This window comes from Symphodus melops, assembly GCF_947650265.1.
Source record: "Symphodus melops genome assembly, chromosome: 1".
Taxonomy (NCBI): domain Eukaryota; kingdom Metazoa; phylum Chordata; class Actinopteri; order Labriformes; family Labridae; genus Symphodus; species Symphodus melops.
In genome coordinates this window covers 32143450-32287628 of record NC_136691.1, presented here as the reverse complement: position 1 = coordinate 32287628, position 144179 = coordinate 32143450, and the positions used below count along the sequence as shown (strand labels likewise).

Genomic DNA, 144179 nt, shown 5'->3' with positions numbered 1-144179 from the left:
TGACAGCTTTTTCTGATGACAGCCCAAAAGGAACCCTGTGAGATGTAGGCAATCACTTACTAAAGCAGACAAGACAGGTTGAAGGAATATATCGTCACTAAAAAGTAGATTAAAACATCAAAATATCCTGTGAAAGAACAGACTGAAAACAATGGTAAAGAATCAGTGGGGGATTTTTTCCTTCTTTGAATAAATCCAATTCATCTACACTTGTTTGAATGGAATAAAACAGCTGTGTCTTCTGATAATTATTCTGAAAGATGGAGAGGTGAGGAACCTGCTGGGCTCGGAACCATCTCCTTCCCCAGGTTTCTGAGCAGCGGGACGCCAGGTTGTTTAAAGCAGTCCCACCGGGCGTCTCTGAGGCGGTGTTCAATGAGGCGCCGCCGGCGACACTTTCCCCCAACAGCTTAGTGCTCATCAACTATTTAGATTTGCACTTAACGCTCCTGGGGAAGCTGACGTCTCGCTCCTGGCTGGCAGAGGGAGAGGAAACGCTCCTCTGTAACTGTGAGGAGAAAGGAACATGATACTACTTCCACACGAAATCTGTGCAGCCTGCGTGGTTGAAATGCATGTTGTGGAGTCTGGGTTAGTTTCTACCAGAGGAGAGCTGAAAAGAGGAGGGGAGGGGATTGGTTGTGGTCCCATGGGTGCCCCCCTCCTACTACCAAAATTCTGCCTGTAAGTCAGTCCCCAGGGCACAGAGCCATGAGGTTTCCTTCTTCTCTGTGAGATGGTACCCCTCGCCTGCACAGACATATCCCTCTCTCTCTGTCTGCTCGCATCCTCCCTCTCACACCCATGCTCTCAGACCTCCTCACCCCATTCTCCAACACCCCCCCCCCCCCCCCCCCCCCCCCTTCCTCCCCCTCCCCGGCTCAACACACACCTCCACTGAAAATACACCTCCTCCTCCCCCTCCTCTTCCTCCTCCTCAGTCCTTCCATCTCCAGCGCATCCCCAGACTCCCACAAGCAACTCCATGAGGGGTCGCATGATGAATGAGCAGACAGCCAGCAGGACCTCTGTGTGTGTGTGTGTGTGTTTGGTGTGTGTGAGTGTGTGTGTGTGTACAGGGGGAGTAAGCGTGCACATACGGTGTGTGTATGTGTGTGCCGGTCAGAGAGTGATGACCACGACTGCCAGAGTGATCACAGTGGGATTCATTACGGCGACAGACAGGGCCGCCTCTAAAACACTGACCGTGCGTGTTTGTGTGTTTGTGTGTGCGTGTGTGTGTGAGTGTGTGTGTTTGCTGTGCACAAGTCTTGACAGGCCCTCCACTAAAATGGCGTCTAAGGATTACACACTGACTGGGATGAAATAAACAGTGCTGTGTGTGTAGGTTTGATAAATTATTTACATCATTGAGAAAGCAGCGTCGACACTGTTTATGCCCGCACCTGCTCCTCTCAGTGCTTAAAAGATGATTTATGTGTTATGGTCACATCGGACTTCAGCAACTATTGGTCGGACGTCTTTTGGGACACAAAGTGGTGGTTACAAAGTGCCGCAGGCTCGTTTGGGAGGCGGCACAGCGAGAGGGGAGCAGCATCATATAACTGGACCAGGCAAACTCCTGTCCAGAGAGCTGTTACAGCAGTTTGTTTGCTCTTACACTCAAATGAGTTATGGACACACTCAGGGAGGGGAGGCTGGCAAAGCTGGCCATGAATCTTGCAGTGTAAGAAGCTATCATCAGGATAGGTTGACACTACTGGAAGTTAAAGCACCCACTAATGCCTAATTTAGGAAAGGCAAGAAAATAAGGCAACTCCGTGCACCCACATCTGAAAACTTCTACGCCGCACTCAGGGAGAGGACAAAAAAAAACAAAACTCAATCATGAGCTCACTCAAAGAAAAAGACACTTTTAATGTTGCATGCTCAGCCGCTCTGATTCTTCTTCTTGGTTCATTGATGGACGGCCTGTTCTCAGCATTCATTGTGTGAGTGCAGCTAGTTGTTATGCTGAATATGGCCAATGAACTAATAATAACAATCATATATAATTATAATAATAAACACTTTTAGGCCATAGATCTCTTCAGTGCAGTTTCATCCATATTTGTCAATATCCTTTGAAATTCAAAATTCTGGTCGCACTTCTTTGGAAAGACCTGAAAGGCCTGAATTACAGAGTGAGTTTAATTTACCCAGAACATCTTTAAGTTATCCGGCTTCACTGGTAAGCTGGTAATCAAGTAAACCCAGAGCTTCAGTGTAAAAAGACGAGGTGTACTGTAAGCACCATGAGACCAATTACACACACGAGCCACAAACTGTTATTTTTCACTAACGCACGATGAACTTTCCCAAAAAATCCATTGCAGAGTATGAATGAGCAATTTAAAGGGAAATTTCTCCAGATTTACTTTTTAATATTGTGGTTGAAATTGTATGTAGGTCCTGACAGACAATAACTCATGTGCTCTGAAAAAGGAAAATTCCTCATAAATGTAAAAACTTTGACTTCAGGTACCAATCTGATGAACCAATCACGCCTCCCTGTCTCCCTGCTCGTTCTCTTCTGTGCTCTCGCCCAATCCTCACTGACAACAAAGGTCATACTGCGAGTTGTAAAATAATCATTTTTTTAATTTTCATGTATTATGATCAACTTCGGTGTTGGCTTAGCACTGAATGAGGCATGAGACGACACGGTTTCTAAGCAATGCCAGTGATGAGCTGAAGCAGTGATCTTTAGGTAAAAAGTGAAGCAGGCCTCAAGTGAAGGGATATATCCGTCTCTGCAATTTCAGCCTCCAGACAAAAACACAAAAAGTGACATTAATTTAGATGGTGTTGCTAACAGCACTTAAAAAGCACCAATATCATGTGAAAAAATAAATACATTTTAATTGCTTTAAAAGAAACCATAAAGGAAATGATGACTTGGATGAGCGATACAATGAAGGTGTTATTTTATGTTATTTTGAACCAATGAAGAAGTAGACTATCTGCATGTTGAGATCACAGTTTAAGTGAATTAAGTTAAAATCATTTTACCAAACTTGACCCTCTATTACATGATCTGTCGTGCTTCAGTTTGTCTGTTTGTCTCTCCCCAAGTCTTGAATGACAACTAATTAAAGGTACTAACATCATACTGAAACACTGTTACAGAACACTGAAAGACTGAACTGAAGACTGTGTTTCGGACCGCCGCTCTGTCACCCAGATGTTTAATCAAACAGCTGACCCACAGCTGCGCGTCTGTAACTTAGTCGACTTTTACCGACACTGATGTATAGCTCATCACGATGCTGCCTTCACTTTCATTTCCTTCTAAAGTTGCACAAGCATTGCTCTGCTGTAGCAAGCAGAATGTGAGATGCAACTTGTCTGCAGCGTCTTAGCTTCAGATTGCATCATTTTCCCCGTCGTATCTCCCAACATGTCCCAGATATCAGTCTCCTGCTGCAGACAGGGGTGTCACAGCCGGATTTACATACAGCCCCAACAACACAGACACCCAGCGGTACCACAATGCCACAAACCAGCTCAATATTTCATAGCCATATGAAATATGCCTGAATGTGTGCACGGCATCTGCCATCTTTGGGGCTTTGCAGCCCCCAGGAGGCCCGTTTGATCTGTAATTGGGAAGTGTGCTGAATTAATCAGCAGTTTATCCACTTTTTAATTGAAATAACACTTTCAAAAAACATGGATAACACAACGAGCAGCACCACTGATCCTTCCCGTATTGTCTTTTGCCCATTGTCAGTGCTTACTAATGGCCCGCTGAGATTCAGAGGGGAAATTACAACAGTGACGGGAATCAGAAAGAGCCCATAAAGAGAGAAGCAGCTTTACTGGGTAGACTGAACATTGTCTGACTGCTCCACTGAGGATTCATCTCATGTTTATGATTTAGATTTTCTTTTCAATTCTTCTTTTTTTTTTTTTTTTTTTTAACTCTTTTGACGTTTTCTCTGCAGATTCCTCCTTGGGGTTAATATTCTGCAATGTTTAAACTATATTAAATTACATAATCTGTACAGTCTGTTTTGCATTATAGGCTGAGAGCGTCAGGGAGCAAACGCTGATTTTGGTTTGTTAGCCCAGTTTGTACTGCAGTAAACTGTATTCAGGAGGCAGTTAGACGTGTTGTGTGGCTACCGAAAGGTTTCTTTTATTTTATTTCACTTACACATTTCTCCGCTGAGATGCAGATGTTAAGATGGAGCAGGCAAAGACACAAAGAGGACATTAGGGGTCTGAATAAGAGTCGATCTCAAGCTGACGTCCCCTGGAACTCCTGGAAATGTATCGAACATTACAGTCAGACTGCCCCTCAAATCTTCCACAGATGACGATTTCTGCCTTTAATGGTGCATGTAGTTCAATATACTCAAGCTATCAATAAAAGAGCAGAGGATGACATACTAGCAAATATAATGGAGCAGTTTCATTACGCTCATTAGTTAATTCAATTTATATAAACATCATCTAGCCCTCCCTCCTTTTTATGATGAATATCCTTAAATCTTTCCTCCTCACTTTGATTCAGCCGGAAAATGGACGAGATAGCTGACAGGAAAAATTCCCAAGTTTTCCAGTTGGCTAAAACGGAGACTCCTGCTGGATATGTAAAGAGGCCGTTCTTTATACGTACGTCAAACAATACAATATGTTTCTGTCCCCCAGGGGATATTTGTTCTCACAGCCTTGCACAATTAGACCTAAAATATAAACATGTAACATAGTTTATGTTTTTTTCAGTTTGGCTGCAATGCAATAAAAATCCCCCAATGTGTCTTTTATAAATGTTATAAATCCAGACATGCTTTACATAGATCATCCTTCACATTAAGTCTAATGGGTGGGTGGGTAGATAGATAGATAGATAGATAGATAGATAGATAGATAGATAGATAGATAGATAGATAGATAGATAGATAGATAGATAGATAGATAGATAGATAGATAGATAGATAGATAGATAGATAGATAGATAGATAGATAGATAGATAGATAGATAGATAGATAGATAGATAGATAGATAGATAGATAGATAGATAGATAGATTGATTGATTGATTGATTGATTGAAGCCCCCTATATGAGAATAAGAAATTACAAATTAAACCTGTTCAATTAAAAATAGACTCATACTGATATCAAGAAATGTACTTAACCTGTGCAGGAAAGAAAACACATGTTATTTAAAAGACACCTCTAAACAGTTTAGGAACCTCAGAAACAAAGTGCTGACCTTCCAGAAGGATGTGTTGTTTATGCATGTACAGTGGAGGTAGTGCCGGTGTTGTGAGAGCAGACATTGAAGGGTCAATGCAGACAATTAAAATGCAGATTAAGTCATTAAAGTGCCCAAATATTAAAGGAGCAAAGGATAGCATTAAGTGTCCAAAACAAAAAGGTGAAACCAGACGTGATCAGGGTGATTGTCATTAAAGTGACCAGTCTCTTAGGTCAGCAGTGCAGATGAGAAGTTAGAAAGTGAGACAAAAGAGATAAAAGAAATATAAAGCCAGAATCCAGTGCTGTGTCATGGCGCACACATTTTTATAAGGTAAAAATACCCACATACTGTCAATGCAGTACGGAAAAGGTTGCTCTCTGTAGCCTGTAATGTTTCTATATTTATAGTGATTGCACGGAGCATTAAACAGAAGCATGGAGGTGTCTTCCACCACCCCCCTGACAATAGCCATAGCAGAGGAGTTATAATAAATTGTTGCAGTGGAGATCAATGTCTGTGGGAAGAGGTGAGGGAGGACGAGAGCAGGGCTCATTGTTCCTGCTCTCTGTGTTTCCACTCTTTAAGCCACATCCCCGCCTGCCTGCATGACGGATGGCAACCATTCTAGAGTGGCCGTTTGGTACTTGGCATCATGTTGGACTGGGAGCCCAGGGCCGTCAGGTCTGAGACGCTGCTGTCCCCAGCGCTCTCCAGACGGGGCCCCTAGGGGCCTTTGCTCTGCCTAGATGGAAAGGAGGTGCAATAAATCAGCACGTCTGGGGGGCTATGCTCTGCCTCACCATCCATCTCAACCCCCCGCTCCCTGATGGGGAAGACGGGGCAAGAGGGGCTCAGAGGCCGAGGGTAGAAGGGGTTCACACACCTGGGGAGAAGGAGGCGGTGCTGTATGGAGGCAGGGCAGGGCAGGGGTCTCTACTTGCCCAATGATACAGTAACCCGGGGGCCAGGAGGCGCTGTGAGGTGAAGAACCACCAGAGAGGCCACACCAGCAGCAGGAGTCAGGAGCAGCTTCTGCACATCGCCAGAATACTGCAGCCTATTTTTTTAAAGCTGCACTTCAGTGTAATTTGGCCTCTTTATGATATTTAGAAATAATGGATCGACAGTGAGATGAGATGAGATTCAACTTTATTGTCATTACACATACAAGTATAGGGTAACGAAATGAGGTTTGGCATCTCACCAGTGTTGTAGTAGACACACATATAACATGCTACTACTTCAACATTGGATGTTTAATTATTAACCATCTACCTATCAGATCTGGGGGGGGGGGGGCCTCTGGGGTGGCCCATGAAATGTCATTGGCCCCTTGATGGCGCCACAGACACTGTCATGTCCTGATATGACATGTTCATGAACTATCATAGTGTATCTCATTATTATCTGAAATGTCTAAATGTAACCTCAGACAGCATTCTCCACAGATAGCCTCCAGGATATGTGTTGCTGTTAGCAAGTTGGCTTACTCAGTCTCTGGAGTGGAAATCTTAACACCAGGGACGTCCAGCACTTATTTTAAGCCCCGTTTCCACCGAGCGGTCCGACTCGGTTCGTCTCGGTACGGCGCACATTTTGTTTTGTTTCCATAGATCCCGGGAAAGATTCCCAAATAACCTGTCCGTACCGTCCTACGTTTTGGGACCCTTCCGTTGGGGTGCCAAGAATATCGAGTCGACCCGAAAAGGTGGAGCTAAACACTGCAGTCCGCTGATTGGGTGAAAGAATCGTCACTTTCCGTGTTACGTCGGCAAACAAAACTCTGCCGTGTTTAAACCATACAGAGCCGATTGTTTATGTCTGTATTTCTCCTCGCCGCACACAGCCTTCTCTGAAAAGCTTGGTTGAGTTCTTCTAACAAAGAGTCACATGTCAGTGACAGAGGGGATGAACTGCTGGATGTCTTTCAGCATTGGTTTTGTTTGTGTAGCGTTTTTCTCCTTTGTTGAATTTATTAGTTAGCGGTTAGCTGCTATCATATGATGCTATTTTCATAGTGGCTATCGTCATCCGGCTTACACGCCACCTACCAAATAGGGCACGGGTGGCTGTGGAAACGCAAACGGGATCGGGCTTAATCGAACCAAACCGAACCAAACTGTACTGATCCGTACCGGACTGCTGTATGGAAACGGGGCTTTACTGGCACAGGAGCTTTGGTTTCACATCAGGTTAGGAGAAAAGCACTTGGAGTGAGAATAAAACAAAATCCCACTCAGAAGCCTCCTAAGTGAAACAACACTAAGACTCCACAACAACCATGTGCCCTGTGTTCATTCTGCACACGCACTTTGTTCCATTGTGCCCTATTCCAATGGACTCATTTCTTCTTTAAAGGGATACTTCACCCATTTACATGAAGCTGTGTATCATTAGAAACATGGTAGTAGTGTTGAATGGTCGTGAGTCCAGCCCTCATTTTGCCCTGAGACGAGAGAAATATGTTTTTCTTTGCCTGGAAGTTTTCTTCATGTGATGCAAAATGACGCTTTTTGCATCATGCTTTATCATCATCACATGCAAATGGGTGAAGTATCCCTTTAAGTAAATATTGTAAAATAAATATTGTAATGGGATATCAATAAGCAGCCTGTATCTGGACATTTATTTTGAAATTGACAGGATGCTCTATGTTTTTTTATCGTCTGCTCTGTTCGGCTTGATTTGTGATGGCAGCGTCTCCGCCTAAAATTGACTCGGCACGTATTTCAAGCGTGATGCTTCTGCCGTGACCTGTGTGCTGGAAAACATGCGCTGAAAAGAGAGGGCTACATCTGCTCCGGAGTGTGTGGAGCGGACAGAACGTGGCGCTTATACGGACACAGCGTGGTTCATCATTGTAAAACACAGACTCACGATCATATATTCCGAACAACTCATCGTCCTCAGAAAGATGAGGAAACATGTCGTTGTCGTGTTTTCTCTTTATTCCTGCGTGATCTCATAGTTCTCGTATGATCTTGCGCAAGCGCGTACACAGCTGCTCATGGCTGCGCTCGAGCAAAACCGTGACGCTGAGAGAACGCAGTGAGCATGGACTATGTGGAAATTGTCTGTGAGGGGGCCAGTTTAAGGACAGGGAATACAGTCAGCCACTCTTTGCCCATAATAATAAACTTGTGAAACACAACTAACCTGATCTATTGATGTGGTGTGATACTGAGGTTGGATTCAGTGTGTGATCAGAGCATCTCTACACATAAGAGGGCAACAAGAACAATCTGACACTGATACTGATTGTACGAGTGGGAGATGGTGTATGTGTGTGAGCATTCATGACTTCATGTATGTGTGTGTGTGTGAGCATTCATGACTTCATGTATGTGTGTGTGTGTATGTGTGTGTGTGTGTGCCCGCGGCAGTCAAAGGGGTCGAGCAGAGAAGGCTTTCACTCCATGTCTTCAAACAGCGGCGTGGTTCTGTGCAGCAGGACCCTGCAGACGGTGGCAGTGCCGGGGGCTGCTGGGGTGGCTGAGAGGAGTCACACGGCTTCAAAGACTCAACTGCAGGGCAGAGCATCCCATCCAAGCACGCGCCTTCACCCTCGAGCCACTGCTATGGGAGGGGGTCGACTTCTTTATTCACCGCCGCCTTACTCTCTCTCTCCAGTGCAAACAAGAGAAGAAGAAGTGAAGACGCTACCATTAAAGTCCGTCATGCAGCTTAAACACCCTGCTCCATCTCCCTCCATCTCTTCTCCAGGGAGTGGAGAAGCAGAAAATGTGCCAAAAGCTGCAGAGTAAACTAAAGAAGATTCGTTTTCTTCAAAAGAGAATGAATACGTTCTCATCTGGTGTTGCTGAGAGCCTTTAAATCTGAGGAGTAGCAATGTTTGAAGAAGTACAAGTATTTCAATGAAGTCGCAGTAAGAGTTGGAGTTGTTCGAGCAGCAGTTGGAATAGTGACAGAGGCAGCAATACTGTTCATGCAGTGATGGTGAAATTATGAAGTATTGATGCCATGATGTTAGTGATCATGGTTCAAGTAAAGAGAATGAATAATAGCAGGCCGGCACAAAATAAAGTGGAAGTAGAAGAAGCAGAGCAGGCGTTTGTTGTGCATTCCACTATTTAGATGATCTCTTGTTTAACAGCTGTTTGTGTTACCTTTAGAGATGTCACATTAAATGACAGATGTACATGCATCTTAAATCATTTCATCTCATAAATGTGAGAATGTTAAATGTGCTGAGGTCATATACAAGTCTTACTTCTTTCTATTAAGTCATGTCAGCCCCTCACTCAAACAGGAAGTACATTTGAAAAAGAAAATCAAAATTTCCACGACAACTGCACCGACTCGTTTGTGTGTGCTCAGGTTAGCTCAAGTTCCCTCTTTGTGATGCACATTTGGTTTGGGAGGCCAAATGCTGTTGTGTTGTGTTGTCATCACATCAGCCAAAGTTGGGCACATCCCTGTCAAATGTAACCACATCCTCCAGAAAGTGTGTGTTAACTACAGATGTGTTGTTCTCCTTGTATCCTGTGTAAAGCACTGCACTGAATGTTGTCCTTGCACAGCTGAGATGAGCGATGCAGATGTTTGACGCAGAAGTGTTGATCTTTGGCTCGTCCGTGCTGACGTGATCTCAGTGCAGCAGTTTAACTTTATACAGCTGTATTTTCAGTCATTTTGTCTTTTCTTTGAGAATTTACTTCCTTGAGGTCAAACGTTGATTTAGTCAATAGTAGTTGCCATGAAAGGAAAAGTCAAGTTGCTATTTTTTTGTTGCTGTTAGAGTTGAAGTTTAAGTCTTCACACAATCTTTGGTCAAATTTAAGTTAGTTGTTCAAATAATTCACTCACAGCCTCAGAGGATGGGACATGACGTCAAGGGAACGATGCCGGTATGCCGTTCAACATATTCAAGGGTCGAACTAAAGAGTGGCGAAGAACAAACTGGACACTGAAAATCAGAACACAAAATGAAACTGCATCAACCTGAGTTCCTGCCGTTCATTTTTAAGTGCTCTGGCAGAAAACATTAAAGTAAAGTTGGTTTGAAAAATGAGGCTTCAGCCATATCCACACATGCAGCTGAGCCAGTTTTGTTTGTAGTGAGGTAACCACTGTGCCCAACCACAGATAGAAAGATGTCTATGACATTAACATGACTTTTCAGCAGTTTTGCACCAGATTGGCTGCCCCTGAAATCTTCCTAGTTGCTTGCTAACAGCTCATGATGTTAGAAGACCGACGCCCGAGAAGGCAACAGAGACGATATATCAGTGCCAAATGTGTCATTCATGAAGGAGCAGAGAATGACCTTCAGACAAACACTAAATGTAATGTAAAACCCTCCTCATTTTCCCATCCCACTTAGATGAGCTTAATTTGAACTTTCCTGCTGCTTTCCTGAGGCTTTCTGGCTTTAGTCGGAGTGAAAAATGTGGCCCTTTGCGTTCACACGTGCAGCTCACTGAACATTTCAGACAATTTTTCCGGAGTTTTGTGAAGATGCGATGCGGGCTCAGGTGTCTGAAGAACACCAGAAAGCCAGTGTTCCTTTAGTCTCTCGTCCAAGATCTTAATCATTTCATCACTGAAGTGTTCTGTGATCACAGCTATGATGTAAAGAAACAATATCTCTGTAGGGGAGGGGTGGATCAGTGAACTATTAAAGATCTTTACATTAAAGGAAAGAAGAGAGAAGCACCGGGGAAAGTATCTGATCCAAGCCCGCTGCCTCCATCTCGTCGAAGAGGAGAGGCTGACATCTCATACTGCTGCCTTACGCTCGCCGTTACAAACAAGAAAGAGGAGCAAAAGTTACCATTACAGCCCGTCACACATCTTAAACACACAGCTCCATCTCCCTCCGTCTCTCCTCCTGGGAGCCCAGAACCAGAAAATGTGCCAAAAGCTACAGAATAAATAACCGAGCTGGAAAGTAGGAGGGGGGGGGGGTCGCTTCAAATGAATGCTAATTCTACTAGCACCCCCCATCACCACCATCACTACCCCCCCACCCCCTCCCCAACAACTTTGTTCACATATTGATGCGTTCTGCAATCAACTTCAATGGCACGAGCCATCTTGCGGGAAGAGAGGACGGCCGAGCGAGGGAATGGAGGAGAGAGAGAGAGAGAGAGAAAGTCAGAAAGTAAAATGGGGGTCCCAGATTATTTCTTCACTCGAGCCCAACCGCTGCTTTCATTAGCCCCCCCATTAATTAGCCTCCTTGAGCTCATTTGCAAGTCAATGGCTGTGGCTGTAGGACCGGCGGCTTTGAGCCGCAGCACCCCTGTGATCTCCGGGTCCTCCAGCCCCTCCACCCCTCACACACTGGATGCAAGCCTTCCTGACAATTAGTACAAAAGAGATTCATGCTCCGTATAGCCAATACATTATTCATATTTTCTCCTCACTTAAATAAATCATAATGTTCTTGAGGGTTTTACTTAAACAACATGCTTTCTCTCCCTCTCTCTCTCTCTCTCTCTCTCCCTGCTACAGCCCGCTCACTTTGCTAACACCCAAATTAAGTTGCCTTGACCTTGCCCCACATTTGGGTCACTTTCTTAAAAGTGTGCCAAAAGTAGAGCCCAACTCTCTCTTCCAGATGATCAACATGGATCTGAAGAGAGGACAGTTTGTCCACTGGCATGGTCGTCATATCTTAAAGCATGGATTTGAGCCCAAGTCTTTAACTTCTAAGAATTCTTCTGGTTCAGATTTATCCAACCAGCAATCGGCTTTCTTTATGCACAGGCCTTTTTGATGCGTCCAATTAATCAGCTTTTTTTTTTTTTTTGTTCCCACAGACGCTTGGGTTGAAAGTCCTCCTGAGTTCTGACTGCTCCCTCAGAAGGCGCGGCGAGGCTTCGTTTGGAGGATCACGGGCCTCTATGCCTCTTAAGTCCTCTGCACTGATCTGTTAGCGGTGTTGTGCTGGACCAGCGCAGTCTGGACAGAGCAGAGCAGAGCAGCTGTCTCAATGATTTAGCAGCCCTTTGTACTATTATTCATCTGACTGGAGGGAGTCAGTGTCCAGCTGAGGGCCTGCATCTTTTATGACCACTTGCAGTCCGTTCAGACAAAGGTACTTCCATGGAATACTTTCGGGACTCACAGAACATGTATATTGATGTCTATGGCTGCATATTGATTTTAAACATCTTTATTTCATTGTGAAAAGAAGCAGGCTTGCCGCGCTGAGATATGAATTTCTCAGGCTACCTTATAAATGAACCAGCTTTCTCCCTCTTGTTGACGTTGATATCATTAGACAGATGCTGTCGTATTCCCTGCCGCACTCGTCATGTTAGTTAATCCATCAATGCCTGTCCGACAGCTGTCTCTTTAAACTGTTAACTTCGTCGCTCATTTGGAAAGTTGCGCAGTGTGCCTCGAGGTACATAATCCTCCTTCTCTCTCTCTCTGAAGTTGCACAGCCTCACTTTGGCTGTTGTATATTTGAGTGTTTTACTCCGGCATCGCAGAGTCCGGGAGATCTGAGGCTTCACGTAGACACAGCTAGCCTGTCACTTGAGAAAGGATAGAAACAGGTAGTGCAATTAGCCAGCTGAGAACATGTTTATCTGTCAGCCCAGAGACAGGACGGGATGGCTTTGAGGAGAGGGGCATGGGGTGGGAGGGGGCTGCACTGCCCCTTTTAAATGTGTATAGGCTTTTAGACGATTTCACAGAACTCATTCTGAGATACAAAAAGGGGAATACCGTCGCTTCTATCGCCCCCCTACACCCAATTAGGAGAAGAATCCCCCTTCTTCAGCATTTATTACACCTATTCAGTATTCTGGATGCTGCTATCAGTTTTCCATAACTAGGCTGCACAAAGAGCAAACGCTCCATTTGGTGTGATTTGTTGCCCCGCTTGACCACTTCTTTGTCTCGGCCGGGCTGGCTAAGCGCTGTGGAATGGGGCACCCCCGCTGTTTTATCAAGTCTGCTGAATCTGTAATGAAATAAGTGAGGGTGACAGTGACAATGGAGGGAGGGGAAGCGGAGGTAAGAGCAACAGACCGCCTTATTTGAATCATTTAAGCAAGATGCAATTACGGCTGCAACCCGGTGCAGAGGAAACAGCCCATTTTAAAGGCAGCACAAATCAATGAGCACAGCGATGGTGATGTGTTTGACAGAAGTGCCTGTTAGTGGTATACGGCTGCTCTCGAGGATCATTACACACCCTGTAGACAATACATTATCACCAAAAGAGAGGAATGAAAACAGAGCAGTGGGAGGCAACGAGGGGCCACTACGCCATCTGTATTATGGCTCTGGACGGCTATTCAGAGATGGAAAATGACACCACCTTTTTACATTTTCAATTCTCTGGCATTCTTTTGGCACTTTTGCTCATTTAGACTATCTGCAAGTGTCAATTTATTCGAGGTGCCAAATGCATGATTCTTAAACTTCAAGCTTTGATCAGAACAAAGATGATGCCTGGATGTGACAGTGCCAGCAGTCTCGCGCTTCCAAGCAGTCAAACACAGCAGCTAACCATCGGCCCAATGCTTCAAAATATGAAGTAGCCTATTAGGCAGTCTACAATCATTTATGGACACTGCCTTCGACTTCATTGTGTTGATGGAGCTTTGAAGTCAGTGCAGCAGTCAGTATGTTCACGTGCAGTTAGGCAAAGTTGATTTATTGTGTTAGTCCAACAACAGCTGGACTTTTAAAATGCAAGTCAATGTGTTGACTGAAATCATTTAATTAATTTAGTTAATTAGGCTTTCTCAAACCCCCCAGGCTTTGACCCTGAGTGCAAACAACAGGTACATCGGATAGGAAAAGTTGTGTCGTTGTTTGCCCTTGGATAATAACATAAGCTCGAAAGACTGCATGTTTCGCCTTCAGACCACAAGGAAAGCACCAAGTATGTACGAAACGTACACATCTGGTTATTTGTGACTTTCATCAAGCTTACCTGTGTTTCATTGTTGTGTACAAAGGTAATTAATGTTGATCATTTAATTGTGTTAGTATCACATCTTTTGGGTACCAAATGCATGTACATGTGACATACATCTCTATATTCCTTAACGTAAACATCCTGACCAGGATCATTTAGACATGTCTAAATAGTTTAACGTGTCAACAAAACCACAACAGTTTCACAATTTTTACCAAATACTGTTTGGTGGAGCACACTCATTAAGTGTCTAAACAGATGGAGCATGTTTTTAATAGCTGACTTGGCCTTTGAGCCTGTGTTGTGTTAAACTGGTGCAGGCAGAGTACCCATTTAATCAGGTTCAAAAAAGTAGAGCCATTGACCACGTAGCAGGAAGTTTGGGACAAAACACTAGCAGCAATGATAAAGACAGGTGTTTGCTGTTCTTTTATCACTGTTTAAAATGTTTCGTCTGTTAAAGCTCATCAGTGTATTCAGGGATGTGTGCTTGGACCTGGAACGCCTGCTTAACATTAAGTTTCATTTCTATTGTACCTTGACTGCAATGTCTTTATGCCTAACAAAGATACAGTGTTATACTTGGATGAATCTGAATTCTCCTAATTGTGCTATTGGACTCATTTTCCAGTTTAAACACTTGAGCATATTTGGTATAAGGAGCATTCTTGGGTCATGAAGCTCTTTCAAAATAAAACTTAATAAGGATTTTCCTTTCTACCATCACAGCATCTGTCCACGGTCAGTTCTGTATGTTTTAAACAATGAACAAGCCAACACTTTGCCAGGCTGCGGTACATTTAAAGTTTATGAGGCTAAAAGAAAACATTGATATTAGTTGGACATAAAAAAGGTAAAGATGGATTGATTGATTTATTTGTATGGGAAGCTGGGACATAACTGTGGTTAGATGAGTTTGTGCACCTGGTAAAGCTGCTAAACCTGAGACATGGATGACACTGATAACGATACAGCCTCACATTAGAAATCTGTGATGAATTATATCTGTGTGGTTGTACAATCTGCTTCTTGTTTTGTCTCTCTCTCCCTCTCTTTCTCGTTTTAGCGTCCTCTTATGTATCTTAGCTTCAGCCATTCTATCAAACAATAGCAAGATGGGCTAACTAGCTTCTTTTCAGCTGAAGGCTACTGTGTGAACTACTGTCATATAGCTACATCCACTTTGAGCTGGAGAAACACATCCGGCTGCCAAACTTAGATATGGTGCTGAAAGCTGGCGAGCAAGGCACTCTGGACTGGGTGGACTGGGTGCACTGGGTGGACTGGGTGGACTGCAGTGGCGATTCTGGGGTGTGTTGGGGCCCAAGGCAAAAATGTACAGGGGAGCCCTCCAAACAGTGTTCATCCCCATTATGTTATAAATAATCTGACACCAACAATACAACTTAGTTATGTTATTAAAGTGTCTCTCCCCCATATTTAGGACTTGAGCATCATTATATGAGTTAGTCAAATGGGGCCCCTTTGGGTGGTTTCCTACTGTCATTGCAAACTTTGCACATTTTGACCACTACTGTAGTTTGAAGTTTATCAGCCCTTGGAGGCCCCAAGCAGTTGCCAGTCTTGCCTGTTGACAAGCAGCACCTTTGGATGGACGCCAATCTCCCTGTATAAATATATTGTACAATTAGATCGACTTTGAATCTAATAAATCAGAAAAGCTAACATGTTGTTGCTTTAATGTCATCGCTGAGTTTCACCAAAAAAAACCCAGTTACAGTACTTTTTTCAGTTCGTTTTATTTGGTTGATTTCAGACAGGAAGTCCTCACATGTAATGTGATGGGAGGAAAAAGAAGTAAGGTCACCTACTCTGTCAGTTTTTATGGGCTTTAGGCTTTTCCAGTTAGTTAGTCTTAACATGAGATGGGCTCCAGTAACATTTGAGCCCAGTGTTGGACACAAGTATGACTGAGCCTGCACCTCTGGGACACGTCAAGCACCAGCGCTCTCCCTCAGCTCTTTCTCTCTCACGTTTCTCTCTCTGTGTCTCTCTGCCCGAGGATGAGGCCATCTGGTGTATGTTGGAGGAGCCAGGCATGCTGACTGGAGTCAGTGTGGGCCAGGCCAGTCTGGGTATACTGGAACACGACTCATTTTGTATATTGCCTTGTTTTGGCCACAGAGTCTGGTTGATCCCCCTCACCAGAACATTTTTCATTTGGAACACTCCTCATTTACACTTGTACAGACGAGCTGCGCAGCGGCCGAGGAGTGGCATCATGAATAAAATTATCATATCAAAATATCAGCAGTGAAATTCTCCATTACTGTGTGTGTGTGTGTGTGTGTGTGTGTGTTTGTCGGCCTCCTTCTCTTGCTGAGGGGGGAGGTTGGAGGAGGAGCTGGGAACTGAGAATCAACTATGAGAACTTGTCAGAGGAGAATCCTGGACCACTGACTCACTGACTGAAAAAAAATGAAAAAGGAATTGAGACCCCGAGACCTCAGATAAATTCCTGAAGCTTTTATTTGCTTCAAATACTAAATTGATAAAGCTATTTTTTTGGTGACAGACATCTACAAGCCTTTAAATCTCTTTCAAACGAAGATTGAGCAAAGATCGTCTGAATTGTTAAAAATTTGCACCAGCCTGATTGACAGGCCGATGTGGTCTAACGGTTTGTCAAGAAGCTCAAAAGCCACCAATTCAAGCCATCAGCCTGTTATGTTGACTATAAGATAGAGTGAGACAGTAGCATGGCGACCGCCATCGATGGGACTCCAAAGCCGCCTGCAGTAACAATCAAGGTGCATTCACACATAGGCTGTGTGTGCCGCAGTCTGTCAGCGCGGCGCACTACGCCGTTCACACTCGATCTGTCTCTGGAAGGTCAGCGAAGCACATCCAGGATCAGCTGTACAGACGTCACGAGAGAATTACGAGATGACTCTGAGGCCCTTCCTGAATAGCAACAGTTCAGTATGCAGTACGAACTTTTCAGGAGAGTGAACCCTCGTGGGTGTTTAGTATGCACCTCAGTAGACTGAACATTTCAGTATGGATACTAACTTCCAGGTTTCATGCAGTATGGATCTGATTCATGCTTTCAGGAAATGAATTGTATTTTACCACCCACAATGCTTTGCAAAATTAACGGTAAAACGTCACTTCATGTGCGCCTCAAAATCAGAACAAAGCGGTGTGGATTCATTTAGTCAAAGTTGAATCCAGAATTAAAGTCCTTTCTTTTTGCTTTTAATTATGTAAATTTAATAAATGTCTGCATTACTACAGAACTTTTCCCCCTCTGTTTAAATAATGATCTCCGTATTTATCTAAGCGTCTTTATTGGTTTATTTTACCTTTACGCCACTTCCACGCTGAATGAATCAGACAAAGTAGGAACAGATCTCTGCCTACTCCTTTTGCAGCAACAAACCTCATTACTCATCAACCCCTCTGTTTCTGTGTGCTGTATTTGGGCCCTAAATCCACCAGTCACAACATGAACACGATCTAATGATCCACTCCACACACCTTGAGTCTCTGCACAAAACACTTGGGTTAAGCTTTTGTTTCACAACTTTTCCAACCTGCAGCTCTTTTCCTGCACGTCATTCGACTCTATCCATCTTTCCTGTCACAATAAAAGGCAAAAAGACCAAAAATAAATTTCCAATAAAAAAGATTCTTCCAAGCACTGCTAACCAGATAAACAATAATTAGTCAAAATGTGCAGCCCTAACTCATTTACATTAGATTTAGCTCCTTAGAGGAGTGATGAATATAAAAGAACCTCTCGTCTTTATCAGCCTTATTGGCTCTTTCCCAGGATCACTCGGTCAGTCAGCAAGCTTGAAACTGCCAAGTCAACATTGGCCTCCGCTCTCTGTGGCGTGGCCTCCTGGAGGTAGAGTTCAATATATGCATGGATTGAAGTTAACCCCCCTATCCTGTATGTTTCCAGGGCATGCCTTCTCTGTACCTAAAGCCCCCCCGCCTTCACGGCTCTCTGTGGAGGATTATGACTGGCCATCGGTGCTCCATGCAGGTCCACCCCTCATCTATCAGTGACACTACTGGCTGACAGAGCACTTATTCACGCTCACTCATGAATATTCAATTTACTCCTACTTCAAGGGTACAAAAGGCATGGCTATACACAGGAGAGCGGAGCGGCATCTCTCTCTCTGTTCAATCTTTCTTGAATCTTCCTTCCCTTCCTCCTCCTCCTTCTTCAGCCTACCTCTTTATACATGTACAACCTAAACACGGGCAGCAATATGCAGGCCTTAATTTCATGCGCATGTTTCATTAGATGTGTCGACCAGGAGACATTTTTTTTCCCTGACACTTTGAGCAAGCCAACACAATCCTGCACCGTTTGCGCGAAGGAAAAATCCCATTTGTCCTTTGTCAGCACAAACACTTTAATTTGAGGCTTTCACTCCTGAGTAAGCAGCAGATCTCCTCAGAAGCCCGGAGAGACACAGGAAACGTATGTGGGTCCTTCAATCTCTCCCTCATCAGCAGAGGCACACCTCATTCAGCATGGCCTCCATGTTTTTTATCCGTCAGCGGGGGCATGCATAAGTCAAGAGGAGAGGGGAGAGTGCAGGTGTGTCAGCGTATAAAAAGCCGACACGAGCGGCAGTCACGCTGATGTTGTGAAGTCTTAAAATGTTGCCTCGTACAGAAGAGTTTACCAGATGTTTGGTCACAGTCTGAAACTGTCACAAAGTTAGTGCAACATGGCATTTTACAATGTGCTTACAGCCAAAAACAGGTGTCAGTGCGAATCTAGCAGTTTTAGTCTTCTTTCGTCTTTAGACAGATGTTTCTCCCTCCGCCTTGGCAGATGAGAATCTGAAGAGTTTGTGTTGGTGGAAGTGGAAAAAACAAAGTCAGGCTTTTATCGGAATAGCAACCTGCAACATGATATTTATTCAGCTATGGTCAAATCCAGAGACCCCCTTTCTCTGTGTCCATATCAGGGTTGCAGCTGAATTCCTTTTTTTTTTTTTTAATCAGATTTGTCCATTGTTCACCAGATCACAACATGAGATGTGGCAGGCATGAAAGGGAGGAGTAGAATGAAACAAGGGTTGCTGTTTGGATCAAAGTCATTTTCTCCCATGCACTGAACATTTCTGAAACACTGACCCGAAAATCAGTTATTGTTCACACATGCACCTCACAGCAGGGCGCCATCCCTGTCCTACAGGTGAAGGGGATGTGCTCAGGAAACATGGCCCGCCTTTATTCCAATGCTGCGTAGTTCAACACATTCATAACAAGAACAAAAGAGTGGAGAAGAACAGAAACTATCATGAAGAAGTTTCATTACGTGGACAGAGAGGGCAGCAGTGGCCTGAGTACTTACATTGCCTTAAATATTTTCAGCAGTGATGAAAGCCAGATGAATATTCTCTTCCTCTGGTCTGTTTTGTCCGTTCGTCTTTACTACGGTCACCTCGTAGTTCGTTTTCACCGGAGGGGAGTAGCTGAGAAGACTCCCATGATTACCCTTCAGCCTCAATGTCATCTGTTTTTATTATATTGATTAAGAACATGGAGTCTACATATTGTATCTTTAAGTGTCTTGCCCAAGGACACTTTGGACATGTTGCTGTAGAGCTGGGGATCGAACCCCCGAAGATGACCAACTCTACCTCTGAACCAAAGCTACCCCAAGTCACAAGCTTCTTAGGAGCTGAGTACTCCCAAAGTTCTGATCCTGAAGGGTCCTGGTTTTGGCTCAACCTACAGTATTTTGGCTGTTCTCAGAAGTAAAGGCCGGCTTTCTATCAAATGTACATTTTAACAATCATGTTTTACAATCCTGAGAGAGTCCTGTAAGATTTCTAAAATAACCAAAGATAGTTTGGGATTATATTTCTGTACATTGTGATTCCTTCAGAATTGAGGTTTGCTTGAGGATTAGGGCAATGTAGCAGGCAAAGGTGAAGGTTGGGGTGGAGGAGGCTCAGTGAGGGAGAGGGGGGGGCATTTGGACACCAAGAAGTAGCAGAGGAGGAGCCACAATTCAGATGAGTAGCATGCCATTAACAGTAAAAGTCAAGCTGCTGGAGGTTCATACCTGTGTAACCCTTTCCCCCCCACAATATATTTCAAGCAGTTTACTTTAACTCTGTTTCAATCTGCAGGCAGAAGGGGAAGTAGCAGACAGAGCTGCTGAGGAAGCACCACACAGAGGAGACTAAGTAACACGAAGAGGAGGTTGATCACCTTCAGAAAGACATCAAGCACCACAAGGCCAAAATCTGAAACCTGATGACTGAGACGGAGAGGCCGGTTTTGATTTCATGATCTGAGAGTCTGGCCATTTTATTGACCAAGTCAAAGATATAATGTAGAGATCTACTTTGAAAAATGGCTGTGGATCATGTTCAGGATTTCACGTCATTATTCTTTGCATATAATGTTAGGTCATAGTTGAATGACCATTCCAGCGTTAAATGTGATCAAGTAGTTGCAAAAATGCACGTTATTTATTTATTGAAATTGAGATAAAGACAACATATGTAAAGGATTTTTCTGTATATGTTTACTTCAGTAGTGCTTTTATAGACCCAATGTCCTGGGTCAATTTGACCCAAACAGTACCAAGGGGTCCAAAAGACTTCTCAAAGTCCTGAGATGGTTCAGGAGGTTTGTCGTATTGTCAGTGGTCTAATTAATAGCATTAGCATCCAGGGTTTTCAAAAGCAAGAGGAAGTGTTCCATTAAGGAGCTCTGGCGTGCCAAATGGTCGTTTACAATGATCTTTTCACTTTACTTTTTACCCTACATAACAAACAAGATTTGTGCTCACTTTTTGCCTTAATAATTACTTTTTGAGGCAACAAGCCATGCAGCAGGGAAGAAAGTAGCTGGCAGACCAGCATGGCTAACATAGGAGCTAACACGAGCTCACTTGTAGAAACACTTTGTGTTGAGTAGGGAAAACATCAGCTAGCATCACCAAAAAAAACATAGACAGAAAGCCTAGACACTGAAGAGAAGTGAAGAGACTGACAGGTCGATAAGTAAGTTGAGTATTTCCACAATGGAAGGTGCAAACTGAGAGTATTAGAAAAGGATGTGTTTGGCATAAGATTTGATTGAACACTCTGACAACCTGAATGACAGAGGGCAAACAGAGACATTTTCATCATTGGACTTCCAGATGGTACTGACCTGTTTTTGTTCCCTAAATAGTCAGTTTGAGCAGCTGAAGGATTGTGGGAGCTGGTAAAAACATTTAGTTTATGTCTCTGGTGTCTGCCTGAATACTTCCTGCCCTCAGATGACCTTTGTATATTGTAACTTATACAATACAGATGGATGGATAGAACAACAATATTAATTTAACATAATCCTCCTTCTCTTTGAGCATTTCTTTTTTTTCTATTGTTTTCTTACTTTTTGTTTTGCAGTTGTTAAGCACCTTTGATTATTCAGAAAAGTGCTTCATAAGTCCAACATCTGTAACACCTACGAAGCTAGAGACAGAACTATTACAAATAATGACACACATAATAATATTTACAAAATACCCGAAGGGAAAATAACTAAATGAGGATGTGTCACAACTTAAAACATGTGTTTAAATGTGAATGCACGAGCATGACTGGAAACATGAGTTGGAGGCATCAGGCTAAAGGTGAGGACTCATTATGGACCTTGAGTCCACAGCTCTGAATGTCTAAAAAAGCTTCCTCTTTAAAAGCATATTTTGCATCTGGTTTTTGTGCGTTGCTGAAAATTCGTCTGTGTAGTGAGCGTAGATGGTGACGAGCAGAGGCTCTGACTCTGACTTGTGTTTGTGATGATCAGTGTTGTAACTCTCTGGCTGTGATGAGGACTTAATTAGCAGTTTGTGGAGCTGACTGCTGTGGATTGCATTGTGGATTGCAGGGAGGACGCTGGGGCAATGAGCGGGCTAAGTGCAAACCTCTGTTCTCATAATTGCACATCTGCTTCCCGTTGCTTGCTCCTGTAATTGCCTCCTCCTCCGTCATCTCCGCCGAGGCCGGCTGCAGGTGACTGCAGGTAAAACGGGATGAGGAAACCTGTCTGCTCTCTGATCAGAAGAGATGTGCGGGGACAACTGGGACAGATGTTTTGACAGCTTCTCCTGGGCGCACACACACACACACACACCGACAAACACATGAGGTGCACACACAAAGAATGTATGCGTGTCGAGTGTACAGTCAAGTCTTACATCACAGCACCATCTACTGGTTGAAAAGAGATTAGCAAAGGAAAGTTGTAACTATAAGATAGAATGAAGATGTGCAATGCTGTGATCTTTCTATGGCACATGTACAAGAACACAATTTTCAATTGTCTGTTTTTCTTCATCTCTTGTTCAACATATTTTTCAATCATACATACTTTCTCTATACTGGGTGGGTGCTGGGTTACCATCAGAAAAAACTGTCTGTGCCACATTTGTTTAACACCAGAGTAGGTCAGATTAATGTGCATCTCAATATGTGCAGACAGTCATTACACATACAAGTGTTAAGTATGCAAGCTGGAGTAATGTAGGTGATGGTTATATTTCATACTGTGTACAACACTGCAAAGGCTCGCCTGCAACAGAGTCATAACACAGTATAATAGTGCCTACCTGTGACAGGCTGACATATGATGGCCCAAAGAGCAAACATCACGAATCCCTCTGTCCGAGCTGTCTGAGGCACTTGCGTGCATAGCCGCTGTGAATACCTCTGAATGAATTTCATCTGATTCCAGTGGCCCTATAATTCTCTTTTAAACATCAGTAACAGGAGTCTTTATGTAAGCATGCTGCTCTGATGGTGGATTTCATCCAGTTTAGTCAAAACAGGAGCTCCACAGAACAGCGTGGTGATCAAAACAAAAAGCAAAGAAATATCCATATCACTTGACTCTAACACAGTTTTAGTCAAACTATAACGACCGGCTGGGAGCTGGAGCAGCTGAGGTTTTAAGCCTCTTAAACATTACACCGTGCCCACCAGTCAATCATGTCTTCTTCTTCTTTTTTTAAATCCAGCCTAAAGTGGACACGCGATGAACTGCATCATGTTTTGCAGGCTCCGCAGCCATCTGAGCCGAATGATTCACACTTTTTGAAGGAAGGGGAGAATCATCCTCCAGTGGTGTAGGCCTTCAGTCTGGCTGGTCAACAAGCCAAGACTGCGTGAAGAAATGAAGCAGGGGGCTCTGTGTCATCTTTATAAACTAGCAAGCGTTGCATTATGGGCTATCGTCTCCGAAGTTGTTAGGCTCCCAATCAGGTCAGCGACTGTTCATGGATCAGTTGGCAGCCTTGCATGTTGGCGAAATAACATCACTAGCTAAAGTTTGGAGCAAAATGTTCTGTTCTGCATCCGGCTAAACACCATTGTTATGGAAGTCATCAGGTGTGCTAGTGTGTGTTTACAAGCCGAGGTGTTGCTTCACTCAGGCGCCTTGATAAACACCATCAGGACATGGAAACAGTTTACCGGCTCCAGACTTGTCACAAATAAACATGAAATAAATAAATAAACTCTCTAACACGAGGTGTTAAAAGAACAGGCAGTCTTTATACCAGCAGAACTAAAGATGCTTCTGTGGGGAGAAGGGGGAAGTCAGGGGGGGAGGGGGAAAAGTAGAGGAGAGATGTAGTGACAATGTTAACCCTTTGATACACAAGCTATATGCTTACCCCCTCTAATACACATCATTCATTTCCTATGTAATTTTATGTATGACTGTTTCTTTGCTTTACTTTTTCAGTGAATGCATTTGATCATTTAATATACCAGTTATTCATTTAATATAGTGTATCTGATCACCCCAAATCATATTTTTTACGTTTGCTTTTGTTGTATATAATTGGGTTTAAATACTGTACATGGGTCAAAAATGAGCTATGTTGGTAGGTGTGATTTAAAGACATACTATATTAATAATGTTATTAAATTATTTTTTAGGTGTCATTTGGACCGTACAATAACACATTTAATATGTGAAAAATGTTCATTTGTCACTTTGTCGCGCAATACATACACTCTCACTGTTGTTGACCCGCCCCCCTGCGATGTCTTCCTGTGGATATGTTAAGTTGTTTTAGCCCACATCTTCCCATTGACCTCTGGGATATGCTTTTGGAGGGGGGGGGGGGCCTGCCCATGGGTCTCTTAATATGTTGCATGACGAGCTTTGCCCAGCTCCTTCATGAATAGCGGTCGTGCATCTCAGTAGAACTCTTTCTACATTACGAGGTTTCAACTTAAAATGTTTCACTGGTGGCTGGGGAAAGAATTATTTTTTCCAATAAGACACCCTGCCCAAAGCTGACGCAACACTGATTGTATACAGTATATTGGTGAATATTACATAACCATACATACTGCCTGTCATAAAGCCATCCTAGAAAAAGAAAGATACAAAACACAACTATAATGTAATTAATTTGGCAACTAAAAGGCATTAAAAAAAACTGAATAAAAGGCAAAGGTGCAAGACTGTTTTCATGATTTTCGTCCGAAGTCAAGGAACTACCCATCCCACAATCCTTTGCAAATTATATTGTGTTTTTTTTCTTGAAAGTAACTTTTGTTGTTAAAGTGTTTATACTGTTCATGAAAGTGTTGTACTATCTTGTAGTTTGTGACCTGGAAAATATAAACTACATTTACAGCAGTATGACATGTTTATTAGTGCATTTCGTGTTAGCTAACTAACTAGCGAGCCTGCTAACAAGACTTATCTGTTCCGTCAAGGTTCGCAAACGTACGGCACAGAGAGGTGGGAAATATTACCATGGAAACAGCAAGCTCAACCAATCAAAAACAATCTGTGATCGTGCATGGGAAGTGTAAATTTGTGTGACATCACTAACAGGCACAGGACCCCGAGCCGATGTGGTACTTACACAGGGAGCGCTCCGATAAAGAGGTAGCCTCTTTGCCAGTTTCAGGAGTTTCTTTAAATGATGCAACTGGATCATATTTGGAGACAATGCAAGTGTTAATCATTGGAGACTGATATCTCAACCAGGCTTTTGTATTAGCAAGTGCAAATGTCACTTGTGAATTAGTTAACTGGATTTGTTAATAAAAATGTTTTAAAGTGTTTTAATGCAAATAAAACTAGAATGTTTCAGTCTCCCAGGGGAGGCATCTGTTTGACAGTCACACACCACACACACACACATTGGGCTCCCACTCTCGCTCAACTCGGAGATTTCACAGTTTTCACTCATGTTTCAAAATCGCCACTGCAGTCCTAGTCTGAATGCCTGATGAAAATAAAATACTTCGAAACGTGTGCCTATTTGTGCTTTCGCTCACAGTCCAAACGGATCGGTGATACCAGTTTTAGTTTTGAAGATATTTTGTTTTTTTGTGAGCAGTGGTAAGCCCATTCAAATACATTGATGGAATGTTCTGGAAATTGGAAGTTGAATGTCAACCAATCAGCAGCAGGTGTTCAGAAGAAAGAGTGATGACATCATTGTTTGAATGTGATAGAGTTCTGTTAGCTGACAGCAGTTAAACACTCTTACTATTATGTCCTACCGAGGTCTCACACACAAACACACACACGGCAACCAGCCTCACAATTTCTGCAGTAATTGTGTAGTAAATATCTACGATAGTTTTTTTGCAAGTATACTCCGAAAAAAGTACTGTTTGATATTGCAGAGTGACTGCACCAGTCAAAATGAAATATAAGCATGCACTTACATAAACACATAGAGATATAAATATATAAAGGCAAGATAAGAGTTAATGCTGTTGATATGGGATGTGCTTTCTGTTTTAGCCACAAGGTGTCACTGTGTCAAAATAAGTTCCAGCAGCCATTCAAGGACTGAGTGGAGCTCGTTTTCAATAGCAGAAAACTCAGATAACGTCTCCAATTGTTTATTTCGATGAATCCCCTATACTTCAAGTCATATCACTCAGACTGCAGATGCGCTTAAAACAAACAATAAATAAGATGTATTTCTTTATAATATAATAAATAATGCAGAGCCTTTTTTGGTGGGACAATTTTGAAAATGAAATTTAGCTTGCTCGTTGACAGCTGTAACAGTGCGTTTTTGCATTTTGATGTGGAAGAAGTTTGGAAGAAGTTTTAAATGTACTTAACATACAGAGCCTTCTCCATAGCCGCTCTGGAATTCATCCCACACACACAACAATAACAATACTGCACTGACTAAATCCCTGTCAAAACAAACCTTTCCGAACAAGCTTTTAATGTACAATTGTGATGTTTATCTCTACCTCGATGTTGTCTTTTCATTTTTTGTAATGTTGCGTTGTCTGTTGTTTGTCCTTTTTGTTCCAAGCTTTTCTGTCTTTATGTCGCTTATAAATAAAATGTACTATTACATGAGAGTGAATGGGATTATAATTATAATGGAGGATCAAAACCAGGGTTTAAAAAATACCCGCCTGAATGAACTAGGCCTTAGATAAGGGTTGTTCCAATTTTTTTTTTCAATTTTTTGTTGGTGAAAAAATGCACTTAACGTCAAAGTAACAGCTGGTGCATGCTAATCTGTGTCTTTATTCCATGTCTCTTTTTTTAAGGTATCTATAAAGTAACTAGAGACTGTTTCAGTCAAAGGCAGAGCTGAAGGGTTAAGAAGCATTAAAGGCACCACACAGTCGCCATGAAACAGAAACATTAAGAAAACAGAGGCATACAAACAAGTCCTTCTAAATGGCACAGCAGAAATCCTTTCCCATTAATTCAGAGCAGTCTCAAAGGACCAATAGAAAAAATGGTTTACATTCTCCCATAGGCCCTTTACAGCTGCTTTTCATTTTTTAGTTTCTCTCTTCACAGGATTCCCCATCGTCATCTATTTCCCTGAGGATTCACAATAAAAGAGACTTACACTAGTAAACATAAAGAATACACTTGTGAAGCTCAGCACACGTGCAAAGAAAGGTTTCTAAACCAGTGGCAGAGATGTGAAGCTCAGTCAGCGTCCACACATCTTCAGGTCATGTTTCTGCAAGGTTTTCTTTGTTCAAAATGTTTCCGAGGATTAGAGGTGAAGCCTGTGTCCTGTCTCTCTCTCTCTCCCTCCCTCCCCACATCAACAGCGAAACCAGAATCAGCCACTGGAGCCAATGGGAGAGGGGCGAGTGACGGGTGTATGCTGTGGCTTCTGCATGATGCACAGTGTCTGGACGCAACCGCCACGATCTCCTACACGTTATGTTTCCTGGTCGTTAATGTTATTCTCTGCTCTTTATTTAAAAGTGTGTGATTCTGTTGAACTCCACACAGCACTGATATAAAGGCAAGTATATACTGACAATACTCGTTGCTTCCTCCGCTACATCTTTTTTTGTATGTAGGGTCTGACCTCAGGAGACCCCCCCGGCCCCCCTCCTGTCTGACAGGGATAGTCTCCCGCTGTGAGGTGTATCAGAACAGCCAGGTCAGGGGAATATAGACCAACCCTACTGAAATGATCTATTTTTAGGAATGCAAATGTCAACAAGGCTTAAGAGAAAGGAGTCAACATTTCCATGTATGACATGTTGATCACAGGGATTCAGGTAATATTGGGTAATACCAGGTGGTGCTGTAATGGGGACAAATTACAGGGGGGAAAAAAAAAGGAACAGTGGATCCGCCTGCTGTTTCATGTACTTTTCTTTCTACTTGAACGTCTCCCACACAAGTGTAGAGCTTCAGAGACCTCGCCACTACCATATCTTATCAAAGGTGGACAATGTTAACTGTTCGATTTTTCAATACAAGTCTTTAACTGGCAAATCCAGTGAAACTTGTTGTGTTGCACTGGATGACCTCTTTCTGCAGAGAGGGGTTGACTCAGCTCTGTATTGTCTCACTCATCTGGAGCCCGATTCTGTCCAAAGAGGACATAAGGCCCGTCCCCTCTCTCCCCATCTTTCTCTTCTCTTTGTCTCATCCCAACAGCCCATATTGTTTATATGGCCGTTTTCAAAGCCTGTCTCCGTGGTGATGCTGTGACCCCTGCTGCTGTCGACCAGGTCCTCAGTAGCAGGCCTGATTGATGGTCGAGGGGCGGCCATAAAGACGATCTGCTGTTGCCAGATTAGACCAGACAAACATGGACCCCGTAATGCTGACCAACGAGGAATGTTTGTTTACAAGTCAGCGTTCAGAGTTTTCTGCACAGATTTTCAAACGTGGAATCTGTACATCTTGTAATGATGGTTTAAAGCAATAACATGTAACTTTGCCACCTCAAAGAGTCGTTTCAGCACAATCTTTCAACAGGGAGAATGGCGTCTCTCTCGTGTCCACAGCGCGGCCCACTCGCCCGTTTACTCCACGATGTAACTTTGGAAGCAGGTCGAGGTCATCTCAGTGAGAAGTGTGTTCAGCTTTATGAGTTTGCTATTTCTCATTAGCATGTTATAAGTTAGCCTCTCCAAATTAGCCATTTCGCCCCAGACCAAAGGCGTCATAATTACTCATACATACACACATAATGAGAACAGTTTACAAACAACGTGCTGAAGACGCTAGTAAAGTCAAATTGGCAGTCAATATGTTTTGGGGGCATTTTACATTGTCCTCAGCTTCTCTCTGTCAACAGATGTAAACAGTGTGTTGTCTATTAGCTTACATCAGTGTATCTAATGACCGTGGAGTTTCTTGTTGAGATTGTCGGCGGTCGCCAAAGCTCACCCAAATAATTGACAACATATTGTTGCTTTATGATCATCTACGTTTATATTGTGTTTACAGCTCCGTGAGATCAAGATGCAATATATTTATGGCACACTGCTCTGCAACTTTAGCATCAGGGTGAGAAAAAAAAATCCGTGGGACTGTCACTGTGTTTCTGTTCTGCCTTCAACTGCTCTGCTGGGCCCGTTCTTCTGGGAAAAGCCTTCATCCTTGCTCCACATGTAGGTCACTGGCCTTTTGTGTGCAACGATGCAAGCCCACCGAGTGTTTGACGTTTCCATACCGCTCTTACAATCCCAGGGTTGTCATGGAAATGCACGGGGTGGCAGTGGCAGCGAAGTTACAGTGGAGGGAAGAGAAAGCAGAAAAAGGAGGAGGTGAATTAGCCCGGCCTCTTTTGTGAGCCTCCGTTCACTGTGGCCAAGAGTGTGTTGATGAGGAGAGTCTAACCGGAGGCGTTTGTTGACTTCGGGCAGATGCAGGGCTGTGCACTCAAATTCAGTGAGAAAAATCAAAGCATCATTTATCACTGAGGAGTCTAAGGAGCAGAACTCTTCAACATGCTGGAAACACATGGGTCAAAGATTTTACATTTGCATTTTATAGACTGTGTTCAACTGTCTCCAATAAGCCTGACAGGTCCTCTCCTGGATGCTCAGTCAGTTGCTAATCAACTGGACTGAAGTGTGCAGTGTGTAGTGTTGACCTGCAGCACGTAAAAGAGGCCTGAACACGAGCTCAGGGCTGATAAAAAAAAGAGACACTCAGTTTACACGGACACACAGCAGTGTTCGACTTTGACTTCGATCTTAAGTGTTGGCACTTTAGTGTTTAATTGTGATACAGAGAAGACCTTGTAGCATGTGTGAAGGCACATGTACATTTTAGACTTTTCACAACGGAAATCTTCCAAATACTGAATGTTGTGAAGTAGGTCAGCGCTGTGTCACCGTGTTGCTGGGATGCACAAGGACGTGCCTTAGCATCTCCTTGCTCTGCATTTCTGTTGACTGGCTCTGTTTTTATGACCCAGTCAAATGATTGTTGTGGATCCTCAGCCTAGCTCCACCCTGCTCCTCCCCCAGTTGTCCGCTTTATAGCTCATTTGCTTCCCCACATTTAGTGTCTGTGTTAAAGGAAAACTCAGCTCTAACAATGTCAAACAGCCCAAGAAATCAGGAGTCTTTAGCTCTTTCAATTAATCTTAATCATTATGTTAAAGTAAAGATTTGTTTTTCTTGTTTATACAGAGATCCTGCAGCTATACCTATGATACCTAATGACAACAGACAGCACATTTTCAATATCAACAAAAAAAAGCAGAGGAGAACATAGTGGCAAACAGGAATTTTTCAAAATACATGGAGATTGCATTGGTCACATGCAATGAACGTGCACCAGTTGCTAGATAAAAACATCAATAGACTGGTACAGTAATGAGTCTGAAAACCCGGACGTGAGTTAGCATTTTAGCTCCATGGGTTCCGAACTCAAAAAGTCAATGTGGATTTTGAATGGGTTTGTGGCTAGACGCCTGAATGAGGTCTGTGGTTAACACAAGCTGAAGAGATGTTGACTTTTTGTTAGACCAGAAAAACTAGTTAGCTAAGACCCCCGCTTGTGAATTTTAAAGTTTTTAACGAGTAGCTAACTGAAACGACAGTGGTTGTCGCAAACATTAAATGTCATCACGCCGGGAACTCTCTCACTAATCCTCCTTACAGCCTGCAGTTGTGTTTTTCAGTGTTCTTGTAAATATCAAGTCTCTAGCTTGTCAAAACCGTTGATTAGATCGCGGTGTAGTTTGCTTGAGCATAACGTTAGCTTTTTACTTTAACTTTTTGCATTAACTCTTCAAACTTCATATAATTGGAGTTCATGTGTAAAGATTATTGAGCTGAACTAAACAGCTCTGCATCAGAAATGTGTGTTTGACACAGAGTTTATTTTCTGCAATGATCCAAAATCCAATGCAAAAATCCTATAGGAGAATTCTCTCAGGAACCACCGGCGTAGTTACTTCCGGGTTGGCCTACAAAAATACATCATTACTATTCCAGTCTATTATCACCCCCTTGAATTTCCCTCAATGATTCCTGCTGTGTTCTCACATCAGATCAGCCTGACTTCACACAGACCATGTACTGGTGGGGTGGCAGGAATAGCAGAGTGAAAAACTAACAGTGAATAAAGTGTTATCATTGTAAATGTGCGCTGATTGGTCCCTGACCCTTTTCTTTCGCATTTCTGACTCTTTCTTATTGGTCCTGACTCTTAAGGAAAGGGTTCAAGTCCATGAACTACTTTACTTGTAAGAATGGTTGTTCCTTACCCTTTTGACAATTTGAGTCTCTGACTATTTCTAGTCTCGGTAAGTATCAGTTTTTGTGCCTGTAAAGGACTTTGGTCAGCTGAAGCTGTTGTAAATGTGCTATATAAACTTGATTTGACTTGACTCAGTGTTTGCTTGGATGATCCGTCTGCCCTGTTTTTGGTTGAAAGGCTGAATCACCCTGATTCAAAGTTACACAACTGATGATGTGTCCCTGGATTTACATCTTTCCCACATCTGAGATACAACTCTCACACCACTCCCAACATCAAGTGTGTATACCACCCACAATGGACAGTTTTCCATCGTGTCCCATGTTTCTGCAGGTTTTGAACAGCAAGCCTGTGTGAAGGTAAACTACCCTTGGTGCTCTTCTTTGCTATGTTAAATTAGTACTTTTTTTTCAATTTATTCTGACTTAAGTTGTGTCAAAAATGAATTTCAAGAACAGTTTAGCAAGAGCTCTCTTATTGCAACCAAATGTATTATTATTGTTCCTCATTCTAATATCTTTCTCCCAGATACAGGGGCCTGTCACTGCTACATTTGTTTTGTTTTTTAGTGTGTCCCATGCAACTGTTAAAGGTGGATTTTCATGTTGAATTATTTGTAATTTGCGTTTGTAAAAATGTTTTACAGATCCCCATTGATGAAGAAAAATCGTATGCCTGTGTACTAACAAGATAAAGAACTATAAAAGATGTATTTTATTTTTCATAATTTTTTTTAGTGCTTTGGCGCCTTGGTAGAGACGAGACGATGGACAGAGTCTGAAAACGGGAGGAGAGAGAGTAGGAAAAGAAACAGCAGAAAGAAGCCACTGGTCAGTCTTGAACCTGGGTGACTTGCTTCAAGGACTACACAGCCTCTGAACAACCACTCGTGCCAATACTGGAAAAGATATTTTCTATGCCTTTGTCTCTTAAGAACAAGAGCAGAATCCTGTTATTACGAGACAATAGTCCAGCATGAATACACCTTGAGTACACATTGACACAGAGTAAGAAGTAAGAGTCCTAAAGGGAGACCAGGACCCCCTAAAGTCAGACACACTTAAATCTGCTTTCAACAACTTTTAAATGTATGTTGAAACTCTTTTTATGTGCAAACAGTACAAACATGTTTTATATATTCAAGATGTAAACAAAGATAACTAGACTTCCTACACACTATACTGCCCAATGCCTATGGACCAATTAGATTCTGTCCGGTCAGTGTGTAAAGACCAGGTGGCAGCTTTAAACGGTGGTTAAGTTTAATGCATCAACCTTTAATGGGTTTTACTGCAGTGACAAAGCAGTTAAGCTGAGTTTTTCAGAACGTCAAACACGGACAGATATTCCTAAAAACATCAAGATAATTTCAGGAGGAATACTCCGGATATTCTCTCGACCTGGCTGTTCACATATGCTGCTAAAACGCCATACAATACTATAATGATGCCTTTTTTTCAATTCTATGTGTAATTCAACAGAATCACAGTAACAACAAAAGAGCGGTGAACAACATACTGGAAAACAGAAAACAAAATGTAGAGAACATCATATGATTGCATGAGTACACTCTATGCACCGTGCAGCAGTCACAGTATATAAACTGTCTCTCCTCCTATTAGCTCAAGGGAAATTCTCCATGTGGCTGTTTGCGTTCACACATACAGCTCCTCTTGGAAATATCAGGAGTTTTCTGCAAGTGTGAGAAGCGTATAAGGCTGCTTGAGTATTCTTTTGGTCACTAAGCTAGCAGTCAAAGGTGAGCGTTAGAGCATGGATTAAACGTTCAATGGAAAGCTTTTCTTCCAGCTCCGCTCCGTCTTGAATACAACAGTTTACCAGTTTTACATTTTACCCTAAATTGTGACTGAAGCCAAATTATGAAAAGATAAAAATTGGTGTGTTCGATTACCATTACATTGTGTTGTTAAATATGAGTCTTTCACAGCTGCCAACACCACACCTATTGTCTAACCCACTGGAAAAGTGGTCGCAAATCTGTGTCTGAAAAACATGGATGTCACAATACAGCATAATGTGCTTTTAAAACATGTTTGAGTTGTTCTGAGGTCCAAACTGCCCAATTTTACAAGGCAAAAAATGGCTGAAAATTTCAGAAATTTCTCACACAGAAAAATTATTTTATTTTTTTTATTATTCAAAGAGATACAAAATTAATCCACCATGAGAATAACAGCAAAGCAACAGTGGAGAGGAAAACATTGACAACAAAATACACCTACATCACCAATACACCATCAAATAATAAAACTTCATGCTGTCTTGTCTTTCCTGATGAGAGACAGATACAGAAAACAGACTGAACCACGCATGGTTGCATGCTGTGTTGCAGTTTGGAGAATGAGGCCTCTGTTAACTGTTTCTGAGTCACATTGAGCAAAGAAAACCTTAATCAGGATTTTAACAGACACATAAACACTTGTTCCCTTCACAAACCTTTCGGGAGCCGTTGTTCACTGCCTCGCTCTATTCAGTGCAAACATTGAAAAGTAAACGCGTTGGTTTTCACACCATCGCTAAGTTTCACTGTGACTGAAGGAGAAAGCTGTTCTGCATTGAGATGAATAGGTGACAGGAGAGTAAGGCACGAGGGAGAGCGATGTTGAGAAGTCTCAGTCTGCAGAACCTTTTGTTCCTGTGGGCTCTCGTCCAGCTCTTCACACTCAGAGTGGATGGCGAGGTAGAATACTAATGGTCGGCTTTGTCTCAATCCGTCTTGTTCTGGATCACTAGATGCTGGGCATTTGGGGTGTGAAAGCTTCCCTTCTGCAGTCCAACTCCTAAGTACATCAGTCTCTCTGTGGGAGTCTGGCTAGACAGGTGTGTGTAAAGCCACAGTAGACAAGATGTTCTCTTTAACAGACTATTAGGGTTGTGATGACGCTTTTCTCTCGAGTTAATTCAGAGTTCTTAAAGGAATATTGTGGAAGAAGACGTAGATGGATTAAGTTCTTTTGATGAGTAAATCAAAGAAAAACAACAGTGAAATTTAAAAAAATAACATTAATATATCCAACAGACTGTACTATGAATGACTCTTCAATGTTCTGACTCAGTTCTGCATCAAGTCAGTAAAAAGATGAAGCATTGGACTTGAAAAAGTCAAGTCATTAAGTAGTGATTTTCAAGTTTAATGACCAAGACAATGCCTCATTTGTCATTCATCAGCGTTTCCTTTATTCATCGGTTTATATTTCTTCTAAACGTACAGAGAAATTAAAAAAAACCTCTTTCATATAAATGGCTATTGTGTTTCTCCATTGGATGGCCACTCCTTCCAGTATACTGTTCTCCTTCTCATGATAAATTAGTACTGTACCAGATTTAAGAGCATCATTATTTGAATTCAGATATTTTAAAAGTTTTATTCTTATCTCCCCCCATGGACTCCACCTCCAGCCAGAGCAAAACTTTTGTGCATGTCCACCATTTTTATTCTGGCTAGTAAAGGAGTGAAATACTGGGAAAACTCAGGGGGGGTCTTGTTGCATTTAAAGAGACACACACACCAAAACGGAGTGTTCTGTGAGAGCTGGTTTCTCCAGGATCACAAACCTCCTCTGGTGCTTGTTTCATGTTATATTTGGACCAAAGCACAGCACAGATGTTTCATTTGGAGCACATGGGGCTGTTTAAAAAGGAGACATTTGGTGTAACATGTCCTGTTTAAATTATTTCCCACCTTTTGGAATCAAATCATAATGTGATAGTATGGGGTTTCTATGCTCTGTTCTGGAAATGTTGTAGTCTGAGCTGTATTAAACCTTTTACCTTTCTGCAGCATTTTAGTGATGATTTAAAATAGCTTAACACCAACAGCTGACTTCACAGTAATTACTAAGAAATGTGCATCCATTCGTAGAGACACATCTTCTGTGATTATTATCTGAGTAAACATATTGATTAGTGTTTATGACAAGTGGTATTTAGTGTCCTCTGTGCAGCATGATGTTCACTGTATACAATATGCCACCATTTAGAGTATAATAGAATGGACCATACAACAGGATATGCGTCAAGATGTGGCTACCTGTGAAGGACAAGTCACTGCAGTATAAGGGAACCTATAGTAATCAAGATACTATCAAAAAATTATTCAATTTTACAATTAATTTAGTAGACGCTTAAAGTACATCGAAGAGTCAGTAAAACACAAGCAAGTATCTAGAAAGGAGGAAGTGCAAATAAATAACTAAGTGCAATCAGACACACAGGTGCTGACATTGGGATATGTTCAACAACTTATCATCCATCAACCATCCTCGATATCGTCGCCATCAATATTGTTAGGTGTGCAGTTATTAAAAAGCTTTGTCTTTAGCTTGTTTTTGCTAAATTAACTGAGGTAAACTAATAGCTTTAATTACAAAAATAAAATTCCATTTCAAATCTTCTCAGTCTGTTCTGCTGTTTGCAACTTGATTCTTTTGCTCAAGACTTCCGGATCCAGGGACATCTGTGATCGATACATCTATTAAGTTAATGTGTAAAAGGACTTGTTTTCGGAAATAATTTGGTGGGTGTAATGTGAATTGTGTTGATTTCAGAGGTTAGACGAAAGCTTTTCAAGCATGTCTACCAAATAAAAGTGCTCCAACAAGACAAACTCTACAATTAACTCTACTTTGATTTTACGACTAGCACTAATGTTTAATTGACTATGAAGGGTTGCAATAAAACCAATCTTTCAATTAACTTTAGAGTACTACACTAGTCAGTATGGTAAAAAAAAAAAAAGTCTGCTGCTTTGCTTGTCTTGATTTACTCTCTGTGCCAAATGCTTGACACCGCTTGCGCAAGTAGGGTTCTTTTAAAAAATGGCTACATTTGCATGACAAAGGCAGATGGCTTCAGGGTACTAAGGCGGGAGGGGTGGGGGATCTGAAGGAAGGCAGGAGACAGACGGGCACTCTTGGACGGACACACTGGGGATTACTGACTCTGAGGAGACCAGAAACTCTGCTGGATATGCTGCACTTCGAAGCCAAGGTACTCGGTGAGGAGTCTGGACCAGATTTGGATTTGATCATACCACACATGGAGTTTGATGCCAGATTACTCAAAGGAACCTTTTTCTGCTTTGGAGGAAGATGTGGATTCTACAATTGAGGATGCAACAATGATTGAAGACATGCTTTCCATAACAAATGGAAACTACCTGTTAAAAAAAGACACGCAAATACGTTCCGACTGCCTTGCTATGCAGTAGTCAAGGCTACATCTGACATATATTTGAGTAAATATCAATAACTGTTGGCTTCATTTTGTTCACCGACTGAGAGCTGGACCTTTTGTACCCTGAAGTACGTTTTGATCCAGCAGGAGTATTATTTTCTGGTGATACTTGGTGGATTTATGTCTGTTTGAGACAACACTGGCTCAGAGATGATTGGAGGCCTGCATACTGGACTCATACTCTTCGCTTTTTTGGTAACAACAATCTGAATTTTTACTCAACTACAGAACAAGAGCAGTGCAAACACTTCCATGCCTTGTTTTTACCTCATGTTACTGATGTATTTTTATGTTTCTAAGTACATGGACTTTGGTTACCTCCTGTAATTCCTGGACTTTTAAATAATTACCAGTAGATTTCAGGAGACATTCAACTCCAGTGTGTGCATGCTACTCATGTTAAATGCAAAGCACAGCTCTGCAGGGACTGATGGAATAATTTAAACTTGACTTGTCTTCCTGCAGGTGGTATGTGAGAGTGAGCCCACACATGCTGGACCGGACAGAATGGAAGACTTGCATGGTGAGACTGTAATTCACTTTTATCGGCTCATCAGTGGCCAGCAGTCTTTTCCTGATATAGGCTACTGACTTCTTAAGTTTTAAACGTAGACATTTTTCTAAAAGTCTTTTTTGATACACAATTTATTTATGCTTCTTATTCTGTGCAGGACAACCCAGACTGGTCCATCTGACTTCCCACTGGGCATTTCAGCTTGTTAATGACTCGCTGGCCTTCTCTAGGGCTGACAGCTTCTGCAGAGGTCAGTTCAGCTTCCTTGCCGACCTTGACCAATCAGATGAGCGGGAAGGAGTAATGGAGCTGCTTCGGCAGACAGGACTTCGCACACCGATCTGGGTTCAAAATCCCAGCAAAGCGACCCATAAGCCTGTGGCCCTGTCAAAGCAATGTGGGTAAAATTCTTCCAGCTGAAAAGAGAGTAAATACATATCTATGTCTTTGCTGAATTGTTTCTTCTGCTCTTGTGTAGATTCCACATTTTCAGCTCTCAGCTTCCCAAAGGAATCCCGTGAGGGGTTCGTTCGTGTCAACATGTCTTTTCCAGCCCTGTCTTCAGTTAGTGTGTGTGTTCGTGTTCAGTGGAACTCTGAGTGGAATGAGGTGTCCACCATCTTTTCCTACGCTGCACCTGTCTTTACCAACGAATTCCAGCTAAGAGGCCAAGTGGACATGCAGGGACGCATCCTCCTGGCACTGATTATCCATGGGAAGCACCTGCCTTATAAGGCATCTTTTCCAAATGATGGAGCTTGGCATCATATCTGTGTCATGTGGCAGCGTAACAGTGGCCACTGGGCTATTTATGTGGATGGAGATAAAAGAGACTTTGGCTCAGACACGGACACTTCCAGGGATATTTACGGAGATGGGATACTCATTTTGGGTCAAGACCAAGACTCATTCGGTGGGAATTTCACAGAGCCCTTTTTTGGAAATATCACTGACTTAAATGTTTGGAATATGACTCTGGAAACAAGGCATGTCCTTGCCCTCAACGCATGTTCATCCATTGCCCAGGAAGTGGTCTTTAGATGGAACCCTGACCACCTCATCAAACACCCAGTGGTCAAAGAGGAGCAGGTCCTTCTGTTTTGCCGAGGTAAGATCACACGTGTTAAATCTGAGGTCAGGTTCTCATTCAGAATCGGTCCTCCTAAAGTTTTGTTATTGTCTTTGGACCAAATACAACTCTGGTGTTTTCTTGATTCAGATAGAGTGAGACAAGCCCTGCTGCTCACAGTCTTTTCCCATTATGACTGCATCCGCAAGTTAGTTCTATGACACATCAAATAATCATTAAGTCAAAAAAAATACTGTATTTTTGGAAAATGTCCCATTGCCCCAGATGACATCTTCAAATTACTTCTTGTGACACAATGATTCTTAAATTATCATAATTAGTGACAAAGAAAATCTGCAAATTATAGAAAGGCTTCAGCAAAGTTTTGACCACTTGTGACATGCAAGAGCCACAGATACATAAATAAAACCAAAACCAAAATAAATTACATTTTCTACAAACTACACCTCTACTTTCAACTTAATCTTTGGCCATTAAATCTAATTATTCCTATAAAATATGTGCGTGAGAAAGCTTATATGTTTCTATCAATAATCAATTTAGTGAGAGTCATTAGCGTGTAGCTAAATCTGTAGTATCTATTCTCCTTTTTTATGATTTAAATTAGATAACATTGAACCTTTAGCTTTAAGAAATTATCAAATAAGCTTATATAATTATTAAACAGTTACATGAGCCTCTTTGAGATTTTATAATAAATCACTGTGATCAGTTTATTAGACCAGAGAAGATATTTATATTAGTCGCTGTGAGTTAAGTTCTCAGTACGTTGAAGCTTCAAACAGAATCTTTTTGGTTTGAGGTTTCGTTTCTCTCCTGTGTCGCTTGTGTTAAATTGCTTCTGCTGAAAACACCTGATTTACTGACACAATGTTTTAACACAGCATAACTGGGTACTTCTATTGTGAAACACTCTTAGTGAATCAAATGTATCCTGAAAACACATTGCCTTATACTCAGTTAGCCAGTGACACCCTCTCTGGCCAGAAGGGGCGGAGCCCTGTGGTCAGTGAGGTTAGTCAGTAGGTTAGTCTGACTCTAAAGTCAGAGTGGAACACACAGCAGGCCTGCATTCAATTTACGTACTTAACCTTCACGACACACCCGCTTATGTAACTTTTATCCATCTGCCACCATGGCTGCTAGGTTGAGAAATTTCACCCAGCTCTGGTTGTGTTTTGGATTGTAGCTAACTTAAAGCTAACTATAACCTGCTGCCAACAGTGTGTAGCGTTAATTACGTTTACATCTCAGGCGTTGTGATAATGCTTCTGTTGCATGTAATGACCGTTTCTGGATGTCAGAGGGCGATATTCAAAATCTCAGAGAGAAGGCAAAGAAGGGTCATCATGTTAGGCTTTGACATTTAGTGAGTTTTAACAAAATAAAGCACTGAATTCTGTCTTGTGATTTGGCGCTATTGGTATCGGACATGATGGTACAGACATTCAGTACAGATCTCTAAGCACTGTAGCAACACTTTAATATATCTTGACTATTATTTGAACTCTAGTCTGCTATGAGGAGAAGAGTTATGAAATCAGACTAGATATTTAGTTGGAGGACGTAACCATTAATGGACTCATCGTTGGAATTAAAACTGCTACAAAGGATATGGAGTTCCAGTTTGATATTTCAATTTTAAAGGCTGCTTCAAAGCAATCCTTTGCAGGGTGTTTTATCACATCACATCAGGTCAACTGTAGATACCACAATGAATATACCGTATTTTCCGCCCTATAAGGCGCACCGTATTATAGGGCGCACCTTCAATGAATGACATATTTTAAAACTTTTTCCATATATAAGCATTATAAGGCGCTACAGTAGAGGCTTGGGTATGCATCCATCGGACGGTGCTAGGCTAAAGCTAGCGCTAGCTCATCCTCTTACTTCCTCCACTTCCGCACCATTGATTCGTTAATGTTAAACTCTCTCGCTGCTGCTCTATTCCCGTGTTCTACTGCGTGACTGATCGCCTTGAGTTTAAACTCTGCGTTGTAAGCGTGTCTCTTAATAGGAGCCATTTCAGGGTATTTACACAAACACAAATGGAAATAAAACGCCTTTTTATATATCCCAGCATGCATCGCGCAATACTTCTGCCGCGAGACCTGTTGCGGCTCAATATTGTAGCGATTGTAGAGCCAATCGTGGGGTGTTGATGCCGCAAAGCATTATGGGTGTTTAGGACTTTGGTGTAAACCATGAGTGTTTTGGGTATTGCTGTTCATGACTTTCTGCTGTTGGCAGTTAAAGTATTATCGTATTAAATTCTATCTAAATAAGTGCCCCTGCTAGCGGAAGTGTGTGTGTTGACTGAGACTTGAAGCTTACCTTTGAGTCACTCTTCCACGCAGCTCGCCACAGTAATAATCCATATATAAGGCTCACCGGATTATAAAATGCACTGCCATCTTTTGAAAAAATTTAAGGTTTTTAGGTGCGCCTTATTAGGGCGGAAAATACGGTAATTGCATTTTTTCTTGCAGCAACTGAGATTCAGATCTGAATTACAGACAATCTGACAATCGTTAAATTGTCTGTTTTGGATTGGCTTACACCGTTGTCCTTCCAGATGACATTGCATTGCATTTAAAGCTGAGCCAAGTTTAGCTTTTTTTCTCAGTCTGTGCTGCTCTTTCTTTCTTGAACTTTGAATTGGAACCCTGACTGTGTCTCTTAAGTGACACAGTCGGGGTTCGCTTTCAAAGACTCAGAGCTCGCCTTTTTTTCTCCTATAGGCTAATGTTATTCTAAACATAGCATGATTAGGAAAGGGGGTAAATGTTCAGCCTTCTGATGCCAAAGCCAAAAAAAGGAAAAAGCCTGCTAACGAGTGTATTATTTAATGAAAGGGATTATGGTAATTGTGATTGAAGTACGAATTATGCTAAAAGACTGAATGCATTTAGTGACGTCTGAGAAAGTAACCCTGCTCATGTCTCTTAACGGACACCCAGCTCATTCACTGTTTGTAATTATCCCTACAGAAAGTTATGCACTGCAATTTCTTATAAAGTTGATATCAGCCTGGTCATATTTGGAAATGAGAGTGAGGTGGCAAAGTAGAGCGGTCGGCGTAGTTTTGGGGCTGTGGTCAAATGCTGAAGTTACTTTGAACTAGGAGAGCAGGGGTGAAACAAATCAAACATGTACCCACTGCATGATGTGTGAATACTAAATCAAGTAGTATTAACTAAAGATACATTTTATTTAAAAAGGAAGAGAACAGACCTTACTAAAGACACCAAAGATTACCATTCAAAGACACTGAACAGACCTGTGTCAGTAAAAGACGGGCTGGAGACAAGCATCGGTTTGGGCGGCACTTGGGCACTTGGACATTTCAGGATTGCACACAAAAAGGAACAGCGTGATATTTCCTAAGATTTGCTTGAATAAACAACATGTGTACACACTCTCCAGCTGCAAACCATAGAGTAGGAGTTGTGAAATCACTGCTTGTTTTTATTTTCCACCTTGTTACGACCAACCTGGCTGAAACCAGCCATAGTTCTTCTTCCTCACTCCCAATGAATAACATCAATCAAAATCATTGAAAGTCCACATCAATCTTTTTATCTACAATAATCATAAAATGAATTGAACTTCAGGGAGTATTATAGTATTATAGGCAGCATTATAAACAGAACACTGAACTACCTTACCTCAAATAAATGAAGTGAAAGATAACCCTGGCAACTTGCTCAACTCCCTAACAGGAAAAAAACAGGAGAAAAGATGAATCACAGGACAAAGGCTCTCCCCACGACCGACTAAAGACTGAACAACAGTATCTTAACACACAGTTGGAAAAAAAGGAGGGCAGCGTTCAGCTTCCACAGCTCACATACGCGGCACCGGCCTCGACCACTCACTGACTGTCGCCAACTGTCAACGTTTCCCCAGTAATCAGGCAGCACCTGAAGTGCAGCAAAGAGACAGACTAATAAACTGATGAGTCATTTAAGATCCCAGACTTTACTCATATTGATTTATACATCGATCTTGGTAATTCAATTTAGTCACAAAACTTTCCATAAGGGCAAGCTTTTAATTAAAGTGTTGGTGGTGTCTTACTACATCACAAAGTGGTCGCTCAAAAACATGATCTTTAACTTAATTCTCGTATCCTTGTGTTTGTCAGAGTTAACTTGTGGTTGCTCGAAGGTGTCTGCGTTTTAGTTTTTTTCCGTGATTCAGAAATGAAACCTTTGAATTTAGATTGCGTTGGGGTGAACTCAATCAGTTTGAGACACCTGTAAAAAATGAGGATGACTGAGGGGTCAGAATGAAAGGGAGTGAGACAGGAAAGGAGGGAGGGCTGGGTGGGTGGAGGGGATTCCCACAGTTCCAGCAGTGCGGGGGCAGCTTTGGGAACAACAGAGCTCCATGCAGAGAACAGTAACTCCCCCACTGTCTCACTTTTCTTCTTCAAGATCTCAGCAGTCCGAGCTGTAACAACAGCTCAAGCTTTATGAAATTCTCTCTTTCAACACACGTTTCATAAATGTACTGCCTCTTTTTTTTCCCTTAGCTCTGTTGTTCATTTGCATTAATTTGTATGTGTTTCCATCTGTTGCTCACTTTTTCACATAAGGCTGATCTTTTGTGTTTCACTGTGTCTCAATGTGGGATCATATGAACGTGTTAGCAGCAGTCCTCCAGCAGATGGAGCTGCAGGGCTGCAGGACGCTGCAGGGTTGGCAGGATCAACGTCCTCTGCTGGACTTGACAGACTGCTCTGATCCACTGCCGTTCATCTGCAGGAGCAGCAGAGGTGAGTCTCTTACTCTTAATGGATTCACATATAGACAAGTGATGGCAAACGGGCAATGATGATGAGCTCTTCCAGCAGCAGAGCATCAAATGTCATTTCATCCTCCACCTTGTTTTTGGCACAGAGCGCTACCTGAAGATGAAGCAGATGAGTGATGCTCAGAGCTTGCAGCCGTCTGCCTTCATGAACCATCTGATGAAGCTTTCCAACAAAACACAGGTAGACAAACCTGACATCTTTATTGAGCTGACATTTTCCAACCTGAAACTTACCATCATCCAAAACCTTTTCACTGAATACTTTCTTCTTGGCCTGTAAAGTATGTCTAACACAAGGGACCGACTGATATGGGATTTTCGGGCTGCTACAGATATCGAAGTTGGGGAGAGAATAAAATCTGATAGATATAGATATACACATTTATTGTGTTAATCCCTTAAATGTAGTTATGGAACACTGATGAAAAAGATATACAGTATAATAAGTCAAGATGGTCACACAACTGGAAGGTAACGGTACATGTTCATGCACCACCGCTGGACACTCTGGAGAGTGATAACGCGTGTTGTAATCCATATAGCGCCCTCTACTGGTGGCAGCCAGAGAGAGAACTGCTACTGTAATACAATGATTCTCAAAAGAAGTGCTATTTGACTGGTGAATTAATCTCGTGATATCGGCACGTCTTCAATAAAATGACTCGATACCAATATTCACTTGATATGCTAGAACCAGCCATTATTATCAGCTGATCTATTAATGCAGTGTGAAACCACTGAAGGGAAAAAGTTGGCGGCAGCACGTTATGAACGAAATTGTTGAAACAGTAAAAAATAAATGACGATTGCAAAAATAAAATATGTATGAATGAAAAACTAAAACAACAACATCCGTCCATCCATTATTTGTACCAGTTTTCCTATTTGGGTCTGGTGGGTGGATGGGGGGAGGGGGGTGGAGCTGATTCTAGAGGTCATTAGGTGAGAGGCGGGGAACACCCTGGACTGCTCACCAGTCAATCACAAGGCTGACATACAGAGACGTAAGGTATCATCTTTTAAAAAGACATCACAATCAGGTTTTGGACATTTCCAGTAAGGTTTATTCTCATTAAGAATTGTTGGCGAATGACTTTGTTGCAGGATACCACACTTTCCCCCTTCTTCCTGCTGATGCTTCACATCGTATTAGCAGTAGCCTCTTGTGTTTTAAGGGCAGTAAATGTAGTTCTGGGTAGTTTTGGGACCTGCATCCTTACTCTCAGCAGACATTTAGCTGTGTGCTAGTCAACAAAAGTAACACAAAGTTCAGCAAATACAGTAAGTTATCCTATAAACTGATCTATAATGGTCACGAAGAGACGGAGCACAGCTATTGGTTGGGGCTTCATCACTTAAGCCGTCATAGTGATCGTAGTGTCAGGAACAGAAACAAAGGGAGTTTTGTTCCATGTTGAACCTGATGTCTCTGTCCTGGCTCGCAGGCCGTGCTGGGGCAGCAGCCATCAGAGCTGAGCAGCCTGGCTCAGGCATCTGCCCTGCTGGACGTGTCTGTCCAGGCTCTGGAGGACACCCAGGAAGAACTGCAGCCAACAGACATGGTGGCCCTCATCCAGCTGCTGTCTCTGGCTGCTGACGTCCCAACTCTGCCGCTCGCTGATGCCACCAACCACAGCCAGGACAGAGTCCAGGAGCTCAGCCAGCACTTCATCAGTGTGGCCGACAGCATCATCAGTGAAGACAACGCCCTCAAGTGGCAGGCCATTAAAGAGGTACTTACACACACACTCCACAGCCCTGACCACAAACCTTTAAAGCAGTGGTGTCCAAACTTTTTTTCTTGTGGGCCAAAATTGTTGCGTTAGAATCGCTCACGGGCCACGGGGTTTTTTTTTGTTTGTTTTTTTTTTTTAAATATTGGAAGGAACTTTTTGTATTTTGACCTCTTCAAAAAATAATGTAAATACACAATAACTAATTGCAGTGAGAAACTGTTGTGTTCTAATTTTTTGGAAAGAATAGTCAGGCTTTTATAGGTCTCCCTCGCTAACTTGAAAAAGAAAAAAAGAATGAAATATGCCATCTGATGAGGCCTGGGGCCAAAATCTTCTGATTCTTCGATTTGAAGTCAAGGGCCACAAAAAATCCACTCAAGGGCCACAAATGGCCCCCGGGCCGCACTTTGGACAAACCTGCTTTAAAGCATGTGTGATGCTTTTATGATACCATATGATACCAAACACTTTATTCTCTTCTTAGGGAAATTTGTCTCGGACTAAAATGGCTGCACGAGAACGAGCAGGCAGATAGGGAGTTGTGATTGGTTCATCAGGTTTTTACCTCGTGCCAGACATTGGTTGAAGTCTTTACAGGCTTACCACAGCTATAGTTGAGAGATTTTTCAGAGCACATGAGTTATTAATGTCCGTCAGGACCTAAAGACAATTTTAACCGAAACCTTAAAAAGTTCATCTGGAGAAAATGGCCAACCCTGTCTTTAAAGGTCCCATATTCAGCTGTTTCTGGTTTTAGGTGCTCTTTGCTCTTTAGTGTGTTTCCAGGTGTCTTGTTCACGTTTAGGCTCATCTATTTTCAAAAATGCAGTTTCTCCTACCTCCTCCTGTTAGCAGGGGCGGGACATATCTGAGAAATAAAACTGAACCACTGACCAATTATAAGGGAGGAGATCGGCCGACCAATCAGATCAGACTTGGCACATGTGGGGACCCTTTTTTGCTTTTTTTGCTCTTCATGGGGGATTCAGAGCGTTAGACACACAGGCAGATGAGAGAGCCTGCATGGACCAGCAGAACATAAAAACAGACACTTTTTTCAAACATTAGAGATTGTGAACATACCTTATGAGATACATAAAATATGAACCCAAAAATGGCATAATATGGGACCTTTAAGGAAATGTTAATCAATAAACGACTCACAGGACGTGTAGCAGCTAATACTTTCCAGTCATTGTTCCAGTGATCGCATTAGATGGATATGATAAATAGGCCTTCTATTTTCATTGAATATAAGAGCACAACAAATCTTTGTTTGCAGCAGTCCTGTACCGCTGCATCAGAAAATCAGGTCCAATATAACATATGTCCTCAGCTATGTACATTTATTGAATTAAACAGTAGACAAGAATAAATGGTTACTGTGTGGTGAATAGATGAGTAAACAGTTAAAGTGCTCTGACTGCATGAATACATACTTATTGCAGGGACTGAAGGAGGAAACAGAAATGTGCATTTCCTCATTAAATAAATGTGAGATATACATTAACTCAACAAATAAAGTAATAGTAAAAGTGCAATGGATATGTGAATGAATGAGGAGATGAATAGTTCTACATTGAGTGGATAGTTATGGACTATTTAGCAGCAGTGAGTTCAGTGCTGCAGGTCATAAAGTGTCTTGTTTGGTAGAGCAGAGATACAGGTTCAGTAGTTTGTCTGCAGCTTTGAGAAAGAAGCTGTTTTTTAGCCTGTTTGCACGAGTGTGTGTGTGTGTGTGTGTGTGTGTGTGTGTGTGTGTGTGTGTGTGTGTGTGCACAAGTTTATTTAAAGAAGAAACTTAGAGCTGTTTAAAATCTGACCTTAAAATACATAAAGAAACAAACTTTGATAAGAAGTAGATTTTATAGGTTATCATCAACAGCTGCCAAATATCTTCCACGAGTTTCTCAACTTTCGACCCTCATGGCCACAACCCGAGGCTGCCTGTTTTCAGTGGATTACAGGCCTGTTTTGCTCTCTTCGTCCAATGACTTACATCTGGAGACACAACATTGTTCCTTTAGAGAAAAAAGCAGCTGTTAACCAGATAACCTGCTGTTTGTCTCAAGTATAGAACAGTACAGTGAGTGTAAACAAGTCAGTGGAGCATTTACTGCATCCAGACAGAGGAGACAGCTCCTGAGGTGGACGGTCTCTTTAATTTTCACTTTCATGAGGAGAAGAGTTGCTCCACTCGTCTTTTGAACATATCCAACATAACACCGATTAATATCCTTGCCATCTCTACAAACATCTGACACGAGGGCTCATCATCAGTCACAAAACGCCTTTCATTTTCTCCAAAGCAGATTTGACGTTATACGCTCCCGTAGAAGACAAATGGATTATTCACGTTATCAGGGAAGATGACGACACAACCCTTGATTGTTTTTCAATGCTGCTTTGGCGCTGTATCACATTTGTTAAAGTCAGGAGTATAGGGGTAACTGTTGTCCTGGTAACAGGCTCCAATCTCTTGATGTAAGAGTTTTGTGAAATGTCAATGGAGGATTGGAACCGGGAGATTTTCTTCTGGAACCGAAGCTGCCCAGAAGCGAGCACTGTTGAGCTCTTCTCCCAACACGCATCAGATCATCTGCATGATTTGTAAAATAAACTGTGGGTTTTTAAAACGCTGCACCAAAGTTACATCCTTGAAAAATGGCATCAGGACTCCAGTATAATAGTTATCTAGCACTAAAAATGCTCCTGAGCAATCACAGTGGTAATTCATACATGCATGCATCTTCTCAGTATATCATGATGTGCTCAGGTTCCTGACTCTTCTCAGGGCGCTGACTCATCGTTGGACTTTGTGAGATCTGGTTGGCTGGCCTGCATTGTCTTAGCATAGACAAAACCATTGGCGCGTCCTTATTGATAATTCTGCTTCCCTCGTACCTGTGGGACTGTGTTCATGTGGAAAGTGCGCTCTGCTCTGCAACATCACAGAAGGTGTGTTTTGTGTTCCGTCTTGAAACGTGGAAAAATGAGTTACAGCTACGCTACGATCAGTGTATGTGGGCAGCTGGTCTCTTTAAATCTTTTTAAAAAGTCGACTGAAGGTGTCGGAGGAAGACGCATCAGGACGTAGATGCTTTGACTGAAGACATTTTCTATGTAATTCTGGTTCTGCTGATCTGTGTCAGCATATAGATAGATAGATAGATAGATAGATAGATAGATAGATAGATAGATAGATAGATAGATAGATAGATAGATAGATAGATAGATACCGTAAATTCCGTACTATTGAGCGCACCTGGATATAAGCCGCACCGGCTAAAAATAAGTAAATAAATGTATTTGTACATATATAAGCCGCACTTGATTATAAGCCGCAGGTGTCCACGCTATAACAAGAGGTATTTACACAGACGTAGGCTACCGGTAACATCCGCAAATACTGTAGCGTCCGTACGGACGTTAAAGGAGCGTTCAAATATTAATAACTTTTAATAACCCGATCAATGTCGGCCGTGACCACGCCGTTTACAGCAGAGAGCAACACATAACTTGCCGTAACAATCCAACTCTCTCCCCCAGCGTTCTCTCATACAGCCACTCGACACGTTCTCGCTGGTGCATTCACTGACTCTCCACATAATCGGAATTATGAACACATTATCAACTACTGACTTTACAACATGAACCGTTACAATACGAAGCCTAGCCGACGGTGTCTGTAACACGGCTGATGAAAAAGATGACCGTAATATATTTCACAAGAAAAAGTCCATCCATTCACTGCCTCAGAATGACTTCATTACTCACTTCCTCAGTCTCTGTTGTCGCTGTCAGTGTCATCTTAACGTGCAGCAGCTCTGTTAGCTTCTTTGACAGCCAGGTCGATCGCCTTTAACTTGAAAGCTGCAGCATATGTATTTCTCCATGTGTTTTCCATCATGAGGGTGCGTGCATGAAGCGCAAAATGACTGATATTAAGATCCGACGTGACGAAGTCAAATGTTTTTGCGGCAGAAGCTCATTGTCCCCCATAAAAAATCCATGCATTAGCCGCACCGGAGTAGAAGCCGCAGTGCTCGAAGTGTGAGAAAAAAGTAGCGGCTTATAGTCCGGAATTTACGGTAGATAGATAGTTTGATAGATAGTTTGATAGATTGATAGATGGATGTTGTTTCAGCTATAAAGCACAAGATGGCAGTACACTTCTAGATTCACTTTCCCAGTACCCAGCTCATCATCATAATTGGAAAGTTACCAAGAGAATAGCTGAACAGAGCTGACAAATGTTGAAGCGGCGCCCATACATGTTGAGAGAGGGAGAGAAAAAAAAACGATTACCGAGAGGAAAATATGCTCTCCAGAGTCGGTGCATTGCGTTCCCTCCAAACTCTATTAACGTACCAAGTCTGTTTTTGTTCCCTTCTGTCACTGCAGTATTGATGTGTGCAACTTGATGAGGTTGCCTTATGACAAGTGTTGTGTTTCTCTCAGCGCTTTCCTCCTCTCTCTCTCCCCCCCTCCCCCTCCCCCCCCCTCCCTCCCCCCGGTCCTCTCAGCACTCCAAGGCCACCTCAGCCCAGACTCAATGGATGAACAGCACTCTGAAAAGGCTGTGGCTGTACTCATCCACAAACCTCCCTCGCTCTGCTCCCCGCTCTGCCTCCAAGGCTCAGCTCTTAGACTGGCATATTGAATTCCGAGTGAGGGGTTTCAAAGCAGACAATGACAAAATCCACAACTGTACCCTGCATTATAGGCTGATCCATTGAACTGTGTGTGCCCTTTTCAACCAAACTCCTGTGTGGACTCCTGCAAACATTTAGCGGCGCTGAAAGCATTTTCCTATTGTGTGGCATTTGAATGGTCATTTTGAAATGTACCTCTTTAGCTTTGCTGCGTGTTCGGCGGGGCAGATTGGGTGAGCGTGACTCTGCTCAGACACCGTCGCTCCATGTGTTTTAGGTGGTGAACGGCCCCATGGATGTGGTCAAGAGTATCGACCGGATGGTGACCAGCCTGAGTCCTCGCTTGATGGCAGAGACTGACCGCCTGGCCATTCACAGCCCCAACATTAGTGAGTCACACACACACACACACACACACACACACACACACACACACACACATGTGAAACAAATATAGCAGAGATATTTGTGTGATAAGTTGAGGATCCATCAGGGAGGTTTTCTGGAGGACTGGCTGCAAAATGTACCTAGTCTATTAGCTGTTATTTTTTCAGTACACGATCGCCATCTAAGATACTTTATAAATTCACATAGCTGAAGTAGTGTGAGTGGCGTCTGGTACAGAGAGAAGTCCGCTGTTACGTGTGTCGATTGTGTCTCGTCATTTCAAATTAAGGTTAAAAAGATTAGTCGTGATTCCAAAGTGTTGAGCTTGGAATCTCTGTAGTATCGTGAAGCGTCAGCAGCTGGAGAGCAGAGGAGGCTGCTTGTGTAATAAGCAGGCGTTATCATGGCAGGGGAAGCATTTTAGCTTCCCAAGACAGAAAATGAAAGAAAAAAATATCATATATGTGCAAATATTCCAACACGGCAGAGAACGGCACAAGCAACATGATGCAGCGTTTAATCAGCAGCACAATTAGAGGCTCAAATCACCTCCAGACTCTCTCAAAATCAATCCTGAGACAATGGTATCGTGAATCGTTACATCCCTATTTAAAATATATCATGTAAATATAAGCTGAAGTATTAAATCAGGGGGCTTTGTAAGCCTTCAGTGTAGGGACGGTACAGTAGATCAGAAAGAGAGAAAGTGAGCGATGACATGCGGGACAGGAGCCATAGGTCGGACTCGAACTTAGGGCCGTCCACTTTGGAGGACGATCACCTTCTTACATGGGGCGCGCCCATTAACCACTAGGTTACAGGCGCCCGACATTTGACATTTTTACTCCATTTGAGTCAAGTTAACAGAAGACAAACACAGAAGTTTCTTGTTTCCAATGTTTCATTCCTCATAGTTCAGTTGGTTTTAAGGTTGGACTCTTGGTGAAAGCTCGTCCTTATGGTTACTGTTTGTGTAAGCAAAGCTTTACAAAGCCCGTGAAGTGAGACGCAGCTAACAAGAGAGCTAAGGTTTCTTCCCTCAACTACCTACTGAACCACCTCGTCAGGTGTGTGATAAAGACTTCTCATCGTATACACAATGACAGACTATCTGTTTCTACCATCTCACGAGACACGAGACCATTTTTTGATTTGTATTAGATCAAATGAAATCATACCAAACCAATCACATCATCCCTGAATGGGATCGCAGCTACAGAGCATCAGATCGTCTCATGAAGGACGGACTCACATCCTTAACCTTTAACAAAGTGATAGATGAGTCACACGTATTAGTCAGAGAAAATTATATTATTAACCCAACACTATAGAGAAGAGTATAGCAACAATTCAGGACTGTTAGTGGGTGTGTGTGTCTCTCTCTCTCTCTCCGTCTTACCACATCGTGAACTTTCCATCACGTATTGTGAGGATTTGCTCTTGGAACATCTTAAAGATTAAAACGTTTCTTCACTGGCTTTGTGCTCGAGGTGGCAAGACAAAAAAAAAAAAAAAGTAGATTCCTCAGATAAAATAAAAGCACCTCCTTCTTACAGTTGTGCAGACGCGTGATCAAGTTGCCATGGTAACACAGTTCCAGCGCAGGTTAATCAATGTTGATTGAATTCCAGGCAACAGTTGCTCTTGTTCTAACATTGAGGCGCTTCAGAAGTGACTGAATGAAAAAGCCGAGCAGGAATGAGAGAGAATGTTTTTACATACATCTGAGAGAACATACATTCACACTTTGGTCTCATCTTTGTATTGAACTCTCACATATTTGACACGGTCCAGTACATTGCATCTGATTAGAATAACACCAACCCACCTTAAGAGAAAAAAATCTATTACACATCTTAATTCAGAGACTCTGAACAGGAACTCTAACCCTCCCTCGGTGTTGTCCTGTGTTTCTCAGAGCTGGAGGTGCAGCAGCAGAGGCTGCATGAAGGATCCAAAGGTTCCAGCTTCTGTGGGCCCGAGACGGACAAACACACCAACGTAGACTGCATTTCAGTCCCACATCACAAGATACAGGATCTCCATAACAACGGTTGGAAAAAGCTTCGAGATCCAATCATTTCGAGCATTAACTTATTCAGACTTTACCTGGCGTAACTCTAAGTGTTTTCAAATGGACAAAAGGCTTTTTATTTACCTTGTCTTGCAATGCACTAACAGCAGACTTGTGAATGTGCATGGATTCACATACTTACGCTCCCAAGGTCTTGCAGTGAAGTGCAGATGGAGCCACATTGTTGGGTTTTGCAACAAGTATTCACGATAAACAACAAGGGATCCTAAATGAACCACATTTCTCTCTGTGTTTCATTTGACCGTCTTGTCTGGCACACGCTCAAAAGGCCTCTCTTCTTGCTGTTGTGTTGAAACCGCAGGCTTCCACCGGCTCACGTTGGTTAACACGTGGTACGGCTCTCTGCGGCCTATTTTCAATCCAGGGGAGAACATCACCATGGTTCCTACTGTCACTGACGGCAGCCAGAGGTAAGGGACAAGCAGGAGCAGAGCTGTACATCACCACTGGGTCCCAGTGTTTCATCTATAACACAACAGGCTGTCTCAGGTCAGATCAAACCTCGATTCAAAAAAAGCAACAACAACTCCTTTGAGCGTTCATCAGTCCGACATGCTTGTGAGACAGCAGAAACGTCATTTAGATGTTCATGATGCTGCCAGAACACCAATGGACCACGCAGGCAGACCTTTGGGTTCCTTTAGGTCAGCGCTGTAATAACCTCGCTACGTCTTTATCCTCTTTGCTTCCGGTGTCCTGCTGTCGGCTACACCGAATCAATTCTACACTCGTGCATTGCATTTACCAAAAAACCCCCCCCAAAAAAAACACACCACCAAGATCTCATATTTACGAGATAATGTGTGCATGTAATTAAACTGTTGCATTATGTTTTCCATTCGTCAGTAATAATAATAATAATCAACTTTATTTATAAAGCACTTTTCAAGCCAGAGAGACAAAGTGCTTCCCATAGACGACACACACACACACACACACACACACACACACACACACACACACACACACAGTAAAGGAGGATAAAAGCAGTTACTGCAAAAAACACAATAAATTAAAAGAGATCAAAAGTAAGATAAAGTATGTTCTTCTCGACTCTTCTGTTGACATGCTGAACCACTCAGCAGTGATATAAAGGCAAATATAGTTTTATTATAGCGTCTTATAGCAGACTCTGCTGCTTTGTCTGCTACTTCCACGTATCTTTGTTACTTCAAGTCTGAAGGCCCTGACACACCAAGGAGACTGCCTGTTCGGAGGTTTCATTTAATCCAGCTCTCGACAGGTTCAGGAAAAGCCCTCGAGCCTGCTGCTGTAGCATCCATGCCTTCACCCATCACTCTGTTTTCTCCTTATCTCTGCCTCTTCTTTTCTTTTTCCACGACAACTCCAACGCCATGTTCAACTTTTTATCACACCATTATTCTGGATGATCAGGCTGCGAGAGGTGACACAGAACATACGTGGCGGTCGGCTGTAATCTGTGCGGCGTGTTCTTAGAGCAACTTTTTTGGCCAAGAGGTGACGCCACAGAAGGCCTTCGTCCGTCACTAATTCTTTGCCGTCTGATTGGTGTGTCAGGACCTTTACCTCAGGAAAGCTCCCTCTCCTCACGTCACGTGGTCAGATGATGCTCCTGAAATGATCTAGATATTTCCAAGACTGCATATGTAAACTAGCACGAAGCTAACTCTGGTATCATGCATCAAATGGCAACATTTATGTTTTAAAATTGCACATGCTCCGTCTAACGTGCTCTAACATAATAGTGGGAGAAACACTGAATATGATGTTCTGTGAAAAAGTGTGTAGAGGTACTATTTTTACTGTTTTTTATTTAAATGTTCCCCAATATTTTTTTCACCTTCTCTTTATTGTTATATTTACTCCCCTCTTTTCGTGAGCTGTGATAACAGGTGAAAACATCAACATCATCACAGACACATTTTGACATCGGTCTTGGGGCAAAACATATTCAACATTTTCTTCCTTTAATAGCTCACAGGTCCATTGTTATGATGGATGAATGTGTTTCAATAAACAGGTACTTGGGCACTGTCCTGGGCTCCTCGGTCATATCCACCACAGTGCTGGGAGACGACCAGCCGGTCAGCACAGCGGTTCACTTCAAGCTCCAGCACAGATCGCAGGTCAGTACGACGCGTCCACACTAACCCCTCTCTGATATTCACACACATCCCCACCATTGTTTGCTTGAGTCCATTTCATATTTATTTTGATTTCTCACAGAATCCAACTGGCACTGTTTACGATCCAGTGTGTGCCTTCTGGGATTTTGAACTCACGTAAGAACCAATGAACACAAGCACAAAAAACGTGGGCAATTTGAAGGTCTCAGATTCCTCTTTAATACCAAACTTATCTCTCCGCTATCGTTTGGAAATAAATCTGATGAATGCAGCGAAACGTTTCGATAGGAGAATATTTTCATTCTTGACATTCCTGTGTGTATGTACAGCAGCCATGTCAGTATGTGCTTTGTGTGTCTGACTAGTCCGGAGGCAGGTGGGTGGTGGAATACGAAAGGCTGTGAGGTAGTGTCCAAACAATATGGATACACTGTGTGCTACTGCAACCACACCACCAACTTTGCATTGCTTCTTCAGGTTTATGAAGCCCAGGTAACATTCCTCCCGCTGCGATTCTCACTCTGTGTTGTGTGCGAGCTTTCATCTGCAGTTTGTGTGCTATTTACAGCCTGTGTGTGTGTGTGTGTGTGTGTGTGTGTGTGTGTGTGTGTGTGTGTGTGTGTGTGTGTGTGTGTGTGTGTGCCCGCGCGCGTGTGTGTGTCAGAGGAGCCCAGAGAACGAAAAAGCTCTGCAGGTGCTGACGTTCATCGGTTGTGGAGTGTCTCTGTGTGGCCTCCTCTTCACCTTCATCCTCTTCATCGCTGTGGGGTGAGTCACAAACATCACCGAGTGCACGCTGCGGAGCACAGAGGGTGAAAAGTATTTCATAACCCTGCAAAATTCACTTCAATATCTGGAGGTTTACAGGAGAAAAAAAAAAAAAAAAAGTGCACTGTGCTCTACAAATATGTCAACAGCAACAGAGTGAAGATTTTTTTTTCAAAAATCCTGAGAACTAATGTTAGATCTTTGCTGACGTATTCTCTTATTTGTGTGTTACTGTGTATGGATGTGTTTGTGTTTATGTGCAGTGTTCCTAAATCAGACCGAACCACTGTTCATAAGAACCTGATTGTTGCTCTGGGCGTCGCTGAGCTGCTGCTGATGTGCAGCGACTGGGCAGCTGCAAACGAGGTGGGGCTTTACAAAAGCTTCATTTATATTGTGCATGTATGTGTGTGTGTGTGTGTGTGTGTGTGTATATGTATGTATGTGTGTGTGTGTATGTGTGTGTATGTGTGTGTGCGTGTATGTGTGTGTGTGTGTATGTGTGTGTGCGTGTATGTGTGTGTGTATGTGTGTGTGCGTGTATGTGTGTGTATGTATGTGTGTGTGTGGATGTGTGTGTGTGTGTGTATGTACTGTATGTATGCATGCATATATGTAATGTATGTATGTGTGTATACACATACATACATACATTGTATATATATATATATATACACACACGCACACACACACATATATATATAAACATACACACACATATGTATTTATATACCAGTTATTGTCTGAGCATTTATTATTAGTTATTAGTACCATAAATAGCTAATAGGTCATCAACTAAGACTTTACACTCAATAACTCTTACTTACTCCTGAAGGTAGAAGTTAAACATGTTATCCAAAGATTCTCAAAGTCCCTGAAGAAAAACAAAAACAAAAAAAATTATCTGTGAGGGAAGAAAGAAAGCCAGACATGATTACTTTATAGTAGAAGGATAACGTGCCCCCTTCAAATGAAAACCACCATAGTCTTTGTTTTTTTTTTCCCCTGCAGGCAGCGTGCTTCATGGTCACCGCTCTTCTTCACCTCTTCTTCATGGCGTCCTTCTCCTGGATGCTGGTGGAGGGCCTGCTGCTCTGGAGCAAAGTCGTGTCCGTCAACATCAGCGAGGACCGCAGGATGAAGCTGTACTACATCATAGGCTGGGGTAAAATCTCATCTCCCTCCGCAGCTCAGCGTTTTAACATTTTAATAGATGAACAAAAAATGAGGACAGAAGGACAAAACTTGTGTAGGGTAGTTCAATCAGTGATGATCAAGAGTTCATGACTCGTTTATAGTGGCTGTGTCTGGAGTGTAGAGTGTCACTTTTGATCTGTGGCTCACTTCAGGTAAAAACTCCCAGAACACAGGTGAGGGGCACAACCAGTGTAGCCACAGCCCATCAGTCGGATGGGAGGGGGCTGTGCGCGTACTAATAACGTGCACCTCTCTGAGTTTAAACTTAAGGGTCTAAGGGTGAGCGCTGCGCTTGCCACAGAGCAGAAGGGGAGCGCAGAAGGGGAGCGCAGAAGGGGAGCGCACAAGGCGCCCTCGGTGAACGACACAATAGTTATAAAAATAGCGACTTTTCAGTTGGACAGTATTGTTTCTATCTGTCCACTATTCAGTAGAAAGCAGAGGCTGTGTGCTCATAAAAGTACCACACACATTCCTGCTGCTGTTTGAAACACACTTTTCACACTGGAGATTTCTCTCTGGTTTCCGCGGTGTGTCTTTAATCTGGAGCTCAGGGAAGTGAGAGACTGTTTGTTGTGATTTGATCTACAGCTGCACCCAATCATTATACATTTCAGATACAATTTTAAAGAGCAACACACCGTCCTTTTATGTATTAGACAAGGGTTCATGTCGTATCGATGAAAAATGAGGTTTGAGGTAACATCCTTTCACTGCTTCCCTTCACAGTGTTTTCTGTACCATTGATTGGTTCACGCTGATGTTACAGATTTATACTAACACTTCAACCAGGGTCATTTCAGTAAGGCTGATTAAAGGCATTTATTCAATGTGCATATTTGAACTTAGTTATTCATATATTTTCTGAACAGAAGCATTGATTATTCAATCCAGTTTGAACCTGTGACAGGAGAGACTTTTTTATATGCAGGAAACTTTCGTTTTCAATGTAATAACATGATGTTCGAAAACAAACGATCGCTCATGCTGTCTTTGTTGTTGAAGAGTGACAAAGAAAAGCTGCATCAACTTCATTTGATGTGCTCTTTTCTGTGTTTAACATTGACAGTGCAAACTTCTTCTTCTTAATGTATCTACGTATGCCATAAAATGTCCGAACAACGTGGACCATTCAAATCAAAATTTAAATGTATGTAACAGTACATTCAAACAGTCAAGCAACACAAGTAAGGACGACAGGTAAATGAGTCCCACGTGAATCTGTCCAACACTTCATACAGAAGCCTGTGGAGCCTGAAAGCTTGTTTGAAGTATTCACATCATATTCAGTCATAGCTGATGTTATCTGTGAGGTCTGGTGTAGTTGATTGAATAAGCTGGTTCAAACCCATGAGTCAATTCATCTTGATTTATTTAGTGCCAATTCATAACAAATGCTATCTCAAGACACTTGACAAAAGTGCAGGTGAGATAAAGACCCAACACAAATCCATCAGGAGCACTGAGCAACAGTTAGCAAGGACATAACTTCCTTTAAAACATCGAGCAGCCACCTGCTGACACTGTGTTGGACTTAGAACACGGGAGAGAGGGAGATGCTGGAAGAAGCAGAAGGATAGATAAGGATAAGGGTCAATGTCATTGATCCCTCAAAGGGGGAAATTTAGTTGTTACAACAGCTCAAAAACAGGAAATATAAACAGCATCGATAGCAAAAAGTAAAAAAAAAAAAACACAGCTATCAGTACGTTTAGATTAATTAAATACAGGAAGAAAAAAACACAAAAGAATTAAATAGTACGAGGCATAAACTATGGGCACTTTCACTTGTGGAAAGACAGATCACATCAGATCTATTGAAAAACAGATTGAGTACATTAGCCCACTTCCTGTCTCCTGCTTCAGGGCCCGTCCCACGACCTCTGCTGTGACCTGAGATGTTCCTCAGGCCTCTCCACACTTCCCCTGACTTCCGATGGATAAGAAAGATTCACAGCTTCAGTGTCAGTCATAGTGGTGAAAGTATGTAAAGTGGCGATTCTAGTGTCTGTTGTGGCCCTTAATTTAGGCCCCTAACCACTCTCTGCCAGATGCTTAGCAGGGCAATGAGAGTGAGTGGTGTCAGACGAGGCCCCTTTAGGGAGGTTTACTACGTCATTGCTAAATTTGCACATTTTCAGTCAATGCTGCAGTGTAGTGTTTGTCAGCCCTTTGGGGTCCCAAGCAGTTACGTGCAGGTTTAAGTGAGTTACTGTGTTCTGACTGTGTCACCATGTAAAACGTGCAGTCACATTTTAAACCTCAGTGTGCATCTGTTTCACGTTTTAACATCAGCACTGTTTGTGCATTATTTAGATGAAAACATTTGAAAAGGAAAATAACCCATGCACCAAAATGTTATTGTCTGATTTTTGAGGAACATCAATAAGCACAAAAAAAAAACGTTCTTCTTTGACATGAAAAGGATCAAAAATGTTTTTGTCTCTGCTTTAGAGTGCCTACGTTTCCTGAAGGACATCGCTATAATCTAAGCAGATGTTCAGCTTGTGTGTGTCTCCCACTTTAACGTCAACTGAGTGAGTGGAATTTACTTTAGCCTGCTTCAGCAGCTGTTAGGAATGGGATGTTTTCTCGCCTTCTTTCTCCCAGACGGGTGATAGGGAGAGACGGAGAGTTCATGTGGGGACACAGTGAGGAGTGCACGGGGAGGCAGCTTCACCTGACTGCTGCGCTGCAATAATAACTCCATTTGCCCTTCTGGGACATGTGACTATCAAAAAGCTGTTATATAAAATCATGTTATCATGAAATTAACAGGATAAGAAATGTTTATTATTTAGTTAAATAAAAGTACGATGCAGCTCTGATGTTCAAACAAAGCCCAACGAAGGAATGAAACAGACACAACAGATGTGTGTTGATGTATTTAGTGTTGAACACTTGTGCTACCCTGATTCTATATTTAATCAGTTTCAGTCTTCACCATTAATTATCATTTTTGGAGCCTAAACGGATATCTACAGGCTGCAGACGTTTCTACTCTGTTCGATCAATAAAGATTAAAAAATGAACAAATCAATCATGGGCACTGATACATGGATCAAAAGTTATAATGCTGGATATGGTAATGCCAGTTAATACTGTGGAAGCACAATAATAACCAGAAGCCTTTTTTTGCAACATGATTTCTTTCCAATAATATCCAAGGTGACATGTTAGCTCAACTCCAGAGAACACATCACAGCACGTCGGGCTAATGCTCAACCTCTTTTAACAACTTAATGTTGATGTGTAATAAAATGTGTTTTGCACTATATCCGACCTGGACCAGCTCATGAGATTATAAGAAGATATCTGAAACAGCAAACTATGATCATTTTCATATTGTGGGCCGTAAGAGTCTGTTAGACTCTTGTTCGGACATTTTCACACATGCATGTTGAAAATCAGCAGCACACCAGTGACTCTCTCAAACAAATCTGATTGGTTGAAAAAATATCTCAAATTCAGGTCTCGATTTGCCATGAAGGAGACGGTGGTCGGTCCTCAGACTAGAATGATGCATGAGAGCTGCTGCAGCACATCATACTCACCTGAAACTCAAGAAACCGGGCACAGAAATAATGAGGATCTATGACAAACTATAAGAATAACTCAGGTTCTTTTTGTCACACGCTGACTTTACTAACTTTCTGTGTGTCCTTGGTGTATCTTTTAATAGCTGAAAGCATCTGGTCTCCTCAACTTAAAAAAAAAAGTATGTTTTCATATTTACCCTGCCAAGCTCTGAAGGGGAAAACACTAATTTGGATAAAGTCCTAAAGGCACAAAGTACACTTCAAATTGTGTCAATGTGTTAAACAAAAAACATTATGTGCTTGATTTAAGGTTTTTTGTGATGCAACCTTAACCCAGTTTTTTTTTTTTATTTAACTAAAGATCCAGCAGCTGCTTCTGTTCCATTTTCCAAATCCTCGTGTGGTTTTGTGTTATGTCGCACAAAGGGCTGAGAACAGTGTGTGAATAAGCGTCCTAACATTCAGGTGTTCCTCTCGGCTCAGACGGGCTGCATGTTCCCCTGCAGACTAAATAGAAAAGAGAAGCGAACAGACTAAATAGCTGATGGTCTATTCAGGCTGCAGCCATTGTTCCATAAATATGTCTTCTATTTCATTTCTTCTACATTTGTTGCCACGGCGATACCACTGTATGTTTGACTTTTATCAATATTGTTTTGCAGGACTACCTGTTCTGATAGTCGGTGTAACGCTGGCAATATCAGTGGACGAGTACAAGGCGGACGGTCACTGCTGGCTCAGTGTGAAGACTAACACCATCTGGGCCTTCGTGGGACCTGTTATATTTGTGTTGGCGGTATGTCATCTCATACTGCTTCATCTCTCTTTGACATTTTTGAATCTTAAACATTTTGAAAATAAAATGAAACTGTAAGGACAGTAATAGAGCCTCAGCAGTATAAGACACTTCTTCCCCCAAAAACAATCCTTTAAAGTCTGTAACCTGCAGCTGTATGTTACTGTGTATGAGGGTCAATACTGAGATCTTTCCAGCTCACTTATCTCCTAGTCAGTCATCCAGAAATGTAATTTTATTTCTACAGACGAGTCTGATGAGTGTGATGCAAAAAGCGTCATGTTGCATCACATGAAGAAAACTTCCAAGCAAAGAAAAACATGTTTTTCTCATCTCAGGGAAAAATGAGGGTTGGATTCACGACCATTCAACACTACTACCATGTTTTCTAATGATACACAGCTTCATGCAAATGAGTGAAGTATCCCTTTAATAATCAAGTTTCATCCAGTGTCTGTCAATTTCAATCCAGTCCTGCAAAAAGGTATAATCACAAGAATGTTAGGAAAAACAGCGAGGAAACGATGAATAAAGCAGACAGACCACTAGGTTTTTAAAACTCTAGACATCAGCGAGGCTGCTCAGGGGTGGAACCAATGACATTACAAACAGGCAGTAACCCCACTGGTGCTGTCTGCTGCTGACTGTATGTTGAGACCCCCCTTGGCAGTGGTAGGGGGGCCCTCTCTGCTCTGATAAAATATTGTGTATTGATATCCTCAAAAAAAAAAAAAGAGACAAACTTCATCCGTGAGATTCTACTAAATAACAAAAATTCATGTTCAATTTGGCCCAAAGTGTTTCCCTTGAGACAACAGCGGGCGCACCGTCTGCGCCCACATTCGCTCCGCTACATGCTCCAGCCCCATCAAGTGGTGGGTAGCTGTGGTGCAGTTCGAGCACAACAGGTGATCGGCCATGATGGTCAAAATGTGAAAAATGGAGTGGGTGAAGACATTTACCAATTGACTTGACTCAGGAGCAAATCCTTCGTTTTTACCCAACCAACAAAACAAAACCTTGTTAACACTTTTCTGCAACTGCACAACTTTAGACCTTGAGAGTATTATCTAAAAATCTAAAATGTGTGTTTTATTTAGTTATACACAAGCAAGTGAAAAACATTGCAACCAGTCATTGAAGTATGTTTTATTTTATTTTTTTCGAAACTCTATTTATCCCCGTGGGGCAATTAGCGCACCAAGCGTTCGACCACACCACCCTGACAGAGCAGGGGGAGCAATTCAGGGTTAAGTGTCTTGCCCAAGGACACATCGGACATGTTGCTCGCAGGGGATCGAACCCTCGACCTTCCGGTTGAGAGACAATGACTCTACCCACTGAGCCACAGCCGCCCTATTCTGTTGTAGAATTGAATTTGAAGCAAAAAGTGAAAGATACATTTATGAGACGTGACTGCAGGAATCACATCTACTGAAGCAGTGTCAGTTCCATTTTAAACCTCAGGCCTTTAACCACTATCTCAGATCTGGATCATCTAGACGGAAGGCTCAACAACCATGACAAGATGGTTGATCACTGTGATGAGTCATCCATCCATTTTCCACCTCTTATCCGGGGCCGAGTCACGGGGCGAGCCAGCTTAGAAAAGCACGTTAGGAGTGTTGGTAGTCTAGTGGTTATGTCCCACACCTCGTGTACACAGACTATAGAGCTTATCGCAGCAGCCATGAGTTTGAATGTGACCTCGGCCCTTTGCTGCATGTTACACCCAACTCTCTCCTCCTAACAGGCTGTTCTAGCTAATAAAGGCAAAAAGGACCAAAAATAACACCCAGATCCTCCCCTCGATGCCAAAAGGGCAAAATAATACTGTGGTTCTAAACATCCAGGCGGAGATTTCAAATCTATGTTTTCTTTTCATTCTGGCCGGTAGGAATTCAAATTATAATAATTTTCATCAGCTGAACACTCTTTTCTTGTGCTGTGATTTTCTGCAGTCTGAGCAGGAGGGTGAAACTCTCCCTCCTCTCCATGTGAGCTTGAGGCCAAGTGGGTCTGCAGAGGTATGTCTCTTGTTCGCTGGAGGCCATGTTGACAGTATTGTCCTCTGCCTGCAGGTCAATGCAGTTGTGCTGTGTCGGGTTGTCATGGTGACGGTTTCCAGTGCTCGCCGCCGTACTAAGATGCTCAGTCCAAGCTCGGCATCAAAGATGCAGACCTTTGACCTCACCTGGTGAGTGGCTTCCTTACCTCTCACTCTCTGTCTCTCTCTCTCTCTCTCTCTCTCTCTCTCTCCCTCTCTCTCTCACTCTCTCTCTCCTTGTGTTTTGTGCACTCTCTTGTAGTTTTCTTCTCTCCTTCTCCTATGTGATCATTATTTCTCTCTCTCTCTCTCTCGCTCTCTCTCACACATGCACACACACACACACACACACACACACTTCTCTCTCTCTACATGTCCTGTTTGGGCCACAGTCAATAGAGGCAATGTGAGAGATTGGGAGCTGTGGGAGCTGTAAGGGCTTATCAGCTCAACACCTGCTCACAACATAACTGTGTGTGTGTGTGTGTGTGTGTGTGTGTGTGTGTGTGTGCGCGCGTACGTGCACTCCGTCTTTGAATCTGTTTTTGCAAAAGCAGCTTGGCAGTGTTCAGCTCTTGGAGACGATCAGTGTCTCTGGCATCACATGTAAGAGTGAAGGTAGAAAGATCACTGTCAACTTTCTGACATGAACTTAAAAAAAGCTTGCAAAGACAAGTTGTTGTTTTTAATGTGTGCATCCTTCAGCTCTGTAACATGGCCGTGGCAAAATGAACCCATTGTTTGTTTTTTTTCCTGTTATATCATCACATCTTAGTGAAAGACTGTTTTTCCTTTAATGGCCCGTCTCCAGATGGTACAGAATGCAGCTGCACATCTTTTCACTCGCACACAGTTTTCAGCCTCACTGCATGGGTTGATTATACAATTTAGGATCCAATTTAAAAGGATTTTATTTGCTTTTAAATCTCTAAATGGTCTTGCCCCGCCCTACCTCTCTGAGCTTCGGCACCCTTACATGCCCGCCCACTCTCTCAGGTCAGCTGATCAGCTCCTCCTGAGGGTGCAGAAATCCAAGCGGAAGCTCAGAGTGGACCATGCGCTGATCCGCTTCAGGCCGTTTCTCCGCCAGTTTTTAAATCTCGCCTTAAGACTCATCTCTTCTTTGGCCTTTGACACATAGTTGGACGTGGACTTCAGTTATCTGATTTTATCTGATGCCGCTCATGTTTAATGTATTTGTATTTAATAACCTCATGTGAGCTGTGTTGTGTTTTATTTATTCTTCTGTAAAGGACTTTGATTAACTGTGATTGTTTTAAAGTGCTTAACAACTAAAGTTGGATTGGATTAGATTGAATTCCTCTTCAAGTTAAATGACACGTCTGGCCATGTGTTTCCTTAAAAGAAACAAATTGTGAAAAAAAGACTCGAAGCATCCACCTGACTTTTTGGTTGTTGAAGTCTGTTGGCTTGAAAGGTTAAACTGATATTATGTCATTCGTGACGTGCACAAGTGGTAGAGAATGAGCAGGAGACAGGGAGGCGTGTGATTGGTTCCTCGTAGCAGGCATTGGTCAAAGTTTGTATACAGGCTTACAAACTGCTACAGGTGATGAATTGTCTTTGTTTCGTTTTCAGAGCACATGAGTTATTCATTTCTGTCAGGACTTAAAGACAATTTCATCCAAAATTGAAAAAAAAAAAAAGTACCTTAAGAAAAACACACACATTCACAGGCACGCACACACACACACGCACACCAGCACCGTACTTGTTGGTTCGCGTGTTTTCTTACTTTAAAAGAAGAAGAATATCCCAGTTATCATGCGTGATTGCCAGTCAAAGGTTGAGCAGCATACACATTTTTCTTTGTATCAAGAGTGTTCGTGTTGCTATGGCTACCAGAGGAGAGCACTAACTAATACCTAGAAATTCTTCTATGCTATGGTTTTGTATGTAAAGAACATTTGAAGCTGCACGTTACATGACAGCGGCCACATAAAGAAGGGGCTTAGAGACATTTGATAAAGCATAAAGACGTGCATGCCGAGCGTTTCTGGAAGTGTTTCTGGAACCAAGTGTTTTCTCTTCATATGTTCACATTAGTGTCTAATGTTACATCAATTCTTAGAATATCGACATCCAAATCAGTCTCTGGAAAACCGTAGCCGTAATGTAGGTCAATTAACAATTATAATTAGCTTAACGAGACTATTTCAAATGATATCTGATCAAATGAAAACATAAACATATTATTGAACCAAACTGCCTGAATGCTGAACATGGATCAAACAAATTCTGGATGTTCTTTAGAAGTCATTTGAGCTCAAACGTGTAAATGATCACATCTTGTAAAACAAAACAAGAAATGCAGAGTGTAAATACATTTAGACACTTTAAACTGCAGTAAGTGTCGACATGGTAGGCTATACAATACACCATAGACCAGGACGACCACTGTGGACCCGCACTGTCCTTAACACTGTGCACAGCAACACGCACTAATAATAATAATAATAATAATAATAACTAGACAATTCCCGCAGAAATTGTGAGGGTGGTTGCCGTGTGTGCGTGAGTGTCTGTGTGTGCGTGCATGTGTGGGACAGCAGTAAGAATGGTGCCATCTAACAGCTAAGACAGAACTCTGTCCCACTCTAAACACTAACTCTGATAAGCTGCTCACTGATTGGTTGACATTCAGCTTTGATCTGCCAGAACATTCCATCAATGTATTTGAATGGGCTTACCACTGCTCGCAAAACCTCAAATATCTTAAAAACTAAACATGATATCACAGATCCGTTTGGACTGTGAGCGACAGAACAAATAGGCGCACGTTTTGATATATTTTATTTGTATTTCACATTCAGACTGGGACCACAGTCGCAATTTTAAAACATGAGTGAAAACTGTGAAATTCTGGAGGTCAGTTAGAGTGAGAGCCCAATGTGTGTGTATGTGGTGCGTGACTGTCAAACAAATGTCTCTCCTGGGAGACTGAAACATTTTATGTCTTTATTTTTTGCTTTATGAGTGAGAGGAGACTCAGAGCTTTCTTTTGATGTATTTTGTTTATATGTGCGAGCAACAATGACGTCAGGATGGCGATTTACAAATATGTTTCCAAAACTGAAGTTTTTGGCAGTTACACTCTAGGATTTCAAATTTTGCCATCTACTTTGAATGGGGCACATTTTGGCCTAATTTTTGTCACTTAAACTTGATTTGTGTCCAAACCGTGTGTCCGAGGTTTCCACAAAGTAATGGCACACTTTTTGGGGCCGAGCCGGTCGTTTTGATACCTTTCTTGTGCGTGTGGCGCAAATGCTGTGGGAGGAGTAGCGCGGCCCGTTTTGAGGATATAATAAGGCGAAGAATAACTAGAAAAATTGCATTTCCCTGCGGAAAATGCGTGTGAATGCTTCACATGCATTCACTCGCCAAGAAAAAGCTGAACAGTATGATAGCTGAACGGTGAAAGTAGCACAAATTGTTGAAGATTAGTGTCGTTCGCAGGAGCTGGGGATCGAACACTCAACCTTGTGAGTGAGGGGCGACGACTCTACCAACTAAGCTAAAGCTGAAGCAGATGAAACAGCAGGAAAAATACCATAAGGAGAAGAAGAGGTGGAAAAGTTGAAACGTTTCCCATTCATTTGAATGGGGCAGAATTTGGTGGAAAAAGTGAAATAACTTAAAAAGTAAAAGTGGTACAAACGTGAAAAGTCATAGCCATAATTAGCAGAAAAAGCTGAGCAGAATGATAGTTGAACGGTGAAAGCAGCACTAATGGTTGAAGAGTAGTGTTGCTCGCAGGAGCTGGGGATCAATCCCTCAACCTTGTGATTGACAGGCGACAACTCTACCAACTGAGCCACAGCCGAAGCAGATGAAATAGCAGGAAATATACCATAAGCAGAAGAAGAGGTGGAAAAGTTGAAACGTTTCCCATTCATTTGAATGGGGCAGAATTTGGTGGAAAAAGTGAAATAACTTAAAAAGTAAAAGTGGTACAAACGTGAAAAGTCATAGCACACATGAGCAGAAAAAGCTGAACAGAATGATAGTTGAACAGTGAAAGTAGCACAAACGGCTGAAAGGGTAGTGTTGCTCGGAGGAACCGGGGATTGAACACTCAACCTTCTGAGTGAAGGGTGACGACTCTACCAACTGAGCCACAGCCGAAGCAGATGAAATAGCAGGAAAAATACCATAACCAGAAGAAGAGGTGGAAAAGTTGAAACGTTTCCCATTCATTTGAATGGGGCAGAATTTGGTGGAAAAAGTGAAATAACTTCAAAAGTAAAAGTGGTACAAACGTGAAAAGTCATAGCACACATGAGCAGAAAAAGCTGAACAGTATGATAGTTGAACGGTGAAAGTAGCACAAACTGTTGAAGATTTGTGTTGTTCGCAGGAGCTGGGGATCGAACTCTCATCCTTCTGAGTGAAAGGCGAAGAGTCACAAACGGAGCCACAGCCAAAGCTGAAGATACAGCAGAAAAAAAACAATAAGCAGAAGAAGAGGTTGAATAGTTGAAACGTTTCCCATTCATTTGAATGGGGCAGAATTTGGTGGAAAAAGTGAAATAACTTAAAAAGTAAAAGTGGTACAAACGTGAAAAGTCATAGCACACATGAGCAGAAAAAGCTGAACAGTATGATAGTTGAATGGTGAACGTAACACAAATGTTTGAAGAGTAGTTTTAATCGCAGGAGCTGGGGATCGAACACTCAACCTTCTGAGTGAAACATTTCCCATTCATTTCTATGGGGCAGAATTTTGTGGAAAAAGTGAAATAACTTAAAAAGTAAAAGTGGTACAAACGTGAAAAGTCATAGCACACTTGAGCAGAAAAAGCTGAACAGTATGATAGTTGAACAGTGAAAGTAGGACAAACGGTTGAAGAGTAGAAGCGAAGCACGGAAGTGGAATAATAATAATAATAATAATAATAATAATAATAAAGATTTGGATATCAATAGTGTGAATGCTGTGAAGCATTCACACTAATAATAATATCGACAATAGTAGTAGTGTGTTTGCCTTTCAGGCAACCACCCTAAAAAGTGGAAGAAGAGGAAATAGCAGAAGAAAAGTAGAAGAAGACAAACAGTAGTAAAAGTACAACAAGAAGCAGAAGAAGTAAAAGTATCTGCAGAAGAACAAGAAATAGTAATAGAAGATGTAGAAAAAGCAGAAATACAAGAAGCAGAAGAAGAGGAAGAAATAGCAGAAAAAAACTGTAGCAAAACTAAAGCAAGAAGCAGAAGAAGTAAAAGTATCTGCAGAAGAACAAGAAATAGTAATAGAAGAAGAAGATGTAGTAAAAGCAGAAATACAAGAAGCAGAAGAAGAGGAAATAGCAGAAAAAGACAGTAGCAAAACTAAAGCAAGAAGCAGAAGAAGTAAAAGTATCTGCAGAAGAAGAAAATGTAGCAAAAGCAGAAATACAAGAAGCAGAAGAAGAGGAAATAGCAGAAAAAGACAGTAGCAAAACTAAAACAAGAAGCAGAAAAAGTAAAAGTATCTGCAGAAGAACAAGAAATAGTAATAGAAGATGTAGCAAAAGCAGAAATACAAGAAGCAGAAGAAGAGGAAATAGCAGAAAAAACAGTAGTAAAAGGAGAAAAGGAAGTAGAAAAAAGTCAATGAAAAAGTAAAGCATTTACAGTATAATCAAGAGTAGCAGCTTCCACTGGAAACATCTCCCTATTCAGTGCTTATTTTAAGGGGTAAAATGAAGAGTTGGTGGCTGAATGATGATTTTATGAGCAAGAGGAGAGGTAGCTGAACGCGTTGATGTAATTTTTATGTCTGGGACCCAAGAAATGTTGGAACTACAGCGATGTAAAAACTTAGGTCAATTTTGCTTTCATTTGACATTTGTCGTTTCTTTTAACATTATCGCAGATGGACAGTTTTTTGGACCACCTGCCGCTTTGAAGCTCACAGTGTCCAAACCGTAGCTCCGTTTGTCCTGAAATCTTAATGTGAGTGAGAGGACAAGTTTTCCTACGTTTTGAGGGTAAATTTAGTCATGTGGTGTGAAAATTGTGGTCGCTAGAGCAATTTGTTCGGGAGATTTTGAAAGAATCTCACAACTCAGCCGCACTCTAACGATGATGTCACTCACTCTGGCTTTGAAAATCCCACCACATACACACCCATTCAAAAACGTGGAAGACAGCAAAAAACATCACCAAACATTTGGAGGTATAGTTTAAAAAGTATACAAGATAGCAAAACAATGTAAATGTAGTAAAAGTAGCAGAAAAACGTGTGAACGTTTTAAAGTAAAAATGAAGTCTCTACGTGGAACACAGCAAAAGTTATAAGGCTGAGAAGAAGGTGGAACAGCGGAAAAAAATCCCATTCATTTCAATGGGGAAAAAAATTGTGAAAATTTGTGAAAAAAGTGAAATAACTTAAAAAGTAAAAGTAGTACAACGTGAAAAGTCATAGCCATAATGAGCAGAAACAGCTGAACAGTATGATAGTTGAACGGTGAAAGTAGCAGAAACGGTTGAAGAGCAGCGAAAAACGTACGGAAGTGTCGGAATAAGTATAATAAAGAACTGGATAACAATAGTGTGAATGCTTTGAAGCATTCACACTAATAATATCGACAATAGTAGTAGTGTGGTTTGCCTTTCAGGCAACCACCCTAATAATAATAATAATAATAAGATGACAGCAGCCTTAAAATAATGACATAATTTCAGTGAGTCGGTGGTCTTTTGTATTGACAAAGAGTGACACAGATACCAACAATGTAACAGTCAGGTTTTTTATTTCATTTCTGCACAAATCTCACATAAGGACTATTTCACAATAATGGATCAAACACGTCATTTTAAATCATCTCAAATTCTTATTCGTTGTTGGAAGGCACTTGTGACCCCCCTTCCAGTGTTTTGATTCCAACTTTGGGAACCACTGACATACACCAAATATAACTTGTATTTTGAAATCGGTCTACATAAAGCTTTGTGAAAAATAAAGATTATTGAAAAAGTATTGCTGCGATAGATGAGGACAGTTTGACGCTGAGGTGCGCTGAGGAAAGTTATGCTGTCTTGATTCAAAACTTGTGATTGATCTCTTTTCTAATCTCCCTTTTTTTCACATAGCTTTATGTTTGAGCCAGTTTGAATTATTGTTATGCTATTTCTATTGTATGACTTTTTGTCCCCGCACTGTATGAACTGCTTTGTCGAGTTTTAGTCTGCTGTCGTTTTTTGTTTGTTTGATGATGATGGAAGAATCTGTTTTGTGTATCTTTTGTGTTCTATGTCATCAAAGACAAGAAAAAAAACATGTACAATGTGAATGAGAGGGAAATGTTCCCACTACAGGTGGTGTTGATGGGTTTTTGAAAAATAATATTCAGAATTATTCATTCATAAAAAAACAAACATGCAGTTTGGGAACTGGAGGTTGTGAGAATGTTTCTTAATAGCACAGTGTAAACCAGAATTGTCCTCTGTGATTAACAGTGATGGGAAGAACAGCCTTATAAATACCAGTGTTACTTTTTTCCGTTACATTAATCTAATTGTTTGCTCTTCCCATCATTATAACACCGTTATGAATAAAGGCCATGCAGCCGTTACTATGACAGACCCACGACATCTCTGAGCTGAGCTGCAAAGATATGTCTTTCTGTTCTTCTTGAGTGCAGACACAAGACAATCACATATATGATGATGATGATTGGCCGAGGTAGAGAAAAATGTCACGGTAAGCCAATCAGAGGTTTAGTTGGGTGGGTGTTGTTTACACAAATTAAAAGCATGCATAGTCGGACACACACACAAAGAGAGTCGACAGGAATGGCAGTGCTGCCGAATCTGCTTGTTGTGAGTGACTTTGTTTTTCTGTAAAGTCGCTTACATATATCATCAGTTTCTACAACCCAGACAAACACACACACACATTCACACACTCACACACTCCACCTGACAAGCTCATGTTTGCTTGCAAGATTTAAAGTCAATAACTTTGTGTACTATTAACAATATTTATAACAGATCCACAATATAAACATAGTTTTTATAATATCGACAATAATACATGACATTTGATTGGAGGCTAGTCTTCACTTTGTCCCACGACAACATTAAAATAACACACACACTGTTTCTGTTAATTATTGATTGTATTAAGTGTCCATGTCATTATAATAGATTGATCATCACTGAGCATGTATTTTAAGTTCTGTTAAAGACGGGTGGAGGTGGGGTCCAGATTCTTTGGCACATGATGTTTATGTCTGATGTTTGTTAATAAGACAGCGAGAGGCGGCCGTGGATCAGAGCGAGAGAAAGTATTTTCTCAGCCTGAAGGTCGGAGGTTCGATCCCAAGCCACATGTGGATGTGTCCTCAAGCAGAATATTTAAAGCCAAGTTGTCTTGTTGCTGCATCAACGGCATGTGAATGTGTATAAATGGGATTATTTCATATGGATGGACACTTTACATAGCAGCCTCTAACATCAGGGGGTGAATCTGTAGATGTGACCTGCCCAGTGAGAAAGTGCTTTGAGTAGCCGGAAGACGAGAAAAGAATTGTACAAGTTGTCCATTCCCAATAAGGCCCATCTTTTCTAATTGCTAAATTAGAATAAATAAAAAATCTGCGAGCATCATAAATGACATCAGCTCAGTTGAGTTGGAATTAGAAATCTTAAGGACAGATTCCCGATCAAATGAAGCCAAAATCAAACTGAAGTGAACAGAGACACCTGCTGTTATTACCTCGAATACTATGACAAAACATGAACAGTATGAAAGCATCTTGGTGTTTTCGCTATCTCGGGCATGAAATTGAACAAAATTTGGTTTCAGTGTATTAAGGACATTTTTCTGTCAGTATTTTGAAGGCTAATGTGCCATTTGGGAGGCACATAAACAAGTCAGTACACTTGGAAAAGAAGGCATTTTGGAAACTTGGATCTCTTTTCATATTCAGGTAATGTGTCCTTCAGCTAAGTACGCAGTCCATTTTGTTCTCTCATGCATTTGTTTTAGCATGATGGTTTTGCAAGAAGTCCATTCCCCCGTACATCGCTGGCTGTCTTCATTCCCTCACAAACACACTGAAAGTAGCGCCTGTGCCAGCTCGAGTCTGCTGTGTGAATTCAGGAGATTAGAGGAAAAACTCAACGTTCACATATAAAAGGGAAGAGAGGGAAGTGGGTGCCGGCTTTGTCCTTGCAGACACAGAGTAGTCTTTAAACTCAATCTTTTTACCCAGGTGCAGCAGCCTGACAACAATGGCGGTTTGAACAAAGGCAACCTTCTAGCCTTGCCCCATGAAATGGTTATTGGCCGTATAAGCACAATATCATTGAAAAGATGATTGCAAAGAATGGAATGATGACTGCGGTAGGCGGTAAAATCTATATATCTGTGCAGGGATGTTGGATGAGGATTCAAGGGGGACATATTTGCGAAGAGAATGTCAGCGAAATACCTTGAAAAACTCCACTTTCCTGTCTCCTACTGTCAGTCTATACTCAAAGCAGCCGACAAAGAAGAGGTTTACGAGGTACTGAGAAATCAAAGGGCGCCTAACACAGGGGAAGGTTTTGTTCCATAGATCTGTTGAGACCTCTTATTGTTATTTCATTTTGTTGGTAGTACTGTGTGTGTCAGTTGCTCATGTTTGTTGTGTTTGTGCGTGCAGGGCTGTGACCCGTCCGGTTCTCATCCTGCTGCCCGTGCTGGGTCTGACCTGGCTGTGTGGAGTCCTCGTACATCTGTCTGTAGTGGTCGCCTATGTCTTCATCGCTCTCAATGCATTCCAGGTAAACAAATGTTAAGCTCTCCTATCGACCCTGGAAAACCAGTTTATAAAAAGTGAAACTAATCTGATTGTATAAACGTCTATGGAAGAAAAAAAAAAGACTTCAACTTGAGTGTTTAAATGGTTTTAACTTCTCTGTTAAAGAGAGGAGTCCTCTGATCATAAACCAGCTCTTTGTAGGAAACTTTATTCTCTCTTCATGTTGTCAAGACAGAAAAAAACTAAAGTCAAGAGAAAAGTCAACTTCTATACTTTGTGATTTCAAATAATGGGCTAAAACAAGATAAGTTGAGTTGATCAGGATGTTCATTAGCTGCAGCTTATTTGTCCTTGATGTCGACAACAACCTTTTCAGTGAGTGTGACATGACATCTTACACTTAAAGCCTAATAAACAGGACGACATTCAATAAAACAGTTAACATCATGAACACAATAACAGATGTGACAAAACATGAAGACAATAACAGAACAAGAAGAGCTCCTGGAAACATTCATGATAAGAAGCATCCAGTGCAGTGACATCAGTGTGTTGACCTGCTGTCGGTGGAGATAAAGGCTGTAAAGGAGTTGTAGTTTTTTGTTTTTTTTAATATTTTGACCATAATAACAACAACAATTATGAATACTATCACTGCTTTGCCCATCATCATGATTACCATCATAATAATCACCACTATCTTCATTAAATGATTTATGACTAAAACATGTGAATATGTCTTGTTAGATTGTTATTAAAGGAAGAATGTGAGACTTTTTGATCCAGTAGATGTCACTCTTGAGCTCCAGCATGACACCAAAACAAACTGCTGTTTGGAGACACCTCCAGCCCCTCTGCACTCGCGTCCACATCAAGGAGTTATCAGTTAGATCGCACTATAATTAAACAACATTTAGTGCAAGCTGTGTTAGCAGGCTAATGCTAGCACATTTCAGTTAACTCAGAGCTTTACATTAAACATACATGGACACAGAATGACAGAGATATAAAGAGACTTAATCCAAATAATCGGTGAGTGTGTTCTTCTTCTTCTCTCTGGTCCTCGACTCAAACAGCTTTATACTCAAGGCCGTCCATGTAAACAAGATGTAAACACAGCTCTGTCAACAACACAGCTGACTGACGAACGGCCATTACAGTAGAGAGAACTCCCTTGATTCCCCGACAGCCTCGATGTCGTTCTTTGTTATTGTATTGACTGAGAGCCCCCTGGTGGTGGAATCTAAAAATCAAACAGCTTAGTAAAAGTGTTAATGAATGCAGATCTGAACGCTAACAAGGGTTTTAAAGGTTCCTGAGCAGTCTTTAAGAGTTAACAATGTTCTTGTTAGCTCTTATTAATGACTTTGACATTTAAAATAAAAATGCTAATGTAACTATTAATAACTAAATGTGGTCAGGCACATACAAGGCATCTTTTTAGGCCTTAAAGGAAGTCATGGCAACCAGTGTGTGCGTGTGTGTGTGTGTATATCAGCGTGTGTGTGTGTGTGCGTGTATCAGCGCGTGTGTGTATATCAGCGTGTGTGTGTGTGTATATCAGCGTGTGTGTGTGTGTGTGTGTGTGTGTGTGTGTGTGTGCACGTGTGTGTGGGGGAGATGGTGGTCAGGCCTTTGAACGACAGGTCATACCACATCTACCTCCATCTCTCCTCCCCTGATAACAAAGAAGGAGTTGCTTCCTCTCTCAGCCATGCTCTCCTCACTGCAGCCTTCTCCCATACACTGTCCCCGTTCTTCTTTTACCTTCCGTCCATTCTGTACATCCCTCTCCTCTCTCCCCTGTCTTTGCTTATCCTATCCACCCGTCTGTGCTCTTCCTCAGTCTTTAATTAATCAAAAAGAGCCGGCCCCTGACTGACCCCCGGAGGGCTGCTAGTTAATTTAGATTTACTGCCAGTGTCCAGCTGAGGGCAGATAACGCTACAGTAGGAGTTCTTCCTCATGTGGGTAGGAGGAAGACACTAGTCCAGTGCTTCTGCTTCTTTCAACTTTCAATCTTATTTGGCTGACTTAAAAGTTTAAAAAGGAACGATATGAATGAGAGGGTCTGAGGCTCAGAGGGCAGAGAGAGAGCTTACAGCTGAATAATGACATCCACAACAGGTTCTTTTTCAGTCCGTCACATTTCTGTCGCGCTCGTAGTTTGGATTTGTTGCAAACACCAGTAAATGATATTGTTTCACAGGCGGCGGTATGAACTGCCACACACACACAATAAAACTCTGGATGCACAAATTAAACAACCTGGCACACAAATTCACCAACACGGTGCTACACAGGCAGCTGCGAAATAAAACACAGGGGACGGCAAAGAATGTGTCTGTGTGCTTTGCTTTTACACAGGACTGCAGCTGCTTTATCGCTGTCTCTCTCTCTCTCGCTCTCTCGCTCTCTCTCTCTCTCTCTCTCTCTCTCTCTCTCTCTCTCTCTCTTGCGGTGAAGTTCTGTCCAAGCAAATACTCATTTTGCGTGGGGGGGGGGGTGCTTATTGTGCCTTTATTATGGAGATAGGACAGCTGATAGAGTCAGAAATTAGGCAGAGAGAGATTGGGGAGCGACATGCAGGAAATGAGCCGCAGGTTGGATTCAAACCCCGGCCGGCCGCTTGGAGGAACACAGCCTCTGTACATGGGGTGCACACACGAACCCCTGCACCACCAGCGCCCCCTTACACAAACTCATGCGTCATGCAAACTTCTGACTCGGTCAAAATATAATTCATTGGGCCCAAAGAAAGAACTGGAGCACACATAATGTATCACATAAAGCAAACCAATGATCTTTGCCTTTAGTTAATTTTGCCTTCAGTGATTCATGTGCTTCAGTACTTCTTTATTTCTGTTCACATAGATGGACGGTTTCTTCCTGCACACACCAAAGCCTGCTGAAAAATAAAGTTCATGTACATTGACTTGATCCTACAAGGAGTAAAAATCTTCAGAATATGTTTTAAAATCAGAAATGCTAAATCCTCCGTGCCTGAAGTAGCAACTGTATTTAATCCTATCGTTAATGCAAACATTAAAGGTTTATAAACATGTCTTCGTGTTAGTCTGACGGCTTATCTGTAGGGTGACGTAAACCTATGAGACACAAAGCAAACAAACATGTACACAGCCCAGGTGACGCGATCCAATGGTTTCTGAATGGGTCGATGGTACTCAACCCAACACTGGGCAAGGAGCTGGAGGCACGCCCTAAGCCTCCTGACATCTACAATGTGCCAACATGAAATGTTAGTTGAAATCATCTTTATGTCCTGACATTAATTAAGATCTTATGTGCTCTGAAAAAGGAACAAAGAAAATCCATCATCTGTAGCAGCTGTAAACCTTTGACCAATGACTGCCATGAGGTGCCAATCTGATGAACCAATCACACGCCTCCCTGCTCGTTCTTGACACCTTGCGTGCTCGAGCCCACACTCGAATACTGTCACCGATGACAACAGTTTATACTGTGAGTTTGTCCTTGACAGAAGCGCTGCTTGTCAACAGTCAGGGCAGTCATGTTTTTAAAAAAACGTGCATTGTGATGAAGTGTATCGTTTACCTACCGCTATATGAGACATGAGATGACAAGTGACGGCGCTGGTGCGTGTAAGTGAGGGGCGTGGCTTTCAAGAGAGCACAGAGGGAAGGGGGGGGGGGGGGGGGGGGGTGAAGACGGAGCACGGAGGGAAGGCTTCTTTTAAAATCAAGATAGTTTTCAAAAACCTACACATGTTGAACAAAGACCCACAAATGCCACGATACTGCAAAATAAAAAATGATTCACAAATATGTTTTTAAAGTTGTAATCGTGTCTTTCTTTTTCTATCTATCTTTTGTATGCTTTCATGTGACATTTGTCTGTGTTTATGTTTAAGGTCTGTGTCAGTGAGATTAAATAGTGAGCTTTCTGTTCCCCAGATGTGTTTTTACACAGCCTTCAAGTGTAAGTGCTGGAAACCCTCACAAACACTTCATCTTTCTGACATGTCCAGTGTTAACGCTGTGCAAATAGTATTTATTTAACTTTGTAATTTTGTGTTTTACATTTTGTATTTAAATTTTTGACACTTTACTTTTTGTCGATACTTTATTTTCTTTGTCCAATTTTAATATGGCTGCACTGTCATTCATACTACTCTGTGTGCCTTCGAATTTCCCCCCAAGGACAAATAAAGTTTTGTTTTGTTGTTTTTTTAATTGAATTTAATCAAGGACTAACCTGTCCTGCAGAGGTGTCATGATTAAGTGGAGCACACACTTAAAATACAGGACATACAGGCGGCAACCATAAGAGAAAACAGAGAAGACGAGAGAGATCAAATTTGGTTTCAGCTCAGTCACACCCAATTGAAGAAAAGGGAGTCTCCCAGACTAAAGGTCTGCACTAAATGTTTCTGTTTTTGTTGCTTTCAAAAAAAGCAGCTTGTCAGCTTGGAGTACTGAATGTTAGTAAAGCTGTGTACAGTTTATTGTGCTCCTTTCTGTTCTTTCTCATCAGCTTCCTAACGTGTCTCTCTCCTCTCCACAGGGCCTGTACATCTTCTTAGTGTATGCTGTTTACAACAGCGAGGTATGGATGCATTTTGTTCTCCGACAGTGCTGCTGCTGCTGCTGCTGCTGCCTGTCGTCACTGCGGCAGAATCTCAGAATGTATCTTTGTGTGGTATGTGAGGCTGCCAGCCTTTTGGACTAACCAGTGGGTGTAACCACCACTTCTCATTTAGGTGAGGAATGCCATAAAGAGGATCAAAGAAAAGAGGAAAGCCTTATCTTTCACAGTGAGTGAGTTATAAGTACATGGCAATGATCAGATCCATCAGTACGGTGCAGAAAAGACATTCCCTTTTGATAAAAGTTCATTTCACTCTAAGCCACACCGCTTTGTGTGGGCAGCTCTTTAGCAGTGTAGTAGTCCAGTAAGCTTAGAAGACTTGAAATTCATCACTTTGCTGAACTTCTGATTTGGGTCTTTTCAGAACTGCTCGCAGCCAACTAGTTTCCTTCCCTCCCAGAGGGCCCCGATTTCCTCTTGGGGCCACAGTGCTCTGACCCCTTCTAGTCCTGAGACAAGTGAGACCTCTGGACCCCCCAGCTCTGCCTCCACATCGCTGGTCATCAAGAACGGTGAGCAAACCTGGGGCTTGTGATTTAGGGGACTTTTGGAGTCAGCCTCAAGTGGACACGCGAGAAACTGCAGTTTTTCTGCATTGGCTTTGTTTTTCAACACGAAAAGAAAAACACTGTTTTAAAAATGAATTTGTCTGTTGTTGTCTTTTTAGAGAGCTTCAGGAAGGAAAGCTTTGTGACATTTTCTTTGAAACCAGCGTCAGGAAACCAAGTAAGTAACGTGAATAAACAGATGTGTGTCATCTCTACAGTGTCAAAACGTATGCCTTTGTTTGTGACTGAATATGTTCTATGTCTTATTTTTATTCAACAGGTTGTCCAGCTGACCGGGTTCAAGCCATCAGGTACAACTCTTACAACATGATGCTGACCTGTACCCATTTCAGTTTGGGTTGAATTGGATTTTAAATAAATCAAAGTCAACCATACAAAAAAGAAAAGTATCACAGCATCAGAATGCAAGTTCTGCATTATGGGTAAGAAACATAACTATGTTTTTATTGCCCATAATAAGCACCAAAACTTGCATTCTGACATTGACATTGACATGGTACAATAAAGTAAAGTAAAGTAAAATTTATTTATATAGCACTTTTCGCAGGCAGGGGCCACAAAGTGCTTCACAAACAGGGTTTAAAAACATCACAAGCAATACACAGACAGTACAAAAATCATAGCAGCCCTAAAAGAGACTAATTAAAAGCCTGGACAAATAAAAACGTTTTCAGTTGACTCTTGAAAGTGACAACTGAATCAATTGAGCGCAAGGATGATGGAAGTTCATTCCAGAGGCTCGGAGCAACGACCTGGAAAGACCGGTCACCTCTAGTGTGATAATGAGCTCGAGGGACCTTCATCAGGTTCTGATCCATAGACCTCAGCGCTCGCACAGGAGCGTAAAGCTGGATCAGCTCACTAAGGTAAGAGGGAGCCTGACCATGTAGGGCTCTGAAGGCCAGAACCAGGATTTTAAACCTGAACCTAAAAGACACTGGCAGCCAGTGAAGGTCTTTCAGAACAGGGGATATGTGGGACCTCCTATTTGTGCGGGTCAGAATTCTTGCTGCAGAATTTTGAATTAATTGCAGTCTAGAGAGCTCTTTCTTGTTAAGACAAGCAAACAAACTATTGCAATAGTCTAAACGTGAAGACACAAAGGCATGGATAATGATCTCCAAATCATTCTGCGAAACCATGTTTCTAAGTTTGGAGATCTTCCTCAGTTGAAAGAAGCAGTTCCTTGACAGCTGTTTACAGTGCTGGACTAAAGACATGTCTTTGTCGAAAATAAATCCCAGGTTTCTAAGACTAGGCTTCACGGACTGGCCTAGGTCCCCCAAGAACTGCTTAATCCCTGGAATTGAGTCATCAGGGGCGAGAATCAATGTTTCTGTTTTCTCAGCATTGAGCTGCAGAGAATTTTCGCTGAGCCATTGTTTGATTTCCATCAGACAAAGACGTAGGGAGCTCAGCTTCTGGATCTCGGACGGCTTAAAAGAGCAGTACAGCTGGATATCGTCAGCAAATAGGTGGAAAGAAACATCATCGAACCTTCGTATGATCTCTCCTAGAGGGATCAAATACAGCAAAAACAAGACAGGACCCAAGACGGAACCTTGAGGCACACCACACAGCAGGTCCGCAGACTCCGACCTTATTTGGTTGGCTGTTACATTGAAGCTTCGTCCAGTTAGATAAGAAGAGAACCATTTTAGAACTGAACCCGACAGTCCAACTTGATCCCTCAGTCTTCTCAGCAGTATCTGATGGTCTACAGTGTCGAAAGCTGCGGACAGGTCCAAGAGAACCAGGACCGTGAACTTTCCAGAGTCAGCAGCCATCATAATGTCGCTGGACACTTTCAGTAAGGCCGTTTCCGTGGAGTGTTGCTTACGGAAACCGGACTGAAGCGGTTCATGGATGCTGCTTTGATCCAGGAAAAGGGTCAACTGATTACAGACCACCTTCTCAAGGATCTTTGACATGAAAGGGAGCTTAGAAATAGGCCTAAAGCTATTAAGATCTGTTTGGTCTAGGCCTGCTTTTTTTAGTAATGGCTCCACTATGGCATGTTTGAATGCAGTAGGAAACACACCAGTGGACAAAGACAGGTTAACCATTTTGGTCACACACGGGCCGATTTCCCCAAACACTTTTTTAAAAAGCCTACAGGGAAGGACGTCAGATGAGCAAGAGGAGGGCTTCATCTTAGACACCACTGCTGAAATATCAGCAACCGTCACAGTCCTAAACAAGGACCACAAGCTGGAGACAGGCTCAGAAACAGCAGGGGTAACACGAAGAGGGGGCGGGATGTTGTCCTTGATTATCTTTATCTTGTTTGTGAAGAATCTCAAAAGGACTGTATGAATGCCCTCAGAAGTAGCGAGGTTGTCAAGTTATTATTTTGATGTCTTACTCATTACAGAGGTGCAAACTCGTTTACAATTGTGTTTAGTGATGCCCAAGCATCAGGCGCTGACTGAAATGGGACATCAGTAAAGCTCAATATCTCTGCCTGGTTATCTGGATGTCAGCTGATTCACAGATTAATATTATAAAGACCTGGATACAGTTGATGCAGTGACATCATGCACAGGGAGGGAAGCTGAAATGTTGTCATTGTGTCTTTCTGTTATTCTGCGGGTGTTCAGATTGAATGTTAATGTTGCAAATCTGAGCAAATAGTACACTGCATACTACACATGGTCTTGTGTAGCGCTTTCCTTGTCTTCTGACTCCTCAAAGCACTTTTATACCTACACAACCTTCACAACCTGTAGGCAGAGGCTGCTATGCAAAGTGTCCACCAGAATGAACCAACCCATACATGTATTTGGGTTAAGTGTCCTGCCCAAGTGCACATTGGACATGTGGCTGCAAGAGATGGGGATCGAACCCACAACCTTCTGGTTGAGAGATGACCCACTCGACTACTATCTAATATGTTAGAAACCCTCTAATCATGAGAAAAGTCCATTGTCTCGATCTTTTGCCTGCTTCACCCTTCAGAAAATGTGTGCTCAAACAGGTTGTTTGGATATGTTCCCTTTGTGACATCACAAAGGGCAGTAGTCCCTCCCCCAGGTGGGTGACACTCCCACAGATAGGTGTTTGTTCTGCCCTCTGAGTCTGCCTTCTTAAAGTAAACAATAGGACATGGAGCGAGAAAGCTACAACCAATCAAGCCCTTCCAGAGAAGGGGCGTGGTCAGACACAGCTCATTTACATATTTAAAGCTACAGACACAGAAACAGCCTGTTCTGAGCAGGGCTGAAATAGAGGGGTTTATAGACATGATCAAATACAGGATCAGAGTTGATTTACAACAACAATCTCCATACACATGTTTTTTGGGAGCTCTGAGACTCATTTAAACTGGTTGTAAAGGAGGAGAATATTAAACCTTTAAAAGTATTTGTATCTACATTCACACTGATTGGTCCTCCCGTCTTTCTTTGGGCAGTGAACTCCCATTTTCTTTAAACCACAATTTATGATGGTATATATTGCTTGGAAGGTGACCATTGGTTGGACAGTACTTTTCCCAAAGCATTGTGGGAGTCCAATATAGAGGGCATGATCATGCTTACTCAATTCAAACATTATTATTCACTATACAGTGAATAGTGAGTGATTTCGGACGGACAAAGTTTTCTTTTCACTACGTTTAAATCCCAGCATGCACCTGTGCCCTCTGCTTCTACATGGTTACCAAATATTGGTCATTTTTTAAATATTATGAGTGCTGTCTTGTTTTTGTCTATGTTGTAATAACACGACAAATGGTGCATATTAAAGCTGCCTTGAGTGACAAAAGTAATATGCATTTGCGTATTTTCTCATTGAAATTCCTGGCTTTAGTTGACTGAATGCACTGACTCATATTTCTGCCACTACTAAAAGAGTTCGCCCTTAATGGGAGACCTGTGTGAAAAAATGCTGCGAGTATTTTATGCTCTTAATGTCCCCTTCTACATAAAGCAGGAGTAAACATAGAATAGCTGCCATATTTCTACCTTTCTAGAGTCTCTGATCTTCTGTGGAGAACATCATGTGGAATTAGTGTGAGAGGAGTCAGAGCCCCAAACCACACAGCACTCAGATGTAAGGATGATTACCAGATGAAACAAAGAATAGAGTGCAGGAGAAAGAGCAAATAGGGGTTTTAATTTTCCTGCATTGTCTCCATTTACCTGCACAGTGTTCAGCCCGGGGCCTGTGTGAAAACTGCCCCCGTGTCCTTTGTTGGTGTGAATGTGCGAGCGGACACAACAGATGGTCCCAGTGTCTCTGGAGGGTTAAGTCATGTTCAGTGTCTCTTAATTGCTTGGCAGTATGTTGACAGAAGTTTGCAATAGATTCATTAAATGTTTAGGCGTCTGTGAAAAACGCCTGATGGAGGGTGTTTGAGTGCTGCTGGGTGTTCATTGTTGACCAGTGAGACAAAGAACAAGTTCATTCCCTTCTATCAGCAACAGACAGCGCTCGCTATTCACACTATCAGCCATTAACCACTTCAACACCTGCTCTCTCTCACTCCGCCTTTCATTTCCTCCTCCTTTCTCCTTCTCTCTTTTGTACACAAACACACTCACTCTCCTGTAATGCAAAAACATTTAACGTCAGACCGGGCTCCAAGTCGTAGCTAATGCCTTTCACTTTTTTCACCGCAGGTTTGTTGAACTGCAAGTTGAGTGGATCCCGATACTCAACCACCATAAAACATGCGCCACACTGCTGCAAAAGGGAGGAAGTGGAAACAAAAGATCCATCTTGAAGAAGTGTACCAAAACACGCAAATAAACACACTCACACAAACACACAACAAAGCAGATGTGGAAGAATATGAAGCATAAATGATGATTATTTGCTAGTACTTTGTTCCCAGGACTTTTAATTATTTAAACACACAGCACAATGCGCATGTTGTTTTTTTAAATTGCCAACACAATGACCGACGGGGTGATGTAACCGATGTCTTTAGGAAGTGATGTTGGAGGTCCTCATCTCTGAAAAACATTTTGTGATTATGGATTGTAGATCATTGGCTCAGTATTTGAAATAATGAGCAGAACCCACAGCTGCTTCAATTTGAAAACGTGCAAATAAAACAAAACTGTGCGTGCATAACTTGAACTTGAAGTGCTGTTTTGCAAAATGTGTGAACCAACTCTCTAAAGCAAGGGTAGACATTTTATTTAAAGGGGACATATTATGAAAAATCCACTTGTATTGTGTTTTTGAACATATATTTGGGAAACCCTGCTGTCTACTGACCTGCAACATGTGAAATAAATCCATCCATCCAGTCCTTTGATTGTGGGCTTCATAAGTCTTACAAAACAGAGAAAATGCTCAATTTTTAATTTTAGCTCTCTGTGCGATGTCATAGTAGGATTCTGGAAAAATTAATCCCCCCCTCTCCTGGTGTCTCCACCCATGGACTCCACCTCCAGCATGGAGTAAAACTTTAGCTCAGACCATTTTTAGTTTCACTCGCAGAGGAGCGACGTCTACTGGAAAAACTCAGGGGGGGGGGGGTCTCGTTGCATTTAAAGAGACACACACACCAAAACAGAGCGTTCAGAGAGAGCTGGTTTCTACAGGGTCACAAATCTCCTCTGTTGCTTGATTCATGTTATATTTGGACCAACGCACAGCACAGAGGACTAACACTAACCCCTGACCACAGGGAACCTGTTCGACAAGGGGTATAATATGTCCTCGTTAAGTACCATCATATATTTGTTAAAATCCTTTGTATCTCAAAGAGGTTGTTTTTTTTAAATTCTCTGACGAAAAAAAAAAAAAAAAACAATAGACGTGGCTATCACAGGCCTACTATAGGATGAGAGGAATTGTAGCCTGTGGACTGCTGCTCACATTCTGTGTATGTCTGGAGTCTTCCAAAAGACAAGGGAGAAAGGAAGCTCAAACTTGTTATACAAGGATATACAGTCACTTTTTGGCTTAGCTGAGGTGGAAAGGCGTTTAGGAATTTAAGAACAATCATTCAACAATGAGCTTTACAGGGGACAGGTACAGGGGTAACATACGTCCTTGTAGGTGAAGGAGCTGAATACCAGCATGGAGACAAGGCAGCACTCTGCAGTCCTTTTCTCTTGTGCAAAAACAGTGTGGCAGACACACAGTAGGTAGTCCTTGTGCTCATCTTCCCACATGCTCTCTCTAGACTTGACCTCCTGACAACAGTACACAATCATTTGTTTTGTGAGATTTGCTCTGGAGGGGGGCATGATGGGAAAGGTTGGGAGAATGGATCCCTCCTACTTCTCATTCGCTTTTACTTGTTTCTCTGAAGTGCCTATTCAAGCTTATATTCAAGCTACATACACTGTATATATCAGTAAATATTTGCTTATATTCAAAGTCGGACATTTACATTATGAACTAGCATACAGTACATCGGCTTTATTCACAGTTTAGTAAAAGAAACAAAACACAATGAAATAGAAACATAACAAACAGAAAGAAAAACAGAAAGAACTCAAATCATCCTGGACTTAGTTCATTATTCATGTTTTGTTTGAAGAAATATAGTTTTTTTCTGGAAGTTTAGAAGATCATTCATGGAGATAATTACCAGTGACCTGGTCTTCATTAGTTATCATGAATTATTTGTAATAATGATTAGCCAGTTCCTGTGCAGCTTGGTTGCTAGACAACAGGGGTTGCACTTAGACACTAAGGTTAAGGGTAGTGACAGGTGGGGATGCAAACAGAAGGAGCTCCGTTGACCATCCACACCTGCCTGAGCGGTCCCACGGGCTACAAAGGCTGACCCGCATACCTAGGCTATGTCCATTGAATGAGGCTTTCCCCAAAATAAGATTTCTCAGGAGTTTGTGGTGCTGTTGGCTACCTTTGGATATCACCATAAGCACCATGAGCAGGAGGGATAGCATGCATCATTTGGACCAAAAGTACAACATAGAGTACATCCAAAATGGACAGAGCTGTGAAGTCATCCAAGTTCGTACCGTTTGCCACTTGCTAACTTTTTGATTTTTTTTGGTACGTGATAAGTAGGTCTACCTTAGAGAGGTCTAATAATAATAGATTATCGTGGGTATGTCCCCACCCACTGTAGCTGACAAGGACATTAGTCCATTTAAATCTAATCCAACTAAAACCGTAGCTTGACTTTGTTAAGTGACCATGACTGCTTCTTTTATACAGTCTATGAAACTTTATGATCAATCACTCAGGTGGTTGAAAGCTTTGCAGAGCCACATGTTGCCTTCTTCTTAATCTCCATTCAGTCTCATGTCCTGACATAACACAAAGTTCTTCTCAGCATTTATGTGTGACTAACATTCACTCTAAATGGTTCTCGCAACATTTTGGATCAGACTTGGAGAAATGATCACTATGTTGAACCTATGATGTCTCTCTGTCACGGGTTCAAATCTGACCAGTCATTCCCTTCTCTCTCTCTCTCTCTCTCTCTCTCTCTCTCTCTCTCTCTCTCTCTCTCTCTCTCTCTCTCTCTCTCTCTCTCTCTCTGTGTGTCCCTGATTTCTTACTCTAGTCTCTCTCTGCAATAAAGGCATAAAGAGCCCCAAAAATAAACCTCTAAAAGAAGAATGGCAAAACATGTCACACCTTAAAGAAATAACGACGGTCTCAGTGAGATTGATGTCTTTTGTCAAGATGTTGAATGACGACCTTCATAAAGTAATGCTTACTGGTTAAAAGGCTTTTACTGAAGTACATGTTGAAGTTGAATATCAGCCACACAGTGACTGCTGTACTGACTCCTGTATTATTTATGAGCATCACTTTCATCATTGCTGCACAGCTGATGAATGTCACACAATAATGAATGTCACACAAAGTGGAATTTTTGTTCACTGGTTTTATTGGTTTGATGCTATTACAATAAAATAAATTCAAAGAAAAACTAAATGTTTTGGTCACTTTTACTTCTTTTTTGGGGGGGTGGGGGGGGTGGGGACAGGACACTTCAGGTTAAGAAGGGATGGACTGTCAACTCACCAGGAAATAAAAAAAGTGAACAAAAGCAAAAAACAAAGCGATATCAAGAGAATTAGCTCCACAACATCAGCCATTTGACCTCGACATAAAGCAGAGAACTTTTTTATAGAGTTGAAATGTTATCTTCTTTTTGCAGTAGATCTTCACTTCACAACATAAATATACTATACAAAGTGAAAACACAACAGCTGTCTTGAATGGAAAACATGTAGTAATGTGTTTGTGTTTGTGTGTGTGTGTGTGTGTGTGTGTGTGTGTGTGTGTGTGTGTGTGTGTGTGTGCATGTGTGTGTCTATATTAGTGTGTATTAGGCAGACATTAAGTTAAGGCAGGGAGAGTGATTGTCTACAATACTGTAAATTCATGAACAAAGACTGATTTTAAATGTCCACAGTGAGACAGTTGAGCTGCACAATATTCATCACACAACACACACACACACACACACACACACACACACACACACACACAGACTCTGTGTGTCTGACTGTAATGACAGTGACAGTCAACATCAGTTACATTGTCTTCATCGCTGAGAGTCATGTGCTTTATAAAAAAGGGAGGGGGGGTCACTCTTTAGAAATCCACTTTGATACTTTTAAACAGAAAGAAACACTGACTGCTGCAGAATGCAGTGCGCAGTTTTGGAGCTATGTCAGCTGTCTGATACTGTGTGTCGGGCTGATAAGGAACCAGAGAGTTTGGTGACTTTACAGTCACAGATCATCTGGATTAAGAGTGCTGACTCGTTTATTAATTGGTCGAATAAATAAAAGGCTTGTGGCGTTGTGCACACTGACAGGTAACTGTTTTGCAGTTTGAAAAACAATCAACCAATCAGAGGGAAGCAGACATGATTAATATAAGAGACGCCCACATAAGTAACTGTCCAGCAACAACCAAGAGGAATGTCAGACAAATGTCCACAAAAAACCTCGACAGGCGCAGAAGAGGCGAGGCAGGGGAAACTGTTTTAAATTGACCATATCTACGGAAGCCCCAAGTGGACATACATCCATCTACTTTATTTCACTCGGTTATCCTGGTAAATTTCAGATGTATCCTCGAGACCTGGACTTGTTTGTCTGGTAGTGATCGGCGAGGAACGCTGGTTTTCCTGTCAGAACATATTTCTCACGATCTCAAGAAAACGACTGAAAGTAACTCTTCATCGCACGACCACCAGCAGAGTCAATCAACAGATAACATGAAAAATCCGGATCTCCAGAAAACGGCTGAGAAGATTCACTTGTGATGATAGGAACACAGACTAAATTTCACTTTTATTGAAGAGTGTACTATTAAGGCTTCCGTACTTGTCCCTATTTTGCACGGAGTCAGCACGACCTCGTGTAAAATTTAAATCAACCCCACATATTTGCCTGTTAAGGCTCTTTACTTGTGTTAGAGAGTGTGTTCCCACCAGACAATAATCAATAAACCTTTGAATGATAGAAAACGTTCCATAAGACATGCTGCCAATCTTTTCATCCATCTTATCCTGATCACACTTTAGCCCTGTGAAACGTTTGAGCCTGCACCTCCTACAGATCAGCCTCTGTGATGTGAAGTTGGAAAAATAAATATTGAAAATGAAAATTGAAATTTCTCAGCCTTCAAACTCTGATCAGTCGATCCACACACAGTCACAGGTGACACAGTGTGAGCGGGAACAGGTCAGGTCAAATGTGTCTCTCACCTCTCTCTTTGTCACACACTGTCTCTCACTGTTTGTCATCCTTAAAGCATCACTCGCTCTATATGAGCTTTTTAAAGTCAGTCTGTTGTTCACTATATAAAGACGTGAAAGACGCTACACAATAAAACTAATCTAAGCTGAACTCCACCATGCTTTGATGTTTTGTGAGTGGAGAACTGTTAGTGCCATTAGGCATAAAACAGTCTGCGAAATGAAACAGTAATAATAATCTAATTGATAATTGTCAAGAGACAGCGTTGGTGCCCTTCAAAACTTAAAAAGAAAGACATTTGAATGAAAGAAATCTTTTTTAAAGGAAAATATAATTTGTGAAAGAAGTGACAAAATCTATCATGAAAACAATTTAGTGTTTTATGATCGTGTCATCCTCTGATGCTCTCACTCCCAGCTCATCAAACACTTCGTCAAAAAAAACGAGGCTATACGTAAAAGTCTATTTATCATGTTTCTTAAATTGTCCAAAGTGTGACTTTGTTAATAATTGTTGCACTTGAATCAACAATCAACAGGATTTATTATCAGTCAGTGAGCTCAGAGCCTCGGGGTGAGGCGTACATACAGCACGCAAACAGAAGGAGCCTTCTGTCTGCGCTCTGTGGTCATTTCATTCTGCACAGTGTGGAAGAGTATGGATACAGCGTAGACTGCAAGTTTGAGCCTGACCAGCAAAACACAGGGAAGCCGATTAGATGTTTGAGGAACGATTGTGGAATTGGTTAGAAACTACAAACATTAAAGGTTTAATCTTGCACTGGGACAGAGGACGACATCCGAACAGCTGGACGCAGATCAGACGCGGTCGGACAGCAGCTAAAGAGAAGCGGAGGTCCGTGCCAGACTGAGCCGTCTGTGGATGCTTTTTGTAACGTCGACACTGAATTCACGAGAAGAAAGCATAAAGGAGCCTTCTGAGTAATTTTTTTGACTGTTCGGATTTCAGAAAAAAAAGAAAAGAAATAAAGTGTGGCTGTTTTATGAGGACATGAGAACATCTGGAGACAGTTTTGTCGCACGTAACCTTGACAACATGTCTTCCTCCCTGTCTAAACGTTAGCTGGGCAGCTTGGTCCTCTACGATGCCGGATCAATATTTGTCAATAAAAGATATTGTAGAAGTCTAACAGCAGACCTGAATTTATATTTTTGAAAACAGGGTACAAAATCCAGTTTATAAAGGTCGTATTTTATGAAGCTCTGCAGGATATGAAAACACCGACTATGAAAATCATTTCATAATCCCAAACTCTAAAGAACATTTTGTCCTTTTTTACCCAAACAAAAGCCCTCACAAAGAGGATCTGCTATGCCAATCTTTATATGATTTTCTTTCATTGCACTCACCCCCCCCCCACCCCCCCCCCCCCACACACACACACACACACACACACATACACACACACACACCCTCTGTCTCTCACCAAGCGAAACGACACATGACAGCAGAGCAGCCCTCACACACATGCTTGTTTTGCGTGCAGCATCTCGATGAGCAGGTTGTTGCAGGGCACCTCTCCGCTCAGGTGCATGTAGCACAGGTAGTCCTCGGCCTGCGTGCTCAGAGAGCGCAGCTCCGGCAGACGCACCACCAGCTGGGTGAACTTCTCCTGGAACTGAGGGTAGGTGGACAGAGTGTACTCCAGCAGGGCCCCGTTCACCTGCTCCTGGACGCCCTCCACAAAGGCCTGGTCCTCCAGGAGCTTCACATCTGCACACAGCAAAAATGAAAACGGCTCAGTGAGGGGAAACAACTGACTCAGTGATGTCACCCAGTTTAAGTGATGGTGATCGCCACATTGGAAAATGTATCTCAAATGTATTTTTCGGTCAGCCTAATAACAGTCAAAGAGGTGTGAAGATAAAGATGAGAACTATTCAGACCAAAAGCATCACTTGAAGCAGACGTGTGTTTGTGACCTTCGGCACTGAAGTCAAAGAAGGGGCAGAGAGCTCGACGGCTCACTTACTTAATGTATTCTGGTGTACTTTATGGATCGATGTGTCATGAAATTGTCTATGGTTTGGTAAAGGAAAACCAAAACATATTATTTAATCTCTTTAAATAAAAATATAAAATAAAACATAAACATTTGGAGGTGCTGAAGCAAACCGAAATCTGATTTAATAGATTTTCAGCAAACATTTGGTCTCAATACAAAGCTTTACCGTTCTCTGAACCAAATAGGAACAGACTCGTCTGACTTTTACTGCTCATGAAAACATTTATCAAGTGTATTAATTTATCTGCTGTAATGAAGACTCGGATCTTTGATCATTTGTTCATTACATGCTGTTGTTACGAATAAACAATTTGCCCTTTTGTACAATCGGATGGGCCATTTGGGTTACAGCTTTTTTAAGGTGAAATATTTGCGCTCAAGAATCATCAGCACATTTTCTTTCAGAGAAATTCTTCAATGAATGACCCTTAATGTTATGTGCTTGAACATTATATAAACTAGCGTTACAATTTATTTCAGGATCGTGGTATGCACACATTCATTGATGGTATAGATTTTATATCCAGTATTTACTGTGTTTATACTTTATGTAAAGAAATATGAGCGAGTACAGTGTGTGGGTGGATGTGAGTGTGTGTGCGTGTGTGTGTGTGTGTGTGAGACAATAGCCTGGCCCTCCGGTGGACCAGCATTCAGCATCAGCTGAGCCCAGCTCTGAGAATCCATTCACACAGTAATTAAATGTTTTGAATCAATGTTCTGAATCATCTTTTCATACTGCTTAAGGGCAATTAAATTACCCCCGAAGCTGACTCTGAAGACGAGGGAGAGCGTGCGCGAGCAAAGCAGCCACAGGCAGAGACAGCAAATATTTTCTGCCCATATATGACAAGTGCTCTCACCATTCAAAAGCTCTTTGTTCCTGCTCTGCCAGCGCTAAACAGCAAACACTTCTGGGAATCTGGGCAAGCCACATCTATGCTCTCTCCATCTGCACAAACCGCCACATGAATGTCGGCCCTGCCATTGAGTGATAGAGCCATCCATTAGGCTTCTTTTGAATGCCATTAGTGGACAATGGAGGAGGATGTCTTTGTTAATATTGGCTTTTGTCAACCCGAGAAATTTAATTAAGTGAATTTATTGGAGAGAAAAAAGGCCAGTTTGGAAAACACTTGTAACCTTACAGATAAATTGGTATGACAGATAATCTGCAATTGTGACATTTTTTTTCATTAAGATGTCAGTCTTGCTTTTCAAATTCCGCTAAAGGACAGCATCAGTATGATCCCACAGCCAGACCGGGTTGATTGATTTTTACATGCAAACACTTTTTTGAAAAATCATCAGCAACACACGTGTAAACTCAGTAATTCACCGATGGGTCAGTCGATGCTGAATGTTTTTCTACATAAAATATTTAAGGAGGAGAATGTACGATATTTATATGAAAACAGTTTGAGCTCTTTCCGCTCCTCAGTTGATGTTTTCTTTGCATCAACTGTTTGCCAATGACCATCACTGAGTTGAAGTCATTTTTTAATCAAGCACAGACACGAGGCAAACTCACTTGGGTTGAAAAGGAGGAGGAATTTCAGACAGGCGATCTCTCTGCGGTCCACCTGCAGCGCCCGCAGCCTCGCCGCCAGCTCCTGACCTCTCTGGACCAGACCGGACAGAGTGGCCTCAGCTTGGGACAGAACGAACGACAACTCCACCTGAAAACAGACTTTGGGTTATTTACTGTTCAATTCATAAACATGGAAACTGAGGACTTAAATCAAGAATAGTTCTACTTTTGTACTGAGCCATCACTCAGAAACAGGAAATGATTCTTTGTCAGTTGTTACTTCTGAGGAACTTTTTCAAATTTAAAAAATAACTAAGAATTAACCTTAAAGTTACAAATCAAGCACTAAATTAATACAGTATGTCTAATATATATATTAAATATTTCAAATGTTAATTATTGGGGCCATTTAAAGAATTGGACAGCAACTTGGACCTTTTGTTATTTTGCAAATTAAGAATTAAGTCAAAATGTTAATGAGGGTTAAATTGATGTGTTGTAGTTTGGTCTTCAAGAAGAGAGAAAAAAAAATCCAGAAATCCAGAGTTAAGTAAAAACATTGACATGACAGGGACAGAGAGAGAGAGCGGAGAGCGACATGCAGGAAAGGAGCTACAGGTTGGACACAAACTTGCACCGCTGGCCTTCCAGGACTCCCGCCTCTGTACATAGAGAGCGCACGCCAACCACTAGCCCACCAGCGCCTCAAAATATTGAGATTCAAGCTAAATGTTTGGTCTAAAGCCAAAATATGACAATAAAGTCAAGGTCTTAATTAAAGCTATAAACATGGCACGATGACCTGTGGTAACCACTTCCTGTCATTGGTGAAGCTTTTAACTGTGATTGGTCATCATGCATGGCAAGAGATGCTAATACCAAAAGAAACAATTCTGATAAACAACACACAGGGGTTTTTTTTTCTGGACTAAAAAGATGATCAAATGAGTTTGTAACATCCTTCTAAACAATTGCTGTTTTAGTTTTGAATTCGAGAGCCGTATGACTTCAAAGATTTTTGCGTACACTGCAGGAGGATGATGGGAAGTGTGTGAGGGAGGTGTTACCTCTTGGCCGGTCACCAGCAGGATGCTGTCTTCCTGTCCGTGTTGCACTTGTCTGAAAATGTGATCCAGGACCAGAAGTTCAGACCAGCAGTTATGGAGCAGCTTCATTTGATCTCCCACCTTCAGGAAGCAAACGCACACATAAACACACATGGTCAGAGACGTAAGCCAAATTCAGACTGCCTGTTGAACACGACAGTGACATCCTGCCTCTAATACGAGCCAGAGCTGTATCCATGGTTTACAGTTCATTTAATAGATGTAATACTCAGACCAAATGAAGTGTGTATCTCTTAAAATCTAGTAGTTTTTGTAGCAGATGCTAATTTGCGACCCCCGTCCTTAGAAGGGCTTTTATGTAAATTAAAGATTGAAACAGTAAAGAGGACAAAAACAATGTAGGTAGAGAAAGATCCAATAAGACGCACAGGTAGCAAGGACACCGCTTCAAACGCTGTCATGGAATCAAAATGAAAGAACAAAGATGTTAAGAGGGCGGAGCTTGATAACAGGGCTATTCACAAGCTAAATGTTACTTTATTCTAATGTTTACTTAGTCCATGCACATATTCATTCTTACACTGTCCCATATTTGGCAAAAACTAAACCTGTCTCCTCGAGATAACTTGTGTTAATGATTTACCTGATACCCTAAACACCTTTTAAACTGCCTTTTAAAGTTACATCTTCCACACAATGTAACACACAGAGAGGTATAATAGACTGGCAAAGGTCCTAAAATCCATAGGTGAGCTAGCATTTCAGCGATATGGGTTCCTAACTCTAAAAGTCAATAATGGCTTTTGAATGGGTTTGTAGTTAGACGTCTGAAATAAGGTCTGTGTTTAACACAAGCTGAAGAGATGTTGATGTTTTGTTAGACGAGATAAACTATGTTAGCTAAGACCCTAAGACTGAAACTACAGTGGTTGTCGCAGACATTACACGTCATCTAGACAGGAACTCTCTCACTAATCCTCCTTCCAGCCTCTATAACCTTGTGGTTCACATTGTGTACTTTGTTTTATTCAAAATGCATTTAGAGACATTTCTCTGTTAAAATATAGAAAGAATGCTATTTCACAACTTTTTTAAATGATTAATTGAACTTTTATTGAAATTTGTGCAAAATATTTAATTAAGTCCGAATTTATATGTGGGAATAAACCGGAGCGTCCCGGAGAAAAAAAAAACCCCACGCAGACCCAGAGTGAACAGGTCAAGTCCTGCAAGCAGAAAGTAGCCGGCTTCAGACTGTCAGGACTCTACATGTCCCCACTGTGCCTGCTTGGCCTGTTACAGCCGGTGTGTCGGGGCAGCTGGAGGTTGGGGATGGAGAGGCTGAGGTGGTCACATATGGAGCAGCATCTGTTTTTTTCTGATGCTTGTATTGGCGACGACCACTTGGAGTGAAGGCCTTCTTGATCTTCCTCCAGGTAGAGATCTTGTCCTGCTCGCACAGTTTTAACTCCTCTGCTGCAGGTTTAGCGCACAGCTCCAGGCTCTCCTCAGGTTGAAGCCTGATCTCCTCCACTTCCTTCTGGAGGCTCTCAGCCCTCAACAGTTGGGCCTCCTCTTGTTTTGGGAGGTCTTCCACCTTCTTCTGCAGCGCCTGACTTGTCTCCTCCTGTGCTCTGAGTCCAGAGGACAGGTCAAGGCAGCTGCTCTCCAACACCTCATCACTCAGGACCTCTTCCTTGATCCCCTACGTCTCCTGCACAGCGGCACGTTGTCAACAAACTGTTGTCATGGAGACAGGACGGACCTGCAGCGCTTCATGCTCACTCTCCTGAGTGCAGATAAACAGGAAGTGAGTTTGGTCCGTGGTCACTAAACTATGGTGACGTAAAGCTCGCTGTTTTTGCGGGGGACTACTCTGACTGCTGAAAGTTGCGGGGAAATTTGATTGATAAACATTTGCAGTGATTGGACAAAATTGCAAGGTCGCCCAGAAATTGCGGGGATTAGTCGAATTTGTGTGAATTGTTGTGATCGCAGCATTGCGACTTCCTGGAGGGACTGAACAGTGATTAGCTCATGTCTCCATCCACACACACTGTTTTTTGGAGTATTTAAACAAAGCTCAGCTTCCAAAGATGTTTTCTGAACAAAGAACAAAGTGTTTTTCAGAGCTCTTGCAAATATTAGGTAAATAAACAATTTATTAAGCTAATGTTTAGCTAGCTTGTCAAATCCGCTGATTAGATCGATGAAGCATAACGGTCGTGACGTCACACGCAACCGACCGCAGTGTAGTTCGCTGAAGCATAAGCTTAGCTTTTTACTTCTCTCGGCTGCATTAACTCTTCAAACTTGATATAAGTGGTGTTCATCTATAAAGATTATCCAGCTGAACAAAACCGCTACAGGCCAGAGAAGCAGAACAGAGCTGTGTGTGTGCATGCCTCAGTCTGTGTGTACGTGAAGCTCCTGATGTGTGCTCACATTCTGTGCCTTCAGTGCTGTAATGCTTTGTTAATTTAAACACTGAGACACCTGTGTCACGCCATTTCGGATGCAATGTCTTAGTACAAAGGTGTTAATGACGTTACAAACTAAGATACAGTGCAACATTAATAAAATGGCTACGACTCATGGTTAATGTACTTGAGCGCTTTTCTCATCTTCTCACGACTCGACACCTCAGTTCACATCAACATTTTCACACACTGATGGCAGTAGTTGCTATATAAAGTCCAGTATTAATTAATCCATTCAGTGACAATCATACGCCACCGACGAATTAGAGGGAGCAATTGAGTGTGAAGTATCTTGCCTAAGGACACATGGGAAATGGGGCTGGGACCCTGACCTGTCGGTTGAGAGACGACTGCCTCATGGGACCAAGCCACGTGGGACTCATGACCATTTTCAACAGTGATTTAATCTGCCCATCATATTCACAACTTGATCTTTCTTTCAGTAAAAAAACAAACAAACACCTGGCAATTATTTTCAACAAAAAGCAGCAAATCAATCCCTGATATTCCTGTTTAAAGAGTAGCTGAAGTATCTATCTATCTATCTATCTATCTATCTATCTATCTATCTATCTATCTATCTATCTATCTATCTATCTATCTATCTATCTATCTATCTATCTATCTATCTATCTATCTATCTATATCTATCAAACACACATTTTCAACTTTTCAGATCACAGTAATAGCACATTGTTTCATTTGAATTTAATTACGTGTCCATAAAAACAACAGTTCTGAATGTATTGTTTGAGAGGCCGTTCAGAAATCCAGAAACTTTGTATAATAAGGAGACCAGAAAAATGTGTACAGAAAAAAACAAAGTGATGCTGGTAGTTTGTAAATGTGTGCTACTTCTATGTTGTGGATTTACGAGCATTGTCTTAGACCTCATCAACCTGCTCACCTCTCCCTCAACCCCCACCTCTCCTGGTCACATCTGCTCTACACTGGGGGGGATGGGTGTGTGTGTTTTTAGATTGAGCCCCCCTCCCTCCTTCTTGTTGCAATGTTGTTTGTAAACCGAAGGACACGGCGGCCGTGTAATTCTACAGCCACAGCTGCTAATAGGTCCAGACACACATTCATCTGACACAGAGTTGACAGAATTACTGTGCACCTGAATGAAACTATATATCAGACGCAGAGGCGAGGGTCCAATCTTGTTGGCCACACACTCATCTGGACTGGAGCTGTGGTGGGGGTGTGTGTACGGTGATAAAGGAGGAGGGTTAAGGAAGCAAGAGGTCTCAGCGACCTCCTGCGCTTCCTCTCCAAGAGCAGTGAGACACTCAGCCAAAGAATCCGTCTGAAAAACGCTTCAACGAGTTGAACGCGGAGAGAAAGAGAGGCTTTATTTATTTTGAAGGTTTATTTGGGGCTTTTTATGCCTTTACTTTAGAGATAGGACAGTGGATAGATTTAGACATGCTGAAGCGAGAGAGTGGGAAATGACATGCAGGAAAAGAGCCACAGGTCAGATTCAAATCCGGGCCGTAAGCTAAGAGGACTAGCCTCTGAACATGAGGCATGCACACTTATTGCTAGGCTACTCCAAAGTAATGTTTCTGTCTGTCCGTCTTTGAGAGTAGAACTGGGTTTGCCTGATATAAATCAGGTTGTAAACCTGCAAGCTTTCACGTTGTCCTGTGAGACTCATACTCAGCCATTAAGCTAACATTATAAGGACTGCCACAGAAAATAAAAAGTGTGTTTGCTGCACATGGTTAAAGGATGGAAACTGCACTGTCTCTCGGCAGTGGAAGAGGAGTTATTTATTTCTATAAAAGTTTAGTGTGGAGTTTAATGGGAAGGCTCACAGACATGATGAAGCAGAGAAGAGAAACAAATCAAGTTTTCAGAGAGTTCATTTCCCATCATGCCTCTCTTCATTTGCTTATCATGTCATCAGAAGAGAAGGTACCGCAGTTCAAACCAAGAGAATAAATGAGATATCATGTTGATAAGTTCTCATTATCAAAATGACATATATTGTACAGTTTTGATTTTCTCACATCTCCACTTTAAACTAATCAACACTGTCAGAGGGCTTTGATTGACAAACTATTTCCGAATGTTTGGGACACATTTCTTATTTTTATTTTCTAATTTGGCATCAATAGTCTACAGTGGTATTTCAGTTTGTTTGCTGGCGTATTGTTTGACGCTTCATTCTCAGAAAGGATAAAAAAACAGTCAACCTTTTTGTTTGTGATGTTTACGTCAATCAACCATTTTGGATCAATTTATACGTAGTTCAGCAACCTGTAGCAGCCCCTGGTGATTGGCTGATTTTCAAAAGTTAGACGTTAGGTCAAACAACAGATTGGGATGTAACATGGTATGATGTGTTGATCCTGTTTGCTAAAGGTGTAATATACTCTGTCCGTTGCTTCAGTTTTAGTAACAAGCGCTGGTGTTGTTTGGGACATTTAATCATCATAATAGCCTTGCATTGACAACATTGACACAAAGATCATAGTGTCTTTAAACTCCAACTCGTCAAGACAGGATTCATCCTGTGCAGCAACAACGCCTCCAAAGAAGACCAGAAACAACGATTTCAATACATCAGGTCTGGATGCCACCTGCTTTCTGGCCCTACACATCATGGTCCTACCCATCATGCCTGACAATCTGGCTGTCTTTGCATAACGTGAAATGAAGTATAGTGTGACAGTTTTCAAGCCTGTCCTATAAAAAGTCACGTCAGTGGACGTGCGGATCAGCAAGCTTTCAAAAGCTGTCACAGTTCAGTATTTATATTAGCTGTGTTTGGAGATCAATAATTAATGAGAGCTGTGATAAACTGCTCTAAGAAGTCTCATTTACCAACAGACTGTGGCCACAGGACGGGCTAGATTTCAGTTGAGGTTTAGAATAACAAAGGTCATCAATAATCTGAATGGGTTGAGCAAAACAACCAAACAAGAAAGGAGACACTCACCAGAACTATATATTAGCAGTCGTAGTTTTACCATAACACATTACCACTAACCATCAGTATAAATGTGTTAGGGCCCGACTGATATGGGATATTTGGGGCCTATACCGATATTTGGAAGAAACAAAATCTGATACTAATATATCCGCCGATATCTTTCTTAGATGTATGTTCAATCTGAGAAAGATAAATATTTATAAAATAATGCTGTGGATTGATCGCTCAGATGAGGATCAATCACTTGCAGAAAAAATAAACAGTATGATGAAGACAAGATGGTTACTCATCTGGAAAGTAACCAGTGTATGTGCATGCATCACAGCTTGACACGCTGGACAGCGATAATACTTGTTGTAATCCAAAGAGGACCCTCTGCTGGTGGAAGAGAAATGCTAGTGTAGTGCAAGTGATGCTTTATAAAATGCTATTTAACTGGTAAATAATCTCATGGGATCGGCACATATCTGTGACAAAATTAGCCGATAACGATGGTCACTGAATATGTTAATATGGGCTCAATCCAGCTCCAAAACCTTGTATTTCTTCAGACACAGACATTGAAACTTTTTATCACAAACTTGTAGAGGAAGCAATTTGGATAATTAAGAATAAGTGTTGTACACTTCTGAAAACAGATTCTGTGGATGGGTTTTCCTCTCAGTACTTGTCTGCGGCACATGCTCACGTCAGAGCATTATGATTTGCAATAGAACTGTTTGATATGTATTTATTAAAAAGCCACCATATCTGGTAACACTTCAAACTTGTTGGTATGGGCATTTAGATGTTAAATGTAAAAGCAAACTGCCAAGAGTGGTCAATACAGCCAGTCAAATCATAGGGAAACCACAGATGCTGCTTTGTAACAGGCTTGGAGAACACTAAAAAGAAAGCTCACAACATATTAAGCGAGGGCTCTCATCCATTGCACTCCCAGTCTGAAGTGCTTCTATCAGACATCCAAGAGCCACAAAAAAAAAGAAATAGCTTATAAAGCTTATAAAACACATTTGTCCAGAATAGAAAAAAATATTTAAATTCATAAAGGACGAAACGAAAAAACTATCATAACAAAACGAACATTTTATAAAATGACTCTCTTAAAACTGGTTTATTATTGTACTAAATTATTTTCAAACCACGTTGACTGTGATGTTGTCAAGGACAACCGGCGCTCTCCTGCTTTCTTGCTGTGCTTGAATGTTGTCTTGTTTTCCCGAACGTTTTGTTCTCTGTTCTTGTGAAAGACAATTATGCACATTGTGGATCAATAAAGTTCTATTCTACTCAACATTAACTAGTTGTAGCATGCTAACTGGTAACAGCTAACAGCTTATTGGTCAGTATGAAGCACTTATTAGTAGCTCATTCTACATGACTGTAGTCTATTGCTGATAGGACATTAAGAGTTTTACTGCTCATTGATAGAAAGTAAGGACGTTTTTGAACATGAATTATGATCTTATGCTTTGTTTACTTGGACCACACTAAACAATTCATATTTAGGTTTTGAGGGGCAAACTCTTAGTTTGTTTTTTATCCTGCACCATGAGACCAATGCAACTTTGTTCTTATCTGCACTGTAAAGCTCAAGTTTGAATGACAACAAAGAACGTGTAAGTCTCAATGGCCTATCAGCTATGGACTGTGGTCATCTAGATTTAGGTACTAAAAGCCACCACTGGAAGGGTTTCAATCAAAACAATAAAAAAGATGACGTTGAGGCTGGCGAGGAATCATGGGACTTCTTCTCTCTGCTGTTCTACTGAGTGAGGAAGTTGAAAGAAGATCATGTAAATTAACACGTAGGACTCTCTCAGCACTTTGTCAAGCTCTCTCGTTCCTCCCCATGTTTACGCGAGCGTAAGAAAGGAAATAGAAAAGGCGTGTGAAAATGAGAAATAATGTTGCAACTCGTCTTGATGCTTCCCGATGCGTTCGGTCGGACACTCGAATACAAAAACAAAACTGCATGAAGCTGATTTTGTCTGTGATGAAGTATAGAAAGTATCAGAAAGTGTTTCTGTTTTATTGCTCAGAGGAGACATCATGACTTCTACTTTTGAGAAAAACTGAACTGTTTTTTTTTGTTTTGTTTTTTTAATAGACTATCTCAAGTACATTTCCTTAAGCAGCTGATGATCATCTTATTTGTTTAACAGGTGAACGGCGGGCCAATCAGAACGCAGGACGAAGGCCTTTCTGTTCACGGTTCAACAACAATGTAGTCGAGTGCAGCGCCGAGCTGCAGTGGAGAGCCCGCATTTCCCCGTTATCGTCTGCATGGAATGTAATTATCCAGTGCAGGGAAACAGCTCTCTCTCTCTGTGAGACTTTCTTGGCAGAAAATGCACGCTTTGTTCTCACTGTCCATCTTGGCTGTTCACTGTGCACAAAAATATTCTGACGCGTAACGGAAATGCATCAGAAATACACACGCGTCTGATGATATAAAATATAAACGTAGTGAGGTTAGAAAAATGGAACAATTATGGATGGACTGGTGAATGGAAAATGGACTTGAGCTTGTAGAGCTCTTCTTTAGTCTACTGACGATCAGAGCACTTTTACACTGCATGTCACACCTACCATTCACACACCGATGGCTGGTTGTCATGTTTGTTATGTGTATTAACCATCAACTAACTAATCTCGTTCATACACATTTATACGCAGCAGTGGGTAATAATCAAACAAGTTGCTCGCCTGAGCTGGGGGATCGAACGCTTGAACTTCTAGTTGAGAGACGACAACTCAAACAAACTGAGCTGAAGCCGCCTTCAAACTGGATGAGACCTTTTTCCCAGTAAGCTGTGACAGCATGGCAGTAGTGTCCTTCCATGTGTTTATTTCATGGAGTGAGTCATTTGTACAAATGATCAGATCCTGTTTTTTTTTTTGTTTTTTTTAAATACAGTAAGAACGACTAATAAAGTTATTTTTCGTCTCTGAGTTAATTAAGCGTCATTTTGACTATTCATGTTGACAAACTTCAAGTGTTTGCAGTTTGAGATTCATGACTGAATTCAAACCGTTGGCTGGATCAAAAGTTCGACAGATTGTTTTCTGACATTCTATCAGGTAGAATTATTTTCAGTTTTTTTTTTTTTTTTTTCCTTATCCCCCCCTTTCCACCTTTTCAAACAGTCCCCCTATGGTCTATATGAAACATCTGTGCTTTGGTCCAAATATAACATCAACAATCGAGCACCAGAGGAGTTTGGTGACCCTGTAGAAACCAGCTCTCTCTGAACGCTCCGTGTGTCTCTTCAAATGCAAGGAAACCCCCCGTGAGTTTTCCCAATAGACTTCATTCCTTTGCTATATTGAGAATAAAAATGGTGGACCTGCGCATTGATTGAAGCATTATTATTATAAGGACTGGAAGGGTAGAATATAATATAATCAAAGATTTTAATGGAGAATAAAAATGAAAAAAGCACCTACAATGTTATTTTATAAAAACAGTTCAAACATAAATGTAGATTCTTGTTTTGTTTTCTTTATAAATGAGTGAATAACTTAAAGTTATAATATACAGAATTTGGTTGCTAATGTTTACATTAAAATATGTAAATGAATTAAACATGGACTGAGTCTATGTTATGTATGGCTCATATATATATATATATATATATAAAATTGTCGACTTTAATTAGCAGAGAAATTGGGGGGGTAGCAGAGAGAATCTCTCCCATGATTCCTCGCCAGCCTTGACATCATCTTTTGTTGATTTGATTAAGAGCCCGTTTGAAATACACTTAAACACAAACTAAACCAGTTTAAGAGATACAAGAACTAACTGTGCTTGTTGAACATATCAAAATGTGTCTTTAAGCAGTCATTCAGGGATAACCTTTACATGCAATTATTCATAAATAATTTACTGTCAGTATAGCTCATAGCCACGAACAGTTAGGGTGGAACAAAAACCATCTCTTGAGACCTAGTAGCTGCGCTGCCGAATTAATCAGAGATGTGACACGCAAACATGTCAGTTTAAAATGAATGATCTTCATATTCAATCTGTAAATACTTTGATATCACTATTCTTACTTTACCCATGGGTTAAATGAATCCAGCTGTCAGCTTGTGTGTTTTATCCAGATTAACAAGAACAGAAAGTGAATGAGTTGCCTGGGTTGATGGCCTCGGCTCAGACTGAAGAGGCTGAGGAGCGATGGCTCTGAAAAAACCCAGATTTTTGTCCTTAGCGTCTAAGACAGGATCCCTCTGGAGGAGGAGTTCTTTTAAATTAAAAGGTGAAACAGCTGCTGCGACACGACATTCAAAGACACACGACTACATTGACTAAGACATTCATTTCAAGCTGCACAACATGGGACTTGACAGTCCAAGGAGTATGTGTCTTTAAAGAGTGAGACAGGTATCAGCTGCTTTAAGACAGCACCTTACTGCTTAACAGAAAGGTCTGTCTTCTGAGGATGCATCAGTAATGAAGAGGAGCCTTTTAGCAAAGCATCCCGCAGCATGCAACAAATCTGCTCAGTCCAACACTGTGTTCTTTGTTTCTGGGAAAGGAAAGATACAGACGAAGCAAAAACTTAAAGTCTTTATCACTTTTTGTCTTTTCTGGGGTTGAATGGTATCAGGACAAAGAGGGGAGATTAAAATGTTATGAAATCCTTTTTTTAGACTATATTCATTCTGCAGGAACACGAGCTGCCAGGGTGCAAAAATGTCAGAAAACCTATTGTTTCCTGCATCACATTGTTTGAGTCAATGCTGCATTTTGAGTTCACTCTGCTGACATTTTGGTGAAGCACAAAGGCAGTCGGTATTGTCAGCAGAAACTGTTTGGATTCATTTTTTTTAAGGTGTTGACTAAAAAAAGTGTCATCACATCTTTCAGTTTACAATCCTCTCAGCCCTCTCTGCAGCAGATAAATAACACTGTGATACAATCACCAGAAATGACTGACAGTGTTAATTAATGTTAGATAACATTGTTAAGCAGCTTTCTGAGTAAATGTCCAGATCAATATCTAAGCAACAATGTTGAACAATTCAAAAATGACTGGTCTAGTCATGCAAAAGAAAATAAATTCTTTATACTTGATGCCACGTTCTTTTTTTAGTGGTGTAAAAAATGTCATAAGCTAAACGTAACAGAAGAAAAACAGGTAAAGCTATGTACATAGTGTACTTAAAAAGTGATTAGGTATCTGCCAACCTCGATAGGATACAATTAAAAACAATACCAAGTCATGCAATGTGATATGATCGGCAAAGTGTGTGTGTGTGTGTGTGCGTGCGTGCGTGTGTGTGCGTTTGTGTGTGTGCGTGTGTGCGTGTGCGTGCGTGTGCGTGCGTTTGTGTGTGTGCGTGCGTGTGTGTGCGTGTGAGTGTGTGTGTGTGTGCGCGTGTGTGTGTGTGTGTGTGTGAGTGTGAGTGTGTGTGCGCGTGTGTGTGTGTGTGTGTGTGTGCGTGTGAGCATGTGTGTGCGCGTGTGTGTGTGTGTGAGTGTGAGTGTGTGTGCGCGTGTGTGTGTGTGTGAGTGTGAGTGTGTGTGCGCGTGTGTGTGTGTGTGTGTGTGAGTGTGTGTGCGTGTGAGCATGTGTGTGTGTGTGCGTGTGAGTGTGTGTGCGCGTGTGTGTGCGTGTGTGTGAGTGTGTGCGTGTGTGTGCGCGCGTGTGTGTGCGTGCGTGTGTGTGTGTGTAGTCTGATCAGCTGTTCAGCCCAGAGCAAACACAGTGAGTAATGATACACTTACAAGGCCGATTGTGTTCCAGCACACGGCTCAAACAGGTTCAACCTTTTCGCAGCAGCGTTGTTTTTTTAGAGCAGAAATATCGTAACAGTTCATGTGAAGCAGTGAAGTAAAGGAAGGGAATAAAAACATCTGTGTATGGTCAGTTCTATCAGCCAGTACTGAACACTCTGTGTTAACATGGACCTATTAGGGATGCAGCCCATGTCAAGCACATTACATGGTGCAGCAACAAAACAATCAATATCAGGGCTGTCAGTGTTAACCTTACACTGTAAACAATAAGAAAGGAAGCCTGAGTGACATCACTAATCTGTTACTGCAGGGGGCTTTGGTCACCATGCTGGAGACGCTGTCTCAGTCTAACTGTCAGTCAACAGAGAGACAGGCTGAGAGCTGGAGCTGACACACGTTACATTTCACCATCCTTCAGATCAATCAAGGGCTGAACTAAACATACTTTATATCCTTCAAAACGGATGAGTTGATGAAGACAAGAACTAACAGATCAAAATAAATTTTCTGTAACAGGCTGGGAACATGTTATTTTCTGCTGTTAAACTGTTTGTTTTTTAATATGGTGTGTATGTGACATACAGCCTCAAGTGGACATTCGACGAACTGCAGTTTGTTGCCATTTCAGCATTGGATTTCAACACCGGAGGTGACGTTAACTTGTTAATAATTATGGGATTAACCTCCCAAAGGATTTTTAATCCCATTAATTATGTGCTATTTTGTCTCTTTAGACTCACCATTGGTGGTGGAGAAGAGCAAACGGCAAGTCAAAGTAATATGTCCCACATGACACTCACATTTGACTTTTATAAAGCTCCTTTTAGATGCTTGAATTTACATGTTATCCTCTATAAATCCATCTTTCCTTTGTTAAACAGAGTAACCTTCAATATACCAGGAGTTCTTTTTTTTCTTTCAAAATAAAAGCAGGCTTGAAGCCAAACAAAGAGTAAAAGTACCTTTAGTTTGAGACAGAACAAACATTTTCAAAAACCAAACAATTGTTTGATAAAATACAAAATAATGGAATTTCTGACCTGAGATTGAAAATGTGCTAAATTTTAGTTAACAGTTAAAATTCAGCGATTAATCCTTTTTCTGTCTTTTTGTATTGTTTGACCGTACTCATTAACAAATGTGAAAATGTATAAGTTAATAACAATGGTATACTTTAGAAGATTTGACTCCACACAGGTGGACAAACAGAACAAAAGAAATATCCCGCCCTCACATGAAGTGTAAACTGCAGCATCATTTTTAAGTCTGAGTTTCTCCTGACAGCCCCTTTGGAGAATCTCTGTGATCTGAGTGAGACACAGCAGCAGGATATAACCAGCACAATTCACCTCGAGTAAGTGTGTGTGTGTGTGAGTGTGTGTGTGTGTGTGTGTGTGTGTGGGGGGGGGGGGGGGGGGGGGGGTTGGTGCACGACCATAGACTGTATGCACGCGGACATTACAATCTAATCTGCTGCATTATGTTTTCTGTTTTCCAGTATGTCCTCCTCCTGCTCGTTATATGATATTGTGATTCTTTCATAAAAACTATATTCCAAAGTTTAGTGAAGGATCTCCTCCCACACACACACACACACAAACACACACACACACACACACACACACACACACATGGTCTCCAGTCTGTTGTGTTTGTCTCTAAAATGACTCCTCTGACAGAACTACAGATGTATGAGTCAACCATCTATAAGCAGAACACATTCATTATACTTCATCATCAGAGTCTGTGAGCCTGTGAACTTCATTAATACAGCCCTAAAACAAGCCATTTCATTATTCCTTATTCATTTATTGCAAGGCACGTAAACATGCTCGAGTGCTCTGAAATGATATCGTTGGAGTAAAGGAACAATTTAAACAAAACAAGATGACCTGTCACATGATATACAACGACTGACGCTCTCATTCATCTTCTGCTCTGCCGTGCAGCTCATTTTAAATATCTATGTTGAAGTAAAGAACGTGTTCTGACGGTACGGCCAGATTTCTGTGGGTGGAGGTTTGGGCTTTTAGAAGACCATGGTGGACCAGGTCTGGTCTGTTCTGTTCTGAGAAGACCTTTAAGCTTCAAGACGAGAAAACATTGAGGCCTTTATTTAATAAACGAGCAACACTTCTGAAAGATGCCCACGTGGAGCTTTTTAAGACACAGGGGGGGGAATATTTGTTTCTTATTTAGCAACACATGGATAGAGCAGGATCAGTATGAGCCAGGGTTGATGTTTGGGTGACAAAACCAAACTTGGAGATGGACTAAAAGCATGTGTTGTGTGTCAGTATAAAGATACAGAACATGTGACTCACCCTGAGCTCTTTGAAGAAGATGCAGCTCCGAGCCCACTCCACTATGGAGAAGAGGGTCTGGTCCGCCATGCGACACATTAGGCTGAAGTTGCTGGGCTTGTCCAAGCGTCCCCGTCCACCCTGCTCCTGCTGTAGGTGAGTCACGATCTTATTCTGCACCACCAGCTCGTCTGGATCGCAGCGCAGCAGCTCCAGCACCAGAGGAGGAAGGCTGGGGGGCTGCGGTGAGGCAGAGGGGTACATGTCTGGGTAGGTGTATCCTGTCAGAGACTCAGGGGAGCTGGTGTAGTCGGGACACTCGGCTTTGATGGCCCTGCTGGGGAAGGCTGTGTACTGGTACTGAGCAGTGATGGACACGTGGGACTGCATGGTCATGCCCAGGGAGGGGGGTCCGTAGAGGTTGGCCTCGTAGTCTGTGGGGGCGATGGAGCTCGGGGTGGAGGGGAGCAGACTTTTGGAGATGGTGGGCAGGCTGTGCAGGGTGCCGGTGAAGCTGTAGTCGGTCTGCACAGGAGAGGTCGGTGGAGGAGCCGCGCTCTCCAGCTTGAAGCCGTTGGAGCGTATCAAAGCCTTCTTCTGCTGCTTCAAGGCCCTGTCTCTCTTGTACATGGGGCCAAATTTATTCCTCCCCCCACGCATACGGTCTGCGCGCACCGCTGTCACACAAGAGAGGAGATGTGGGAAACAGATTTACAAACGAAACTCTTTTAAAATCTCCTTTACTGCCAAGATCCTCTGTGCAACACTCCTTCATGAGCTGCACAGTCAAATCATAACCCTTTTCCACCAGTATCCTCAGCTTTCCAACAGAGTAAACAACAGACTTGCTGGTCATTTTTTGCTTCCCTTTAAGGGCTGAGAAGATTCCCCAGAGTCTGTGCAGCTCTCCTCCTTCTTGTAGCCTAAATAGAGCTTTTGATTTAAAACAGGGGAGTCTCCCGAGCTTTATCAGTAAGTCAAGAATGTGTCCTTTTCTACGGAAGCAGGTGCTTTCCTGCATTGCTGTCTGGGAATTAATCTCATCCCATGTATTGGACACAATATGAGAGCCACCAGCCCAGAAACAATAAAAAAATACATGTTCTGATGTGCTTTAATGGACAAGTCTAATAAAAAGGTCTCAAAACTTAATACAGATTAATGAATGCGCTTTTTCTGCAATTGTAACGTGTGTGTGTGTGTGTGTGTGTGTGTGTGTGTGTGTGTGTGTGTGTGTAGGTGTGTGTGTGTGTGTGTGTGTGTGTGTGTGTGTGTGTGTGTGTGTAGGTGTGTGTGTGTCCTAACCCACCTTAAAAGTGCAATGTATAATAATAAACTAATATAACTAAACTAATATAACAATACACACTAGACTAGACTTATAATCCAATGATCAGTTAAATTAAAGAAGTCACTAACAATAGTAGATGTGACAATAGAAAAATAAATTATATTAACTCAAATGAAAGCACACATTAAATGCTGTTTCATCTCAAAAGTCATTTTGGTTTCAGAGTTTCAGATTTCAGGTATTTTATGAATTCAAAGCAAAAAAATAAAAAAATAGGTGCCTATTCTGGTGGTTAATAAATCTTAGTTATGTTTATTGAGTCAAAGGAAAACCATCCTGTGTTTAAATAAACTGATCAGCTAATGAGCAACCAATCTATTATCATATTGTTCAAGGCATTTTTTTTACCAATACTTTAGAGAAAACATTCGAGATTATATTGACTCCCATCTAAACGCTCACCATTAAAATAATGCTGTAAAAATATATAAATCTCAAGATCATATTGAAACTAAACTTGTAGTATTTGTGACATTTTTAACAAGCAGAGGGAGAATCGTACTGTGAGTGAGCACGTGCAGGGTAAGTGACATCACTCTGGCTTATTTCTTATTGGAGGAGGTGAAATTTTTACATTTGCCCCTTGTTACAATTTAACCTGGTCTCTCCTTCTAAGCGAACAAGTATAGGGTATTATAATTATTATTATTATTATTGTTGTTATTATTATTATTATTGTTATTATTATTATTATTGTTATTATTATTATTATTATTGTTATTATTATTATTATTGTTGTTATTATTATTATTCTTACAGTAATCTGTATAGTAGTAGTCGTAGCGGTACTATAGAGTGAAGCGTACCTTCTAGTCGCATCCCGACACTGAGACACTTCTGGAAGCGGCAGAAAGGACACCTCTTCCTCTGGGTTTTGTCTATCTTACACTCCTGGTTCTCCGCACATGTGTACCGTTTGTTGTTCTGCACTGTCCTCTTGAAGAAACCCTGCAAACACACGTGACGTTAAAAGAGAGCCAAAAAAAAACCCCATTTCGGACAGACAGAACGTTTAACATTATGAAGACCAACGCCTTCAAAACGAAGGGCCGCGGATTAAGCAGAAGCATTTATTCTGTATTTATTTTTAATAATTTACACTCAGGAATATGCCCTAGATAAAGCATTTTGGAATATGCAGAATGCAACATTTTTTTTATGAATTTTCACAAATAAATTAAATTATAACTTTACGATCAAAACACGGAGAAATCTCTTGAAATCCTGCAGTTACGGTGAAATAAAGTAAAATTAAAATAAAAAATCAGACATAAACTTCGGTAATGCATCATAAAAACAAAAATAAATTATCTTTTTTTCTCCTTCGTATCCCTCCGTGTTTCAGAGTCGTGATCAGTGTTACCTTGCAGCTCTCGCAGGTGAGCAGACCGTAGTGATAGCCCGACACTTTGTCTCCGCACACAGGACACAGCTCTTCCAGGTCTTCATCGTATGTGTATTCCATAACCTTCAGAGTCACTCCTGCTGCACGCACACACACACACATACACACACACACACACACACACACAAAACCATACACACACACACACACACACACACACACACACACACACACACACACAGAGATGGACACACAAGCACAAAAACACATTAATCCAACAAATTCAAAATGGTACTTTAAGAGTAAAATACAGATTATCCCCGCGCACAATGATCCATCAATACTCATTTATAAATGAGCTACATAGCTACATAAGAAAACGCATGAAAACACCTAAATGTGAGTTTAAAAAAAGATTTCAACTAGTGTATTTAGACATCTCAGATGTCTGACGGAATTCTCCTCGATGACACAAAATTGTGCACGTGCTTCTGTTTTGTTTTATTATAACAAATATGTTTGATCGTTTGATCTGCACATACAGTAGGTCTGATGTTAAAATGATTTTTTTTGTGTGTTTCAAAACTGAAACGTAGGCTATTTGTAAAACGCATCTGTCCGTGAGTTATTTTGTATGTATTCTTCATTGTTTTTGGGTGCATAGACCCGCAAAGATTTTTAAATTGAACGAATCATTCAAGAAGTCAAATCATGTTTATGGACATGTTGGATACATTCCGGAACATTGGAGTTTATAGTCCATCCTAAATATATGACTATAGATGTGTGATATCTGAATGATGGGATATTATTGCAGAGTTACACTGTAAATTGTGTATGGGCTGATTAATTAAATGAATAGAAATTACAAATGTTAAAATATCGCTGTATAAACTGCTCCGTGGGTGTGCTCTAAGTCAAAGGGTTTGCCTCCATAAATACAGACTTTTTTTCTTCTTTAAAGCAGTGAGGATTGGACGCACATCAAATACGGAGGATATTTAAAAAAAAATAAAAAAGCAGCAGCGAGGAAAATAATCAAGCGCGCTCAATGAATCCACGCCACAAATATTTTAATAATCACAATTAATTCTCTCTGTTTTTATTTCTCTCTTTGAACATCATTTTTATTTTGACTGCGGATCTGCTGAACATTAATTTAACCTAGGCCGACGGTTTCAACTTGTTTTTTTTTTGTTTTTTTAGGGAAATGTGTATTAAAGTAGACATTTGTAGGTTGTTCATTTTTTACGTTCACACGTGGTCATATTTCTATTCTTAGATGCATCCAGCAGATAGAGCTGCCTTCAATGACCGCAGATCACAGGTGAAGCTTTGATTAGGCAAGAAGAGTAAAGCCTCTCAGTCAGGAGGTTTAGCGAGTTTATGGAAATTTACATCGCAATTAAATAAACAAAATAGGCCAATAATACATCATGTGGTGCTAAACAGCCTGCATGGCGTCTTTTCACTGCGCAGAGCTCAGTGACACACAGCGGGTTATTTACCTGCTGCTTACAGCATACATATACTAAAGAGACCTGAGATAAACTGATAGACACACATAAAACAATCAAACACAGACACACAGAAGAAGTGAGTACGGGCCATAGTAAAGCAGTCCGTAGTTAATGCACGAGAGTGGGGCCGCGCGCTCGATCAGCAACACAGGTGTGTAGGTACAACGTCATCAGAAAAATAAAAACAACACCTAGAGAGATGATCACAATAAGATGAACATTAATTATCTATTAATTTACTTTCTTTCTGAAACGATTATGGTTTGAATCTGTGTTACAAACTGTTTATCAGCTGTCTAAATGATATATAAGCTTCATGTTAGCCTATTATCTAGAATAAGCTTTCTTTCTTTTTTTAATTTAGTCAGGTTTTAAATTGAACTGAGAGGCCATCATTAACGTCTTCTATTTATTCCTATAGATTTTTATAATTCTGATTTGACAGCCACTAGTTTAAATCTTTTTTTTTTCTTTTTTCTTTTTTTTATATAACACAAGGGTAAGGGATCTGTATTGTAAACCACCCTATTTTTATTTAGGTTTAAATTATTTCATGACTCGCACATTATTAATTGAAAATTCTTCCATGGACACTGCTGTGAACACACCAAACGAGTCAGACAGTCTTACCGTGAGATTTATCTCCCAACATCTGATCAGCAGCCAGTCGGTGAAGATTGTCTGATAATTTCTGGATGTCGCTGCAGCCTTGCAGCGGCCGCTGAGGAGGCAAATAAATGTTCAAAAAAAAGAGACACAAATCCGGATGGCCACTGTCTTTAACAATGCTGCCTCAAGAGCCAGCGGCTGCTCTGTGGTAAATAAGCCTTGGGGCGTGATGATGACCATGAAGATCTCAGAGTGAAACTCCCTCAGTCCGCTCGCTCTTTACTGTGATTCCCTTATCACAAAAGTTAGATTGCTGAAACGCTATTGGTGGACGTAGGGTCACGTGAGTGATCCTCGCAGCCTCCTCCGGGAGAGAAATGCCTGGACAGGATAGAGGAAGAGCGGTGCTGATGGAGGATACGCAATCACAGAAAGTGCTAAATGAAGCAGTTTTCAGGAAAAGAAAAACGAATAAATGAGAGCTTCTTTTCAATTTACTATCTGAATACAAGCGCAGATAGGTCTGATTTAAGGCCTGCCAGTTCAACTATAGCAAACACTCAAATGTGGATTTTAATATAATTTACTCAAAATGAACAGTCCTAAAGTGAGCAACTTTTACCAGGAGAATTATAGCTATATTTAAATTAGGGTAAACGAATTGTGTGGTTAGACCTTCAAACCTCGTGTTAACGAATTTCCCTCTGATGAATAAAGTATTTGTGATTCGGATTAAAGCCTGTGGGTCTGTGTTGGTGTCAGTCCCTGTGGACTCACTACTTCTTATCTCTTCGCTGATTTTGTCCTGTACATGTGTTGTTGGAGTTAAATGTCCACAAAAAATAATCATATCCTGCTTCTTTAGGAGTCAAATGTATCACTTCATTTGAATATTAGGCACTTTGAGCTGGAAATCATCTCTTCCGACATCTACGCCGACCTGACAGCAGCAGTTACAGCTCTAAAAATAACAAAAAAGAAGCCGTCAATCTTGAAGGTCACAAAGAGGCCTCACATTTAATCTCAGTCTGTTTCAGACCCATTTAAGGACACTTTGAATTCATCATTCAGTCAAAGGTGTGTATTGCGTAAGGTGTATGGCTTCTGCGCGCGCAGCGTTATTCATTTAGGCTCGGCTGCAAATCAATGTTCAACCTGTGAGATTTAATATGAGCCGTGCAGCTATCACCCTGTCATTACTCCAGACTGCATCTTTCACTTCACTGATAAACTTTGTAAAAATCACATCGAGCTACATGATCTAATAGACAGCGTTTGTGTGTGAACTTCTGTTTGAATATTAAAGTGTTATGACGACTTCTTTGGTTACACTGTAAGACCCTTTCACTTGAGAAAATATCATTTATCACCTATCTTCACAGAAAATACAAAGTAAAAATTAAACGGGAGATAAAGTGTGAATTGTAAATGTTCCTGAGAAGTCATCTTTCCGTTTAAGGTTATGCAACAAATTAAGATAAAAATGAAGGTGTTAACGCTGCTCTCTGTACATTTTTATTACATGCACAAACTAAAACATCTCTCAGTTTGTTCAGATATCACAACAGCTGTTTGGGCCCTTCTTCCCATAATTCATCTTTAAACCACATTTAACAATCAAATGCACTCAAACGCCTTTGTTGTCTAAGTCACAAATAGAAATACTTTATGGTACATCATAAAATGGTAAATGGTGATGAGCTCGAGCACTGCAGGTCACACACATTCACACAGCAGGAGCAAATATTAGACACATTGTATTTCCCAAGGAGACTTCAACATGTGACTGCAGCTGGGGATCGAAACCCTAATGACCAACTCGACAGAACGACTCCTAAAAATATTGTTACTTTTAAAGGTTTTTTAAAGGTAAAGACCAAAAACATTTTAATTAATTAGAAAACCTTTGTCTGTAAAACTCTTACAAACTCTAGGTCTGAGTTTGTCTCTGCTTTTTGTTGAACCCATTATTGTGATTCATGATTATTTTTATGAATTTTGATTTATATGAGAATGAAAATCAGCCTTTTGTTACTGTTCATAGTCCATGGCCCAGGTCCATTATTACTGGTTCTGGACCACATTTTTATCTAATCAGAATCTGTCGTTAATAAATGGATTATTAATCCTTCTTGAATGTTTCAGAGAGCAGGGAAAGTTATCATATCATGTCCCATATTTCACCTTAGACATGGACATAACAGCCATTATATTCTATTGAAAATGGTGAGCAGTGTGGATCTGTTGGAGTTTATTATGTAACTTGTGTTACCATGGGTACCAGGTGCTGGGACTGCTGGCAGGTCTCATGACAGTGTCAATGTCCTTCTTGACTTCTGTCACTAAAGACACACAGACATGCCTTATACAGTTTGAAGAGTCCCAAACAACCGCCAAAAAACTCAAATCTACTTTATTTCTCTTCTGTCTAGTCACAAATATCTCATCACACGTGTTTGAAACCACATGGACCTGCCAAGATTATAATCCAAGATACACAACGAGAAACACAAGGCTGCATTTCATATCACTCAACAAGCAAACATGTTGCCCTATTTTCTGCTATTTTAAGGTTTTACAAGTATAGTTTAGTTTTAGTTCATTAGTTTATTATTTCGTGGACAATCCCTCTTTACAATAAAAGGAGCAGCTTTAGCGTTTGCGGCTAATTTCCAGCTGTAGTCCTTGGCTAGTTGTGAATCGGCAACCTAAAGTGCATAATTAAAAAATGTATATACATGTGGCAACAGAAGGCCTCGGCAAAAGGGAGAGAGGAATATACATATAACATGTCACACACAATTGTGAAGAAAGTCCAGCATTATTTTTTTGCCTTTTATATCTGGACAAACAATTTGTATCTGGTCTTGTTTGTGTGTGTCTACAAGACCAACTTCCATACTTTGGTCCATGCTGGGACTTGAGCCAGCAACCCTCATGTCCTACAGACTGCCGCAGCAAAATATAAACAACAGTGTTACTGTTTAACCTGTAACAACACTGTGCTAATTGAAATGCAAGTATTAAACTGTCTTATTATAAACACAGCTATAGTAGGATGTTATTGTTCTGTCATAGTTGAGGGATGCTGATGTGTGAAACGGGTAATAAGAGATTGTGTCTTTGAATATACCTCAATGTCAGACCAACATCTTTTCACGAAGTGAAAACATTTCTCCTGACCGTTTTATGTTTTCTGTGTCACAAGACATGTCCGTAATGAGTTAACAAGTCACAAAACAAGTCTTTAATATCTCTGTGATGAAGCAGCGCCCTCTAGTTTGGCTTTAATGAACTCTGTGGCGCTGCATCAAATCCACGTCTGTTGTTGTTGTTTTTTCATCCCAGAGCCCTGCAATGTATTTTTTCTGTTTAATCATCCACTATTTCCACTACATCCACATTGCACTACTCCACAATGCACTACCTCACTTTAACTTAATCTGTATTCTGTTTATTTGTCTCAAATGTCTTCAGTTAAGTTTTGCTGCTAAGAACTTGTTTTTTTTATCGTACTGCTATTTTTATTGCTTTTTTATTATTATTTAATTGTCACGTTTATTTAGCCCAGTGCTTTTTTTGTTGGGTTTTTTTAATGCACTGCAGGTTTGCACTGTGAGTTGAGGGGATTGAAATTTCATCTATGCTGTATGTTTAACATGGAGCATATTTGACAAATAAAGCCTACCTACCTATCCAGACATGAGGACATTAACAGCTTGTGGATTTATTTTTACACTGCTTATGGAAACAATGGTTGTGGATGTATTTATAGCCCACATGTGGACTATAGTCACAGCAGCTATATACACCATGTTTCAGCAGCATTAAATTTAACAGCATTAATATTAATTGATCCTGACAGGACATTTTGCTCAGTAAGCAATGTGGAAAGTCAAACCGTCTATTGTTAGCTGAAACAGGAAGTAGTGGGTGGCTGCAGAGGGTCAATGTGTGGAAACACGAACAAGGCTGAGAGTCCACAGCGCTGTCCAGTTGTAAAGACAGGAAACACAAGATTCACAAACCATCACTCTCTTTGATTACTGTCATCTTATGGACTCCGAGTTTCAAACTTAACATGGAGGTTTCTCTCTCTGCTGGCCGTCTTCAGGAGCTGGAGACCCTACACGTTCATTAGACTTCATTAGACACTCTGTGACAGTCCCAAATGACTCTCGAGGCAATGACCGAAGAAAAAAGAAAACTTCATTAGCTGTCCAAGGTAATGATAATAATCCATGACAGCCTTGAAGTGTTAAAGCTTGTCATTTACATGCAAACCTTGATACCAATTGACTCTTTAATTGCAATAAATAAAGTCTCAGTTAGAGTGTGTAAGTTTAGAGGACTGATCCTAATTAGAGATGAGAGGTCAATCCCTGAACAGAGAGGGAAGCACATACAGTTCAGACGGTCCAATGACTGCTCGTGCAAAGAGGCTGTCAGAGAAGGAGAAATAAAAAGAGTTCATTAATACATGAAAAACATGCACACACACACACACACACACACACACATATACACACACACCTGTGTGTGTGTTACCTGCTCTTTTGTTAATGTTAACAGACAAACAGTAAGGTCCTTTACCTGCTTTTGTAAAGTGTCTCGAGATAACGCCTGTTATGAATTGACGCTATATAAATAAAGATTGATTGATTGATTGATTGATTGATTGACACACACACACACACACACACATAGCTCCACACACATACACACACACACACACACACACACACACACACACACAGCTCCACACACATACACACACACACACACATACACACACACACACACACACACACACACACACACACTCACGTCCACACATTCACACACACATATAGGTCCACACACACACACACACACACACACACCGGTCCACACACACACACATAGCTCCACACACACACACACACACACACATAGCTCCACACACACACACACACACACACATAGCTCCACAGGCACATAGCTCCACACACACACACACACACACACACACACACACACACACGCACACACACACACACATAGCTCCACACACACATAGCTCCACACACACACACACACACACACACACACACACAGGATCCTGAGGTCATGCTCTAACAGAGAGATGTCAGAGTGAGCGGGCTGCACATAAGAAAGAGCACCTGAGCGTTTGGTGGTCTGGCGCCCATCTCAGAGGCAGTGAACTGCCACCTCTCCAGCAACCACTCACCAAATGTTATACTTTGAGGCGCCACTGGTCGAGTGGTTGGTGTGTGCACCCTGTGAACAGAAGCTGAGGTCCTCAAGGTGTGCGGCCCAGGTTCAGGTCCGACCTGATTCCATTCACTATCCTATCTCTAATATGGGGCATGTCAAGGCCACAAAGTTAAACTTGAAACAAATTCTTTGGTCAGTATCAGGACTTGAGAAGAAGATCGATCAGAATCCAAAACCAAGTCCCAAAAGACTGAACTACTGCCCCCCCCAAGATATGACAACTTTTAATAACCAGGCAGAAAATACAGACAGATAAATACACCGGAATCTATTTATTCTGTTCCACACCAGACGGAGGTTTCATCTTTTGAAGTCAGTTATTGGTACATAGTCCACTTAAATCCAAACTCCCACAGAAACGTCTTCGAAAGATTTTTTTTTTTTTTTTTTTTTAAATACTGTTCTCCTTCCTGTTGTGTTTTCTTAGTTTAGGTTGAATTGTCTCTTATCCTGGTGCTGAGGACAGATTCCACTTCCTCCTGTCTTTAAGGATCAAGTCTAATTAGCCTGTCATTATTTTAAGGTTTATGTTGAACCCAGTCATGTTTTATCCAATACAAAACTAAACATGGAGCTGAATAGTTAGAAAAAAAAGACTTGAGAATTTCTTAGCAGGCTTCTGCATAGTCTTACAAGAGTTTTCCTTGTGAGGCATTCGCTCTAACAAGTATTTTTGCCTTTGTGTGTTATCAGTAAAAAGCAACAACAGAAAAAGGGACTATAAAGCTGTTTATAATTGTAACATTATCATTTGTGCACCCCCTGCTGGTGACTCTTATTAAAGGATACCAAAATGAAAAGGCCTCATCACTAGTACTGTGTTAGGTTTAAACAAAAACAAAACAGGTGAACACAAAAGATTAACACATTTAAAACAGATTTACACATTCAGTGTTATTAAATATGTTAAGATGAGGTTTTAATTGCACATAAAAAGTTGAGTGTCTTTGTTGTTGAGTAAGGAGGGACCATAATGTAACATTCAGCAGAATCATGTCTATCATGTCTTCAGCTGGCTGCACACTGTGAGATCATATGATTATATAGTTTTTCAAGGCTCATATTAACCCTCAAAGGGTCGACATACAGCCCAATGACACATTCAAAATAAATGAGAATGATTTTGTGTGAAGTCGTGTGCTGTTGATGTGCTGTTGATGTGCTGTTGATGTGCTGTTGCAACCAAAGATTTGTACGAGGGGAAAGTGGTGTTTGACAAGAGGAGCGACCAGATACACAACTCAAGTTAAAACTCTTTAAAAGACACCTAGATGTTTTTTTAATTGATCATTTTTATTTGTTGAATGCCTTTATAGAGAGAAAGGATTGTAGAGACTAGCTAGCTAGGCCACCTAGCCACTGCTGTGTCAGGACAGCAGCTCAGTAAGTTGGAAAACATTTAGAATCCCAACTGGGACAGGTTTAATGTCATACTGTGCAAAAACAAGGTCCATTTATATTTAAATGTATGTTTGGTTTGGTTAATAGAATAAAATAGAATAAATAAATAGAATAAAGTAGAATAAATAGAATAAAAATAACAATAAAAAGGGTTTTACAGCACCCTTAAAACAGGTTTACAAGTGCAGCAAAAAGTATTCAAAGGCCATAGCAAAAGAACATAACCAACAACTAAATACCCAACAAACACAAGACCCGACATTAGAACAAAACAGATGTATTGTCCGTTAGCTGCAGTACACTATTATAAATGTTAATAACAGTCATAGATATGTTCTGACACATTGACACATATAACACATCAGAATTAGAAATAGAGACTTTAGAAGAAGGATGTAAAAACACCTGAAAACTTATAAATACATAATCCAATAGTCAATAATGTCCTTTGTGTCATTGATCATGGCGACACTTTCCTGGAAACAACTCTAAAACTCATGTTGGAGATATCATTGACAGTTAAGAGTTTAAAGCACAGATTAGTAATCAGTGAACCCATGGCCTGTCCCTGACAAAGTTACAAATCCTCTGAAAAAAAACGTGCACAGCACATCTCTGCCATTAGACTGTTTGCTCAGCAGAAGGCACATCGCTTCTATCTATCAATCTGCTTCACCCCTGACCTCACTGCAAGGTCCTTGATTAGCCTAAATCTGCTCATGCTACTATGAAGGAGCACAGGCCAGAAAACCAGCCGCGCTGACTGCAGCAGGAGCCCCCCTCTGAGCCCAGGCCGCCTGTCACCGCAGCAGAAAGATGGCCTATCTTCTGTTTGTCTCTGACACTACTTTGTTTTGCAAGTGTGCTGTGGCTACACGTCAGCAGAGCCCCGGCATCAGACAAGCTCTGTCTCTGTCTCCCAGATATATTTGTACAATAAATAAAGGGGAAGGGCTAAGGCCCGCCTCGTGTTTTGACTTCATCATTTATATTTGGTTCATTTTGTACCCCCACACTGACAACCGTTTTCTGCTGCCGAGGCAGGATCTCTGTGGATAACAGAAGATAGCGCTGCAATCAATCTGGGTGAAAGCTCCACGAGGATTTCTTTTAATGTTCAGAACTTTTAAGATAATTTTTTAGATTTTAGGATCAGAGCTCGTTGATCCTTATAGAGAAAGGTTAGAGTGAGAGGTCGAACTATGAAGAACAGGTAAGGTTAGGGTTAAATGAGTCATCCTGTGGCTAAAACCGAGCTTTAAAGAAACACCTTTGAGATCCCCGCAGAACAGAAATAGTTCCATTGATCAAAAAGAAAGTTAAGCGGTCAACTTTAAGGAGAATTAAAAAAAAATAATAATAATCTACGGGGCTTCATTTTTTCACCAACAGTCTCCAAAAGAAGCACAGTAACAAAACAGTATGCTAGGTATGAGAGCTAAAGCAGCTGTCATAAAGAATAGTCGCAGCGCTGCACTCCAGAACATTTAGTACCTCACAGCGAGAAACTGCACCTTCTACTGCAGCTCCATCAAGCTTTTAGCATTTTATAGCTCATGGTTTTTTGGGGGGTTTTTTTTAGAGTCAGGTGTCCGTGAGCTCCAGGTGTGAAAAGTAAATCAAATGAAAGAGTGAAGAGCCACCATGGAGATACTTTACTGGTTAAAAAAAACAGAACAAGTGTGCGATTATGTGGTGGGCCGGTTGGACAAACAAGGTCCTACAAAGATGAATGGAAACATTTCTTGTTGAGCTAGCAGTAATAATTAAAAAAAGACCTTCAACAAGTTGGCTGTAGATTAAATGACCCTTTTCCAATATCAACAGCTGGACATGTCAGAATGATGACAGAACAGAAATTGTTGTAACAGGCCCTGAACACCTGTAGCAACATAAATGGAAACCTTGGATCACATAACATCAGCTCGGTGTTGTGTTTGATTCTTATCTGTCCTTTGATCATCGGGTAAAGATAGTTTTTTCAGACTTGTTTTAAAAAGAGAGAATCCTTTGAGCAGATTCTTCAACGCCAAGTCAAATTGTATCTATCTCTTTGATTTCTGACTCTATCCGCTGTCCTGTCTCTAAAAAAGGCATAAAGAGCCCAAGGATGTCTGCCTGGGCTTCAATACAGCCTGAAGTCAGAATTTGAAAATCAGCTTTTTTTCTTCTTATTGAGAGGATCATTCCTGAGATAACTTTCTCCTAAAAAAAAAAAAGCAACATCATCTATTTGTTACTAATCCACTGTCAGATTTTCCTTTTTCTTTTACTAGACATGAGACAAAGTCCTTTGAATCAAAATGTATTTAAGGAAGCCAATGAACACTATTCCCTACAGCAGAGGATCCCAAACTCTTTAGCTCGCTAACCCACCCACCCCCAACAACACATACAACAATATAGCAACACATACAGGCCCATCCACACATTGGAAACACAAAAGAAACACACAAAAAGGATTCAACAGCCTTAAAACGACACAATTATTGTATACAGTAATTTATGGTAGGAAAATCTAAGGGGAATACAAGTCATTTTCATGTACAGACTTTAGCACTGAGTTAACAAACTCTCTCTGTCGCTGATCTATTTAAATCCACTGACCAATCTCAGCTATGAACACGTAAAAAGCACAAACATGTATCCTAAAAAATTTTAAGTGTAAAGAGCAGCAGACTCCTCCATTGTTGCTTGATTGTTGTAGGCCACTATTGTTGGGTTCGAATCCACCCTCGGCCCCTTTGCTGCATGTCATCCCCCACTCTCTTCTCCCAACTATTTCTCTTCATCTATCTGATGAAGGCAAAAATGGTTTAAAAATATATATCTTTACGCTTCATGGCGGGCACCTCCGCCCCTGTTGGTGGCTCCGGACCCTTAGACCCCACTTTTGGAACCACTGTGCTTTCGGATTTGTGTGCGGAATCAGTACAAATGAAATATGAAGTGGTCCTTTCTGTGGTTTGTGGTCTATCGTTTTCACGTCGGCCATCTTGTTTCAGGAGTTTGGGAGCAACTTTCCAATTTTGTGGCTGCACACGACAACATAACCTTCTCATTATCTATCGGACTCTTTGTAAAAGAAAGTTGACGCTGTATTCAGACAGACTTAAAACTAGTGACTGAATTATTAGGTCAGTATGAAAACAACTTCTGAGTTAATACATTGAGTTGGATGTACATTCTTTTCTTTTGGACTTCTATTACTTTTAATGAACCAGTGTGCCCCTCTGGCCATGAGAAAGAATGCAGGTTAAAGGAACCTCAGTTTCACCTTTCAGTCTTTGAGACAACAAGATTTTCTGATATACAGTGGATGTTTTGAATGTGTTCCTGTGTGTGCTCAAGTTTTGACCTACGGATGATTAATTTTAATTAACCTTTATATATGTGTTTCTCATTTTGTCTCTCCATTAAATCCCCACATCTCAGTGAAACGTTACCAAATATCACTGATCCCTCAGAAATAAAAGATTTGTAAATCCTCGAGAAAGGCCTGTCTTCCTGTCACAACCTTCAGACTCAGTTAATTGGTTAATCCATACAGCAGACGAGGGCCGTGTGAACAGGTGAGAACACAAGGGCTCAGTTATTCCACAATGAGAGAGGAAGAATGGCAAGATTTTGTGCTAAACAGCCTGCATTCAGTGTATCTCACTCTGTCCTTGACCAAGCCGGGGCACTACCACAACAAACCACTTAGGAAAAGGGAAACTAAACAGAATGACTACAATAGCATGGAGAGAAAGCAGACATGGCAGGGGTTTTCCTTAGTGTCATCCTACAAGGTCGAAACAAAAAAACCCTAATCTATCTCTGTGTCCCAAACAAACCGCAAGCCGCTCCTTCAGTTTCACACAAGAAAATGAATTCAGTGATTAACTGACCTGCGTTGGCATTGCACTGATTGGTGGATTGATTGAAGAGGATGATAAATTGAAGCTGTTAACAATGTCTGATTGACTCATGCCCTCTGCTGGTTTATATCAACCACTGACTGACACTATTGTTTTTGTAAACGATAACTGAACCACAAAATATTCAAAATCCAGGCATTTAAATTCTTAAACATCTGCAAAAAAAAAAAATTAATGCCGGTTTAGGTACCAGATGTGCTCGGGTGGTTACAGTAGTCTGGGATTATTTCTTATACAAGACATTTGTTTTAATGTCTCCAATAGTCACATGGTTAAGTCCCTCGGCAGTGTTTAGGAAGTGAACTGGCACCTACAAGACCAATTTCCAGATTGTCTCTGCATCGGGGCTTGACCTGGCAATCCTTTGGTTTTACATCCCAGGTCCTACAGGGCTACTGCAGCCCATTAGAGTTTGTTGTCTCTTCAACCTGATAAGTTAATGAGGTCCTTGAGTCCGACTAGACATTTGGATACCGAAGACAAAATAAAAGGGTCGAGCAATGCTGTCTATTGCAATATCTGTAATATATCTATAATATGCTGTCAACACTTTATGAGAAATTAATCTCACTTTTAGCTTTATAGCTAGTGACATAAGCTAACTAACTTTAACACGTTTTGTCATTTCTGAAAACTTTTTTTTTGTTTATTTGTTTGTGTGCCAGCACCTGTTACTATGACAACATCAGTCTAGCAGATAATTGGTTGGAAAATCATTGGTAAGGCAAGATGATAAGATAAATATCATTATCCAGGATGTCATACAACTCGACAGTTAAATGTCTCCATGTCAGCCTCAAAAGTGTCTGCAAATGACTGCGCATCAATCATTTAGAGTGGGAAGGAAAACCTAAATGTTTTGTTGGTGGTTATGTTTGGTTCCTGAAGCCTAAATGAAGAGTGTTTGACATATTAAAGATCTAGGAGAATGGTGGCCATCTCACTGCCCTCAGAGAACCAATCAGATTTCTCCTTTTCTCTTTTCTCACCTTTTTCATAATGTGAGATCTTATCTGCTCTACTCTGAGTTTTATTTTCTTAGATGGGTAATATCATCTTATGATATTTCATGTCTGATACAAAAAAATATATTTTATTGTTATTTTATTCGGCAGTTCATGTCTTTTGATCCTTCGCAATGCTTTTATTTAATGTTAGGACATGGATAAGTCAGAAATCAGGGAGAGCAAGACAGAGAGTGGGAAATGACGAGCAGTGGAGGAAGGACAGACTGGACCTGACAACCGGACCATCTGCAGCCCCTGAACATGGAGCGTGCATGCACACTAACCACCAGGCTACTGGTGCTCCCAGAACCAACAACAGTGTTCAAATAGACTGAGGACAAAAGAGTGTGAAGGTCTCTAAGGCTGGCTCTGCCAGTATAAGAGCCTCGAAAAATAGAGACTCAAATTTTTGAGGACATCATGAAGAGGCAGAATACCTCTGATTTCGAACCCTCAGTCCAAGAGCAGAGAGGAAAATTGCAGATGAGTGGAGTCACACAAATATAAATCAAACATAATGAAGCCCCCTCTTCTCCAGTGAACAGTCCAAAAAAAGAAAAGAAAAAAAGAGGTGTCACGACTGAAGCTCCAAGAGCAAAGAGGAAAGCAACCGACTGGTGTGTTAGTAAAAAATGGACTTGATGATCTGGACCAGGAACTAATCCTTGTCTTGGAGGATTCCTTTCTGGACCTCCTATAATTCATAAAGGTCAGAGGTGGTTTCCTGCAGGAGGAAGACCTGCATGTTGAAGCAGCCTGTGTGTTTCAGTCAAAACACCTTCGATCAAAGTGGAGCGTGGTGGGCCAGTAGCTCAGTCTAGAGGGACAATGAGCTGTAAAGAAATGACACTATACAAATAATGATTAATTGTTCTTCAAGTCCCCCTCATCACCCCCAAAAAATGTGTACAACTTCAAAGTCATGTAACTAATGTAAGCTTTGCAGGGCTAAAATGTTTTCAGTTCAAATCAGTTTATGATAAAAAAAAATGCTAACAACAATCTTTCAATGGCTCTGCCGCCGGCCTGTCAAGAGCAGAAGTATGCCTTCGCTCACACGTTTTTATTTCAGATCAGTCTCCTCCATCAGTTTTCATTGAAGGAACCAAATTCTTTCTTTGAAGCAATTGCTTTACAACAACTCAACCACAATTTCATAAAAGGAACTCACAACAAAATGTGCAGTTTGTCCGTGACCTGCATCAGGACACAATTTAGTGTTTCTTGTTGTGAAGCACATTTTTCAGAGGAGGCAGTTCAGGGAGGGTAAGGATAGGTAGCTTTAGGGAGGTAAGGACCGGGGTCCATAAGGTGAGGGACTGAATAATAAGAGCCAGGGAAGGAGCAAGAGCTGCTCCAAGGAGAGACTTTTTTGTTATAACAGACCCACAATACGTGTACAGTCTATGGGTAAGGTTAAGCAATGATGTATTGTACAAAGTCTGTATTTGTAATCGGCAAGTCCTAGTTGTGAGAGCAAGGATGCAGTGCCTGGGTTTTCAGAGTTCCTTCAGAGTCTTCGGAGCCAGAGGCTGGTAGGGTTGCAGAGTTGGAGGTTCTAGAGTTAGAAAATGGAAGATGGGGGTCTTGTGGCGCCGAAATCTGAACACCGGAAAGGGCAAGATTATCAATACAAAACTTAGTTTTCAGACGTGTTTATAAAAAGATACTAAGCAGGGCGTGGGATAGTCCAGAGGTAATGTTGCACTCTGTGTGTTAAGCTCCTCATAGGGCTGGGATTTCTGAGCCTCGGCCCCTTTCCAGCATGTCCTGTTTCCTTTCAGCTGCCCGGTCCAGCGGAGGCAAAAATGATTTCTAATAAAAACTATTTTAAAAAATGTGCCTGAACTGATACCACATGGGTGAACAGACAATCTGGCAATGAGTGAAAGACTATGTAGGGCAGTTGGTCAGTCTGTAGGGACATGGTCCAAAAAGTCTGGAAATTGGGCTGGTAGCTGGAGAGGTGCCCTAGAGCAAGGCATCGAACCCCAAAAAGTGCTCTGGAGTGCCGCTGTGGGCAGCCCCCTCACTCTGAGACCTCTCCACATCCATAGTTCATTAAACAGATTGTAAAACCAAATTTCCCCTCACGGGATTAATAAAGTATAAATAAAACACTGCAGAATGTGTAGCTAGCTTGATGTGCTGGCTTGACTGGTGGCAAAGTTTGTGGTTCCAACCTACCCTCAGATAAAGAGGTACACACACAATTATTATTCACACATGTTAAAGGGGACATATTATACCCTTTACCCTAACCCAACCTTTTCAAACAGTTCCCCTGTGGTCTAAATGAAACATCTGTGCTGAGCTTTGGTCCAAATATAGCATGACTCAAGCACCGGAGGAGTTTGTGACCCTGTAGAAACCAGCTCTCTCTGAACGCTCTGTTTTGGTGTGTGTGTCTCTTTAAATGCGATGAGACCCCCTGAGTTTTCCCAAAAGACATCACTCCTCTGTAGAGAGAATGAAAATGGCAGACATGATCAAAAGTTTTGCCCTTGGTTAGGGCTGGAGTCCATGCTGGAGATACCAGAGGAGAGGATTTGCAGAAACCAACTTGTGATGTCACAGACTTTGCAAATGGAAAATTGGACAAGCAGCATTTTTCTCTGTGTGGTAAGACTTATTTAGACCACAAATGAAGGACTGGATGGATTTTTTTGTTTATTTTGTGGGGCGATAGACACTCAGGATACAAATGTTCAAAAACATTTTTTTCATAATATGTCCCCTTTAATTATATGCTGTGTTTTTTCAACATTCGACAAAAAGATTCTTTCAGTGGCAAGGATTTTGATCAAACCTAAATGTAATGGATTTTATCTGAGAGGCATTCAAAACCTAAAAATAGTCCTTCTTTGCTGTAATACACTGAAGAATAAGAGAACTAAATCTCATTTTGCATTTTATCGCTGCGGTGGGTGTCCAGAACAAATCCCCCTCTTCTTGCCCTTGACAAAGTTCCTGAGTTTTGAACAATCCCTATTTTTGAACAAGCTTTTGTGTTAGCTAACAATAGGATAATAATATTAACAAGAGGTCAAACTTAATTGCAACCTTGCAGGCTCCTCAATATATCTGCTGTGCGCACATCCACTACCCGTTATTATTTATTACATTCAATACCATAAGTATATTTAGCTGTAGGTCCATGTTTATACCGATATATCTGCTGCTCTATCGCCATTGAAACATTGAATTATTTTTCTATTCTGTTTCCAAATAAAAAACATAGACAAGACAACAGTAGCAAAACATTTCAAAACTTAAAAACATGCACAGAATAAAAGCCTACACGATTTGAAGGATGACATGAGGTTGTGATGACAAAAAGGCCACTGCACAAAAAAATAAACCAAGACAGAAATGTAACAGAGGAAATATTAGAAATAAAACACAGACAGAATGAAGATAAAAATCTTCAACAATAAGGGAATTCAAATAAATAGCTTCAGCAGAGTCCTTCTCAAAGAATGAATCGTTGCAAGGACACATGGTATTGAAGTGTAACGTCTAATTGATGTTCATGACTGAGCCAGTGTTTTGTTATCAGAGTGTCTAAAGAAGCCTTAAAAGCCCAAAACAAACAATACAGCCCATCGATCTCTTAGCAGTGTGTGACGTTTTCACCATCCTTGTCTGTTACTTTAAGCCTAAGGTTTTGTTTCTCCCCCTGATAAGGACTGACGTGTCATTTTAGAGAGACTGAAACTTTCCCTAAATAACATGAGCTGGTATAAAGGGGGAGGGGCTTTTTCAAAGGATTCAAAATGTGTGACATCATTCATGATCTCCTGCTTCAGAATACCCCTCGGCCTGATTTATACACCAGCATCAAAAGTACACTACACTGCTGTGAGTACAATGTACTTGTGTGTTAGTGTGTCTGCGTAGCTTTGTAATACTCCACCTACACATGCTAGTTTCAGTGCTAGTTTTATCGCTAGTTTTTGGCTACCTGCAGTCTCTGTCTGTTTGTGAAAAGCAAACCCTGCCGACTTTGTCAACTTGTATTAGTTTGGAGTTGGAGCTGATAAATATTAGTCAGCAGTTGGTTACACTACAAAAGAGAGACATCGGAGGAGATGAATGAATGGCATTGGACAGGAACGGTAAACTCGATCGTTCGCATCGTTAGCTCAGGCTAAAAGTGAATCACTCAGACGTTCTCTGCCTCAAAGAATGAATGTTTGACCTTCTCATTATAACTAGACCCAGTATCACAATGTTTAAATGTGTTTAAATGTCAGGTCAAGAGAGGAAGAAGTAGATTAAATACATGGCTTGTTGTCTATGCGAACCTGCAGCCAAAGAATAGATTTGAATCAGACACATTCATCAGGCTTCACACTTTTTTTTTTTTACAAGATTTTCTTTGGACTTTTTGTGCCTTTATGTTAGAGACAGGACAAAATAAAATCGCATATCAGAGAGGGGGGGTGACATGCTGGGAAGGAGCCGCAGGACGGATTCAAGGCTGGACTTTAGCCGCCGTATATGGGGTGCACACACTTGACATTACGCTACCGGCAGTCTCTGCCTTTACACTTTAACTGGTAATACTGACGTTAGAAAAGCAGAATAATTTATTGAACTTGCAATTTTTCATAATTTTTAGAAGAATTTTCTTAAAGAACCATAAAAAAAGTTTTTCAGAGTTTTATAAGTGAGACACTGCGACAAAAAACATTATAGTTTTACATGTAAATACATTGATGAGTCATATTTTGTTGTATGCCTTCACATAACAAGCTGTCACAATTGAGTATGCAGTTTTTATGTGTATTATATTGCCTTACATATTTTTGTATTGTTTAACAAAAATAGTTTATTGGATTTATTGGGAAATTAGAGTGTTCCCAGATTAGACGCTTGGAGGGCCAGTTTTACAAATGTTAGCATCTCTCGCTTCAGCTAGCATAAGGGGACATAACAAACACATGATCAGAGTATATTTCTCAAACTCGAGGAAGGAGTTGTCGCAGATTCATTTTCCAATCCTATCCATTCTTGGATCTTATACCTTACATACTCGGCAACCTTTGTGTTTTTACATTTCTTAAAATAATAGTCTAAAAACAAAAGATGAGCTATTGATGAACAGAAACCGTAGAGCAGCAGGTTAACATCATAAGTAGACTAACAGTGTTTTACAAACATTTCTGTCAGCACCTGTGTGTGATGATGTCTAGAGTCTAAAAACATTTGCAGACATCTGACAGTTTAAATATTGGACACGCTACCAAGACTCCCCTTCAAAAAATCCTTGACAAAAAACACTCCCCTCTGAGAATTTGGAGAGAGATCTTAAATGTCTTTGGATTCATTTCATAACAGCTGAAAATGAAGGACAAAAACAAACTCATTTCGCACCATCAAATGCCTTTTCCTTACCAGAAAATTGTGGGTCTTATCAATATTTATGCTGAATATGAATTTACTATTATGAGCTTTGTGCATAGAGATGTCTCTTTTTTTCCCGGACACCAGATGTTATAAGGCAAAGATACAGTATGCCAAAATCACTCCAAGGCCACAACCAGCAGGTTTAGTAATTAGCTGTTAAAAAAAGCATTTTACGGAAGAGTCTTTCCTTTTAATGGACGAGGTGCTGTCTAGAAGAATGTGTGTTGAGAAAAGCAAAGTGCCTATACCACCAAGGCAGGCAGGAACATGAAAAGACACATTCATGTTCATTTATTGACTGAGAACACCCAATTACATGATAAAACAAGTATTCAAAATGAAGACGAAAACCAGAAACACATTGACAGTGAAAGAATAAAAAAATATGTGGGCAATATTTACAAAATGGTAATGGCCAAGTTCACATTTACGAGGGCCACGTTGAAGAAAAGAAAATTCTTTCAAACTTAAAGATCAAAGCTGTAAATGTACAAGAATAAAGTAGTCCATTTACTAGATTAAATATGTAAATCACTTTAATTTCAATCTTTATTCTCCTAAATTAACGACTCTGATTTTGTTAATTTATGACTTTAATCTCGTACATTTTTTACTTTAATCTTGTGAATTTTCAACTTTATTCTTGTAAATGTATGACTTTTTTTCATACATATATCTTATATCTCAATTATAAATTTTAATGTATAACTTTAATCCTGTAAATATGACCTTATTATACTTAGTTTATGACTTTATTGGAGTAAATTTATGACATTCATCTCAGATTTGTTTTCCCCTTAATGTAGCCCTAATACTCCCTCGGAAAGAAGGCCATCAAAACCGAGCGATGGGTCTTCAGCATTGATTTAAAAGTGTCAAGCGTTTGAGCTCTTCTTATGTGGACAGGTAAACAGTTTCACTATTTAGGGGCAGTAGTCTCAATAGTGGGACTGCCAAGAGGAAGTGATTTGTCAATCCAAGTGGTTTTACCGGATTGTAAAACTGCAGGAGATCAACAAGATAAGAAGGCGCCATTCCATTCAAATAGCTGCTTCATCTCTGCACAAAAACTTAACTATGTGTTTGCCAGCAAGTCAATGGTCCAATACACAAATCAGGATCAGCGGTACACTACATCAACAGGTGTAAATTGTAAAAGTACAAATTGTGTGGAAGGACACAGATAGAGAGAGAGAGCTCTGTGCGAAGCGAGATGGAAATTGCCAGCAGAGGGATCGTAGAAATGTGAGGGAACAAGGTCATCCTCTTCTGGAAGTGTGTCAGTTGGCGAGGGGTGAGGAATGGTGGGGCCATTCTGCCGTTATCAGCGTCAAAGTCGCAATGGGTCAGGGTCAAGGGGAACGAGATGAGAGGCAGAGGGGAGGGAGGAGGGGCTGCAGAGGTTGGGGAGGATGGAGGGAGGAGGACCACACCTGATGAAGGCACGCTCCAGGACCGTGGTGGAGCACACGCTCGGCTAACACGAGCCAGGAAGAGCCAGAGAGGAAGAGTTTAGGCAGAGCTGCACGGCCAGTTCCAGCCTTGACATGTGCTCGATTGACGCAAAAGACAGTTGGACTGTTTACACCAGGAGGGGGGCGAGGGGGGAGTCATGGTAATCTCTACCCTGAACACTTCAACTGCAGAATAGATTATTATGGAGTTTGGATAGACCTGGATATTTGATGAGATATTTGACAAATGAACCTTTAGATTTGTTGTGAGTTGATAAAAAAAAAGTCATTTTAACTGCACTGTCCCAAATCACTTGTTTCTAAAAACACAGTAAATCCAAAACACAAATGTAGAAATCTTTGATTTTTCTGAAATCATAATACCCTTTGATCTATCTCTGCAAGAGAAACTGATAAAGACCCTCGCCCTCTCTCTGATAAAGACCCTCGCCCTCTCTCTGATAAAGACCCTCGCCCTCTGGGAGACGATCTCTCTCTCTCCTTTGTGAAACACCAGGACACAAACTCCAGGCAAGGCAAGTTAATTTATCGAAAAACATTTTAGCAAGGCAATTCAAAGTGCCTCACACACAACATCAAAAGCATCAAGACTGAGGAAAAAATGTTGATTGACTAAAACGTTGAAAAATCACTAAAATTCACAATCACAGAGATGATTAAATCTGGAAATATGTTAAAATGAAAAAAAAAAAAAAGATGAGCAGACTAAAGTTAATTGAAATGTAAAAAAAATCAGTTAAATATAAACAAGAGTCATAGAAACATTGCACTAATAATAAGGGTAAAAGTTACGATGCAGGGTTAAAGTCTGACATTTTAAATGAAATGGTGTGATTTTAAGTGATTCAATGAAAAGCAGATTTAAGCGGTCCGGATGGTTCATCAAATTACTGTCACATATCAGGGACTGAGAGAGCCAAACCTTCAAAAGAACTGGTTAAAAACTAATCAGTCATGTGCTCATAATATCTGTCCTCCTCCTTCTTATTCGACCTCTGTCTTTGTAAAACTTACTTTGGGAGTTCTTTGTGTGCTATAAATTTGGTTGATGTTTTGTCGTACCTGCTTTATGACTACGGATGAAATGTAGCTTCTGTGCTAACTCTGGCATATTTGCATGGAGGCTGTTTGCTGAAATGTTGATGAATGTTGACTGTCCAAATTGAATACATAAAATAAAATGGATTTATGGAATTTAGGTAAACCACTACATCCTTCCTCTTTGAGTCACAGAGTTAGGCCGATACACTACAACATGCTCACCCAGGATTTCAGGTTTGCCATATTTCTCTTCCTCAACAGAAGTTTTCAGTGAAATAATCAAAGTGAAATTCATCCTGATAGATGTACAGTTTACAGCTTAAATGTTACCTTCAACGTCACACGAAAGCTTGACAAAATGAACGCAACAAGTGGCCTCTTTCCCCTATTTGATACGAGCTATGCACAGTCACACAGTGGTGTATTTTTGTCCATGAGAACAAATTATTCTGCAAACAACTCGACTTATTGAATCAGCGCTGCTGTAGGATGACAGATTTGATGTCAAAACCGTTTCATAAGCGGGACACAATTGACGCAGAACACTTCCTGTCCCGACTCAAGGTCGTTCATTAAAACAACAAGCAACATGAGTGACCCAGTGATTCTCAGTGTTTACACCACGCAGAGCATAAACACCTGACTTTATAGTGGCTACGTCATTAAGAGAAGCACATGGTCATGTTTTTCATAGGTCGTGATGAAGCCTTTGTTTTTCACCATTTGGTCTGAGGATAGTTTGGGAAACGCTTCTTTGCTGGTTTTTCAAATTGTGTCCAACATCCAAGACTGAATTCAATCAAAAAGCTTGTCTTCACCCTGGAGACGATTAAAGAAACAGTTTTCAGTTCGTTGTAGGTCTCTCCGTGTTGCTTACCCGTCTTAGGACGCACTCAGGCAACGTTGTACCGGACCCAGCTTAGGCACTATTACCCCCCCTCCACATTCCCCCACCGGCCTGCACTCTCACCGCTCCAGGACAAACCAGGGCTGAGCACGCTTACTTCTTGTCTATAACGTCGTAATGCAACACGTGCATTGCCTTACATAACATAATTAGGAAGCATGCTTTGTTTACAAGACAGGCAGAAACAAATAAAGCAAGTCCACGTCCAGAACAATGCAGAGAACAAGACACCTGTGGTTTCTTTCACTCACGTCACCCCCCAACGCTCTTCTCTTTCTGACTCTGTTCACTGTCCTATCTCGAAGATAGAAGCAGAGAAAGCACCACTACAAAGTACTCAGATGTGAATATCTTTAACTATAAAATACATAAATAATCTTTTTAAAGAGCCCCCTCCTCAGGCGTTTCACTGTTCAAACAGAGCAGTGTGATACTTCACTGTGTAGGTAGCGTTCAGGAGGAGAATGTAGGAAATGAACAACATGATTCTCCTCTGTGAGCCAGGTGTGTCAGACAACCTTGAACACTCCGCTTTCTTTTATCCGTGCTGCATTACTGCACAACAACAACAACAACAACAACAACAACAACAACAACAACAACGACAACGCAGCTTGATGACAAACGTTGAGTGTTATCAATGACACGAGGGACATACGTCAGCAAAAAGGATTCTAAAAGTGATTTTCTGAACCTGCTCCAATGTGAACATGTATGAAGTGGTCCGCAGAGTAAGTCAAGGTCTCGACTAAACAACCTCAAATCACTTATTATCAAGGGAAAACTGATTAACCCCTTGACACCTGAATTTGTTTCCAAGTATTACATTTTTTTACGTGTTTCTGCTTTCAAGTAGATGATAAATTAAGTTGAGAAAGTTTTTTTTTTAAATATCACATAAATAGATATTAGATAAAAATACAACATTAATAGCCCATCAAACGGATGTTGCTCTGTCTCCGACTGGTCCTGTGACAATCTAATGCTTGTAAAAGGTTCCTAGGTTTGTATTGAAAGCGCATCACCCGGCAGTGGAGGAATACGGACGCTGTTTTGGCTGCATTTGGAGCGGAAGCGGTTAGGTGGTGAACATTAAGCGTCAAGGGGTTAAACGTTTTTTAAAATTTCCAAATGGCTCAAATGTAGACGGGGTTCGATCCACGTTGATGATGCACTGAGAGAGAAGGGGGCCGCTTTTATTTTTCTGTTTTTTTTGTTGGGGGTGTCAATGGATTCCTTTTTAATTGTGAATTTCAAAAGTTAAATAATCCATTTTTTATCATATATTTTGAATTATATTATTTTGCATTTTGAAAGCCTGTTTTGTTTTGTTTTTTTAAACTCAGTTTGCTTTACTTCTACTTCATCCTCAAGCATGTGGACTCAGCAGGAACCAACGTCAGGATCCTGCTCTGCCTTCAACACAATGATCCCGGTCCTGCTGCAGGACAAGCTCTGTCAGCTGAATGTGCCCGACTCGGCCTGCAGGTGGATCACAGACTTCCTGTCTGACAGGAGTCAGCAGGGGAAGAATGTCTCGGACAGCAGGACCATCAAGTCTGCGTCCTTTCTCCTCTGCTCTTCTCCCTGTACACTAACAGCTGCACCTCCACTCAGCAGTCTGTCAAGCTGCTCCAGTTCACAGACGACACCCCCCCTCATTGGACTCGTCTCTGGTGGGGACGAGTCTGCCTACAGGTGGGAGGCTGACCATCTCGTGACCTGGTGCAGCGACAACAACCTGGAGCTTAACGCTCTGAAGACAGCGGAGACGGTCGTGGACTGCAGGGAAAACGGAGCTCCCTCCAGCCCCATCACCGTCTGCGACTTGTGGAGTCTTTCAGCTTCCTCAGGACCTCAAGTGGGAGCTGAACATCACCTCCCCCGTCAAGAAAGGACAGCAGAGGATGTATATCCAGCAGCAGCTGAAGAAGTTCAACCTGCTAAAGACCATGATGGTGCACTTCTACGCCGCCATCATGGAGTCCGTCCTCTCCTCCTCCATCACAGTCTGATACACAGCGCGTCATCAGCTCTGCAGAGAAGGTGATGGGCTGCACTCTACAATCTCTCCACGAGCTGTACACCTCCAGGACCCTGAGGCGTGCAGGTACGATCATGGCCGACCCCTCTCACCCTGCACATGGACTGTTTGAGAGTCTCCCCTCTGGTAAGAGGCTGCGCTGCATCAGGACCAGAACCTCTCTATGCTGTGAGACCTGCTGAGGAGAGAACATGATTTCTGTTTCATTGTCAGTAAAACTGAGCCAGTTCAATTCGCTCCTTCGCTTAAAACTACACTTGTGTTACAACCTGCGTCATGCCTGCAGTATTTCTCTTATGAGACAGGGTTAGCATGGAAAACTCCAGAAAAAAAAAATCCCAGTACAATGATTATTAGAGATAAAAAAATACATGATTTCTCATTTCATGAGTGAAACAATTTTTTGGTCAAAATCACTGAAAAGGCATAAAAGCCACAAATAGAACTTTTTAATCCATAAAACATGTAGCAAACAACAGCCTTTGTCGTCAACTCTCCTTAAAGCAAATGTTGGACTTAAAATAACTGAAAATGTCAAAACATGCACAATAAAGACATTTTCTTTTGAATTCTCAAAGCGTCTTTTCTTTTATCTGAATGGCAGTGAACATGATTGTCCTCTGATACATCTGTGGCGTGTGAGCTCCCTGATGGACGCACCGACGAATCGTCTTTACTTTTCTACTTCAGCGAGTCACATTCAGTAGGTGACGCACGATGAAAAGAATCAATCATTTCCTGCGAATGCATTAATGGAAAAAAAGTGAGCAACAAAAGTGACAGATATTGAACGTAAGTATGGAAAAGACAAAGCTTTCAGAAAAAGAGCGAGTCAGTGAAAATACATCTAGGCCTACAGAATACGTCTCTTAAATAGACGGAAGATACAGATTATCATAAGCATAATTAGCAAAATCACAGTGGGTTGGCATTTGTGAAGGGCAATGTCTAATGCTGTGTGACAAGGTGACACCAGAAACAGCAACACACCAGGCAAATAAACACCCCTCACACCCCCCCCGTCCTGCTGCGGGTCAGAGCTCTCCTGGGAGATATTGAGGCTCAGGTCCAACTCGTTCATATAATCATGTAAGAAATTCATCCAAATCTCCAGCCCGGCCCATCAGTGGTGTTGTGGTGCCCAGGGGGATCGGCAGCCTTGACACTCTGTGATGTGATTAGAGGCCTGTTGGGGGTCGGAGGGGTGAGGACAGCCTGTCAAAAGGCCCCCTGTCAGCCTTGAAGAGATAAAGTGTTGCATCCTGGACCTCCGGACCGCTTCACACTTATGATGCAATCAGCTGCTTAGTTGACAACCATCACTCACTGTCCAGATAACGTGTGTGTCTGTGTGTGTGTGTGTGTGTGTGTGTAAGAGTGAGTGTGTGTGTGTGTGTGTGTGTGTGTGTGTGTGTGTGTGATTTATGTGAAGGGATCAAGCAGCAACCTCTGCTGTTGAAAAATGGAGTCAATACAGACGTGCAAAAACCTCACAGTTCCTCAAATGTCCACTTGAGGCACGTTGCAGATTTGATCTTTTTTTTGGATATACTTTATTTAACCCCTGAGGGAAATTCTGGTTTACACTTTGTTACATACTTCTCACACACACACATACTGTAGGCCTGAATCACACACACACACGCACAAACAGGACCTGTGGAGAGATGTCAGAGTGCAACACACCGCTACACAGGGAGCACACCAGAGCAGTAAGTGGTTTGATGCCTTGCTCAAAGGCACCTCGGCAGCGCTCAGCAAATGCTCTCACACCTCTCCAGCTATCAGATCAACTTCCGTATTATGGTCCAGTACGGGACTTGAACTGGTGACCCTCCGGTCCCTACGGACTGAGCTCCTGCTGCCCAAAGCCTCAGAAGTCACAATCAATTCAAAAAGGTCTGAACACACACTTTTAAATGTGATGTCATTATTGTCATTGTCCCTTCAAGCTTGTGTGTGTTGTCTGTTTTCCTCCTGCTGTCTCTCATGTCTGTGTGTGGAAATCAGCGGGGGCGTCGCTACCAACTGCAGCTCATCTACTCATTATCTGTCGTATCTACCTGGGCTCTACGTCCATTCATCGACAGACTATGCTCTATGCTCTATGGTATAGTCGTTCTCACATCCTCGCTTCCCTCGCTCAATAGATAGTGTTTTGTATTTCCGATTGTTAGCCGACGAGGCTAATCATTCGTGTCCTCTGTTGCTCACGGTTACTCAAGGCCGTGCCGCTCGCCTGCTGCTGCTGCTCGTTTGCCCTGTTTTAAGATTCACAGACGATCACTACACTGACCACTCGACACGTTTCCAGATTCACTCCTCGCCACGTGTGCTCACGGAGAGCAGGGACATCACCTCCCGGATCCCCAGGCGTCGCTCCTCCCCTTCCTTGTGCACATTAAGTATTCTAACCATTAAAAGACTGGTTCATTGAACTCACTCGTTTCGTGCGTTTGGGTCCTTAAACTAACACTGTGTCCAAGCTGTCAAAAGCCATGTGCCTGCAGGTGAACTACAACAACAATGATGGACAATCATCTTGACCGGAATGACCCCTAGTTGATATTTTCTCCTTTAGCAATTTAGCATAGCATTTCAAATCAATTAGGGAGACCGTCATTGACAGGCTTCAAAAGTCCCATTCAGTAACCAATGGACACACACAGTGTCCTGTAAATTTAAAAATAAAACACAATATACAGACTTGTATATTCCATCTTATTATCAACATATATCTGGTTGTCTCTCATATAGATATGTCTGATGTATCCCTGAGTTCATGAGTGTGTGCTACCAGTGTGTGAACGGGTGTGAATGTGTAGGTGTGAGATGTGGGTGAAAAAGCTCTTTGAGGAAGTGCTCTGTAATCTCAAATCCATTTACCATTTAACTAAACGACAGACAAAACTGTATCTTTCTAGTGAAGTTGATCTACAGTTGCAGCTGGATTTGGTCATCCAGTTGAACTGCTGCTCAAATATACAAGCGGGAGGAGAGAAACAACTTCTTTACAGCAGTTTTACAGCCTTCTATACAGTAAGGGGCGATACGTCCATATTCAGCTAGTTACTATTGGACCGTCTTCTGGTTGTCCTTTGACGTCACATACCAAACAATCACCTTCCATCCATGTACACCTTCATCTTTAACTCCTTCACATGAGACTTCATATATCGTCTGTCAGAGAGTAAATGCTTCTTATTCAAGCTCTCACCAACTTGAAATCTTTGTCTCTTTTTTTCTTCCCATGTTTTCCTCCATGTCTTTATGTTGTTCAACTTTAAGATGTACCAATGCGTGTCGGCTCAACACGCACATCTGCATCATAGTGGCCTTTTAGTCCGACTTTGAGAAACTCAAACTAACTCACATCTTTACGTGTGTTTGAAAAGTTTGTGTTGGCCTGACAAAATGAATCAGCTTACTGAGCACACGGATTGTGCACCAGCTTGAACATTTCATCAGAAGCACCTCACGTGTTGTCGTGTCATCAGTTTGGACCTTGTGCTTTCGACCTTTTAAATTGGGCCTCACTTTTCAATCATCAGGTCCTGAGATGACTTTTGTTTCGTCAGTTAAATCTCTGCACTTGAGGTTTTTTTAGCCGTGTGAAAGAAGCTAGTGATATAAATTGAGCTTCTTTCATGTTTTAAGTGTTAGTGTCTTTAAAGGAAGTGCAGCCTTGATCCTGGACTGAGTGAGAAAGATATAATATCTCTTTCAGTCCATCGTGCCGTCAGGCTTTATGTGGAGGTTTGCTTCTTTGTGGAGGTTTTTTTTCATCTTCAGCTGCTGTTGGTTATGTTTGTTGACACATACATGAGACAAACAGTTTATGACAAAAATAATGACAATTAATTACATATCTTTGTTGAAACATTGTCACAGTGAGGACGATGCATACATTCAAAATACCAGCTGGTTTGTTCAACTGCCGGAAGATGTGAATACAGTAGTTTGTCCCTAAAGGCCGTTTTCACGTCTGCACTCCTGAAAAGTCTTTTCAGGCTCTGCGTATTCTCCTGACCTGGCTGTTCACATTTCAACGTCACAGCGGGAGGTCAGGGTGGTCTCCTGAGGTAAGACGTTACTTTAAAAAAAAAAAAAAGACACGGATGCAGCGAATGACGCAACAGAATCCGCTGCATGAAGCTGTCATGAGAATGTCCCGACGAAAATACACGGCTGTTTGAGTTCACACATACGGCTCCTCGTGGACGTGTCTGGAGTTTTTCTTTCTTTGTGTGAAATCCCTGTAAGAGCGTGTGACCATGTGAAAGACACAGTAGGATCTACAGGGAAGACTGAGGCCAAGTGATCCACTGAAACTGCAGTTCATGTCGTGTCCACTTGAGGCGTGCTGGATGCCACACACACACACACACACACCCATTCTAACATGCCCATTTTTACAGCAGAAATAAACATGTTTACAGATTGGTTCAAAAACAGAGTTGGTCTCAAATTATTCATGCTTTGTAGCCAAACACTGTGAAGGGCTGAATTTTCTTTATATAACCTATTTGTTTTGTTTCATGAATGATAAGAGTCATTTATTATTCAGCACTTGATGACTGATGCAGTTCTTTGTTAGGAGGCTCCAGCTCTTTGCTTGGTGTTAGGTTGATTGAAAGTTAGGTTGCGAGAGCATTTCCAGCATGGCAACCACCAATGAACCAATGATGGGCTCCCATTTTCAAAATACTGGGTGACGTCACTCAGCCTTCATCAGTGTTTATTTACAGTCCATGGCTGCCACACATTCCCTGCATCTGTTTGGCTGTCAGCATCACCAAAATGTACGAAACTCAGACGAGAGATGCATTACGCTCATGAACAAGAGAGGGAGCGAAGAGGAAGAGGGCAAGAGACGTGTCACAGTCACTGCATAGAGAAACAAACACAGTTCAGTCTTGGGTCCTCTCCTTTTCATCATCTACCTCCTACCCCTTGGTCACAGGAAATTTGGTATTCACTTCCACTGCTACGCAGATGACACCCAGCTCTACCTGTCTCCGCCCTCCCAGTTAAATCCTCATTATCATATCACTTTACAAACTCAACAGCAAAAAAAAAAAACTGAAGTTCCTCTGGTAGGAACCAAATCCACTCTGGCCAAGTCCGACATCTCTGCAATAACTATCAACAACTCCACAGTCCCTCCCTCCCCCCAAGTTCAGAGCCTGGGTGTCAATAACACCACTCGGTCAGCATTTCCACCTGCGCAACGTCAACCATCTTCATCCATCTCTCACAATCAACAGAACCGCCTTCCTTATCAATACCCTGGTCACCTTCTGTTTAGACTACTGTAAGTCTCTCCTCTCCGGTCTACCTCTCAAGCTTCTCCATAAACTTCCAGTGGTCCAGAACTCAGCTGCTCGGATCCTCACCAGAACCCCCTCCATAGACCACATCACCCCAGTCCTTCAACAGCTTCACTGGCTCCCGTCAAATACTGCATTGATTTTAAAATTCTCCCTCTCACCTTTAAGGCTCTCCATAACCTCGCCACCTTTCCGATCTCCTCCACACCTACACACCGTCCCGAACCCTCCGATCTGCCTCCTCCCTGCTCCTCACCACACCTCCTTTCTGTCTTACATCAGTGGGGTCTCAACTATTCAGCTGTACAAATCTCAAATTCAAATCTCATCTTTTTAGATTTGCCCTTTCAGTGTGACCCCACATGCCTCACTGTTGTTGTTTTGTTCTATGTAGTTAAATGTGTTTGTGTGTTATTGTGTTGTTTTTATCTTCTTCTTTAAGGTGACCTTGAATATCATGAAAGGTGCCTATAAATAAATTGTATTATTATTATTAGACTGAGTAAATTAAGGACTGTGAGTTCTGTTAGGTTGATAAAAATTGACACTGTTAAACTGCACAACAGCATAAGAAAGAGAGAGAAGCCCTTTCTTGTTTTTAATTCTTTTACTTTAGTTTTGTTGTTTATTTCGATTCTTTTTACCAGGTAAGAATAAGGGGTTGCCTTCCTTTGTGTTTATCGTTTTAGAGCCTGTTGTTCTCTGCTCTATAATAAATTGTGTTTTCATCTGAAGTGACCTGGACTGCTTCTGGCTCTTTAGAGTGGGGGGACTTATTATTATGTGTTGGTTCCCTATAGACCAAACAGCCTTGTATGTTAGTTAGTATAACTGTTGATCATTTCCTACATTCACCTCTCACAGACAGAGATAATAATACTGTATAAAAACAATTAACACAGACTTTCCTAAGTGTACAGTGTGCACACCAACCAAGTGGAAAAAAGATGGAGAGGACAAGCAGGAGAAAATTAGCACAGCATGATCCAAACCTCGACCTGGTAACCTTCACTCTATGAAAGGAATATCAGAATATCAGTGTGAAAGGGAGAAAATGAATTGAAAGTTTAAGTTCATGCAGACAAATGGATTTAATTCTGCGCCCAGAGAAGCTGTCCCTGACATGTTCTGGCTTACTTTCACAAAGACTGGGCCTCACGGAGAGACGAGTGAGAAATCAAATCTGGTGGTTCTTTGTTTTAAGTCTGATCCTGTTCTCTCTCCTGTACGAAGGAATTAAGAACGGGTTTATTTTTATTGAGAGCATTTTCTCACCAAGTTCATCCATGTTATTCCGTCTTTGAAACAGATGGGAAATAAAGGTTGCCTAACTTTTTTCTTGTGTGTGAAATCAAAAACCTTAAGACATTGAGTGTAAAATAGAAAATGGTGATTTTTATTTTTTTGGATGAAATACAAACGAAGGGCTGAGTTCAGATTCCACTTCAACGAGGACTACAGCATCTGTGGGTGACGTAACTTAACCACCATGATCTCTTTCTTTTCTTCTTCAACATGTTGCCTCTCTTTGCCTCACTTTTGATCTTGTTCGATCAATTTCTTTTTTCCCTGTTAATGTATTGAATTGATCAAAAGCATTTATCAAAAGCATTAAACTTTTGCAGCTTGTTACCCAGATTTCTAGGGGATACAGGGAGCAACAATAATCAATAAATCAGGATCATTAAAGAATGGAGACTATAAATTTGGAAAAAAATAAAAATAAATAATAATAAATCACCAACAAAAAACTGCTAGAAAACGAACCAAGAAACTGTTCTCGAACGAACAAGACAAAAAACACAACTAAGCTCTACAATAAATCACTTTTCACTCCCGGAGCCTCAAGCTGCCGCACACAAAAATGAATCCTCTACTTCAAGCAGCAGCCAAACTGCACTCACTCTCCTGCAGCCTGATTAACACAAGTGAGTCCAATTATCCACTCATTCAACCTGCAACAGAGAAGGAGGGGACAGCATCCCACGACCCATAACACAGCTGTACGCTGAAATGACCAAAACTCAAAGTTAGAAATGTATCTCCACAACCATCTCTCAAAAAGCTGACGAAACAGTCGAAGCTCAGTCAGAGCTGAAAAAAAATTATTCAAATTAGGGCTCGACCGATGTATGAGTTTTGGGGGCGATGTTGCCTAATGGAGAGAGAAAAAAATCTGATGCCCACATACTGGCTGATATCTTTCTGAGCGCTCTGTTTGAACTGTAGAGATAGTTTTACACATTCACTGTGTTGATCCCTAAAATACAGTTATCAAACACTTTAAAGATATATTAGATAAGATGGGCTCTCAACTGGGAAAAAGAAATGACTGTGCACGTTCATGCATCACTGCTTGGCACTGTGGAAAGTGACAATGCGCGTTGTAGTTCGTATAGCGCCCTCTGCTGGTGAGAGCCAGAAAGATAAAAGCCAGTTTATTGCAATGAAATGTTCTTTTTACATTTTTAATGGTGAATAAATCTCGTCAGATCAGCTCATAGCTAAGTTAAAATTTGTCCAATCTGATATTCACTTGATATACTATTATCGGCCGATATTATTGGCTGGCTGATTTATTGGTCTGGTTTTGATCCAAAAACTTCAAAGAATTTTTTTTTGGATAAAAGGAATTTCAAGACACTTTTTTTTTTTTTTTTAAGACTCTTGGTTAAATTGATGACATATTCATTTCATGGTCAGAAAGCATCAATAAATAGTTTGTGTATGCCATAATAAAAATGTGTTTTTTTATCAAACAATCCAGTCGGCATACGATGATTCATTCTCAGCTGGGTTGTCATGACGTTGAGTGAATTCATGCCTTCAGACATTTTTCACTTCCCTGCACACCGTTCATTTAATGACGATATCTCAGCGAGCTCAGTGACAAACAAGTGGACCTTCCATGGATCACGCTCTAATCTCTGAAAGGTCAAAGGGAGACACAAAAGGAGGACAATTGTTGTACTTGCATAATGTTCACATTTATTTGGTTTCAAGTTCTAACACATTCTAAACATGCTTCAACACGTAATGGATCACATTCTTCACAGGTAGTTAAAGTAACAAGAGCAGACAAGAGATTTCTGAAGAGAGGAAACATAAAGGCGTTTCAATTGTCTGTTCACAGACGACAACAGAGTGTAAAGCGATTTATTCCCTGAGATATGTCAAAACTCTTTCACTTCGTCCTTCCGTCCTCTCGTCTTGTGCTCCTGTACGACAGGGTTAAAAAGTGTGTGTGTGTGTGTGTGTGTGTGTGTGTGTGTGTGTGTGTGTGTGTGTGTGTGTGTGTGTGTGTGTGTGTGTGTGTGTGTGTGTGTGTGGGCTCTTCAGAAAATGACGAGTTCTTTCAAAGCATGAACAGATGAGGTCTTTCTTTGATTTTTTTTTAGGTCTTCCTACTTATCGTGATGACTTGTTCTATCTGTTTTCATCACTGAGATCTGGGGGAGAGGTGATAATTACAGAAGTACCAAAATATGAAAAGCCCAAATCAAGACATCCGGTGGTCCAATGTTCAAATTCTGGTCCAAATGATGAGGTAGGAGTGCTGTTTACATTCACAATCTGTCTAATGCTGTGTGTTAAACAGAAAGATCAGCACTTCCCAAAAGTTAAAGTGATTTCCTTCATGATTATTTGAATTTTCTTTTTGCTCTTATAATAAAGTTTGGGCTTTTTTTGTTGTTTGTTTGAAATCAAAGCTCATCTTTCCTTTCAGGTGACTTTGAGATGAAACAGAATCACCTGATATTCTGTCGGCTACTCTTAAGTCACTAAAATACATTTCTACCAGACTTTAAGAAGATGATCACCCAACAGGTGTCCGTCTTCCTCGCCTCAGATGGCTTCCATTAGAGCAGTAAGAGCAGACAGATTGTAAACTCATCGTGCTCTGTGAAGCGGCGCTGACTGAGCAGAGGCTTCAAACACTTTTCTGCAGGAGCAAAAAAAAACTACCGTCCGCTTTGTTTGCTTCTCACAAAAAAAAAAACTCGGCTCAACTGTGAACTTTGCACTGCAAAACAAGAGCGACGAAGCCACGTTGAGTAGTATAATGTATCATAAGTCAAAGGAGTGATGTGAGGAAGTATCGACATAAGAGCCAGGATGTAAGTTTAAAGACAGAACTGTTCCTCACGTTCCCCCTCGTGTTTGCTGTCATTACGTTCCACGTCAGCGAGTTAAGCCTGCAGCTATGATAACGCTGCCGCAGCAGTCTGTCTGTCTGTGGTCGCGTGCCACAGTGCCCGGGTCTCGTGACTTGGCATAAAGCATGTAAACATGAAGATTATGTCAGTTTGACCACAGTTACCTTCTCTGATTGACAATCGATCACAAGCTGCATCAGCAGATATGATAGCAGTCCCATTGTTAGCGCTCCATGTGACCATGAAAACGCCTTAACAGTGAACAATGGAGCACAATGGGATAAAACACACACACACACCAGTATATCATGATGTGGTGAATATAGTGTACACAGCAAACAGACATTCACAAGATAACAAGACGTATTTCAAAAAGGTCATAACAGGAAAATAAAGCACTGGTTAACTGCAGCGTGAACGCATCACGTGAACGCCTTATCGGCACGCTGACATTGTCTTTGACATTCTTTCATCTTTGGTATTGATATCAGGGCAGGAGTGAAATGAACAGTGGTTCTAACTTGACATGAAATAAAGACAAATAAAAAGAGGAAAAGAGGAGGAAGAGGATCCTTGAACCCTACGATCAGCGGGTGGAAAGAGGTCAGAGAAGGAGAGGACGCGCTGCTGCCAGCAGGCCGCAGAGTGAGGTAGACACTAGAAATGAAAGAGGAAAAGAAGTCACAGCGCTCGTTCGAAATCCGAGAGGTCACCGAGTGAAATAAGAGACAAAAATAACAGAACATTGGTGCAATGAAACCAATAAATAAGACAACAAACGTCACCTATTTGAAAATAAGCAACATGATGACAAATAAAGAGGTAGTTTTAGTACAGAAATTTCAAGATGACATATCCCTTGTCTGCAAAATAATACAAATACAGGAAATTTAAAACAAAGAACACTTGAGTATCAAAGTGTGAGTGAAGAGTCCAGAGCAGAGGCAGTAAGGTAGCCGAGGTGACGTTTTATTTTGTGTTGATGAGCAGAAGCCAGTATTGATTTTACTGCTACATTAAAGGAAAGCAAAAAAAATAAATAAAATAAATCCCCGTCAGATCGTCTTCCACTGTCAGATCTCAGCCGTCTGTGATGTTCAGTGCATTCCTGGAGTGACTCGGAGATGAAGGGCCCACCCTGAACCGCCAACATTACACTGAGCAGGAGCACACATTCCTGCAGGTCACGTCTGTTCAGAAAGGTCTCTTTACATTCTGAACGCCGAGTTTGGTTTTTATTCACGCTGTAACTCTTCTGAAACAGTGTAAAGGGATCTTCTTCTTTTTTAAACTTTCCTTTGAATGATGCATCGGATCCCTCAGACTTCTGTCGCATAAAATAATATCCCTGAGATTATGTGGTTTAAAGGGTCAGTTCAGCAACAAAAAAACAAAAACAGGATCCTTCCTCACATACTGGAAATCGATGCTTTCACGGGCTCCGATTCAGACGCCTCTGTCTCTAAGATTGACTCTAAAAAGGAAGAGGAGAATTCATGCTGATGATCACAGAAGCGACCATTTATTGTCAAAAAATAGATATAGATTGTTCCCAGAGAGAAAGCACTCAGCATGTTAGTCAGGCTGCTTTAATGGAAACTCAAGTTGTTGTTTCATCTACTGGAAAGACACAACTATGAAGCTGAGATTTTAAAACATGAGTGTCCATCAGAGACAGAGCATTTGAATCATCATAAGTCCTAAACCTGTGGTCACTAGCTGTCGGTAGAAGGTCGCCATTAAAAGCATGAAAAACCAAGAAGGGAGGTTGGAAACTAAAATCCTGATTGAGGCACTTCAGTGATGTTAAAGTGAAGCCATAACTGCTTTCATCATTGAAAGAATGAATTAAAGAATGAATCTGATTGGATACTATAAAGGTGAGAGATGATGTAAGATCTTTTGTAATTGAGCTGACATGACCCTCTAACCCCAGAAGCCTGAGTGATGCTCTTCAAACTCCATCATAGCTGCTCTGAGAATCTCAGCGGTAACAAAACATGTCGTTATTTCTTTGAAGTTTAGAAATGCACACAACTCCAAAACATTACATTTGTATCGTACAAAGAAAAAGAGTCAAATAAAACATTAAAGGGTGTCAGTGGGTAACAAAACCAGACTGACGTCACCTGAGTTATACTTTTCCACCTTAATCAAACCACTGTGGACAACGGGACGAGGTCCCAAATCACGTCCAAAAACAAAACAAAAAACAACAACTCAAGAATTCATTTTAAAGTTTAGAAAACGATATTGTTGACTTCACTCCCCGACAAAAAAAAAAAAGAAAAGAAAAGACAATGAATACATGAAAACAAGAAAAAAACCCAAAACATCCTCCACAATAACTACAAAGGTACATGAAAATTTATAAAAATCAAAAGATGAAAAGAGGCTAACTGGAACATTTGGAGAGGAACACTGCATCAGACTGGTGGTGCTTTTAAGGCTGCACACAGAGAAACATCCACCCTGCATGAGTCACCGTCAAACTACAGCCACTGTCACTGAATGATGGGGGGGGGAACACTTTCTACAGAGGACCTACAATGTCCTGGAACCT

At 41.4% G+C, this 144179-nt stretch overlaps 3 protein-coding genes across 4 annotated transcripts in view; 1 reads left to right on the top strand and 2 right to left on the bottom strand.

The window, feature by feature from the left end:
- Positions 1-36046: 36046 nt before the first annotated feature.
- Positions 36047-84713, top strand: adgrd2 (adhesion G protein-coupled receptor D2). The gene is made up of 25 exons (XM_079363678.1): positions 36047-36553; positions 36824-36881; positions 37030-37269; positions 37351-37980; positions 42623-42745; positions 42870-42964; positions 44229-44516; positions 49452-49563; positions 51480-51614; positions 51958-52066; positions 53659-53764; positions 53865-53920; positions 54130-54256; positions 54429-54532; positions 54796-54898; positions 55544-55697; positions 59931-60064; positions 62146-62261; positions 71768-71888; positions 76412-76453; positions 76608-76661; positions 76860-77007; positions 77163-77221; positions 77324-77356; positions 81690-84713. Exons 1-25 carry the CDS (start codon positions 36509-36511, stop codon positions 81693-81695), a joined length of 3198 nt encoding a protein of 1065 aa, XP_079219804.1. The 5' UTR covers positions 36047-36508; the 3' UTR covers positions 81696-84713.
- A 3384-nt stretch (positions 84714-88097) lies between these two features.
- Positions 88098-109844, bottom strand: LOC306836759 (nuclear receptor subfamily 5 group A member 2-like). 2 transcript variants are annotated; one of them, XM_079364040.1, is made up of 7 exons: positions 109667-109844; positions 107535-107656; positions 106978-107119; positions 104842-105497; positions 91348-91467; positions 90281-90428; positions 88098-88457 (listed from the first exon to the last, which is right to left on the bottom strand). In XM_079364040.1, exons 1-7 carry the CDS (start codon positions 109686-109688, stop codon positions 88204-88206), a joined length of 1464 nt encoding a protein of 487 aa, XP_079220166.1. In that variant the 5' UTR covers positions 109689-109844; the 3' UTR covers positions 88098-88203. The 2 variants fall into 2 exon arrangements, with proteins under 2 accessions (XP_079220166.1, XP_079220167.1); XM_079364041.1 differs by having other exon boundaries at positions 107535-107653.
- Positions 109845-143472: 33628 nt separating this feature from the next.
- Positions 143473-144179, bottom strand: part of nr6a1a (nuclear receptor subfamily 6, group A, member 1a) — an 87296-nt gene continuing 86589 nt past the window's right edge. The window contains exon 10 of the mRNA XM_079364103.1: positions 143473-144179. This exon is cut by the window's right edge and continues 2175 nt beyond it. The gene's annotated coding sequence lies outside the window, so the exon portion shown is untranslated.

Excerpts from the sequence above, each read along its gene's own strand:
- LOC306836759 (XM_079364040.1), bottom strand. The coding sequence starts at position 109,688 with ATGTTGGGAGATAAATCTCACG. Across the intron at positions 105,498-106,977 it reads TGTCGGGATGCGACTAGAAG|CGGTGCGCGCAGACCGTATG; the intron begins GTACGCTTCACT and ends CTTGTGTGACAG. Across the intron at positions 91,468-104,841 it reads TCTTCTTCAAAGAGCTCAGG|GTGGGAGATCAAATGAAGCT; the intron begins GTGAGTCACATG and ends TGCTTCCTGAAG.
- adgrd2 (XM_079363678.1), top strand. The coding sequence starts at position 36,509 with ATGATTGGAGGCCTGCATACTGGACTCATACTCTTCGCTTTTTTG. Across the intron at positions 36,882-37,029 it reads CAGAATGGAAGACTTGCATG|GACAACCCAGACTGGTCCAT; the intron begins GTGAGACTGTAA and ends TATTCTGTGCAG. Across the intron at positions 76,454-76,607 it reads ATGCTGTTTACAACAGCGAG|GTGAGGAATGCCATAAAGAG; the intron begins GTATGGATGCAT and ends CTTCTCATTTAG.